This window comes from Perognathus longimembris, chromosome 2 (assembly GCF_023159225.1).
Source record: "Perognathus longimembris pacificus isolate PPM17 chromosome 2, ASM2315922v1, whole genome shotgun sequence".
Taxonomy (NCBI): domain Eukaryota; kingdom Metazoa; phylum Chordata; class Mammalia; order Rodentia; family Heteromyidae; genus Perognathus; species Perognathus longimembris.
Window position 1 is genome coordinate 53,735,874 of NC_063162.1, and position 144,179 is coordinate 53,880,052.

Consider the following 144,179-nt stretch of genomic DNA (forward strand, 5'->3'; position numbering starts at 1 on the left):
GGCTCCTGCCCTTCTCAGTGGCACCTAGGGCCTCCCACTGCCATCAGGACAGTGCTGTGCTCTGAGCAGGAGGGTCACCTGCGCAGCTCCACAAGAAGCCTAGCACTTGGTTTCCTTATACAAGTAACTAAAAATGAATGGGTAGTGAGCCATACCGGAACATAGGGAGTGCTCATGAGTGCTTATGGTAGTGGGGCTGAATAACATCAACCTGTCACCAGAACAGCTCAGAGGAAGCCATTTTTTCTGTCCAAACACGAGGCTCAGAGAAAGATAAGTTACTGCGAAGGATTTGGAAGGGCTGGGCATACACCCAGGCTTTCTCATTCCCGCTCATCTTGCAGCTGAAGCAGGAGGCTTGATGGCCTTCAGCCCTGATGCTAAACCTGATTAGCTCCTGCAGAATGAAATTGGCATGTGGAAGCCTGAACCCACCCAGTCCCTGAAGGTGATGGCACTTCCCCAACAGGCCCACAGGCTTTTGGAAGCAGTGTTGATTACCCTGGGAACCTGCATTTGGATGCCTGGCTCAGTGTTGGGGTTCTGTGATCCCAAGGAGCTTGCCCCCATCCTGGGCTAGAGGTCCTGATGCTGGTCCCTGGCTTTGTGTGAGGTACTCATTTTCCTAAAGCTGGGTTGCTCACACAGCAGGTTTAGGGAGGGCTTTGTGTGCTGGATGTTGTGACATAACCTTCCCTCAAAGGGCTTACTCTTAGAAGCCACGGGAAGGGAGACTCCCTATGTCCCTCCACTGTGGAGTTTTAGATTGTCAGCTCTGAAGCTGTGGGGGATGCTCTGTCCTCTTGATGGACCCTGGCCGGCGGCTTGTATCTGTACTCAGGAGGAGGACGCTGGGCTCCTGGACAGCCTGGACTTCTATAGCAGTGGCTGTGCCCATTCAGATGCTTTTCAGAGAACCATCATCCATCCTTGAGGCCTTAAAGATCCAGAGACCCATTCACCTTTAGGGCCTTTTGAGTTCCTTGGGAGTCAGAAAGAACTAGCCTTTCCTCAAAGGCTAAAAGCATGTCCCTTGAAATGATTTTGTGGTTTGGTGTGATGGTGCATGGCCTGCAGTTGCAGCTGTGGAGGGAGGTGGGAGGAGGAGGACAGTAGTCCAGGGCTGTCCCTGAGCCAAAGTATAAGACCTAGCCTAAAAGACAAGAGACAAAATGACCGAGAGCATGTCTCAAGTGGTAGGGCATGAACCTGACTTGTAAATGGAAGGCTCAGAGTTCAAACCCCAGGACCACCCCTTCCCCCAAATGTTTTTTGGAGACCCCAAGGTGCTACCAGGAATCATGAAATGGGCACTGCAGAATCAGGATAACTTGGAGAAGGAAAAAGTTACAGGTGCCTTGATTTAAGTGGACATTGTTTTGAGGAGAAGTTACCAGTGGTAAGATCCTGCTTTGGAGCAGGCAGAGGGAGTATTCCCTACAAAGCTCCGGGATAATCAGATCCTTAAACATGTACTTCTGTCCACCACCTCTTAAAGTGCCAGCTGAGTCTTCAGAAGCAAGGTTAAATAATGACCCTCATAAACGAGCTCTTTGGGCTGTTTTGTCACCTCAACTTTCAAATTAGTCCTTTTGAAGTATATATAAGTAAAAGCAATCTGTAGAATGAACAGTGTCTTGTCATCCCAGGGCAGCCACGATTGTTTCCTTCTAGAAAGTGTCTTCAGAGCTGCATGCAAGTGGGAATCATTTTACATAGTGTCCCATGATTCATCTCACCTTAATACGCTGCTCCTGTGGCATGCATTCGGATCCGGGGCAGGGCTGTGTCACAGCAAGGGATCTTGCTCTCCAGGGACCAATGTTTACTGTCCCAGGTAACAGAAAACCCCACTCAAACCCATCTGAACAATGAAGGGAAGATGTTGGCTCCTGAAACTGGAAAGTCCAGTTGGGGTGAGTTTCAGGGCTGGTGTGATCCAAGTGGCTCACTGACGTCAGCAGAATCGAGTTTCCTCCTCTGTCTGCTCTCCCTGCCTGGCAACCCTCATCATCTGAGGTTGAGGAAGAGACCTGGGTGAGCTAGGAGCTTCCTTGTGATGGGCCAAACTGGTGGTGGAGGGCCGCCCTCCTTCCTTGCTGCACGGAGAAGGTGGGAGGCGTAGCTCACATTCCCATTTGTGCAGTGCATTGCTTGTTAGAAGGGCTTAGAAAATGCCCACACCATTTGGTTCTTGGAATTCTTAGAAAGGTTTATAAAACCTTTTTTTTTTTTTGTGGTCCTGGGCCTGCTAGGCAGGCTTTCCACCAGTTTGAGCCACCACAGCCCTTTTACTTTTTAGTTTGTTTTTCACCTAGGGACGCACACTCTTGCCCTGATGAGCTTCTGACTACAGTCCTGTCTCTGCGCCCGCCCCCCCCACTCCCTCAGTAGCTGAGTCACCATGCCTACCTCCTATATCTATATAATATATATATATGTATATATATAATTTCTCCAGGGAGATGGTCTTACATTTTAATGATCTAGTCTCAAACTACCAAAAAAGCCAAAACTGGGTCTGTGACTCAGAGTGGTAGAGTGCTAGCCTTGAGCACAAAAGCTCAGGGACAGCATTCAAAACCCAGGACTGGCACCGAAAAACAAAACGCTTAAAAACAGACAAGTCTTGGGCTGGGGATATAGCCTAGTGGCAAGAGTGCCTGCCTCGGATACACGAGGCCCTAGGTTCGATTCCCCTGCACCACATATACAGAAAACGGCCAGAAGCGGCGCTGTGGCTCAAGTGGCAGAGTGCTAGCTTTGAGCGGGAAGAAGCCAGGGACAGTGCTCAGGCCCTGAGTCCAAGGCCCAGGACTGGCAAAAAAAAAAAAAAAAAAGACAAGTCTTGTATATCACGTGTCAAAAGTTTTATTCATTAATTAAATGAAGGATATAGTAAGATTAACAACTGTTTCAAAGGAGAGTACACAACACACTATGAATTCACGTGAAACAAAGCAGTGTTGAAATGGCTTTTCGGGTGCCAATAGAACTCCATTCAAATACACTATATGCACATCTATCGACAAGAATTAGTTTGCATGAGCTCTACCACTTAAAGCATTGAAAGGCAATAAAGGTCTAGAATCAAAGGTACAGGCCCTAAACCCTGCAGTGATTTCCATGAAAGAACTCCCAGTCTCTGTTATGCTTACCCCTCATTTCCTTCTTCCTACCTGTCTGGCAGGGCACACTTTACAGTTGTCCCCAGGCAGGTCATCCAAGTCTACCTCATGGTGAAAAGAGGAACCTGGAGATTTGAGCATCCTCCACCTGCCGCAGGTACCAGCCAGCCTCTGTGGAAGGCTTGGTGGGGGTGCCAGTGGCCCGCTCCAGGTATGGATGGCTTAGGCTATATCTGCTACCCAAGACATGACTGTTCAAACGGCTTTATATTTCTCAGTCCACTCCTGCAAACAGACATCTCAATAGCTACATCCAAAACTAGGGAATGTGCCTTTCCTCCCCCCTCCCCACCCTAATTCCAAATCCCACCCACCCTTCAACTTGCATCTCCCTCCCCACTTCAGTCCAGTGCATCACCATGTGTGTCCACCCAGGGGCAAGTCCAGGAATGAAGGTATCACGTGGGCTCTTGGGAGCCAGTGAGCTACCTGTTCGGAAGATCACACATCTCATCTAAGCAAAAGATGGGGCAGCCATGGTGACAGAGTCAGAGCCTGGGTGCTGTCCCTTAGCTTTTCTTGCTCAAGTCTGGCATTCTACTACTTATGCCACAGCTCCACTTTCAGGTCAGCCTCTTGAGTAGCTATAGGTGTGAACCACCAGTGCCAGGCACATGGCTGCATTTTGAAGTGTGTTCCCCTTCTTTGTCTGTGGGATTTCAATATTCCTGGAAGCTGTGGCAGGGGGAGGAAGATGTGCAGGTGTAGAAAGGAGCCTGTAGCAGTTCTAAAAATCTAGGGATGCTCTGAGAACTTGCCCCTGCTTGGAGAATTCTCCCTGCACAGCATGCTGTTTTAATACAATTTTGGCCTTCATTGCTGTTGTTCCTATAATCTCCCTGCATTAGTCAGCTTTCTGTCACTATAACAAATTATCCAAAGTAATTAAGTTATGCAGAGGGAACATTTCCTTCAACTTACAGGCCATGCTTGGTTGTTCCATTACTTTGGGCCTATCAGGACAGGACAGAGCAAAATTGCTCTCCCCATGGACAGGAAGTGAAGCCAGAGAGGAAGGGAGTGGGCTCCTCCCACAATCCTCTGGAGACGCACCCCTAGTGATCGGAGGGTCTCCCACTGACCCTTGTTCATCATGGTGTGCTGCACCTGCCGCTCGCACCACCACAGTCCACGGTTCTAACACATGAGGTTTGGGGGACATTTGATATCAAACTAGAACCCCTTCTCCACCCCAAGGCTGTGCTAGAAACCCCATCTTCACCCCAAGGTTGTAATAGGATGCCAGCGAAGTGGTGAGTGTTTGCCATGTGTCTCAGGGACGGGGTCAGAACCAAGGCATCTAGAAGCAGAAGTCCTTTCATTTTGCAGCTGCTAAAGTGACAACCAGACATCCTCACCTGTGAGCCAGGCACTGGTGACTCATGCCTGTGATCCTCACTCTGATTCGGAGATCCAAGGATTGTGGTTTGAAGACATCCTGGGCAGAAAAGTCCCTGAGACTTTTAACTTCAATTAACCAGCAAGAAGCTGGAAGTGGAGCTGTGGCTTAAGTAGTAGCACACCAGCCTTGAGCATAACAGCTAAGAGTGTGAGACCCTGAATTCAAGCCCCAGTACCTCTCAAGTGCCTTTCAACCCCAGGTGCTCTCTCTCTCTCTCGCTCTCTCTCTCTCTTTCTCTCTCTCTCCCTCTCCCTCTCTCCTTCCTCCTTCTTGCTCTCACAAAGAAAAGGAAAAGAAAAAAAGTCTCTCCAGGCACCTATGGCTCATGCCTGTAATCCTAGCTACTCAGGATGCTGAGATCTGAGGATTGTGGTTCAAAGCCAGCACTGGCAGAAAAGTCACCATGAGGTTCTTATCTCTAACCACTCAAAAACTGGAAGTGGCACTCTGGCTCAAGTGGTAGAGCCCTAGTCTCAAGCAGCAAGAGGCTCAGGGAACTGTTGCTGAGCACAAAAGCTAAACAAGGGTGTGAAACCCTGAGTTCAAGCCCCACAACCGATGGGAGGGGGGAAGGAGGAAGAAGGAAGGAAGGGTCTCGAACATGCCAGGTAAGTATTTTACCACTGAACTATAGTCTCAGACTCTCATCTATGCATTCTTACCAGTTAACTTGAGGTTTATTTGATCAAGACTCTTCCCATCCCCACTTTCAAATTTCTTTTCAGATTTGGCTTGAAATAACACAAAATTAATTTGGGACTATGGTACTCACTGTGTATTACTGCACAACAGATCACCCCGAAGTGTGGTAACTTCCATCAGCAATTCATACATATCTCATTATCATTCTTAACTCTTATTTGAATTAGGAATTAGGAAAAGTTGGGTAGCTGGGTAGAGGGGTTTAGATTCTAGAATTGGAGAGCTATGATGAAACATTTTACCAGGGCTGAGATTTCTCCTATGAGATTCAGGTATTCTACATACAGTTTGTAGAGCATAGTTTCCACAGAGTAAGGAACAAGGAGAGAGACAGAGACAGATAAAGAGAGACAGAGCAAGGAAGGAGAGGAAGAGGAGAAAGGAGAGGAGAGGGGAGAGGAAGAGAGATACAGAGACTGACAACAATCATCTGTTCTAACATGCCATCACTTTTGCCATATTCAGTCAGTTGCAGAGGAGGGTCAGTGATGGCCAAAGGATGCCATCATCTTAGTCACAGCTGAGTCTGGACACAGCCATCATGTGGAGATCAGCTACGGATGGGTTTCCCTGTATTCTGCCCACCTGGCAAGTCATCACCTGGAAAGGGTATTGCTTGGCCTCAGCTGTGTAATCCAAGGGCTCAGTGAAAGCCATAGGTATAAAAAAGGCAAGATCAATAGTGTTCCTGAATGAATTCAGTACTCAGAAAACAGAATATGACAAGACTACTCACCATAGGAACTAGACACATGAAATATTTGGGATGAATGGAAAATATGGAACAGGATCTAGGCTTATATAAGATGGTCTAGAGACAGGCCACCTTCATAATTAGATCCAACATTGTGATCTGTCAAATTAATCTGTGATTTCCACTCTCCAGGGTGTTTCCCAAAGATTACACTTCCTAGAACCCACACCCTTGGACAAAGGTATCTGTCCCACACACCAGGTTTGGTCTGTATGACTGAAAGTGGCAGAAATGATGGCACATTATAGCAGACAACTGATTTCTATCTCCCCTCTATCCAGCTAAGCTGGGCCATCCAGCCACCCACTTGCCTTGCAGCTTCTGTGCAGAGCCCTCCTCCAGACAAATCCCCTGTATTTGCGTAGGCTCTGGTCAATTCCACTTGAAAAGCTCCCCCCCTCCTTGCAATATGTGTTTTACCTTGCATGGCTATGTATTAAGCAGTGTTTACTTGTGAACTAATCTGCACCAGTAAACCAACAGATAACAGTTTTTGCCCTTGGGTGCTTATTATCTAGTTTTGAGAGAGCAAAACAGAAGCACAGCAACCAATGAATAAATGAAAGTAGTTTACAAAGTAAGTGCTCAGGGAGACTCAGAGCAGAGAAAAGGCAGGAGGCTCCAGCCTGTAATCCTAGCTTCTCTCAAGGACTGTAGTTCGAAGTCAGCTTGGGCAGGAATGCCAGTGATATTCGTATCTCCAATTAACCACCAAAAAAGCCAGAAGTAGAACTGCTCCTTAAGTGGTAGAGCACTAGCTTTGAACAAAAAAGCTCAGGGACAGCATGGGCTCTGAGTGCAAGCCCTAAGACTGGTGCACTCATGCGCATGTGTGTGTGTCCGTTCATGCTCAAGTGTGCATATGGAATGACAGACCCCATGTTTGCAAAGAATTTGGGATGGAAGAAGAGGTTTGGTGCCCTCCTCCAAATCACGCTCTCATTTGTTCCATCAGCATCCCTACGTGTGTGTGTGTGTGTGTGTGTGTGTGTGTGTGTGTGTACATGTACTTGAACTCAGGACCTGGGCTCTTTCTCTTGAATTTTTTTTTGTTTGTTTGTTTAGGGCTGGTGCTCTACCACGTGAACCACCACTCCAGCCTTTTTTTTTTTTTGGTGCGTTATTGGAGATAAAGAGATAAAGGGCTGCCTTTGATGAGGACCCTCCCAATCTTAGCCTCCCAAGGAGCTAGCACCTGGCCCTGGCATTAAACATTAAAAAACAAACCAACTACATTTGTGCACTGTGTTCTGCATTTTCTCTCCTCATTTCATATGCCCGAGACTGTCACTTCACCCAATCGACCCCAGTCTTTTTTATTAAAAATCTTTCCTTAGAATTTTTGTGTCTCCATGTGTGCACCCAGTCTTTGTAACAGGGTACGGTGCTTCACTCTGGGAGACATCCCCCCACCCCTACCCCGCTCCTTCCCCGGGGGATCGCCAGGCGATTTCCAGCCTCTTTGTGCCCCAGCCCTGGCATGCATTCGGGCCACTTCCTCTGCATCAGCCGTTGAACACGATGCAACCATTGAGAGGCGTTAAGAAGCCATGTCTGAATATCTCACAGCTGCTTCTCCACATGTCGGGCTGTGGGGATCCTGGGGGGTGCACGTGGTCACCCTTGGGGTCCTGATCCGCAGGTGTGTGTGTGCACGTGCGCGCGCACACACTATGGCTCTTTGCATAGCCACGCGGTGCCCAGTGTGGCCGGCAGGGGTCGTGCCAGGGCCAGGTCCAACCTGCAGGCTGCGCAGGCTCAGCGCACAGGTGAGAAACCTGAGCCAGACCGCAGGCCAGGCCGCCATCCGGAGTCCCTTCACGTCCCAGATTCGGTGTCTCTTGGCCTCCTGCCCCACTGACCCGGGATCGTCAGGAAACATCCTTACCTCTTCTCTCTGTTCCACAAAGCAGGGCTCTGGGAAGGGTCACCAACCTCCCCACTTACCCTACCAGTGTCTCCATCACCACCACCACCACTACCACCACCTCCCCCACCTTGCCGGAGGACCGTCCTCAGCCAGCCCCATTCTGCAGCTCTGCCCATGGCCCTCTTGTAAGAATCTGTGGGCCCCCAGAAAGAAAGGACGCAGCCAACAGATGGCCAGGCCTGACCCCTCGGTTCCCTCTCTTCCTATTGTCTGCCCTCTGGGCTCTGAGTACTCACCCAGCCACAGCATTAGCTGGGGCAGAGATGGGGGTGCTGGTAAGATTCTCCATCAGTAAACAGGTAGAGAAGGGGGTCAGGGATCTGAGCTGGGGGAGTGAATAGATGGGTAGGTGGAGCAGAATAGGGTTGCAGGGTAGAAGCCCAGAGCTCCAAGGCTCAGTCCTTGTACACTGACTCTGCTTATGTATGGGGAGGGGGGGGGAACCCAAGGCTGATCAACTGGCCAGACCACACCTCTTTCGGGCCCTGTGGGTTTAACCCTGGTGGCCACCTGCTTAGTCCTTTTTGTTGTGCATGTTGACCTTACAGAGAAGGACACTCATTCACCGTCCTCAGGGAAGAGAAGGGGACATGAAGGTCGCCAGGCTGACACAGCCACAGCGCCAATCAAATCCCATTCCTTATCTGCGTGTTGTCTCCTGGTGGTTCACAACCTTCCAGCCGTCATCAGGATGTCAAATTTGAAACCTGGCTCAGGTCCCAGAGCAGCAACTTCCTGACTAGGTAAACCCTGGCAAGCCACTTACCGCCACTGAACTCCAATTGCCTTGTCCTGAAAGCGCACTGAGAGTGGAGTGGCTTTCAAGCCCGTGCTTGCTCAGGAGCTTTCGGTCTTAACAACAGTAGCTCCTACCTGCCCTCCAGGTGAGTTTCATCCAGGCAGGAGGCAATATACTACCTTAGCCAGGACACCTCTGATCTAGACTAGGAGGTGGTTTCTGATTCTTTCTCTCTCTCTCTCTTTTTCTTTTTTTGGGGGGTGGAGTGGGGGGTGAACTCCAGCCACCTGCGGCAACAAGAAAATCAACAACTGCCCAGATCAGCCATGGTGGATTTGTTAGCAAGCACCAGCATAGCTTCAGGGGCTCACTTTAGGGGAAGAGGAAAGGAAGACAGCTTATTTCAAGCACTTGAACCCTGCATGGAACACCCCTTCAGATGCCCCTACTATGTCTACTTTATCTTCCTCCCTTACTGTAACAGATATATAACGATCTTTTCTCTCCCCAAAGGCAGAGTTTTAAAAGAATTACCTCAGTCTGCCTTGAAAAGAAGGCTGGCTAGGGTAGAAGGTAGAGCCAGGGATTAGAGGAACCCAGAAGCTCCTGGCTGACTCCTCTGGCTTCTGTTTGAAATAGACTCAGAAGACATGGAATTAGTAGGCAAAGCTGCCTGCAGTTCCTCCTCCTCTCCCTCCTCCTATTTGCCCAGGAGAGATCAGTTCTCACTGGCCAGGGCAGTGTCACTGATACAGCTGGTGTCATTGTTACCTTCCACGAACTGATCACTTGACACCTACTGACTGGCTCGGGCAGGGCAGGGCTAAGCTAGGCACTGCCCTGCTGAGCTGGAAGTTTGGGTCCTTCTCCTTGTCGTAGAACCCTAGGTGAAGTCAAGACACGGGCCACTGTTGAGATATCCTGGTGCTGGGTGAGCCCACAAGCTCCTGGTGGCTAATTCCACTACACACTCCCAGCTGCCTATTGTCTGGCCCAGCAGGCCTCTGATGCTGTTCATCGCTGGGCTGGAGCTGAGATAGAGTGACGATGCTGAGTAAGGCAGGGATGCTGGGAGTGGAGCTGGAATGAGGATCCAGGGCTGAAGCGTGGCCGGAGGCACTGGCCTTGCCTGGCCGCTCTTTGGGGTGCACCATGCTGCAGCAGATCCTCCATGATATGTACATCGACCCGGAGCTCCTGGCTGAGCTGAGCGATGTGCAGAAGCACATCCTCTTCTATAAGATGCGAGAGGAGCAGCTGCGGCGCTGGAGGGAGAGGGAGGCCTGGGACGCTCTGGCGCAGGCAGACGGCCTCAGGCCCCCGAAGGCCAAGCGAGGTATGTGTCTGAGTGTTACTAGTCACCCATTGGATAGAAGAGACGGTAAGGCCAGGCTTGGCTCTTCTGCATGAAGGGGACTGGTAGGTTGAAGCTTGGGGGCTTGAAACCCCTGTGCTGAACTCATTAGCTGGGGGCTTCTGTCTTTTGACCAAGACCACCTACAGGTCAAGGCTGTAGCAGGGACTATACAGGGTTATAGTTGTTAGTATTTCCCTAGCCTCAGGTCCTCAGCTCCTCCCACTAGCCCCCAGATCCAACCATACCTAATGAGCCACTCCTACTCACTACCTAACTTCTTCCCCCTTCACCCCCATAGAGAGAAGCTGCCACCTGGATAAGGTGCAGACACCATGTAGCTCCCTCTCCCATGGGAACTATGGCCCCACTAATAAACCTCCTTATGAACCTTCTTCTTCTGCCTATGATTATCTCTGCATGGTCCTCTGGGATGGCCGAGACCTATGCTTTCAATAGTAGTCTGGGGAAATGGAGACTTGCTTTGTCTTGTGACAGGTCCATATTCCAAAGGGACCACTGGGAGCTCAGATGGTGCGCAAATGTTTGCGGATTGCATGATGGGAGAAGGCACGATCTTAATGAACCCTGATGATTGCTTCCGGCCATGGGCAGTTCCTCCCTTCCTTTTGTGCAGGCTCAGGGGTTCTCAGTGTGGGCCTGTCCTGTACTCTGGATCCTCCTATGGGAGGAGGCTATAGGTTGGGCCAGAAGCCCTGCTGCATATCTGGCAAAAGGACACACTGAATAACCAGGCCCAGTGGCCACAATAACTGCAGACAAGGAATAGTGGTGCAACCTTCCTCTCAGGTGGTTTATATGCAGGCCTGTGCCAGTCAAACCTGTGCGTGTGAGCAAAGGCAAGGCTCAGGACCCCTGGATGAAAGCAGGAAGGCTGCTTGTTTCTGCAGCACTCACATTACAGTCTGCAATGCTGACTCATTCCCCTTTCTCGTATTTCCCATCGCCTTCCTCCACTTGACCTTCACACAATCATGGAGTGACTGACAGCTTTAAAAAATTTTTTTGGTGTTGGTCCTTCCTGGGGCTTAAACTCAGGTCCTCCTGCTCTCAACTTGGCTTTTCACTCAGGCCTGACACTGTACCTCTTAAGTCGTACCTCCACTTCCAGCTTTTTGCTGGTGAATTGTGGATAAGAGTCTCTTGAATTTGTCTGACCAGGCTGGTTTTGAACTGTGATCCTCAGATCTCAGCCTCTCCAGTAGCTAGGATTACAGGCATGAGCCACAGGTGCCTCAAGACACAATAGGACTCCAGGGAGGAGACTGTGGCAGGACTGTGACTTGGCTACAAGTGGCTTGTGCCAAGCCTGGAGCCTTTCTGCACTGGATTGTGCTGGCAGCAGAGTTAAACACTGGTGGAAATGATGATCTACCTTTCCCAGCCCACCTGGCCTAAGCCCGAGGGCTCCTGTGGTCCACTCTTCCTTCCAGAAGAAGACAGATGCTTCAACTTTTAAAACACAAAAGCTATTTATACAGAGATTTGTCTCACATCAATGTCTACATTTGCATGTATAAATTATACATCACACTCATTTGTGTTTCTGGCTCATAAGACTCTTTTCTAGGTAATTAAATTTCTGGCTTATAAAGAATGGAAATGAGGGGGCACTCTGAAGAATATGTATGTTCCAGGTCAGGGTACTGGTCAGAGCTCCAGTTCTGCCCTGGGAATTGTTTGGCCATGACTTAGGGGAGCCCATGGAAGAGGGGTGCTATGCCCCATGAGGCCATAGGGCTTTTTGCTAGAGTCCAGGGTACACAGTGCCTGCATCATGTCCTGAGAGCACCATAAAGGGCCACAGAGACATCACATCTTGTCTGTGAGTGTATACACTAGATGCCTGCCCTACCCTAATGCCCCCATGTCTCTGTGGGGTGCAAGGCAGGCTTCCATGACCCTAGTTCAAGTGCTGAACCCCACAGAAGGGAGACAAGCCATCAAAGGTCATCCTAGTTGCTACGGGATAGAGTCAGAATACACATCCTGTGATTTGGCTCCGATCTGAGGGCTGATGGCTTTCTATTTATTTATTTATTTATTTTCTGAACTTGGGATTCATGTGTCCACCCATTCGCTCACCCATTCCTTTATGCAACAATATTAAGTGCTGACTTGGATAAACTGGATGGAGCTTTGACTCTTGAGATTTTTGTGGGGCGTGGACAGACCACAGGGAATAGAGTTGGCTGTAGTGCCAGACCCACATGTGGTACAAGGCAGACATTTGGCGACCCAAACAGGATTCTGACGGGATAGCATCTCTCCATGTTTTTCTTCCTTCTTCGTGCAAGCCACTCCCTTCCAGGTCCCATCCACTCACATGGCAAGGAGGAGGTGTCTGCAGTGTCCAGCTGAGCCGTGTGCCAGTCTCTTAGGATTCCTGAACATGTCTGCTCAGCCCGTTAGGATAGTCTGTCTCCTCTTCTCCCTCCTCCTAGCTGGTGGCTTATGTTGCATGTTGTTTTTTCTTTAACTCCTTTTAAAGATTTAGAAATTGTTATTATGAAGATGATGTACAGAGGGGTTACAGTTACATAAGTCAAAGTAATGAGTACATTTATTTTTGGACGATGCCACCCCTTCCCTGGCTCTCTTCCAGTTTTTCCCTCCTGTTCATTTTCCACACGGTGTCCAGTGAGTACCACGCTGCATTTGTTCACCTTTTGTCCCTCCATTTCTGTACCTCTCTCCTCCTCCCAAAGACAGACAAATAAACAAGACAAAAAGAAAAGATAATAAAAACAAGGACAGAAAGGAAAAAAACCGTCTGGCTTCCATTTCCTGGAGTGCATTTTGATAAATATGATCAGAGGCACATAGTTCTGTTGCACTTTTGATGAATTACAAATACTTTTCACAGCATCTGCTGTCATTCTCAATTTCCACCCCTTTGTGTCCCACAGTATGGGGGCAACCTTTCTCCAAGCCTTTGGGAGAAGGGTTCCTTCCCATGGGCCTTCCTCCCTGAGGCGCCCCCTGGGCAAGCCCTGTCCCTATCTCTCTGTTATAGGAACCTGGCTGATATTCTCCCCAGTACTGGCCGCCCCTAATAGTAATAAACACACATAACATACTATTTACCATTTTATCCACTTAAAACATGCAAGACAGTGACATTTACTGCATTTAAGATATTCAAGCTGGGTGCTGGTGGCTCACGCCTAGCTACTCAGGAGGCTGAGATCTGAGGAATGTGGTTTGAAGCCAGCTGGGGCAGCAAAGTCCCATGAGATGCTTATCTCCAATTAATCCCCAGAAAACTGGAAGTGACTCTGTGGCTCAAAGTGGTAGCCTAGTGCTCAAGGCACTAACCTTGAACAACAAAGCTCAGGGACAGCACCTAGGTCCTGAGTTCAAGCCCCACAACTGACAAAAATAAAAAAAGACATTTAGCCATCAGCAGCACAACTAGTTCCAGAGTATATTCCTAACTCCTGAAGGGAATCTACCCATGCACTTCTTTCAATCCTTCCTCCCTCTACTCCCTGGCCAACCCCTCAGGTGGTCCCTTTTCCTCCTCCTCCTCCTCATTCTTCCTCCTAGGAAGGAAAAGATCAGAGTGATAGGCAAAGTCAGGCCTAAGAGCCATGCATTTTTTGGGAGCAAGGAGAATACACCCAGATGAAGACCCATCTGGCCTCTGCTATGCCCTTCAAATGCCTCAGCTTACCTAGTCCCTCTGACCTGAAAAGACATACTTATAAGTTCTTCATAGAATTGAAAGATATGCCTATTTCATGTCCTACCAAGAGAGATCTAAATTCAACCACAACATACCTTTAGTTGTAAGATATTTCATGGTGCTTCTGTGTGTGTCTTTGAGTCAATAAAATGATGAATTATCCTAATTTTTTGGTGTGACAGTATCAGGGTTTGAACTCATGACCTGGGCCACCTTTTCAAGGCTAATACTCTACTACTTGAACCACAGCTCCGCTTCTGGATTTTTGCTGTTTAATTGGAGACAAGAATCTCACTGTCTTTCCCGCTCTGGCTGGTTTTGAACTGTGATCCTCAGATCTCAGCCTCCTGAGTAGCTATGATTACAGGTGTGAACCACTTATGCCTGGCAATTATCATCATTTTTAATGGAGCCGGTGAAATCTCAGGAAGGCTTTGCTGCCTGCTTTGGGAAACAGGTAGGGGGTGGACTTAAAATCTAAGTCTAGATCTACTGGGATTCTCTCTCTCTCTCTCTTTCTTTCTTTCTTTCTTTCTTTCTTTCTTTCTTCCTTCCTTCCTTCCTTCCTTCCTTCCTTCCTTCCTTCCTTCCTTCAACATATAGCTTATGTGTTGCTTATGATACTATGTGTTGGAAGATCCCAAATTTTGGATTTTAGTTCTACTTGCAAAGCTTTTGATTCTTCCTTAAATTCATTTCTTTTCCTCTGTCAACCATAGCCACTAGCCACACACGTGAATGGATAACACTCAGTTTTTCCATACTTTTCCCTTAGCAAGCATGGGGTCTGTCTCTTAAGTTATAATAGTGTCTGATATTTTGAGCAGACTTATTTATTTTTCTCCTGCATCACACAGATTTCTAGCCGTTCAGTTCACCACCCAATTGCTAAAGCAATGACACACAGTTTACATTTCTTTTAGCGGCTCTGCAATTTTTGAGACAGATCTCCATTTTAGTCAGTCATCAATGTTGCAGCTGTTAGCAATCTTGGTGGCTCAATGTCATCAGAGGTGTATTTCTTACATTGCAGTGTGATGCAGGTCATGGAGACATGGGGCCTTAAGTTGCTTCATCTTTCAGTTTCATCATCTCTGATTCCTTCTTTCCAGTCACAAAGCAGGAGGGGTAAAAGGTTCGTTGGTTCCTAACAGGTTTCAGCCTGGAGAGACCCAGGTCCACTTTCTCCTGAGAGTGCTGCACCCCCTCTTGCTGTTCTTTCTGGTGAGGCCCTCAGGAAAGCTGCCTCAGATACCAAGTCCATCCTGAGGCACCTGTTCTAGAGGCTGGCTCAGCAGAATGTTGTTTGTACCTGATAGAGGAAGGAGGGCCCTGGCTCTTCTGTCAGACAAGCATCTCTCTCTGGCTTCCTTTTTCTGGCTGACAGCAGCCTGTTCAGTGAGGTGATAGTTGGAGACCCTGGAGCAGTTTTTAGGGTGCTTCTTATTCACTGGAAATCAGATGTGTTTCTTCTTTCTCGGTTCTCCTCCCACTGTGGGGGCAGCAAGCAACAAGCACCTGCAGTGGCTGCTGGGAGCGGATGGCGAGGTCTGGGTGTGGGTCATGGGTGAAGGTCCCGGTGACAAGCCCTATGAAGAGATCTCCGAGGAGCTGATTGCTGAGAGGGCTCGGCTGCAGGCGCAGAGGGAGGCGGAGGAGCTCTGGTGAGAGGCAGTGGATTGGAGGGCACTGGGTGGGGCCTGAGTGTGGAACCCTGAGGTGGGGATCCAGGCCGAGGACCATGGGTTGTAGATGGGAGAGAGGAGGTGGCAGTTAGCTGGCTGGCTGTGTGAAGCTTTGCTCAGCTCAAGTGACAAGTAGCATCAGAGTCTTGCATCGGGTGAACTTGTGAGTTTAAGTCTGGGCTCCACCAATCAGGTGAACTGGGGTCTCATTTTCCCCATCAGTAGTGTGTGTGTGTGTGTGTGTGTGTGTGTGTGTGTGTGTGTGAAAGAGAGAGAGAGAGAGAGAGAGAGAGACCCTTCCTATAGGCACGTGGCGTGGATTTACCTGCCACATACAGTGTGTTCTGGCCTCTCCCTTTCCTGGTTGTCATGGGAACAGCACAGTCGCTGGGGAGCAACCCTTGTTCATCAGCTTGGACCTCTTTACTTTGCCTGCATTTCTCACTGCTGAATGGACATTTGAGTCCCCTGTAAAGTTTGGACTCGTCTTCCCTCATCAACAGCTTTTTAGTATTTTTCACCAAATTTGCACATTCAAGTTTGGTGTTGACTCCAATGTCCTCCATTTTAAGTGACAGTGAATCACTTTAAAAATTATAAAGCCATGCAAATAACATTTCAAACTATAGACAATAAATAAAAGGACAGCCAAGACCCACCATCTAAGATTAACCATTTAGATGATATAGGCTTTGCAAGCTGTTTTATTTACACTTTGACAACTCAATTCATATAGATTCCTGATACTATTTAAGATTGTTCTATAGTATTTACTTTCATGGCAAGTCCAGTTTATTAGTTCTATTGAAAGACACAAGTTATTTATATATACATATACATATAGTGTGTGTGTGTGTGCCAGTTCTGGGCTTGAACTCAGGCCCTGGGCATTGCCCTTGAGCTTTCTTGCTCAAGGCTGGCACTCTACCACTTGAGCCACAGCTCCAGTTCTGACTCTTTTGGTAGTTAATTGGAAATATGAGTCTCACAGACTTTGCTGCTTGGGCTGGCTTCCAAATATAATCCTCGTGAGTAGTTAGGATTACAAGCATGAGCCACTGGCACCCAGCAAAATAATTGTTCCTACTATAAAAATTCTCTGATGAACGCTTTGCATTTCCAATGATTATTTTTTTTTCTGGCTTCTAGAATGATCCTGATGACTTATGTTGTGGGGTAAGCCACCAGGAGAGACCACACAGACACAGAGTATAGCCAATAGAAAGTCTTCATTATTTGTCCCGGACTACATTGGGTAATTAGGTGCTGAAGTGCAGCTTAAGCCTGGTCTGAGGACCCCTTTTAAAGCAGAAGCCACCTCCTTGTTTGCTCAGGGGTGGCAAGTCCCTAATGGTTCTTTCCTGCTGGTGCAAGCCAAGAAGGAATCTACAGAAGCCAAGCACAACATTAAGCTGGGGCAGCATGACCTGTTTCCATGATCCATTACTTAGGAACATGGATGGATCAGTGGATACATATATTACTAAATGTCAAACCATAAGGAACTGGTATCATGGGTGGGGTTACAGCCCTACCTTTTAAGATGGAGTCACAAAAGCAAAATGGAGTTACAGAAGCTAGGAGTCAACACTAAGATGGAGAGGTTTGATAAACCTTATCACATTTACATTCCTCTATGTGAGAGTAACTATTTTATCCCTCCCGTACAAATATGGAGTTTGGTTGACCTTTGATATATGCCATTCTCTACTCTGAGGAAAGATTACACATTATTTTTATTTGAAGTTCCATTGTGACCTGGACCTTTGGTTTTTCACTCAAGCTGATTCCTTTTGGGTATTCTCTTGGAAGGAGACAGAAAGAGGCAGAGATCACCCAGAAGTTCAGAGACGCTTTGGCCAACGAGAAAGCCAGGATCCTGGCAGAGAAGTGGAAAGTGGAGATGGAGGACCGGAAGGCTGCCAAAATCCTGGAGGAGCGCATCCATGAGGAATTCAAGGTGAACCACTGCATAGGCTTCTGGGTAAAGGCACCTGCTTTAGCCCACAAGGCCAGCAGGACTGACGTCTGATTCAGACCTACCTTGGTCATTGTTTCTGTTCTTCATGAGACTGGAAATCCTGCATGTCTGAGCAGAAAGGAAATGGGCACACCATTCGCGTCCATTTGTGCCTGTAATTAGATGAGGAAACTAAAGGTCTGGCAGGGACAGAGGATTGCCAAGGCCACGTGGACTAGAATTGGATGTTTGGGCCAGCAGTGAGAGGAAGTAGTAGGTTCTCAGGAGAGTTTGAGAAGTCATAAAGAACAATTAGGAGCTGTGTCTGTTGGAAGAGCTTTCCTACTAGATGGTTACATTCAAGGGAATGGCTCTCAGGTCTTTGAGAGAAACACCTTTGAGCTGAAAGAGACACATATTCACAATGGTAAGTTCCTTTCAGTAAATGCTCCAGGAAAGGACAGCTAAGCACTTCTCCTTAGGTTCTGACTAGATCTAACAGTGCACTTTTCTGGCAGTACCGAGTTTCCTCCTCAGGCAGGCACTATCTATCTATCTATCTACCTATCTATTTTTTATCTACTGCCAGTACTGGGGTTTGAACTCAAGACCTTATTCTCTCACTTGACTTTTTAACACAAGGTTGGTAGTTGAGCCACATCTCCACTTCAGGGTCTTTTGCTGGTTAAAGATAAGAATCTCATGGAATTTTCTGCCTGAGTCTTGAACTGTGATCCTCAGATCTCAGCCTCCTGAGTAGCTAGGATTACAGGTGTGAGCCACAAGGGCCCGGCAGCAGGTGCTTCAATGGGGGCTGGTGTCATCCACAGCATGGGACATAGTCTTCTGTGTTAGCACCCACGTTAGAGTTTGTTCGTCTTTTTGAAGGAGGCTTTGGGAGAAGCTGGCATATATAGGTGCAGGAGTGGGTGTATGTACATGACATCTGCTCATTCTAAATGGCTTAAGACCCTCTTCCACCAGTGATGGCTTAAAAAATAATTTCTGTTGCAAATATTTTATCAGGTTTTTCTTTGTTTTCATTTTAGATGTGTAGAAGCTCAAAAGTTTTAGGAGCCAAATGTATTAATTTTCTTCTTTATCAATTGTTTCATGTTCATACATATATACATATGCATGTATTTGTATATTTATATATACATAGGCAGATAATATACACATGAATACATATATACACTTATACATACATGCATATGTTTATATACATATACACACATATGTGCATACATATTTTCTTTTTCCTGTTGTTTTGCTGAGTAACTTGTAAGGAAGTGTATAGATCATGGCATTTTGGCACAGATGTTAGGAAAGGCATTTCTGAAAAGGGCTAGATTGTAAGTATTTCAGGCTGTGGGGTCCTACCTTCTGCACTAGACTACTCAATTCTGCCTTTGTAGTATAATAGGAACAACAGACAATATGTGAAGAAATGCATGTATGTGGCTGTGTTCTAGTAAGACTTCATTTTAAAACATAAACAGGCTCCAGATCAGGCTTGAGAGTTTTCAAAAATCCTGATAAAGCCCTAAAACCTTTCATGAGTATCTCCTGTGCATGCAGACACGGTCCTGTGGAGCAGGGGTACGTGGTGTCACGCCTACTGAAAGCAAGAATGATTCTGTAATCATATGTCCAATCCAGTCCGCAGCAGGGGAGAGATTTGTGTTACTGGTTTGGGTGATGACTGTTTTAGTCTGCTGGGGAGGAATACCAATTCTTTCTCACTCTCTCCAGCAGTGACATCATCTGCTTCGCTGTGGGTTCCCTCCTCCACAGGGCTGAGCCAAGATGCTGGGAGCTGAGTTTGATAGAGCTGGGTACACAAAGAGGATGGTGTTCCTGGTGGAGACCCTGTGGTTGATGGTCTCCCTGGGAGTTTTAATGATAGGAGGAGTGATAAGTTGTAGGGAGCTCTGTGCTAGGGCTCATGACAGACTCAGCAAAGCTTCCTGGCCTGACCTGAGGGTCTTCAAATTTGAGGGACTCAAATGCAGAATGTTGATGTTATTTCCAATGAAAGAAAATAGTTCCCATGTGTTGGGTTTAAAATATTATTTGTTAAAGGTGAGTGTTTCAACTTGAATGGAAATGATCATCCTGATGTAGGCTGTTGTGGTTCTGAGGATGCTCAGAAACTTGCATTGTATTGTGTGTCCTGGGGTTGCTGCACATGATGAGCATCCGATCTGGGGCCCTGGCATCAGACAGGGTCTACCGTCTAGGGGATTTGGGTGAGAACTGTTCCTCAAGCACTGGCTTGACATTGTGCAAGCTCTTCATCCCAGGAAATTGATCAGTATAGGTTGGAGCATTATCTGAAAGGTTTCCGTAGAAGATTCCAGATGGCTGGGGGCAAATTCTTTGTTACTGGTCCCTCTGTGAGGTAAAACCTATTTCCCCTCCTGATGAGCCTGTGTTGGCCTTGAGACAAGCTTTGATGTCTATAACACAGAAACGACTCACTGCCACTCAACTTAAAAGAAAAATTAGCTGGGTTCTGGTGGCTCATACCTGTGATCCTAGCTACTCAGGAGCCTGAGACTTGGAAGATTACAGTTCGAAGACAGCATGGGTAGAAAAGTCCATGAAATTCCACAGTTAATTAATCTAGGGCCAAAAAAGGTGGGCAGGAGTTGCCAAATGGGACAGTACCAGCTGAGCAGGCATGTTGAGCAAGTGCTGGCAAAAATATAGAACGTGTGTGTGTGTGTATTTACAGATGATTCATCTAAGCAAAGAAATTAAAGTATATAAAAATTATTTTTGAGATAGAATCTCACTATATAGCCCACACTGGTCTTGAGATCCTCTTGCCTCGGCGTTCTAAGGGCTGGGATTATAGGTGCGGGCCACCAATTTTTACTTGTAAAATCATTTCAATATATAGAAATGTAAAAATAGCACAAATATATGTGAGCATGCAACTCACAAGTTCAACAAGTATAAATATTTTCCACATTTGCTTTACACTTGAGAAATAACAATATTTCTGAAACTGCTAAAATATAATTTTTATATTCTTTCTCTCCGTCCCTTCCAATGTGTAGTGGTATCTCTCTCCTCCCTCCCTTTCTTTTCCTTTTATTTTGGTGCTGGTTCTAGGACTTAAAATCAGGGCCCCACTGGCTTTCCTGCCCAGGCTGGCTTTAAACCAAGGTCCTCAGACCTCAGCCTTCTGACTAGATAGGATTAAAGTGTGAGCCACTGGTGTCTGGCTCCTGTTTCTATTTTATAAAATATACAAAACCATAAAAACATAAGCAACCATTTCTGGGAGAGAGGATTTAACTTTTACAACTTTTATAATTATATAAATATTTTAGTGTTTTCAAACTTTATTTAGCTCTGTTTTTATTTTTTTTTTCAATTCTTTCCTGATGGATTTAAGTTGTTTTCAGTTTGGGCTAGAGTAAATATACTGTACTAGTAAACATTCTGAGGTAGCTTGTGTGTGTGTGTGTATGGTATCTTCTTTGCTTTGGTGGAACTGATGTTTGAATGAGGGATCTTACATTTACTGTACAGTCACTCTACTGCTTGAGCCATGCCTTTAGCACCATATGGTTCTTGTGGATATGTTTTATCTGTGCAACTCTTAAGGACAGACTATAGAAGATATGCAGCTCCTAACTACCTCTCTTACAATGCTGACTTATAAGAAACCTGCTACCCAAGATTACTATGCTGTAAAGACAAAACAAAACAAACCCAAGTTAGCCACAGAGCAAAGTGGTTAAGATAAGGGCACTGAAGTACTAGATATGCCACCAAATCTTTCCCAATGCCACCAGCCCATCCTAGGGGGCAAGCTCAACTACAGGGTAGAGAAAAGCCGTCCACTGAACCCTGCTTGGATCATTAGCTCACAGAGTCATACAGAAATAAAAATGTTGCTGTGAGTAATTTCAGTTTCTGGTTGCTAGTTTCTAGTTGCTCAGTAATAGATAACCAAAGCCAGCTTTACCAAAGGGATTTATGATGTCTGGATTGCATTAGTGGGGATAAGCAATCACACATATCTCTCTCTCCCTGCTTCCAGTTCTCTATGAACCACAGAACTCATGTCTGAACTCCAAAGATGGCTCTAGAAGAGTTGAAATTTTGTCTTCCCATGATGGCCTGGCTGCTGGGCATCTCTGGCTCATGCCTGTAATCCTAGTAACTGAGGAGGCTGAGAACTGAGGATCACGATTTGAAGCCAGCTGCGGCAGGAAAGTCTGTGAGATTCTTCAATTAAGCACTAAAAAGGCCAAAAGTGAAACTGTAGCTCAAGTGGTAGAACACTAGCCTTGAGGAGAGAAAGCTCAGGAACACTGTCCAGTTCTTGAGTTCAAGCCCCAGGACTGGCACCAAATTAAAAGGTTGATCATTGATCATTGTTTCAGTCCTTGTTTTGGGAGGGGTCCCAGAGAAGTTGTTACTGCTCTTATCATTGGCCAGGATAAACAACTCCTTGGTGCCTCATGGGTGGTCTGTCCCTGAGGAGGCTTTGTTGTCCCTTTCAAGTATGTTCCCTTGTCAAAACATTTTGTCTGTCAGTCCTGTGCTCCCTACATTCTAAGGTGGAGGCAGGGATGTCAGTGTCTCTTATTTTTAGTTAATTCATGGGCCCAAGCAAACAGCAAAAGTAGCTTTTAAGCACCTCTCACAGTACTGTTGTGGCAGATCAGCACAAATGATGGTGTTGCTGGCTGCTGGTGGCTCACAAACATCTGTAATAGCTACCCAGGAGGTTGTGACCTGAGGATTGCAGTTCAAAGCCAGCCTAGGCACAAAAAAAGTCTATGAGAGTCTTATCTCAAATTAGCCACTAAAAAGCTGGAAGTAGAGCTGTGCCACAGCCCTAGCCTTGGGCACAAAAGCTAAGAAACAGCACCTAGGCCCTGAGTTAAAGTCCTGGGACTGGTGCCGAATGCTTGTACTCTGTTGGTTAATGACTTAGGTAGGGTTTTTTGATGAAGTAGCATTTGTCACCATGATAATGATGGTGTCTTCTGGATGCAGCATTTGTCCACTGGGGTTGAGCAGACCCAGGCCTCTGTGGACTGAGGTTGCTGTTACAGATCAGTTATTAGAAGGGGGTTTGAATAAGCTGGGCATTTCAGAGGGATATGGGAAGCTACCCCAGGCCAATCTATCCATTTCTGGGTGGAATGGGAGTGTTTGCACATCTTTCTTGACTGGGTTGGCCTTTGGCTGGTCAAACTTGTCCTCTAGTATCTCAGAGTGGCCAAACGATCTCTGATCGTTTTAACAACAGTGAGAATTTTTAGGCAATTTCAGTAGTAAGAATTGAATCATTTTAGCAAGACCCCAGAGAGAAAGACACAATTTTGTGTGTTTGTAGTTGTGAAATGTTTTCCTTTTGTCATCCTTTTGCTTGTAAAGAGCTTGCCATTGTCACTGTAAATGGCTGGTCATTTTTCCTTTGAAAAGACATTGACGGAGACCTCTGATTCCCTGGATAATGCTCTGTTCTTAAAGTGAAGAGGTGGCACTGTCACTTAATGTCACTTAGTGTCGTCCTTCATGTTAGTCAGAGCTGGGTGGAGTAAGAAAACCACTGTCCTCTGAGCTGGGGAGGCTCCACTTATCCATGACCCTGGGCCTGACACTTCTCTGTGTTCTATTGTGGGATGAATCATGTCCCCCATAAATCCATATATTGAAGTCCTAACTCCTGGTACCTCAGAATATAACTATTTGGACATAGGGAGTTCACAGGAGTCATTTAAGCTAAAATGAAATCTTTTGGATGAATTGGGTACAAATTCAATAAGACTGGTGTTCTTCAAAGAAGAGGAAATTGGACAAAGATGGACATACACATACACAGAAGGAAGGTCTTGTGTGGATGAGATGGTAGGGGGAGGGAGTCACCTGCAGGCTATGGAGAAAGGACTTAAATGACCATCTGTACAACAAAAATATCATATAAATACATATAAATGTAAGTATGTGAAATATTACACAAATAAATATACAAAACAAAATGCATCATATACACACATGGACATGTTAAATCAAGTCTCTTTGTACAACTAATTGATACTACTAGTAATTTTTTTCATAAGAAGAATGAAACCAGCTTTTCTTAAAAAAATTATATCTTTGTCAAAGTGATGCCAGAGGGGTTACAGTTTCATACATAAGGCAGTGCGTACATTTCTAATCCAACTTGTTACCTCCTTCCTCATCCTCTCCCCCCTGCCTTCCCCCTCCCCAACTCCCTCCACCCCATGAGTTGTACAGTTGGTTTAAAGCATATAGTTTTGTAAGTATTGCTGTTGCATTGGTCTGTCTTTTATCCTTCGTCTCTCCCATTTTGATATTCCCCTTCCCTTCCCTAGTTCCAATACACATATATACAATATCCAAGGTACCAAAATCAGTTACAGTGATATCAGGGGTAAAGACATAGGGAAGAAAGACAGAAGAAAAAGGCATGTTTTCACATGGTATGTGAAAATAAGAACAACGATAAATCACTTGTTTCTATAACTTGGAGTTCATTTCGCTTAGCATCATCTTATGTGTTCATTTGGCCATAGCTATTGAGCTATTGTGATCTTCTGCTAGGACTATCCTAGACATGTACTAATTATTACCAATGAGGGAAACCATAGAGTCTGTGTTTATTTTGGTCAGGCTCACTTCACTTAGTATGATTTTTTCCAAGTCCTTCTATTTCTTTACGAATGGGGTAATGTCACTCTTTCTGACAGAGGTATATAATTCCATGTGTATATGTACCACATTTTCTTTTAAAAATTTTTTAAATTAAACTTTTTTCTTTATTGTCAAAATTGTACCACATTTTCTTTTTTTTGGCCAGTCCTCGGCCTTGAACTCAGGGCCTGAGCACTGTCCCTGGCTTCTTCCCGCTCAAGGCTAGCACTCTGCCACTTGAGCCACAGCGCCGCTTCTGGCCGTTTTCTGTATATGTGGTGCTGGGGAATCGAACCTAGGGCCTCGTGTATCCGAGGCAGGCACTCTTGCCACTAGGCTATATCCCCAGCCCCCCATACATTTTCTTGATCCATTCATCTACTGAGGGGCGTCTGGGTTGGTTCCATATTTTAGTGATGACAAATTGTGCTGCGATGAACATACTTGTACTGGTAGCTTTAGTGTGGTCTTGCTTGTAATCTTTTGGGTAAATGCCCCAAAATGGGGCTGTTGGGTCATAGGGGAGCTCTATGTTTAGCCTTTTGAGGAACCTCCATACTGCTTTCCAGAGTGTATGAACAAGTTTACACCCCCACCAACAGTGTAGTAGGGTTCCCTTTTCTGATGTGCAGACAAACTTGTAGCTCCCTCACTCAAAGCCCCTCAGCCTATGGGGCTTGGTTATGAAGTCCATTCTATGAGTGCAAGGGAGGAGAAGGATCGAGACAGGGGTTGACTGACCAGGACTACTGGTGCAATGTTGATGAAGGTGATATAGAGCTTTGTGGTCAAGCTCAGCTCCTTTTTAAGTTCTAGACTTGGAGAATTGGCTTTCAATTTGGGGTCAGTAAATAACTCTCTGTGCTAGCATTTCTCATCTTAAAGCCAACCCTCCAGATTGCCAACTCACTCCATGCCTGTATTTCCCCTGAGCTGTCAGCCCCCAAATCCACTCCTTCCCATTGGACATTTCCTATTGAAGGTATGGAATGGGTCATTGTGGTCATGTCACTTCTTCCCATAGTGTATGGATGGTAGAACCCACCCAGTTAGCACTGCTCTCATCAAGAGCCCCCAGTTACTCTTGTCGCTATGCCCAGCCATGTTTCTTGTCTTTGAGGTGATTCAGAAGACTTCCATTCAGTTTATCATCCCAAAAGGCATCATCATGTCGTGTGTGTGTGTGTGTGTGTGTGTGTGTGTGTTTGTGTGTGCATGCACGTGTGCCAGTCCTGGGGCTTGAAATCAGGGTCTAGGCACTGTCTCTTAGCTGTTTGATCAAGGCTGGTACTCTACCACGAGAGCCACAGTGCTCTTTTCAGCTTTTGTGGTTAACTGAAGAGTCTCACAAATGTTTTCTGCTCAGACTGTTTTTGAACTGTTATCCTCAGACTTAAGCTTCCTGAATAGCTAGGATTATAGGCTTGAATAATCAGAGCCCAGTTTTCTTCCAGGTTTTTATGGTCTTCATCTTAGTCCTCCTTTCTTGCTTCATTAACTATATTTTCAGGAGAAAAAAAATGTTGGCAGTGAAAAAGGCAAATTATAAGGCACATGTAAATTTTAGAGATGTTGAAAGGTTTAAAAGTGCAGAAGTTTCAGAACTGGTGGGAACAGCACTGTGTACGGTTTTGCAGAGAACTGTTACTGACATGGCTTAGATTCTTGACTTAACCATAGCTGTGATATGGATTTACTTGAGGAGGAGAGGGAAAGTTTGTGCATTCACCCCTATGGGAGGCATAGTGCTAAAAGTTCATGTACCATAAAAGAAAGGCAAAATTGACTGCATAATAAATGATAAGTCAGCCCAGGTGCCCATGGCTCACACATATAATCCTAGCTACTCAGGACACTGAGATCCGAGGATTGTGGTTCAAAGCTAACTTGGGCAGGACAGTCTGTGAGACTCATCTCCAAGTAGCCAACCAAAAGTCAGAAGTGGAGGTGTGGGTCAAGTGGCAGAGTGCTAGCCTTGAATGAGAAAGCTCAGGGCATCCAGGCCTTGGGTTCAAGTTCTAGGACCAGTTAGTGCACGCGAATGTGCATGTGCACGCACACACACACACTTGATAAATGAAGTATTCATTGCCTTCATCAGATATATAGACCTGACCAAAGGCAGTGGGGGCACTGTGGGCAGTGATTTTTCTATCAGGTCTTTTTCATTAGATGTCTTCATAAAATTCTTTTTTTTTTTTTTAAGTCTGAGACCAGGATTTGAATTCAGTATCTTATATTTTTGCTCTTTGGCTGGCACGTTACCACCTGAGCCATGCCTCCAACCCTAGTCTTCATATCTGTATATGTATGTTCCAAATGTACCTGTTACTGTTGTATTCTGAGAGCAAGAATAATCCATTTAGGCACAGCTTAAGGTGGGAAGGGGTTTTATTTACAAAGGGATTCTATTTACAATCTAGAACACGGAACCAGAGTCACCCTCCACCTCCTAATGCTTGCCTGTGACTATCTTGTACTGACCTGAGGCCTGTCTTGACCTGAACTCCGAACCTCCACTATAATTTCTAACCACTTCAGCCTCCTGGTCTCCAAATCTCCAAACCTCCAGGGCAGGAAGCTTCCTTCCTGTAGGCCTCCAGGGCAGTAAGCTTCCTTCCTGTAGGCCTCTCCTCTCCTCAAGCTTTAAGCCTACAGGCTTTAGGCTTCTCTGCCGGCCTCAGGCTTTAGACTCTGCCTCAGACTCCAGACTCCTCCGCAGGCCTCAGGCATAAGACTCTCCCTCAGGCCTAAGGCTTCAGACTCCTCCGCAGGCCTCAGGCCTAAGACTCCTCCTGAGGCCTAAGACTCCGGACTCCTCCTCAGGCCTAAGGCTCTGGACTCCTCATCAGGCCTCAAGTTCCGGTTCGGCTCTGCCCCTCTCCTCTGGCAGGTCCAGTATGGCTCACCACTCTGCTCCTCTCCTCAGGCCTTGCTCCTCCAGCTTGCTCCACTCCGCTCCTCCAGGAGGCCCAGTTCGGCTCACTGCTCTGCTCCTCCAGCCCATCTGGTTCTGGCCCTTCTGGTTCCATTCTGCTTCGCTTCACTCCTCTCTCCTCCTCCTGCTCTTCTCTTCTCTCAGCTCTCCGGCCTGTCCGGTACGGCTCACTGCTCCGCTCCTCCTCCAACCGGTCCGGACTCAGGCTTCTTCCACACCTCCTTCCTCATTTCTTCTCTCTGCTCCCTCCCCGTCCGGAAGTTCTGCTCATAATATTTCCCTGCACTGGCATTCCAGGGGTGGAGGTTCGGTCTCCTCAACGTGTGGCGGGATCTACTCTTTCTTCCGCAGTGTGGCATGGCAATCACGCCAACGTGGGGAGGCGCTTCTGCCCCTCAGGTTATTACATTACTTATGTGAAAACAGAGGTAGAAATGTACACACACACACACACACACACACACACACACACACACACACACACACACACACACACACACTCTCTTTGGAGCTTGAAAGTGGGGGTAGAAGTTTAAGGTTCCTAAGCCAGCTCTGTGTTGGCATCCCATATCCGGGCTGAAGGCTGAGACCCGCTGGTATTGGGCTGAGTTGGACCCCAGGAAGACCAGGTATTCCTCCCTTTACCTGTATACCTTTTTGTTTCTCATGTCTGAGAATGGCCCAGGATCCTTTAATTATTATCTTTGCTCAAAGTTTTAGAGTTTACAAATCAGTCTCCATATTCCAACCAATTTGATTCTTCCTGAATGTCCTGCATCCATGACAACTCGGCTCCCATCTGCTGCTGCCTCCCGAGGACCCTTCTCCCCTCTAATGTCAGTCTGTCCCCATGACTTTCTAGAGGAAAGAAGAAGAGGAGAGGAAACGAGGAGAAGAGCAGATTCGCCTCCAGGAGGAGCAGAGGGCTAAGGAACTATACTGGACTCTCAAGCAAGCCCACCTGCACAGCCAGGCCAGCGAGAAGGAGGAGCGAGAGTGGGAGGAGCAATGTGAGTCATGCCCGGGAGGCCAGCACCCCACCCCACCCACTGAGGAAAAGCTTAGCCACCCTGCAGTGCCCCGAGGTACCCAGCTAGGCTTTGCCCACATGTGTGGTCCTGTTTGGTGACTGGCAAAGGGCGGCGCCGGGCCCAAGGGGCTTATGTGTCTCTTCTGGAGATTTCTTACATTATAAACACGCACACTAGGATGGCAGAGCTGCCAAGAGTTTCCTGGCTCTGTGCTGTGCCCAGGCGACCCAGTCATGAGTATCATGGTTCCTGTGTGGGAGAGAGACAGACTCCAACCAGAGCAGGAGTGGACCAAAGGTGTGCAGGAAGCATCTGACATACGCTGGTGGACTCCAGAGGACTGAGTATGAAATAAGGCTCCAAGGTTGGCATAGGGATCACAGAGGCAAAGTGAGTGCTCCAGAGGGAGGCCAGCATTTGCACAGGCACAGTGGCCCAGGCTGTGGCGGGCTGAGGGAGTGTGTGGTGGCTGGAGCTTGAAAGGTGATAGGGTTGATGAGAAAGAAAAACTGGAGAAAGGATGGACGCTGAAGGCAGGTGCCTAGAGTTTGTTGGAATTTGAGATGATAAATTCTGAGTTTTACATGAAGAAAGCATATCAACATTTCCAGACATAGGAGACTTAGAAGGTGGCTCTGTGCATCTTAACCTAAGAAATGTTGTTAAAAATATGTTGCTGAAAAATGACACTCTCACCTCCTCCTCAGCCCTTGTGATTGCTAATGTATTAAGCAGGGAGAAGTGGTATTTCTTCTTCTTCTTCTTCTTCTTCCTCCTCCTCTTCTTCTTCTTCCTCTTCCTCTTCTTCCTCTTCCTCTTCCCCTCCTCCTCTTCCTCCTCCTCCTCCTCCTCCTCTTCCTCCTCCTCTTCCTCCTCCTCTTCCTTCTTCATCATCATTATTATTTGCCAGTCATGGGGCTTGAACTCAGGGCCTGGGTGCTGTCCCTGAGCACTTTTGCCTAATGCTAGTGTTCTGCCACTTTGAGCCACAGCACCACCTCTAGTTTTCTTGAGCTTAGTGGAGATAAGAGTCTCATGGACTTTCCTGTCTAGGCTGACTTTGAGCACTGGTCTTGAGACCTCAGCCTTCTGGGTAGCTAGAATTACAGCCACTGGCACCCAACCTGGTTTTGATAGACATTTTTCCTCATGACAGAAGCCACTCAGAGACCTAGGAAGTGGAGGGGGGGTCACTCCACTCTGGGCCCTGTGGAGCACGGGGTCAGATGCATGGGGGTGGGGGTGGGGCAGAGGGAGTGAGGAGAACACTTGGGCAAGAGCTTTTATGGTGGATCTCTCTGGAGAGGTAAGACAGGCGGGGTCAGGAGGAGCAAGTGCAGCACTTGCACTGGGCTCTGGATGAAGAAGCCCATCCAGGTCCCTCCTTTCAGGCCTTGGGGGAAGACTATGGCAGATGGATACTGGCCCAGATGCAAGGAGTTGGGGGACAGGGGATGCAGGGGGCCCTGGACTGAGGGTTTTGCAAGGTGCTCTTGTAGGCTCTTCCTGGGAGGGAGGGGAGACCTCTCAGAAGTCACAGGGCCAAGCTGTGGGATTTTGGGACCTGGGTCTACACCATGTGTTTTCTTTCACAGACAGGACCACACAAACACATCATGGGCAGAGCTCACTTTTCATCGAGGGCAGGCTCCGATGTGATGCCATTCCTGGAGGACTTACACCATGGTTCTTTCACTGTTTGGTTTTTTTCTTGTTGGTTTTTGTTTCTTTTCTCCCTAGTACTAGAGCCTGAACTCAGGATCATGCTGTAACTTGCCTTTTTTTTTTTTTTTTCTGCCAGTGTGGGGATTGAATTCAGGTCCTGAGCATAGTCCCTGAGCTTTTTGCTCAAGGCTAGTGCTCAATCACTTTGAACTACAGCTCCACTTCCCATTTTAGTTTTCTGGTGGCTCATTGGAGATTACACTCTCATGGACTTTCCTGCCTGAGCTGGCATTGAACTGTGATCCTCAGATCTCAGCCTCCTGAGTTACAATTATAGGCTTGAGCCACCAGTCCCTGGCTTCACAGCTAGTTCTTTACCACTAAAGCCACACCTCTAGTTCTGCTTTTTGCTGGCTATTTGGATACAGACAGAATTTCTCAGATGTTTCTGTATGGGCTGGCTTCGAACTGTCTATCTTCCAGATCTCAGCCTCCAGCATAGCTAGGACTAAAGGCATAAGCCATTTATCCCTGGATCTTTTTCTGTTCTTTTGCATGGAGGTTGGAATTTTTTTTTAAGAATTGCTAAATATTATAACAACCTGGTCTTCCCTATGTTCAATTACATGTCCCAAACCCTGAGAATTCACAAAGCTTTAGGATCATAGTTGCTGGTAGGAATAGAACAGCCTCAGGGCAGAGTGGGTTTTGGTGTTTCTGAAAGGGAAGTGCAGACTCAGCAGGCAGCCCAGAATCTGCTGCAGTGAAGGCTGACTCTCCTCCTTGCTGCTGGCCCTCTGCTGTTGCCTGAGGACCAGAGGGATGTAGGATCTCAGCTTCCCAGCGTATCTACACAGGAAGTTGCACAAAGGAGCCCTGGGCCTGCCTTGATTCCTTCCTGCCCAGTTTTTGAAACACACTGCCAAGCAACCCTGGAACTCTCCCCTCTTGAGGGGTGGGTGCTGAGGTTATAGGAGCTAGGAATAGAGATGTGAGCCACCTGCACCCAGCTAGGATCCATTTGTTTTTAAATAAACAATGAACATTGATTAAAACTACTTAAGGTTACACATGGAATATTGAATAAAATATGAAGAAAAAAGAAGTAGGTGTTTTCCAAGGGAAAGGAAAGGGAGGAAGGCCTCTGGTGTTGGAGCAGTTGCTCCATGGAGCTCAGGATATTGTAAGGACAGATGAGGTCTTGAGTTCTTCCCCAGAATTGGTCCTTGGGATGTGGATTGTGGCCTGCTTGCTAGGCTATGCCTGCAGGAACTCAGTCCTCTGCATGTAGAGGCGGGTCTGTTTCAGTTGCCAGCAGAGCCCACGAGGTCTCCAAAGCAGCCAGGAGAGTAAAAAAGAAGCAAAGTCTGTCTCAGATGACAGGGAGTAGTCTGTGTCGAGATCCAGCCCATCAGAAATCTGCGAGAACTCTGTGGTTGCCATTGCCAGGTATTGCTCTGCCATGGCCAAGGACAGAAGGGCCAGCTTGAAGTCCACAGCCTTGAGGTCACTAAAGGGCCCTTCTGCTTCCACCTGAGCTGCAGGGTGGCCTCCCTCAGGATGTGTGGGCATGGTGGCCAGTTCAAGGTCCACTGCAGCTAGGTCATCTTCGGTTGTCACTGCTGGAGATGGCAGAGACAGATCCTGGTCCTCAGCAGCTGGACCGTTCAGTAGCTTATCTTCTTCCACCAGATCTGGAAACTTCTTTTCCTTGGTAGTCATGGGTAGAGCCAGGCCGAGCTCCATGGCACCTTGGCGCCCTCGTGGCTCTTTGGCTGGTATAGCTGGCTGTGGGGGCTTCTTAGCTGATGTTCCTGCTCTGAATTTGCTACCCTGAGCACCAGGGGTCTGGGGTGAGCCATGGAAGGTGCTGCCCTGGCCTTTGTAGGCCTGCCGGGAGGTGGCTGGGACTACCTGCGGGCTCCTCCAGGGTAGTCTCTAGAAACATGGAGGTCTGGAGGTGTGGTCCAGTGTCTGAAGGCACGGGCCAGGCGCTCTCCCCATGAGCTCCTGAGGCCCGAGCTGGGTGAAGTCAGGAGACCCCAAGAAAACATAAGGTCTTCTCCACCGTCTCCTGACAAGTGAACAGGCTGGGCTGGTTAGTGGTGTGGCTGCCCAGACACTGGGTTCCAGATTCCATTTGGGCCATTGTGAGGGACATGAGGTCACCTTCTGTGTCTTCTCACCTGAGCCACTCCCTCCCCCTCCCCCCAGCACATGCTGATGAGCCCTGGCCAGTGGCTGCTATAAACAACAAAATAATCTGCACAGCATACCCCCCACCTCACCGTCCAGCCCCCAGGCCTGGTGCAGCCAGTGCCTGGGCCTCTGGGACTAGCAGCTAGTATATTTTCTTTGTTTCTTTTTTCCTTTCTGTCAGTCATGGGGCTTGAACTCAGTGCCTAGGTGCTGTCCCTGAGCTCTTTTGCTCAAGGCTAGTGCTCTACCACTTTGACCCACAGCACCACTTCTAGTTTTCTGGTAGTTAATTGGAGATAAGAGTGTAATGGATTTCCTGTTCAGGCTGGCTTTGAACCATGATCCTCAGATCTCAGCTTCCTGAGTAGCTGGGATTACAGCTGTGAGCCATCAGTGCCCAGCTAGGATCCATTGTCAAAGACCTCCCTGCCTCTTAGTATTGTCACACCAGTGACCATACCTTCAATATGTGGTATTTTGGGGGAGAGTTAACCTGTAGTCAAAGCCGATTGCATCAGTTGTGTGACATGTTATAATGTAGTCATGGCCTTGGGTTCGTTATGGATAATGATGAAACAGGAGGCTGAAGATAAGAGTCTCTAATTGAAGATAAGAGTCTCATGGACTTTCCTATCCAGGCTGGGTTCAAACCATGATTCTCAGATCTCAGCCTCCAGAGTAGCTAAGATTATAGGTATGAATGAGACACTAGTGCCTGACTACAAACCAAGAATTGAGAGGTCAAAGACAAGTTACATAATGAGGCCCTGTCTCAAGATGAGTTGAACTCCAAGCATGTCATTCAAATCTAACAAAGCCATTTTTGCCTAATATGAAGGATCTAGGGAGCCATTACTCTGAGGGATGGGAGTAGGGGACAGTTTTAATGTAACAGCCAAATTAAATTCTCCAAGTTAAAAATAAAAGGACATTACCTCTTTTAGTGTCGTTGGAGTACAATTAGTACTTAGTCTGAATCCCAGGCCTCTGGCTTTTCTGAGTAAGCCAGTTCATTTAATATTTTTTCAAATTTGACCTTATAGGAGTGTAGAGTTAAATAATGTGGCCCAGAGATTTAGTGATGATCCAGGAAATGCTATTATTTATAAACATTGGTCATGTATTAGTATTGTTGTGTGGTTAGAAATGCAAATGAGACTTTAGAGCAAATAGCAAGACCTGTATCTACCCCTGTCTAGTGTGTGTGTGTGTGTGTGTTGTGTGTGTGTGTGTGCTGGTACTGGAACTTGAACTCAGGGCCTCTTGCTTAGCTTTTTCGTTTAAGGCTAGTACTCTACCATTTGAGCCACACCGCCACTTCTGGCTTTGTACTAGTTGACTGGCAATAAAAGTCTCTAGATTTGTCTGTCATGGTGGCTTGGAACCCTGATGCTCAGATCTCAGCCAAATAAATGGTGAGGACCAATGGTGTGAGCCAGGCAGCTCACCCTTATCTTTGGTTTGATTTGGGTTGCGATTTTAAACAAACAAGCAAAATCCTATTCTCTCATCCTTGCCCACAACGTTGACAGAACTCAGAGAAAAAAAGTGTGTGCGCAGGCTCAGCTCAGGGTTCTGTGATGTTTCTTCCATTCTTGGGGGTCCTGGTTCCAAGTCAGATCTGAAGAGTAGTGGGCTTGGCAGAGGCTAAGCTTGGCTGAGCGGTGAGGATAGGCTCTGGTCTAAAGTGGGATGGGCAAGGTGCAGCTTGGGTAGGGAAGGTGAGCTCAAGGACAACATAAAAGAGGAGATTTTCTATCTGCTGGGAGGGAGGGATGATTGTGTAGTTTCCATGGGCCAATCTCAGTTGTTACTTGATTTAAAAGAGGTGATGTTCCCATAAATCCATCCTAAGTAAAAAAAAAAAAAATGTGTGAACTGAGAACACACTAAATCCATCTCGGTAGGGGAATGCTCCGCTTGACTCACACAGTCCCTGTCTTCCCTGGGGTGCAGATTGTCACACACACACACGCACACACACACACACACACACACACACACACACACACACACACACACACACACCGGCCCCGTGATCACCAACTGATAGGGATCTTCAGCTTGCTGCTGCACACCACAGGGAGGGAGGACTACTGCGTGTAGGCAGCCCTGGAAAAAGATCTAAATTCGAAATATGAAGTATGATTCCTAGTGCATTTACATCTTTTCACAACCCTGAAGAAACTGAAAATCTGAAACCACTGCAAACCAGGGACCATCTGTAGTCTAAAGTATACCACAGACTCTGGATGATGCTCTTTGGATATTACAATTCTGATGAATGTCTGCCTGAGCCCCTCTGTACCCCATGTGTGCCTTGTTCAAGGTTCTGTTTCCTCCAGAGTTGCTCCATCATGCCCAAGGGCTTAGTTTTCCCAAGGTGGAGTTATTCCATCCCTCCTGTAGCTCAGGTTCCAAGGATTCCTGCAGTTATGTTTGATGGTCACAGGAGGGCACTGTGAGCAGCCATCATGCATTGCTAGCTGGACAAGTACGGTGGGCCATTACCTATTAGCTTCAGGAACCCTGGGTAGGGCTGAGAGACCCCCCTTTCCTTGGCCCAACTTCTATGGATGAGCCTTGCTTTAGTGCCTGCAGGTGGCCTGATGGAGTCACAAAAGCCTGTGTGTGTGTGTGTGTGTGTGTGTGTGTGTGTGTGTGTGATAGAGAGCGAGAGAGCGAGAGAGAGCGAGAGTCCCCTAACACCTAGGTACCTATTTTCTCTTTTATTAGTCCAGGAAGCCTTCACGGTCCACAGATTTTCATTTTTTTCTGTTCTCTGAGAGGAATCCCTGATCCCCCTCAGCCTGCTTCCCCTAACCATTTCCCTTCGGAAGGAGGCACACCAGTGTCCCGATCTCACAGCCTCTACAATGAAACCATCAGAGTGATATTTAATAAACTTCTACCACATACCAGGACTTGTGTAGAGCCCTTTTCATATACTGTCTCATATCCCAGAGAAACCCTAGGAGCTCCCCACACCCCACTCTATACATGAGGAAATGAAGTACAGATGCAATCATTCACAGGGCCCCAGATCTCTGTGGTGGAGGGTTCCCCACTGGTTTTCAGTGACAGCAGTCCCCATCACTGGCTGGTGTCACTCTGAAGCATGTGGCATCCCTAAGGATGAGCTGGGTCATGTGACCTCTGGTAGGTGCTGACACTTCCCCTTGGAAAGGAGAGGGGAGGGCGCCTGTCCCAAGGAACCATAGCCAAGTTTTCTAGAGAGAGAGGTCCCCGGGGACAGCAAGAAAGGATCTTCTGCAGCCAAGCACTACGTGGACTTCCATAGGCAGCTCTTTCTCCCCAGTTTCAAGCCTTAGGCCATCTATTCTTCCACCCGAACATTGTTCCCTGTTGTGTGCCATTCTGATCTCTCTCTTCTGCTCACTACCAATCTGAACACTGACCCATGTGTAGACCCCACCTTCTTAATCTCTGTAATTCATTACCCACATACCTGCCATTCTCTCCTTAAGCCTTTCCCAACCAGGTCTTAGCTCAGATTCCCTACTATTCTTCTTCTGGATTTCTATTTTCCATTCTTGCTCTTATCAGGTTTATTCCTATCACAGAAGCTCAATCGTGTGTGTGTGTGTGTGTGTGTGTGTGTGTGTGTGTGTGTGTGCGCGTGTATGCTGGTACTGAGGCTTTAACGCAAGGCCTCATACTCTCAGCTTTTTTTCACTGAAGTCTGGCATTCTACCATTTGAGCCACACTTCCACTTCTGGATTTTTGCTGGTTAATTGGAGATAAGAGTGTCATGGACTTTTCTGCCTGCCTGGGCTGGCTTTGAACCTTGATCTTCGGATTTCAGCCTCCTCAGTAGCTGGGATTATAGGCATGAGCTACTGGTGCCCCATTCAATCCATCTTTTGAAAGTGCTGCACTTATAGGTGATGCCTTTTTTGTGGCTTCCAGTCACCTCTGGCAAAGCACAGCAGAACTTGTTAGCTGGTACTTAGAGGTCTCAGAGCAGTCATTTTTGTTTTTCCAGTCTGCTTCTTATCCCTCTTCTGACACATCCCCAGCCTGACTGACCCATAGGCTAGTGGGAGCTGAGTTTCTGGTCTGATTTTAGAATACCTGACCACTTGGCCTCTGCTAATTGAACACCAGGTGTCAGCAGGAGTCTCAGTGGGGTTGAGGTGTCCCTTCCCTGGGTCCCTAGAACCCTGGGCACAAGCTGCCCCAGCTCCATTCCACCAAGGGTTCACTGGCGTGTCCCTCAGTGAAACAGTAAGGTCTCTGAGGCCTTGCCACACCCACTTCCTTTAGCCTTGTGAAAATGAGAAATACAATTCCTCTGTCATCTATCAGAAAATGGTTTAGGTAGCTGAAGAAACCTACGATGACCATGCAGTAACTGCGCCCCCTGGCATTGTGCAGTGCTTGGCTTACTCAGTCTTAGAAGTTGCCCTGTATAACACTGAGCAGGCACCCACCAGGCTGGAAACAATAGTGTGCTGTGTACATTGTGCCCACTCGTGAAAATGGCAAAAAATCATCCTCTCGCAACCACTAGCCTGCTTGTACCTGTGGAGATGTGGACTGCTCACAGGGATCCTGTCAAAAGGAACACACAGCTGTGTGCTGGTGCTTCATTCCTGACATCATAGGTACTCAGGAGGCTGACATCTCAGGATCATGGTTCAAAGCCAGCCTGAGCAGGAAAGTCCGTGAGACTCTTATCTCCAGTTAACCACCAGAAAGCAGGAGGTGGCACTGTGGCTCTAAGTGGTAGAGTGCTAGCCTTGAGTGAAAGAGCTCAGAGACATCATCTAGGCCTCAAGTTTAATCCCCACAACTGACAAAAATAAAAACAACAAAAAACCAAAAACCCCAACCACTATTATGTGGATTCAGCATTGAGAGAGACCAGCAGAAGCCCTGAGCAGGGATAAGAATGGGATTCTAGATACTTATGCAGTAGCCCTGGGATAAGGGATAGCAGTGTTCAGGATTGGGAAACTAAGACCCAGAGAGATGAAAAGATGTCCAATGCCAGAGCAGCAGGAGTCAAGAGGCTAAATCTCTGTCTGTCACCATCTTGCTGCCCCCTGGAGACTTACAGTTACCAGACCATCAGGACACAGGGTTTTAGTCCAGCTTGTAATGGAGTCTCTGCAAAGCCTGGTGTGGGTGTGCTGACCCACTCTGAGTCTCCTACACGAGATTTCGCGGGTTTCTTACTGAGATATATAGATGAGCCAATGGTCCCTGAAGCCCAGCTTTCCTTCCTGCAATGGCCTTCTGCTTCCTTTTGTTCTTCAGAAAAATCTCCTCTCCAACTTGGCCAACTGCCTTGCTTCATTTTCTGTTGTTGTACAGAACACCTGAGGCTGGTCATTGAGAAAGGAAACAGGTTCATTTTATTTCATGTTTCTTGGGAGTCCAGGGGCAAAAGGAACAAACGAGGGCAACAGAGGAGCCAACCTGCTTTTAGCCACTTGCTCTCCAAGAAAGAATCCATTCCATGAAATCCAGTCTCACATGGAAGGCATTAGTTGTTTGTAAGGATGCTGCCTCCTGCCCCCCTGCCAACTCTGCTATATTAAAACAAGTTTTAGCATGAGTTGGGAGTGGGAAAAAACACATCCATCCTCAAACATAGGTCTAGGGAAATTCTCCTGCCATGCTTTGGTTCCCTACAGATTATAAACGGATACTATTTTATCTGTGTGTGTGTGTGCGTGTGTGTGTGTGTGCGTGTATGTGTGTGTGTGTGTGTGTGTGTTTGAGCTTTTCCACTCAAGGCTAGAGATCTATAGCTAGAGCCACAGCTCCACTGTGGTTTTCTGGTGGTTAATTGGAGATCATGTACTTTTCTTCCCAGGCTGGCTGCGAACTATGATATTTAGATCACAGCCACCTGAGTCACTAGGCTTAGAGGCTTGGCTTTTATCTTTTATTTATTTTACATGATACTCATGAGTTTTTTCTTTAAGATAGAGATTTCTCCAGCTTGGCTTGGAGTGCCTTGATCTGCTTCTTTGTTCTTTCTTGCTCCAACTCAGCACCTTGTGTAGTTAAGCAATCAATTGCATATATATATGTACATATGTATATTTGTGTATAGTCATCAGAAAAAGATGGCCTCCCTGCTGCTGACTCTGTCATAGGCACTGGGACATAGCAACACACACACACACACACACACACACACACACACACACACACACACACTTCACCTGCCTTGGTGGAGGTCACAGGTTAGTGGATATTCAGTATACAACATCCATGCTCGGAGCCTCCATAGCTGGCTGTCTGCCTGCTTGGATCCAGGAGATACCTTAGTTCCAGCAAACATTCTTGACCTCCGTGGAGGAGCGGTGCTTTGTTGAGGACTGAGGGGACTTAGCACGGCTCTCCCAGCACTTCCTGTAAAAAGGGTAGCCCTTGAAAGGCTGCAGGGCCTGCTTTATGGACCTGGTGAATGGGGCTGGATGAAGACATTTTTCTAGAGGGGTAGGCGACCACGCAGGGCCAGGACAATCACCAGCCTTGCACAATTAGAAAAACCAAGATCAACTTAAGAGCCCAGAATTCTTGGACTCTGGAGGCAGAGAGGGGCCAGAGAAGATGAAAACAGTACCACAAGACAGGGGATTCCAATGGTACCTTGTTCCTCTTTCATTTTCTCAAACCTCCATTTCCCTTTTGAGTTTTGCAATATGCATGTGTCCCACGTATGCATGCTAGTATTAGGGTTTGTGTTCTTGCTTGGCTTTTTACACTCCAGGCTGGCACTCTAGCACTGAAATCACACCTCCATTTTTGGCTTTTTGCTGGTTGATTGGAGATAAGAGTCTCACAGACTTCTGCCTGGGCTGGCTTTGATTCTCAGTCCTCAGATTCAGCCTCCTGTGTGTAGCTAGGATTTCAGGCGTGTGCCACCAGCGCCCAGCTCACATTCATGGTCTTTTCCAGCCCCTGTGGCCATGACAAGCACCTTGAGGCATGTAAAATGCAGAAGGCCAGAGATGATGGCATCTTGAGGCTTGAACCTGTCAGAAGATCCTGGCTTCTTCTCTATCCTTTCAGGGCTGGGCGCCCTGGTTATTGCTGGAGCTGGGGAGCCTGGAGGAGTCCCGGCGGGCCCTGAGGCGCGGGGCGCCGGGCGCGGTTCAGGCCGGCACAGCCAGCACACAGCCCAGGCGGCAGCCAACGCACCCCTCTTCTTTCCAGTGCGCAGGTCCAAGGAGGCGGACGAAGAGAGGAGGCGCGGGGCACAGCGCGCCCGCGACGAGTCCCGGCGCCTCTCGCTGCGGGCCATCCAGGAGGGCACGGTCGCCGGCCTCAGCTCCAAGTTCCAGGAGCTTGGCCAGACCCCCGCGCACGGGGCCCGACTCGACCATCACCTGCCCGGCCCGGGCCCACCGCCTCCCCGCGCGCTGAGCGCCAGGTGGGTCAGTACGGCGGGGGAACGAGTCGTGGGCGCGCCCTGCAGCTCGGCCCGGCTCACGGGGACTCCCCTCCGTGGGCCGATGGTCCCGGGTGGGCGCAGGCAGGGGGAGAGCGGGGCTCCGCCAGGATTGCCAGCGGGCAGGTCCCGAGTCCCACCTCTCCTGGGGATCAAGAATTCCCTCCTCCCCAGCCCGCGGGGGCGCCTCATGCCTGTAATCCCAGAGATTTAGGAGGCCCAGAGCTGAAGGTCACAGTTCGAAGCCAGCTCAGGCAGAAAAATCCGTGAATGTCATCAATGCCCACTAATAGGGGTTTTGATAAATAATTATTTATTTAAACGAATTACAATTTTCATGCATCTATAAATACTTATTTATAAATATTATTTTAATAAACACAAAAATGTAATAAATGCATATATTATAAACAATATACTTTATTACATTTATATAGTATATATTATATTTATATAGTACACATCATCATATATAGTATATAATATACATTTTATTATATAGTAAATATATTTAATTAATAGATTATAAATGTCATATGTGTTATTTTAATAGATATTAATTTATAAATAAATATTAATTTATAAAGAAATATTTATGAAAAACTCTTAGTGGCATTGGTGTTATTTCAGATATTTGAGTGATCATCCCATAGAAATTAATTTCATATAATGCAGCCATTATCTACAAGAGAAATTTCTGGAGTGGGAGTTTTGCATCACGGATTCTGTGTATCACCCTCTGCAGGGTTGGTGTGCATTTGCGCCCATTGCTCACTGGGCCAACAGGATGCCATCAAGGTTTTCTGTGAGAATAAATGTTAGAGTGGTTCCGACTTTCTTTGTGAGAGAGATCAAGCATTTTATATATGGTCACATTGTTTTTCCTTTTCTTTTCTTTTTTGGTGCCAGTTCTGGGGCTTGGACTCAGGGCCTGGGCGCTGTCCCTGAGCTATTCTGCTCAAGGCTAGTGCTCTGCTACTTGAGCCACAGTGCCACTTTCAGCTTTATTTTCATCTGGTTAATTGGAAATAGGAGTCTTGTGGACTTTCCAGACTGGGCTGGTTTCAAATTGTGATCCTCAGACCTCAGCTGCTTGTGTGGTTAGGATTGCAGCTATGTTACTGGTACCTGCTGCCTTTGCTATTCCTTTATCTGTGTGTTGATTCTCATGCCAGATTTAAAAAAAAATTTATTTCTAGACACTCCTTAAATATTAGGCAGAAAGACAGTGTGTATATGTGTGTGTGGACACAGGCACGCATGCTGGGGCTTGAACTCAGAACCTTGTGCTCTCCCTTTACCACAAAAGGCTCAAATCTGGCACTTGATCTACTTGAGCTCCACTTCTGGCTTTTTGGAGGTTAATTGGAGCTAAGAGTCTCACAGACTTTCCTGCCCAGGATGGCTCCAGACTGGGGTCCTCAGATCTCAGCCTCCTGAGTTGCTAGGATCGCAAGCATGAGTCACTGGTGTCCAACCTAAGATTAAAACAAACAAACAAAAACTCTGAGAAACATTGTTTTCTCAGCTTGCTATTTATCTTAGACTTAGGTGGAAGACTTCACTGGTATGAGGAAATTCTTGATTTTTATGAAGTTAATGTTTTTATGTGTTCTGAGTTTGGGGAGCATAATGAAACAATCTTTCCTGCTTGTGTGCTTGTAACAAGAAACCTGTTATCTGTTCCTTGGGCCTCCATGGTGAAGCTGCTTCGACTGTGGTGTTCCAGGCTCAGGCAGGTGTGTGCGGTGGGTAGGGGCAGGGTGGTCCCTGCAGAGTAGTGTTGCAGTGCTATGGTGCCCAGGGCCTCCCTGCCCTGAGTTCTGTGTCCGTGAGGAGCAGTGGACACACTGCCCAAGACAGGAGAGCCTCAGGTGCAGGAGTGAGGCTGGCTGCTGGCTAGAAGGTTCCCTGGATGCCTAGCTCACTCTCAGCCAGACTCACTGCTTAGAGATAGAGAGACAAGAGGGACTAGACGGTTCTTGCTGTTATTTATAACCCCCATTGCCTTCTGAGGAGACAGAACCCTAGAAATGAGGCTGGGGAGGGGGATCCAGTGGAAGAGGCTGGGTAGGTCTGCTTGGTAGAGAGAAAAGGCCAGGTGTATTATCCTAGCTATGCAGGAGGCTGAGATCGGAGGATCACGGTTGGAAGAAAGACCAAGCAGAAAAATCCCCAAGACACTTATCTCCAATTAATCAGCAATAAACCGGAAGTGGAGTTGTGTGGCTCAGTGGCAGAGTGCCAGCCTTAAGTGAAGCCTAGTACTAGTGGGGGGGGGGGGCAGGCAGAGACAGAGAGAGACACAGAGACGCAGAGAGAGACTGAAAAGAAGAACTCTGTGTGTGTGTGTGTGTGTGTGTGCACACGCATGTGTCTGTCTGTCTGTATCCTCAGGAAGATGGAAGATGGATAGCAGCTGGGAGGTTGTTGGGACTGGAACAAAGCCTAGAGAGCAGACTAAAATGATCCTGGGTTTGAAGAACACACTTGAAGGATGATGGCTGCTGTGGTTGGATGTGGTTTGAATCTGTCCCTCCCTCAAGATTCATGTGTGGAACCTACTGGAATCCTTAGGTCCCTGGGTGGGGGGTGGTGCAAGGGGGAGGCATGCCATGGGAAGGGACTCAGGTAATCTGTATGGACAGTTCTGAGCTAGTTCTCAGTGCAGTGGGTGTTTATAGCTCCCCTGTCCTCACCCCTGCATTGCATCCTGGCTCCATGCTTTGCAAGGCAATCTGGTGCTGGTGAGCTTGCTCTTGGCCTGGTAGTACTGGTCCTTTTTTTGCATGTTCACAATTGTTTGTGTGTGTTCTTGGTAGAGAGAAAAGGCATAGGTGAGTGTAAATGGATCTGTTGTGGGGCTTCTGAGAAGGGGCAGAGTTCCATGCCAGTGTGTAGGTTCAGGTAAAATACTCAGAGTACCACATAGGGAATTAGAATCTATGTTACATTTAAAGACACAGTGGTGATTTGTGGATGCCAACACTGTTAGGTGGGTAGCAATGACAAAACAAGAATTTACCAGGCTCAATTGGAAGCAGAGAGGCCAAGGTTGTTCCAGGTAAGCTAAAGCCTTGTTTGTCAGAAGTATTTTCACTGTGTTTTATGCAGTATGGTCTTGCTACACTGACTCAAAACATTATTGGGGCCTGTTATGTGCTATGTGCTGCCCAACACTTCCTGGATCCATTGTAGATTAACTCAAATGTTGCCGGGCTAGGTTTATCTCCCCTGGCGTGGGGATGCTAAGCTTACTCTCTTATCTGAGCTCCCTTTCTCACCCTCTCCCCTGGCTACCTGACCTGCAGGCAGGCCAGGGTGGAGTGGGGGAGCTAGGGAAGGCCTCAGGTGCACGTAGCCGAACGAGATCCCTTTTCCTCCCTCCCTTTTCCTCCCTCCTTACCCACGAAGGAAGCCAGGCGTACACGGAGTCTTGGAGACAGCTTCAAGAGCAAATCTGATTTAATAGGGGAGTGGCTAACAGTTAATATAGTAATGCTGACGAGAAAAGGGGTGATAGACCAGGAGCTGGCGATAGGCTGGCGAGCTTGTCTTAAGACCCCCTCATGGGCTAACGTCACTCCCATAGCACCACCCCGGGCAAAGCCTGAAAAGAAGGGAGCACACATGCTAGCTGGCGAGAAGTTGGGGGGCTGGTTGCAAAGCCATCCCTTCTGGTTCCGGACCCAGAGAGGTGTGGCTTGCTTCCACACTGCCCCAGGGCTGGGGGAAGGGCAGCATCTCAGGGTAGCTTTCCTTGCCCTTCCCCCTCTCAAGGCCAAAGCTGAATCCCCAACAAAATGTGACCACGGTCTAATATGGTCCAGTTTCTGTGTGCTTTTAAGAATTGCAGTTCTAGCTGGATGTGGTGGTGCATACCAATAATCCCAGCCAGTAGGAGACATAGATAGAAAGATAGTGGTCTGAGGCCAGCATGGAGGTAGTAGTAGGGGAGCATGAGACTACTTGACAAATAACTAAAGTCAAAAAAGGTCTAGGACTTGGCTCAAGTGGTAGAGTGCTTGCCTAGCAAGCAGGAGACCCTGGGGTCAACCCCTAGTTCTGCAAACAAACAACCATGAAAACAACAGCATTCAAACAACCCCAAACATGCAGTGAAATAACAACTCACCTGTGAGAAGGCATTGCAAGTGTTCTGTCCATTGTCCTTAGAATCTTCCCAGGCTCCCCTTTGCCCACCCCCTCACCCATGCCCCCTCCACAGCCAGACAATGGGCGGATTTTGTTTCCTCCTTTTTGCTTTCCTCTTTCAGCCATCTCGAGAGCATTTGCTCTTCTATTTTTGCCTTAGAAAAGTGTGGGCATTAGTTGCCAACAGGATCTCTTCAGAAGGCCCCACATCAAAACCCCTCAGTAGCTGTTGCTGGAGGGGGGAGGGGAGGAAGGGAAAGGAGGGAGAGAGGAGCATAGGCATGCTGGTTAAGTTCAGTCCAGTCCTGTGCAGGCACTATTGCATCCATGCCCTGGAAAGCATGCCACTTTTCTCTTCCACCTCTTCTTGCCCCTGTGTCACCCCTTCCTGTGTGGCTTTCTCTGAAACAAGGGATAACACTTTCATTTTTTGGGAAAAATAAGAGCTGTAGCATTATCATGTGCACAACGAACTTTCAAGTACCAGGGCTTCTGGCTTTTTTTTTCACAGGCACACACATGGGTGTCATGCATATACTTAGTGGCCTTCTTTTTTCTCCCTCCCTCCCTTCATCTCCCACCCTCCTCTTCTCTCTCACCCATTCTCTTCCACTCTTCCTCTTTCTTTCTCCTTCTGTTTCTTTGTCCCTCTTCCTTCCACTTCTCTCTCACCTTTTCCCATCTCCCTCCTCCTCCCCTTCCTTTCTTCCTCTCCCTTGTTTACTGCCTCCTCCTGCCTCCTGCTCCTTCCTTGCCTGTTCCTCCTTCTTTCCTTGTCCCTGCCTTCAGCAGGACATGGGAGCGCCCTCTGCGTCCACTCTCCAGAGAAGTCATCGTCCGTTGGTTTAAGGAGGAGCAGATGCCTCGCCAGGCTGGCTTCGAGAGGAACACCAAATCCATCGCCCCCTGGTTTCATGGTAGGACCATGCCCCTTGGTTAATGGTAGGACCATGCCCCCTGGTTCCTGGTAGGACCACACCCCCTAGTTCCATAGTAGGACCACTCTTTTGGGTCTAGTGACAGGTAGTATCTATACATCTGCCTTCCTCTGGGTGGGAGGAGGAGGAATGGAAGACTTTGGACTCTGCACTGCCTCAGTTCTGCTTCCAACAGCTCTGGCTGGAGGCACCTGGGGTGCAAGTCATATACACTGTCTGCCTGATGGGTAGAGATGAACACCAGACTTACCCATTACCTCATGGCTCCTATTGCCATCTGGGCTCTGCCAAGGAGTCTTCCTCCTTCTGCTCAAGGAACAGGCAGCTCTTAGTGAGTAGACTCTGAACTTTTGGCCAGAAGGACTCATATTACTGTCTGAGTTTGCAGCCTGGACTCTGGCCACAGTGTCATCCATTCAACTTCTGAATAAATCTTGTTGAGGAGTGATTGATAGCTGAATAAACAGGCCAGCATCATCCAAACAGAGTCTTAGAGCTGGATGGCTCTTGGGTTGTCATCCTGTTCCTTTATGAAGGTATAGAAACTGAAGCTCAAAGAAGAGAGGAAGTGTTCATAAATTACCAAGCAACTTGTAAAATCAAGTTCAAGGATATATCCCAAGGTCAAGACCCCAGTCCAGATCTGAACATACCAGTGGCCATAACCAGAGAAACAGCGCTGTGACTTCAGCAGAGACTTGGTGTAGAGAAATCCAAATGGCGGACCACTCCCCTCTGCTCTTGCTGGTTGACAAATCATCATTAGAGTCAGTAGCTTAAAAACAAAGAACATTATTTATTCATGAATTTCAGAGTCAACAGGGCAGTTCCTCTAGTGAGTAAGATGAGTTTGACTAAGCTCATTCCTGCGTCTCTGGGCAGCTGGCAGGTTGGCGAGGACTGGCAGATTCAGGATGGCTTCACTTGCAATGTCTCCTCTCTGTTCCATGTGCTCTCTCATCCTGCCAGCTTTGTTGAAGAAGCTCCATCTTGGCCTTGTTCCTACATCTTTCCTCCCTAACCAGCACTGAGCTCAGCTTTGCCTGGAAACTCCTAGAATGATCTCATCTGCCATGGTGATCATCCATCTGAGTTTACCTGTCTCTCTGCCCCACCTACCAGTCTCTTGGAAGTCTAGCTAGCTCCTTCCTTCCCCTGCATTTCCCCTGTATTTGTCCTGATGATGGGAACTTCCTTGCTACTTTCTGGCCAGCTTTTGCATATTTTCCCCCTTCTATCTAGATGGAAAGACAATCCTAGTGCCATTGTTGGCCCTAGAGAGCTGTTATCTTGGTTAGTAAGTGGTTGGCAGAGGGAGGATGTGGTAGGCCAGCTCTGGGCATGTCTCTGGTTTCAGTGAAGGCCTCAGTGGTGCACAGAAGGAGGCATAAAGGACAGGACAAGGCCACCCGCACCTGCATCTTCACCTCCAAGAGCCTAAGGATGAACAGGCAACAAGCACACACTTCAAATGGAGTAACATACATATGTATCACTGCCAAAGGCCACAAAGGCAGTGGCACTATTAGTCCAGGTGACAAGTTTTGTCCAGCAGGTATAGTGAGGGTGAAAAGGATTGGTCTATATATACATGATCAAGAAAAGCAGGGGAGAGCCCAGGGGACAGACTACACTGAGCACCTGAGATTACTCAGTCCTCTTTTCTTTTTGTTGGTTTTTTTTTTTTTTTTTTTTTTTTTTTTTTTTGTGATGAGGCTTGAACTCAAGGCCTGAGTGCTGTCCCTGAGCTTTTTCACTCAAGGCTAGTACTCTATCACTTGGAGCCACAGCACCACTTCTGGTTTTCTGGTAGTTAATTGGAAAGAAGAGACTCATAGACTTTCTTGCCCAGGTTGGCTTCGAACTGAAATCCTTAGATCTCAGCCTCCTGAGTAGCTAAGATTACAGGCGTGAGCCACCAGTGCCCAGCCTAGTCCTCTGTTTTTAACTGGTAAGAAAGTACATGTTAGCTTGGGGAAGCTTGAGTCTACAGAACAAAGGGCACCTTCCAGGAGGTAGATAACCAGAGATCAGGAGGCCATGGACATTTAGGGCACACAAAAGAGGAAGCACATATGCTCTCTTTGGACCAGATCACAGTGTAATGGTGAGCAGTAAGGATGCTGTGTCTTTTTTATTTTTCTCCAAAGCACAGGACAGAGCTAACACACAGAAGAAGTCATCTGTCACCTGCTGGCATCAGGCTTTCTCCACACACATCATCGAAGCATCCTTCCTGCACCCAGTCATAGGCTGCATGGGGGCTCCAGGGTCCCCACAACTTCAAAGCCCACAAAGGTGGGCCACCAGGCAGGCAGCAGAGGGTCTTTGTGCTCCTTCCCTTCTACTCTGGCTCTGCTAAGGTTTATTCTCCACACACTGAGATTATTTTCACTATAACCAGATCCTGTCTCTCTCCCCTGCTCAGTATCCTCTGCTTTCCTTCTTTTGTGTGTGTACAAGCGCTGGTCCTGGAGCTTGAACTCAAGGCCTGGGTTCTGTCTTTGAGCGTTTTTTTTTTAAAATTTATTTTTATTTATTTATTTTTTTTCTGCTAAAGGCTAACTCTCTACCACTTGAGAAACATTGCCACGTCTGGCTTTTTGGTGGTCAGTTGGAGATAAGAGTCACATAGATCTTCCTGCCCCAGCTGGCTTTGAGCTCTGGTCCTCCAATCTCAGCCTCCTGAGTAGCTACGATGATGGTTTTGAGCCACTGGCACCTAGCGCTCTGCAGTCTTTTATACAGGCAATGGACTGTAAACTCCATCAGGCAGTCCCCGATGTAACAAGGACTACACACCACTCCAACTTCATGCTAGCATGCCTTCTCTGCCCACCTTGCCCTGGAGATCTGTGCTTCTTTCTGCTCCTCAGACCCTTTGTCCTTGTGATGGATCTGCTCCCCTTTGCTCTCTCTTGCCAGCTCTTTGCATGGTGGATACATTTGCTTTCTCCTCCTGGAGTGTCCTCTCCTCAGAGAGGTCCTTCCAGAACTCCTCACCTAAAGCCACAGTTCCTCTCAGTTGAGCCTCTTCACTTCCCTGAAACTTCTCTTTCCATTGGCATCTGTTCTTTCTCTCACCTGAACATAGGCCCAGGAGGCTCAGGACCTTGTCTGTTTTGTCAGTGCCCTCCACAGTTGGTGCCGTGGGGGGAATGACTGAAGCCCAAAATGAAGGGTTAGAGTTGGAATTAGATCCCTGACTTTCTCCCATCCAAGTACTAACCAGGCCCGACCCTGCTTAGCTTCTGAGATCAGACGAGATCGGGCTCGTTCAGGGTGGTATGGCCGTAGACAGATCCCTGACTTTCTAATTCCAAAGAACAGTCCTTTCTTTTTTGTACTGGGCCCTGGTTGGTGGGTGCATCTTTTCAGAGACAAGGAACAATCTGAAAATCCAGAGCTACATATAAGCCCTCTCTGGTGGCTAATGTTCAATAGAGACAGAGCCTATGTCCTAGTATCTTCACTGTACAGGTCATAACTTGCAGGTTGGGCCCAGTCACAAGCACACCACAGGCTCAGTGGCCTTCACTCTTCATGCCAAATGCCTCTTGGGGGTTGGTTGTGGAAGTTAATCTGGGCCTCAGACTGAGAGGTCATCTCTACTGGACTCAGTGAAGATTTGGTGAACCATAAGATGGCCCTCAAAAGTCTGTATAGAAGGTACATCTGACACCATTGCACGCATTTCATTAGCCAGAGCCAGCCTGGAGTCCACCATGTGGTCCACAGTTTGGACTTACGGAAGAATCTATGATAACGACCGTTCACCAAGGCTCCACATGTCCACTGGAAGGACAGAGCGGCTCTTTGTGACTTATGAGGGACTGAACAGGGAGTCCCTGGGGGCTGGCTCTGGGGATCTCTGCCCCTCACTTTCATCACGTTGTGTGTGTGTCTCTGTCACCTTTGAGAGGGCTTGCACTTCATCACACCTTCCTTTTCATGGATACATTTTCCCTGTCATGGAAGTGCTGTATAGTCAGTGGAAGAAAGAAACAGAGATGCCCAAATGTTTCTCTAGCTTTATTTTGCACTTCAATGAACAAAAGAAAAAAAAAAGTTCCATGTCACAGAACAGACAGCATCAGAAACCATGCAGTTGACTTCATGTTTCGCTGCAGGTCCTACCATACAGATGGAACGGAAGTTGCTAAGACATGGAGGTTGATTGAGCTGTCAAGTTCACGCAGAGAATGACCAAGCAACTTTCCTTAGAGAAGGATGGGACTGTATCCTATGATTACATCCTTCCTTCAACTGTGGTGTCAAAATGTCCTGCCATTTGTCAATGGATAGTGACAGTAAATAGTGCTGATGCTTTAGCATTGCCCTTAAGGGGAAAAACAAACTGTTAGCAGGTTTATGTTGTTCCTGAGACATTACATTAAAAAAAATCTTTAGTTGTACAGAGGAGATGCCATTTAACAAAGCAGTTTATGAATACAATGCATCTCAATTGGTGTCACCCCTTCAACATTCTCACCCCCATCGACCTACCCTTTCCCTTACTTTTCTTAATTTTGGGGTATCTACAATGAATGTGTCTACAAATCTGTAAGTAAATGTGTTGGGTGATATACAACTGGCTACACATGAATTAACTGACATTTTATTTTGTTTATTTTGTTTTTTATTTTTTTGCCAGTCCTGGGGCTTGGACGCAGGGGCCTGAGCACTGTCCCTGGCTTCCTTTTTGCTCAAGGCTAGCACTCTACCACTTGAGCCACAGTGTCACTTCTGTTTTTTTTCTGTTTATGTGGTACTGAGGAATTGAACCCAGGGTTTCATGCATGCAAGGTGAGCACTCTACTGCTAAACCACATTCCCAGCCCCTTAACTGACATTAAAAGACTCTATGGAGAGCTCAAATAATATAATTGTTTAGAAATAATTGGTCAAAGCCCAGCAAAATAAGCACCAGGAAAGGGGTACGTGCAAGAGGGGGAGTCGGGCAAAGGGAAGGAGGGCAGATGGATGAAATGAGGAAGAAGGGGGAGACTTTCTTTTTTTGTAACTTCATCTGTTCTTCAAGTGCTAAAGTCTGGAAAAATGGATATTCAGCCTCCTTCCTTCTGTTCCAAGCACCACAGAAATAAGGCACTTACTAGCCCAAAGGCAGCCTAGCCTGCATCAGCCTAATGGTTAGGGAGTGTTTGTTGTAGGTTTGCAGGGGTTCTGGTCTTGCCAGCAGAGCACCTTAGGGCCTCTTAGCTGGGTGTCCTGTTCCACCATGGGGCACCCCTCCCCTCCAGTAGCCTGGACTTGCTCCAGGCTGCCTTCTTGGGTGGTAGCACAGGGTCCAGGGACTGATTGGCAGCACGTGGAGCTTTCTGTGTTGTAGAAGCAGCACACTACCACTTCTGCCTCATGTGGTTGGCCACAATTGGTCACAGACTTGAGGGGTGGGAACATATATTCTGTCTTTTTCTTGTGAGGAACTTCAAAGTCATACATCAAAGGATGTGGAGACTGGAGCCAACAATACAATCTATCACAATCCCAGCATGATTTTATTTTCCTTTCCCGGGCAAGACATTCCTAGTTAATTTCGGTACAGTTTAGATGGGGGTTAAGGATGACTATCACACCTGGATTTTCACTTCTTCCCTTAGCTGTACTGTGGTATAGTCCAAATGGCCATGTGACCTTGAGTATGTGACCTGTGAAGCTGGCATTATAGCATCTGCTTCACAGGATACCTATAATCCACCTGACAAAGCATTTTGTCCTTTGTACGGAGCTGTGTTGGTGCAAGGACTGGATGGCTTCTGGCTCAACGGCCAAAGACAACACCTCTCCTGGGAAATGAAATGAGGGGACATATGCCCAGAGCAAGAAGGGAGAGAGATGAGACCGGGACTGATTCCCTCTGGGACTATAGGTTTCCCAAACAGGTCTCAGTTAAAACAAGTGCTCAGGCCCATAATCCTAGCTACTCAGGAGGCTGAGATCTGAGAATTGCAGTTCAAAGCCAGCCTGGGCAGGAAAGTCTATGAGACTCTTACCTCTAAGTAACCACTAAAAAGTCAGAAGTGGAGCTGTGGCTCAAGTAGTAGAGCTCCAGCCTTGAACCAAAAAAAGCAAAGTGAGAGTATCCAGGCCCCAGGACCAGCACACAAAACTACACAAGCAACCACAAAAACAAATGAAGGAAAAGCAATTCCTTGTTTCTTCTCTTCTCATTGTTATTTTCCAGGAAACAGGAAAAAACTTTCAGTCATATGAAAGTACTCCTGAGAAACTCCAGTGCATACAATCTTAACTTAGAGAAAAATCTAGTTGTGGACTTCAACATGTATCTAACATTATTAAGAGCATCCTCTGCCTGAACGCTGGCTCATTCAGAACCCATTTCTCTTCCTGAGCTTTATTTATAGAGAACACTTGCAATATGGTCCATGGTTTATTGGCTTGGCAGCGATCCTCTGGCTGTGGTGCTACTTGCCTTTAGGGCTTGGCACAGAATGAGACTGTGCAATAGAGGATGGGTTCAGCATTGGTGAATCATTCCTGTGTGACTCTCTCCAGGTGCTAGTAATGAGTCCTGAGTGGGGACTCACCTAGGTTTAAGGGGGAGGGGAAGCTGCACTTGGGAGAGGTGTTTTTTATTTTTATTTTTTTCTGATTCTGGGCCTTGTACTCTGGGCCTGGGTGCTATCCCTAAACTCCTTTTGACCAAGGTTAGCACTCTACCACCTGAATTACAGCACCACTTCTGGATTTTTCTGCCCAGGTTGGCTTTGAACCATGATCCTCTGACCTCAGCCTCCTGAGTAGCTAGAATTACAGGCATGAGTCAGGTGAGGTGTTATTGGGTTAATGCTTCCATCAAACAGAAAGTGGGGAGCAAGTGCTCCCCATCTGCTTAAGTAGTGCAGTCTGCAGGAAGCCCACCAACAAGGTTGGCTTTTCCCATGCAGAGTAACTGCTTCAAAGCAGGACAGGAACCATCTCACACGGGCTGTATTTAGAAAGGTACAGAGAGGTTGCAGGATGGAAGAGAGAGAGGAATAGAGTCATCATTCCTCAGTGTTTTTAGCTCTGTCTTGAGAAAAAGGAGATGTTAAAGAGATGATACCCAGGGCCACAGATGAGGGATTAAAGAGGAACAGGGCACCTCAGTAGAAGATGAAGCTTTGGGAGGCTGCAGTTGATGGTTCTTGCTGGCTAGAGAACTCCCCAGATTGGGCCGTGAATGGCTGCTTGTGATGCAATAGGCAGGGTGAAGCAGGCAGCTGTCAGTGTTGTTTGGGACTGTTGAGCTAACTGGACCAGGACACTAGGAGCAGGCTTCCTGTGTTATGGAGTTAAAAAGCATTAACTAGGTGATTATTAATAGCAAGCTCTGTTGTGTGCTAGATAGCATGCTAAGTGACAGGACATAAAATAGCAGACAGAACTGACCACTTCTCTACCCTTACACAATTTAGGCTTATTGGGAAGCAATAGGAAAACACCCCATACAGGCCAATATAAACGAAAAGAGAAGTTTTCAGCTCATATAATTGAAAAGAAACAAAGGTTTCTTTGCCTGATCAAAGGAACTTGGAGCTTTTCAGCCATAGGATCCTTTTGTTTTCTATCTTTGAGTTTTGTTACCTGCTATGTTGTTTTCATTCTCAAGCAATCACCACACTTCAGTGTGTGCTTGCATTCTCCAAAATTCAAATCCAGCTAGCAGGGAGGGCATGCTTTCTCCCAGCAGCCCCAAGATTAGTCCTAATCCTTGCATTGGTGGGTCCATTTTGGTCACATACTCACTCCTGAACCAGTCTTGGTGGCCAGGAGGTGGTGTTCTCTCAAGGGGAATTTCCCCCTCCCCAATAGGGCCTTTTGTGGTGAGTCTGAATGTCACAGTTTCTATGCTAGCAAGTGGCCAGTGTAGTAACATTAAGTAATCAGAGAAATTTTCATATTCAGTGGAGGTAAGTTCTACCCAGGATACTTTTGTAGCTAGCTTTAGAAATCATGTTGCCAGGTGATGCCACTCTCTGTCATGAGGATTTGGGTCTGAACTGTCCCCAAATGTCTATGTGGTAAAGGCTCAGTCCTCAAGGTTGGGCTGTTGGGAGGTATCAGAAACTTTAAGAAGTGGAGCCTAGCTTGTAATCTTAGCTACTTAGAAGGCTGAGATATGAGGATCTTGGGTTTGAAGCCAGCCTGGGCAAGAAAGTCTGTGAGACTCTTATCTCCAATTAATCACCAAAAAGCTGGAAGTAGAACTGGGGCTCAAGTTTTAGAGTGCCAGCCTTGAGCAAAAGAAGCTAAGGGACAGTGCCCTGGTCCTCAGTTCAAGTCCCAAGACTGGCACACACTCAAAAAAGAGGTAGCATCTAGTGGGAGGTCTTTAGGTCATTGGCGGCATGCCTGTGAGAGGGATGGTGACCCCATGGGACCGTCATGTCTTTTACTTCCTGGTCATGAGTCGAGCATTGCTTTACCATGTATTCTTTGCCATTGCCAGCCAGCACCTCTACCCATGACCTAACAGCGATGGGTCTGCCAGGTCACAGTCTGGATCTTCTAGAATCATGAGCCCAAATCAATCTTTGTTCCTTATAAGTTGATTGTCTTGGGTATTTGTTAAGACGACAGGTGGCTGACTGGCCCAATTTTGGAGCCAACAGTTGTGGGCTTGTGTGTGGTTGGTCTTGCGTATAAATATACCTGGAACCAGAAAGGTTGTCCATTGAAACCTTTGTCTCAGCAGTTTAACCATGATGAAATTTCATTGGAGTGATAAAAGATGAAGGCATTTGAACTCATTTATCAAATCTCCATGGCTTTAGGTGGCTTTGAGAAGCTGTGGTGAATGAAGAGCTTAATAACTCCAACCTCTTTAATGACATCGCCTGGGAAGTGTGGCAATAACAAAGAAAGTGAAGTCACAAAAAATGAATGAGAAATAGCTAAGCCGTAATGGAGGAATTGTCAGCTGATGAGGCGAAGCTGCAGTGAAAGCTTTAAGAAATACACATATCAGATAAATTGAGATACATAAAAAAAGGGAAGCGAGGTGGTTGGCCTGCTTGCGTTTCTTTTCATTTTTTTTCTTCTGAAGATAAAGCGCTAGCAGTGAAATCAAAAGAGCTCATTTGGTGGCTCAGGTTCAATGCTAAACTAATGATTTCAAGGTCTGGAATGGAGGTTGGGGGGACTGGGGATGGAATACTGGTTATCTCTGGGGAGGTGCTAGAATGTGATTTATGAGTCCATTAGAACACAGCGACTTTTGAAAGCATGAAGTGCCTTTTCTATTCTGGGGCTGCCATCCATTAGAGCCAAAGGAATAAATATTTTGTTAGTGAAGCTGTTGGTGTTTGAGATGGGATCCAGCAAGATGGTTAAAGAAGGCATCAGAAAACAGTTTAATGTAAGAATTGGGCTGCTGGTCCCTCGTGAGGGGCTGCTGTGATGTGATAGTAGTGAGAGGGTGGGAGGCGACCAGGGCTTTCTAGGCCACTGCAAATCCTTTCCTCTACACCCCAACTCTTCCAATATCCAGAAGCAACACATAAAGGATGAACAAGGAGGCTTTTCTCTGAAGGGCCCATCTCTTCTTGATTTCTGCCTTGTCCTATTCTGTGGATACCCAACATGGGGTGCTGCAGCATTGGGCATTCTTGAAGGCCTTGTCCCAGTGGAGTCCTGCACACCTTAAGGCAGGCTTTCCTTAGTCCCCATCAAGGGCTCAGGGATGTACAGTTGGCTTTTGTCTTGGTGTCCTATTACAGCTGCATTCAGTTGCCATTGGCCTTTGAAGTTGAGGACCAAGACCAAAGCCAGCTGAATTTGTGTCCTACCCAGAAGTCCTCAGCACCAAGTGCCATCATCCAGGATCCCCTGGGAGTTTTTCACTTAATATGGCCAAAGAGCTTGGGTGTATCACCATCAAAGAGAGGTGGACTTGTTTAAGAGTAGGTCATAAATGGCAGGACACTCGGACTTGTTTAGCTTTGGTGTCAACTTATAGCAGAATGACAAATACAGTCGTGCCTGTGGCTTTCACATCCGCCAATTTCTCAGTGAACTGAGGATGGATAATGTAGTTAACCCTACAGTTACTGAATCTGCAATGAACATCATTGTGTCACATAGTTAAATACACACATACACACACATTGTGTTAGGTTTTATAAGCAAGCCAAAGATGACTCAAAGTATTGCCTATGGGATGATGTTCATGACGAAGACTACATCATTTATATAAGGGACTAGATCATCTTTGGAGTTTGGTGTTTGTAGGAGATCCTGGGATGTGGTGTAGAGGAGTTACTGTAAAATCTGTCAGCAGAAATTGTGCCTAGAATGGAGGGCAGAGGGTCTTTCTAGTTTGGGGAGATTTGTGAACAAGGGTAGAGGATTAAGGGAAATCATCCCTCTGCACTTACAGAAGGCTGTTTCCAGAATCTCCCATGGTGCAAACCCAGTGCCTTCTGCTTGTGGATTTTATACTCACTTTTCATCCTCCACCCTATACCCACTGGGTAGAGCATCTGACCAAATTAGACCTTCTGGGTATTACTTGTTTGGTTGCCTGGCCTTGGCTCATCCTATAGCAGGTGACTGAGGGGTTTCCACAGGCTTTCTGCCTGAACTCTCTGGTTTCTGCTGGTAGCACAGGAGGCCTGGGGAGAGATCTGGTTAGGCCCATCCATACCATGTTCCATGTTCCTCCAGCATCTCCTGCATGGAAGGTGCTGGGTCTGGGCTGTACCTGTGGGTAACAGATTGTACACTCTTATAAGAATAATGTATTAACTGAAATACGGTAGGTGCAAGGGAAGACTCCATGACTGTAAGTCCTTAGAAATGCAAAGTCAAAGTTCAACAAAATAAATACCAGGAAGTGGGTACTTAGAAGGAATGGGGTCAAGGGGAAGGGGCTAGATGAATGAAGAGAGGAAGAGGGGGAGAATGTAGCAAAGAATCCAATGTATATCCTACAAAATAAAGAAAGTAAGGGTGTACTGGGGAGTGATGGATGAGAATATTGAAAAGCATGACATTGGTCAAGGTTATCATATTCATAAACTGCTTTGTCAAATGGCAATTCCTTTGTACAACTACTTAAAGATTAAAAAGTAAAAATAATATAGGCTTTGCTAGGTACCAGTGGCTCATGCCTGTAATCCTAGCTACCCTAGAGATTGAGATCTGAGGACTGTGATTCGAAGCCAGCCTGGGCAGGAGAGTTTGTGAGACTCCAATTAACCATTAAAAAGCCTATGGTAGAGCTGTGGCTCAAATGGTATAGTGCTAGCCTTGAGCACAAAAGCTGAGAGACAATGCCCACCCAGGCCTGTAGTTCAAGTCCCAGGAGACACAAAAAAAGATCACAGGCCTTGTGCATATGAGTGAGTTAAAAGTATGCTCATCCCTCCTGGTTTGGCCACTTAATCAATCCCTCTCCAATCCTCCCTCCTCTCTTTCTATCTCTCTGACTCTTTCTTTCTCTCTGACTCTTTCTCTCTCTCGAGCTGGCCTTACAGCTTCATTTGACTCAATCTCTCTAAGCTTTGTTTCCCACTCTGTAAAACGGTGGGGATAAAGATACTGACATGAAGAAATTATTACAAGGACCAACTGGAGTATTGCTTATAAATCTTGTAGCACAGTGGTGGGCATATACCTATGTCTCAGGGATGCTAGCTATGGGATAATAATCTCTCTCAGTGCTATTTATTTAGGGTCTCTGTTCTAGACACTTCTTGTAGACATGGAGATATTGTGGGGAGTAGGTCAGGGGAGAAACAGATGTGACTATTGTGGTCATAGATCTTGTGACTGGAAAAACATGATGATTTTAATAAATACTATCATGGAAGGTATGGTGTTTTTTAAAAAAAATATTTCTGATACTAGGCCTGAACTCAAGGCCTGGGCACTGTCCCTTAGCTTTTCCATTCAAAGCTGGAATTCTACCACTTGAGCCATACTTCCACTTCTGGCTTTTTGGTGGTTAATTATGGATAGGATTCTCATAACGGACTTTTCTGCCCAGACTGGCTTCAAACCACTCTCGGCTTTGGGAGTAGCTGGGATTACAGGTGTGAGCCATAGGTACCTGGTGGAAGCCATGGTTTTGCATTAATAGCAGTATATACAGTGTTATTATAACTTAGCATATCTTCTTGTTCAGTTATTGTCATACTTCAGAGGCTTCTAGTTTGTGTCTATGCAGTAGTTTCTTTCAGGGTGATTGTGACTTCAAGGAAGATTTGATAATATCTAGAGATGGTTTTGGCTGTTGTAATGGAGCAGTGATTTTGGTATTTGGTAGGAAATGGCCAGATATGTGGGCAGGCACCCTACAATGCCAGGTAACTAGGCTTACATGTCAGTCTGCAACAAAAAACTTTCCAGTTTAATATGCCAGCATTGCCCAGGTAGTCACCCCTAGTCCATATCTATATCTTTATTTCTATCTCCAAACTCTGGAATTGTTGCTGGAAGGTTGTGCAACAGATAGGATGTCTAATTTGCTTGCTTTGATAAGTGATCTCATCTTACTTTGGACCACTATTTCATGTTAGTGATTGTAAAAACACTCAAAGATAATCAATCTTGCATCAAAATATCCCTTGGCACCATACAAATGTATATAGTACTGGCAGTATGGGGGACTAGACTCAGGACCGTGTGCTTGCTAGGCAGTCACTCTATCACTTGGACCATACCCCTAGCCTGCTTTCACTTTGGTTATTATTATTTTTTGTGTGTCAGTCCTTGGGCTTAGACTCAGGGCCTAGGCTCTTGAGCTTTTTTGCTCAGGATAGTGCTCTACCACCTGAGCCACAGTTCCACTTCCAGCTGTTTTGATGACTAATTGAAGGTCAGAGTCTTACAGACTTACCTGCACAGGCTGCTTTCAACTGCTACCCTCAGATTTTAGCCTCCTGAGTAGCTAAGATTATAGGCATGAGCCATTGGTGCTTAGCACCTTGGCTATTTTTAAGGTTGGGTCTCACTTTATACTCGGGCCAGCCTATGCTATGGTCCTCCATCTTGTGCTTTCCTGTAGCTGGTATGACAGATGCACCAGGAGCCCCATGCATTAGTTGAGATGGAGTCTCATTAGCTTTTCTGTCTGGGGCTGGTTTAGAACCATGATACTCCAAATCTCTGTCTTCCAAGTAGCTAGGCTTGGGCCACTGCACCCAACCCAACATATATACTTTTTATATATTGGTTTAAAATAAAAAAATAACAAAAAGAAAAAAACAAGAAAATGATTGTCAATCTTCTATGTTAGAAAAGATCCTAGTCTTCTCTACTTTTGGGGTTTCTTTCAAGTTTCACTCTTCACTTTTTAGCAAGTATTTTATTGTTTTAATCTCACAGCTCTGTCCTTGCTTCCTGAAGAGCTGGGATTGCAGATGTGTGCGACCTGGTCTGATTGGATGTATACAGTGTATACACACTCATCCGTGAAGGGCATCAGGAAGCCCGAGGAGCAGGTGCAGCAGTGGGCCTGGAGGTTTCCGGCCAGCCTCACCTCTCCCCATGTGCCGTCTCTGTCTCCAGTGTATTCCCATCATTCCTTCTGCTTTATGGACTGCTTACCTATTAACTCCCAGACACTATATCCTTCAGCCATGTGAACTTTAAAACTGGATGGAAGTGGAATTGCAGCACATTTACTTTTCAGTTATTTGCTTTTTCATACTTCATTGGAAATTTATTTTTTCTCATCCCATTTTTTAACCTTTGTTATTTAGAGATCATACACTCTCTACTTCTACCTTTAATGGTTAATTTAAGTGATTTAATATGCACAATCACGAAATATAAATATATGAACATATAGATATAGCTCTATATATACATAGATATGCCTATGTATATACATAGAATGTATGCATATTATACATAAAATATACATTTATTTAGAAATAGGAGTTTAATGGGCTTTCTTGCTTGGGGCTGCCTTTGGACTGCAATCCTCAGATCTCAGCCTCCCAAGTAACTAGGATACAAATATGAACCACCAGTGCCTGGCTCTGTGAGACTCTTACTCCAATTAACTAGCCGAAGCCAGAAGTGGAGATGTGGCTCAAGATGTGCTCACCTTGAGCAGAAAAAGCTAGCTGAGAGCATGAGGCCCTGTGTTCAAAACCCAGTACTGACACATACACACACCAAAAAGTAGAATAAGGTAAATGACTGAAACAATATCTTACTGAGTGTGAGAGAGAAAACAAGTGTGTGTGTGTGTGTGTCTGTGTGTGTGTGTGTGTGTGTAAGAGAGTTGCTGCAATTCACCACACAGGATTCAACATTTTCACAAATACCCTCAGTGAATTCTTTGTCTGGTATAAAAGCCATTGTGGACCTTGGAAGTAGATAGGTGATGATCAGCTAAATGTCAAAAGACCGTGAAATTAAGAATTGGGGTAGAAGATCCCATAACTAAGCAGAGGGCAGAATTGGGGGAGCACATCCACCTCTTCTGGTTCCCCTTTTCCTCTCACCATCTCTCCACCATGCAGCTTGGCTCGACAGACACCCAGCATCCTGAAGACAGTGGTTCCCTGCCAGAAAGCATTTCCAGGGGTGGCTGCCAATGCAAAAAAAACCCAAAACAAAAAAACACTTCAGGGCAGATCTGACTTCTTTTTTTTTTGGCCGGTCCTGGGCCTTGGACTAAGGGCCTGAGCACTGTCCCTGGCTTCTTCCCTCTCAAGGCTAGCACTCTGCCACTTGAGCCACAGCGCCGCTTCTGGCCGTTTTCTGTATATGTGGTGCCTGGGAATCGAACCCAGGGCCTCGTGTATCCGAGGCAGGCACTCTTGCCACTAGGCCATATCCCCAGCCCCAGATCTGACTTCTGTATGGTGAAGAACCTCATTGTCTAGGATGGCGGCAGAAGTTTCACGCCCAATGTGCACAAGTAGTTGGAGGAAGTATTTTGAATGCCTTAAGGTGAAATACTGCTTTTAGGTTCTCACCTAGACTACCAGTGAGGTAAGAGTGGGGTCTACCTTCAGTCACTCTAGTGTAATCCATTAAGGCAGGTTCTCAATCTCTCCTCAGCACAGCACCTGCTGACTCATATTTGCAAATAATAAATCCTATTATTCTGGTTAATTACTAATTCCTTGCTTATCCAATCAATCTAAATTATTGTGGATTAATTTGTAAGAAGGGTGCTTAACTCCCTTCCTTCCTTCCTTCCTTCCTTCCTTCCTTCCTTCCTTCCTTCCTTCCTTCCTTCCTTCCTTCTTTCCTTCCTTCCTTCCTTCCTCTCTTTCTCTCTTCCTTTCTCTTTCTTTCTTTCTTTCTTTCTTTCTTTCTTTCTTTCTTTCTCTCTCTTTCTTTCTCTCTCTCTTTCTTTCTTCCTTTTTTCTTTCTTTCTTTCCTTCTTTCTTTCTTTCTCTCTTTCTTTCTTCTGTTCCAGTAATGGGGCTTGAATTTGTGGCCCAGGACCCATTCTCTAGCTTTTTCATGCAAGGCTGGCACTCTACCACTTGAGAAAGTCACAGCTCCACTTCTAGCTTTTTGATGGTTATTTGAGAATAAGATTTTCCTGCCTGGGCTGGCTTTGAACCATGATCCCCAGATCTCAGCCTTATTGAATAGCTAGGATCAGAGGCGTGAGCCCCCAGTGCCTGGCTTCAACTCAAGTTCTTGTAGAGACTAGACTCGTGGCTGTTGCTGTGGGTCAAGGTGTCCCTTTAGTTGCAGGAGACAAATTCTAGCCAGTCCCTAAAGGCCTTGTCCTGCATTCTCACACCTCCAACAGCATGGTTGGCCCTGGGGGCACAGCTGCAGAGTAAGGGGCAGGGGTGAGCAGAGGATAAAGAGGAAGGAGGTACAGAACCTATTGACTTGTTTTCCTTCTAAACTCAGGAATTATTAGCCGAGAAGATGCTGAGGAGCTCCTGGAGAACATGGCGGAAGGAGCATTTCTGGTTCGTGTCAGTGAGAAAATCTGGGGGTACACCCTTTCCTACCGCCTGCAGAGGGGCTTCAAGCATTTCCTTGTGGATGCTTCTGGAGACTTCTACAGCTTCCTGGGAGTGGACCCCAATCGCCATGCCACCCTCACAGACCTCATTGATTTCCACAAGGTAGCCAGCCCTCTTCAGGGTGATTTTGGGCATGGCAGGGGCAGAAACTTGGGCTGAAGAGAGCTAAAGCAAGGTTGCAAGCACCCAGCATGGGTTGCCAATCTCACAGCTGTAGAGCATCGGGAGAGAAGAGACCCAGGGTTGTCCTGGCCAGGCTCGAGGGTCCACTGCACTCCTTTGTCTCAGGCTGTGAGTCACAGGGGCACCTGTCACCCCACCTCTAGGCTGCTTCTCATCTGAGGACCTGTGTGCTCCCTACTGTCACCAGCAAAGGACGGCAGGTTGATCCTTCTCCAAGTCCATAGCTCAATCTTGGAAACGTCACCTAAAAGACACCCTATGCCAGGTCATGGCAGCTTCTGAGAGGAAGCTTGGGTGCAGCAGGACACCCCAGAGAGAGCAGATGATCTAGCAGTGCAGTCATCAGGTCTCTTGTTTGAACTCCAGCTTTCCCACTTGTGACACATGATCTTGAGCAGGTCTGTGGAGTGGTAGGGTTAAAATCAGGCATGGGAGAATGAATTCAAATCATAAGACCAGGCAAATGGATTTATATAATATTTAATTGGCTGTTGTGGTTTTAAGTGAGACAGTTATGATCTCTCCAGCCTCCAACATCTATCTGAGCTTTACAGATGGAGAAAGGATCACAGAATTGCTTGGCTATCTCATTGGTCTCTTGCTATAACAGGGACTCTGATTTGTGTGATTTTGTCTCATTATGGAGATTTCCAGGGCTCAAGAAACAGCTCCTAACCTTCCTTGTGAGTAAAGCCCATAGAAAACCATCTACTCATCATGGTGTAGTGGTGCTTGTATTCTCAGTACTTGGGAAGTTAAGGGAAGTACTTGGGAAGTGAATCTAAGGCCAGCCTGATTACTGTAAAAAACTATTTCAAAAAAGAAATAAAGATAGATGGAAGGGAAGAATGAGAAAAGTGAGAAACAGAGAGACAGACAGGCAGATGCAGAGATAGAAGAGAGAGACAAAAAGAGACAGAGGAGCAAGGTAGAGGAAGCAAAGAAGGAGGAGGAAGGGGCAGGGGAGGAAGGAAAGCAGGGAGAGAAGAAGGAAGAAAAGGAAGAAGATTCTGGGTGCTGGTGGCTTATGCTTGTAATCTTGGCTACTCTGGAGGTTGAGATCAGTAGATTGAGATCTGAGGATTGCGGTTCAAAGGCGGCCCAGGCAGAAAAGTCCCTGTGAAACTTGTATCTCCAATTAACCACTCAAAACAAAAACAAAACAAGAAGTAGAGCTGTGGCTCAAAGTAGTAGAGTGCTAGCCTTGAGCAAAAGAGCTCAAGGACAGTGTCCAGATTCTGAGTTCAAGCCCCACAACCATCCAAAAAACAGAAACAACAACAAAGAGAGAGAGAGAAAGAGAGAGAGAGAAAGAGAGAGAGAGAGAGAGAGAGAGAGAGAGAGAGAGAGAGAGAAGGAAAATTCCCCACATTTACAGATGCCTGGTACCTAGCACTGCCCAGAAAACAGGAGCAACCAGGATTCACAGCTGTCTCCTTGTGTCGGGAGAAGCCTTGCAGCAGCCAGAGCAAGCAGCAGGGAAGGGGTGTGTAGATAGGGCCTGCGTCCCCCGAGTCAGATGCTGGGCCTGCTCCTCATTCCTTGCCCTCCTGTAATCTCAGAGCTCCGTTAGGGAGGGTATTGGCCCTAGCATATTAGCTGCTGCTCACAGTTCAGAAAAACCAATGCCAGTGAAGCTGAACCCCTTGGCTCTGGTATGGCAGCTGATACCAGCTAGGACCAGGAGTTAGGCTGCATCTGTCTGTCCACAGCGTGTGCATGCCACCAAGGCCACAAGGTTTGTTTGCCCTGTCTGTGGTAAGCTACTTTAGCAGTGATGAGCTTCTTGTTCTGGAAAGCATTTCAAACAAAGGGTAATGTCTCTCAGGGCAGGGCTCTGAAAGAAGGCCACCTTCAATGTCTGTGAAGGTTTTCATTCTCTTCCAAGTTTAAACTTTTGAGACTGACCATTGGATTTTTGGCACCACAAAGTGGTATCATGTATGCCCACAGCTGGCCTTTATAAATTCAACTTTTCATCACACAGTTGTTTCCTTGATTACATTTTTAAGACACATCAAATGCAATACCAAATGAAAACCTCATTCATTTTAAATCCCTGTTTCTCTCCTTCCTCTTGAGCTTGCTGGTAATTTCTGGGAACTAATATAAAAACTTATGGACATAAGGGAATACATGTTTTATAAAATCACTCTTCACAGAAATCAGATAACTCTTTATTTATAGCTCAGCAGCTTTCTGTATTAAAACACGATTAGTAAACCGTGTAATGAAGTGTATGAAATCCTAGTCTTTAGAATCAGGATACTGCTTTAAATCCTAACTTCATGACAAGGCATGATTTTAGGCCACTACTTAAAGTCTGAGAAGTGGCCCATAGTTTTCTTTTGAGTTCACTGTGTGATTTCAATGAGATAATATGGTTTTTTGTTTTTAGTCCAAGATTGGGACTGAAACTTGGTATCTGATGTTTTCACTCTTTGGTGCTCTACAACCTGAGCCACATCTTCAATCCCAGAGATACTATTTTGTAATGTATTGGGACAAAACACCTAATACTTGTAAGTTATTAGTAAGTGTTGGCTGTTATTAAAATGTGTCTATGATATCTTTTGGTGTCCATACAGTGCCAATCCTTCTAAATGCAGCCTGAGGTCCCAAGAAATGGTTATATATCACAGCTTGACTTCCTTTCCTCCCTCACACCCATTTCACAGCTTCCAGTTTCTCACGGCTGTAAACAGTGTTTCAGAGCCTTCTGCACTATGTATGTGTCTTGCTGTCTATGAACACACGAGTAGTAACTTTCTAGGATGGGTTGCTGGAACTGCATTTGTTGAGAAGAAAAGTAGGCACATCTTAATTAGCAAAGACCCACCATATTGCCCTCCTGATGCACAATGCCAGTTCATGTTTCTGCCAAAACCGTATCAGGCTTTCTCTCTACACTGCTGCCAGCACTGAGGATTACTTGTGATTTCATGATTTTTTTTTTCCCATCAGTGAGCAGACGCTGTCTCCCAATTGTTTAGCTTGCATTTCTCAGATTCCTGCTGAAGCGAAGGATCTTTTCATACACTCAGCGGTCACTGGGATTTCTTCTTCATCTGGGAGACATCTCTTCCTATCTACTGTCCATTTTTCGATTTGGATATCTTTCTTATTGATCCAACCATTCCTTCAGCTTCTCAGTGGCTCTTCAGTTATGTCTATGGTGGCATTTCAGTTCTTTTGCTGAAAAATTTCAGTAAAAATGTCATGCCCATTCTTGCTTCATGGATGACTTATCTTATTCTGTTGAGAAATTTTATGTACAGGTCTTTAAGGCTCCCCCTGATTGCTTTATAAACTTTGCATTTTCTTAGGAATCAATTCTATTGTTGACTTTGACATCTGTCTTTCCTAGTCTTAGTGATCCTTACATATTTATAAAATTTGCATTAATGAAGTGATCTTCCAGCTTTAATTTCTGGTTTACACTTGGGTCCCCAGTTTTCTACCCTCAATGTAAGCTCTTCATGCTATCAGGGTTGGAGTTGACTGAGAGTACCTCATTTTTGGTATCTGACCTTTTAGTGTGTCCTTCGCCTACCTGAAAAGAGGGTATCATAGGATATTTCCTCCCATTTACTGATCTACCTGAGGTTAACATACTGGATCCTCATCTTTAGTGTGACTCCAACTTCAGCTTTAATTCTACCTTCAGTCCCTAGACCAGCTATTCCTGTCTTGTTTTAAAACTGTTTCTCAACTTTCTTCCTTCACTGCTGGCCTCCCTCTTTTATTATTTTTGATTTAAAGAATTTTGCCAAGTGCCAGCAGCTTGCACCTATAATTTGAGTTACTCAGGAGGCTGAGATTTGAGGATCAAGGTTCAAAGCCAACCAGAGCAGGACAGTCCATGAGACTCTTACTCCAATTAACCTCCAAAAAGCCAGATGTGGAGCTGTGGCTTAAGTGGTAGAACACTAGCCTTGAACAAAAAACTGTCAGGGACAATACCTTCCCAGAACCTGAGTTCAAGCCTGAGGACTGGCATGAGATACACACACACACACACACACACACACACACACACACACACACGTATATATGTTCTGTATTTTAATGTGTCAGGATTGGCACTATATATAAAAAGTTTACATATTAATATATGTACATATGTGTATACACATCTATGTATACATAGATATACATCTATGTACATAGATACACATCTATGTATACATAGATGTATATACACATATATATCTACATATGCCTATATGCATATATGTATACATATGCACACATGTACGTATATGTACATATATATTTATGTACACATAGGGATATATACCTATGTATGTATATATACATATGCACATGCACACATGTATATGTATTATATATAATTTGTTCTGGGTGGCTTTGTTGCTCATAGCTCTACCACTTGAGACACACTTTTACTTCTAGCTATTTGTTGGTTAATTAGCGGTAAGAGTCCTGAAGATCCTGAACCACAATTCTCAAATCTCAGCCTCCTGAATAGCTAAGATTACAGGTTTGAGCCACCGGGGCCCAGCAATCTCTCTGATCTTCCAATATCTTAAGGGCTCCTTTGAGTAGGAATTGGGATAGAGAGCAGGCCCATGGCTTCTTATGTTGAAGCCATCTCTTTGAGGCAACTTTTTTTTTTAGCACTTTCATAATTACAAGTGAATTTTCCTTTTGTTTTTCTATTTTAGGAGGAAATCATCACCGTTTCAGGAGGCGAGTTGCTGCAGGAACCCTGTGGGCAGAGAGACAGCCCGCCAGACTACCATCTGTTGTTTGAATGAGTTTTTTCCTTTCCCTTATGAATTGGATTCCTTTGGGCATTCTGAAAAAAATTCAGCAAACTTTCCAACTTAAATGCTACAGCCTTCTGGAAGATCCAAGGGAACTCGTATATGAATCAATCTCAAGGAATATGCATAGATGGCATTTGTGTTACTGTGCCCACCACAAAGCTTGAAGAGAAATGGCCAAGAGCAAGTATAGTTCCTTCAGTTAGAGTTCAGCAAGGACTGCAGGAGACAAAGCCGATTTGTCATGGCTGCCCTCACCAGAACTCCTTGAATGCATGGATTAGGTTTTAATAACCAGAAAGGATTTCAGTGCCTAACTCTGAATTTAACATGCAGTTGATATTTAGTTAACGATTGTCGAATGAACGCATTTTAGAAAAATTTCCAGTGTTTGTCAGTAATGACTTTTAGTAAGTTATTTCCCCTTTCTCATTCTTTATAAAGTCATAAAAGTAGTAGAAAAAGGTTGTGAAGGATTTGCATGGAGTCCATAGATGCTGCATCTTTCATGCAGTTTATTGCCATTGTTGATAATACCACTGGAATTACCCATGGCTTTGGGGCCAAACTGGTGATTGACTCTGTGCTACTTTTCCTTATTCAACCTCTTCTGTCACCTTTCTCTGTCTTTGAATCTTACTATAACCCTGGTTTTGTATATACTTTTTTAAAAAATGTGTCAGTACTGGGACTTGAACCCAGGGCCTTAGATTTTTCAGTCAAGGCTGATACTTGACTCCTTGAGTCTTTTTTGTGGTTAATTGGAGATCAGGTTCTCATGGTCTTTCCTGCCTTAGCTGGCTTGGAACCATGATCCTCAGATCTCAGACTTCTGAGTAGCTAGGATTACTGGTGTGAGCAACTGGTGGCCCACTTCCATGTATTCTTATGGATCTGTCCCCAAATTGGGGTGGGTTATGAATTCAAGGGTGGTTTTTAGACAGTAGATGAGGCCTTCTCTCTAGGATACTTCCCATATTCATTCTACACTCTGACCTCATTGGTTTTTTTTTTTTTTTTTTCAATTTTCATTCTGTTGGTCCTTCAGCTAAGTAGATTTGATCAGAAGACTCTTTCAGTAACTCCTTAGTAACTCTCATGGATGGTGTCTATTTGTGTGAAATCATGTTCCACATTCATGGCCATACACATGGGGTCAGATTATAGGCTGTAAGATTATAGGCTCTGGAGTCAAGAAGCCCTAAGTTCAAATCTTCCTTTGTCCACATACTAACATTCTAAATGCTCACATCACTGTGATTGGTGAATGTAAAAGGACAAAAGGACTCTGAGTCCATCAGGGAACTCCTTTCTTTCATTGGCTAGCTGTAATAAACATCTTCTGTGTTCTACTTGACCTCTGCCCTCACCCATTCTCTGGAACTTGGACCACTTGTCTTCATAGCCACCATCCCTGAAGCTGATTTCACATGGGGTTTGCACTTCCTGCAATTCCTGTGTTGCACAGCTTCACATTAGCATGGAGCATGAGCCTGTAGTGCTTTCCCACATGTCATACCATATATGGACCTCTCACCCCCTCTTATTGTCCAGTCAACATTCAGAAGGGCTGGGAAGTTAATGCCCATAGTGGCTAACACTGGATCAATGGGATCCTGAGCCTGGTTGGCTCTGTCAACTCCTTCCTCATGGAACATCTGCTATAAGGTGCAGCTCTTACTGTGGCCCCATAGAAGTCAGCCCTGCAAGATGAAGTAATGATGTGAGGAAACCAGGCAGTGGGCAGATCAGTTTGACATGACATATTCTCTCTGTTCTATTAACTTCTCCCTGTCCTACTCCCTGGGATTATACCCTAACATCAGAAGTTCTGGCCACCAAGCTTCACCTGGGTCAGTACTCATCATGCACTTGTGTTTAATAATTACCAGTTTTGCAACTTGGCACTATAACTTTCCTTCAGTCTGCCTGCCTCACTGGGAAGGTGATACAGAGTGATAGAGGGAGTGCATTGGGAATGTGGAATTAATTTGAAGCTATAGCTGGGTTATATTCCAATTTCCTTATTCCTGCTGAGACTCAGAGGTACCAAGCTTCGATTTGGCTCTGCCCCATTTCGACTAGGAGAAGTTGTTGAAATCATTTAACCTCTCTAAATCTCCGCACAAGTGGGAAGATGAATTTTCAGTATGGCCACTGTTAGCTTTTGCTAGCTGGCAGGATCAATTAAACAACAAATAGAGAATCTCCATCCAAATGAAATGTCTTGTGAACCACAACTACAGACGCTGCAACCACGTCGTGCTGAGCAAGGGACATGTCAGGGGAAACGAAGTGATGATTTCCAGCGTGTTGAGTGAAACTTCCAGCAGCAGCTCTGAAAGCAGACCAAGATGGGTTGAGAACCTGAGTCCCCAGGCTGTTGTTCTTGTCAGCTCCTAATTAATATGTGAGAGACAACAGCTGTGTTTTCCATCCCTAGCACATTTATTTCATTTTATTTGGGGCCTGCACTTTCTGCATGTCTCATATATTTTAGGTTTTACCTGGCTTTAAAATAAATTCCTTATAAGTTGTCCTGCAAATGGAGTTACTGTCTGGAAAACTGCAATTTCATCTTGAGAGTTTTATTATGGTAATAAATGTCAGGATTCTCAAATAAAGGAATTTCCTATCTCCTTTTTTTTTCCCGAGCCCTACACATATAATGAAAAACAGTCAGCTACAAGACTCAGCAGAGGGAAAATTTACAATCAATGGCCAGAAAGAGAAGTTGTAAAAAGCACTGTGCAACTTTATGGAAGACAAGTTTTAGGGATTCTGGGGCAACTTGAGGTACACATGTGGGGAGGTTCCCTTTATAGCAGCTATTCTTGGAGATTATCTGAGGGTTCATGGAACAAAAGGGGAGAGAGAGCATTATTTGAAGGAAAACCAGAGCTGCAACATCTGGGGCTTAGGGTAGTTTTCTCCTTTGTTTCCTTCCCTTCTTCCCCACCCCACTTTCTTTTGTGACATTATTGGGACTTGAACTCAGAGCCTTTCTCTCTCAGTCAGCTTTCTTGCTAACAGATGATACTCTCACTTGAATCACACCTCCACTTCCAGCTTTTTGCTGGTTACTTGGAGATGAAGTCTTGTAGACTGTTCTGCCTGGGTTGGCTTTGAACTGTGATCCTCTTTCTTAGCCTCCTGAGTAACTAAGATTGTAAGTGTGAACTAGTTTCTTGAATATTCATCTTCAGAACTAATTTTAATTCCTGGTGAATCTCTATTCTCTGAGCTGTAATTTCTCCTGTGAAATGCAATGATTATGAAAATAATGTTAGACTTTGTAATCATAATGACAAATGTTGGTATAAGCCCTGTGAATGTGTGTGTTTGTGTGTGTGTATGCTTGTGTATGAATTCTTACAGTCATCCTTGAGGGAGACTACATTCTCCTCTTCATCTTGTACCTGGGGAAATTGAGGCACAGAGTGGTTCTGCAGGTTCCCAGGGCTGCTTCTGGGAAGGTACAGAGCAGGGATCAATCTGCACAGACTTCTGGGTCTTCCTAGATCCTAACCTAGTGCATCCCAAACTGGAATGTGTGAACAGAGCATGTACTGATATTAAAAGTGCAGAGACTCCTTCATCGGATCTGGGAGTAGACGTGAGCTCCTGCATTTCTAAGATGCTGAAGGTGGAGCTTCTGTGGCTGGACTGTGCACCACACTTTGAGAAGTCAGCTGTGTGTGTGTGTGTGTGTGTGTGTGTGTGTGTGTGTGTGTGTGTGTGTACACCTGCACTGGTACTGGGGCTTGAGCTCAGGGCCTGAGCATTGTCCCTTAGTTTCTTTGCTCAAAGCTAGTGCTCTGCCACTTGAGCCACAGCTCTAGTTTAGCTTTTTATTTTTTGGGGGGGGATGGGGGGAGATAAGGATCACATAGATTTTTCTGTCAGGGCTGGCTTTGAACTGTGATCCTCAGATCTCAGCCTCCTGAGCAGCTAGAATGACAGGCATGGGCTACTTATTTTCACTTTTTGATACCAGTGATAACACTGTCAGGAACATGGTGGATATTTCGTGCTATTTGTGGCCTGAAGCCAAAACCACTGAATTATCAGAAACACCAGTTTACAGATTCTGAGCAATCACTGCTAAGGATATTCACCTCCAGCTCCCTAGTCTCAATAAACTTCCTCACTTTCCCTTTTAATATTCCACGTTCTGTCTGGCATGTGTTCTCCCTTGAGCAGTAAGTTAATATACCTAACTTTGGCTACAGTTGTATTCCTGGTAGGCTTGTACTATCTATAGCCATCATGAAGCCAGCCATGGCAGACAGTCTATGTGTCCTGATTTGCATTTCCCAATGAGTGCTGGTGTTGAGGATTTTTTTTAGTATATAAATATATATATATATACACATACATACATATATCATATATACACACACATATATACATATACATATTTACACACATATATGTATATATACAAATATATATACACATATACATATATATCCTTTTGAGATACATCTATTCAGGTAATTTTCCCATTAAAAATCCCAGATTATTTACTGTTTTGTTAATACCTATTTTAGGTTTTAAACCCCTGCTGTTGGAATATTTGCCAATATTGTCTCCCATTCCTGCCTCTTCACTAAGTTGGTTGTTTCCTTTGCTCTGCAGAAACTCAGAATTCCACAGCATCCCATTTGCCTCTGTGTTTTTGTTGCCCAGGTTCATGGGGTCTTATCCAGAAAAATCACTGCTGTACTAATCTTGAAATGTTTGCCAGGTGGAATCACTAGGGAAATGCTAATCAAAATGCCATCTCTCCCCATTCAAAAGGGATATTGCCAAACCAAAAAAAAAAAAAGTTAAAAAAATGTTTACGAGCATGCTGAGCAACGGGAAATCTTATACACTGCTGGTAGGAAAGTAAATGAGTACAGCTATATGTCCATCTATTTCCTTTCTTTTTGTCCTTTTGCAGTGCTGAAGATCAAACCCAAGGCCTCCTGCATACTAACAAGCAATCTACTACTTAGCTGTACCCTCAGCCCTCAGTATAGCCATTAGAAAGATGTATGGAGACTCCACATGAAAGTAAAAATAGAACTACTGTGTGATGCAGTGACTCTGCTTCTGGGTGTATACCCAAAGGAAAGGGGAAAGAGATACCTGAACTCCCATGTGAATTGCAGAACTACTCACAATAGTCAAATTATGGAGTCAGCTGAGGTATCTACAATTGCATGAACAGGGATGATGTATAAACACACAATGGACTCCTACTCAGCAACTAAAAATTCCAGGCATTCTTTACAAAATAGATGGCAGTAGAAGCCACCATGTGAAGTGAAACAAGCCATACAAAGAAAGACACTGTCCCTTCTAACTTATATTTGAAGTGAATAAAAGCAGGTTTCATAGAAGAAGAGAGTAGAATAGTGATTACTGGGGTCTGGGAAGGGTAGGGGCAGAAGAGTAGACTGAGGTTGGATAAAGGACCTGAGAGTATAGTAAAGAGAAATATGATCTAGTGTTCTATAGTCTATGAACATAGACTACATGTATGAACATAGTCTATAGAAACTTATCTATTTAATAAAGAACTAGCAGTGAGGAATTCAAATGCTCAAAATACAAAGGAAAGACAGAAATGTGGATTATCCTCATCTGATCATTTCACATACACTTTTATGTAAATATCACAGGATAGCCTATAAGCACATGTAACGGTTATGTCTATTAAAAGTACAATTTTGAAAAGACATGATGCCGTCTTTCCACTGACTTGGTTGAGCAGCATGGTGCACACCACATTGTGATTGTATCTTGTGTCCATCGAGAGCTTCATCTCAGGGAGTGGCTTCATGGATGAGCTGGGCCTCAGCTCACGCCCCCAGGAAATGGAGTAGAGGATGACAGAAGGCAGAAACAGAAGCAGACTCAAAAGTGGATGTTCCAGCCCCTCTTCTGAAGGTCACTTCCTTTCCATGGAGGCACCATGTGTCAGGGTCCAGGAACAACAGGAAAGACCCTGAAATGCCTACAGGGAAGAGGTAAGGAGACTGAGAGAACCTCCCCCGCTGTGGTAGGAGGGTAAGGGAGCTTGTTACGACCAACACTTGACCTCTGCTCCTCAGGAATACGTTCCCCTTCTTTCTCACCCTCATCTTGAATGAGGCATGAGAATACAGAAGGAGAAACCTTGGAAGGTCATGAATATATATTTGAATTAAAATGTTAGAAAGAACAGAAGAAGAAATGATTGGTAGAAGTGAAGCAGAAATATAAAATCATCTCAGCAACAACTTAATTTTTATTACTTAGTATATACCCAGGGAGAAATATTATGTGTTTACAGCATTTACCTGACACATATAGAAGAACAATAAAGCCCAGGCTGGGAGGTGCCTGCACAGAACACCATTAAAGAGAAGCATCAGTATTCACCATAGAGATTTATGTTCTCCATTAAGCAATTCAATTATTAGCTTAAGGGAGGGACCATCTCTCTCAACAATTTTTAAAGCCACCGAAACTGTAATTTCTAACCAATTGCACTCAAAAGTACAATGATGACTCAAAGAGAAGAAAAAGTTAGAGACTCATTTTAGACACACAAGCTTTTTTCTCATCTCTCCTTCTTTTCTTGTTCTTCTGCCTCATTGGATATACAAGTTTCTGCAGACACCTGAGTATAGCTGAGACAGAGCGGATCTGCTTTAGTCATTGTCTTGATAGGAAAGAACAGAGAGTCTCATAAAAGGGTTGTTTGAGGAGAACTCATTTAGCATCCTAGTCTCTTCCCACTTGTACTGGGACAAGAAGATGGGGAGCCGAGAGCACACACAGAGCGGCCATGTTGGGAGGGTAGGGCTGTGTCCAGAGCTTCAGCCAGCTCAAGAAACTCCACAGAAAGGCAGCCAGGGTAATAAACACAAACTCAGTCTCCCCACCTCTCCCCTTCTAATGTCTACTGATCTCCCCATGGACTGGAACAAACACAGGCTTGGAACTCTGAAGGACATGGAACACTCTGGCCAGACTCCCAGGGTGGCAGAAGGCAAGAATACATCTGAATTCAGATCTGCTGTGGTATAGCCGAGGGGGGGGGGTCTTAAAAACCAACCACCAACAGTATTCTTACTGTACAGATGCTGATTGCCATTGCTTGGGCCTCTGCAGGAGCATATTTTAAGGAAATGAAGACTACAGGATACAGGATAAAGTGGGTGCTCTATCTTTGGGGGAGGGCAAGGACATCGATTCTGCATAACTCAGGAAACAGGATAAGAAATACAACCTTGTTGGATTCTGGTGGCTCATACTTGTAGTTCTGCTGCTCAGGAGGCAGAGATCTGAGGATCACAGTTCAAAGCCAGCCCAAGCAGGAAAGTCCCTGAGACTCTTCTCTCCAACGAACCACCAGAAAGCCAAAAGTATAGCTATGGCTCAAGTGGTAAAGCTTCAGCCATAAGTGAAAAAGCTAAGGGACAGTGTCCAGGACCTGAGTTCCAATTTCCAATTAGTTACAAACTCAGGTATTTCAGACTAAAAGTAGGCAATTTACAATCCTCTCTTCTTTGTAGAGTGGACTTCCACCCCTGGGGAACTCAGGATGGATCCTGGTGTCTGATGGGTTTGGCCAGGAATTGTCTGCCTATCAGGAGATGCTCTATTCTTCTACTCAGCAGCCACTCATCTTTGGGGTCTGCATTGCTTCTCTGATGGCCCCTGGCTGGCAGTGCTTTCACCTGACCTCAGCTATAGGTTTCACAGCGTTCTTGCTTACCCTACATAGCCACACCGGAAATGGTTTGTCTGCTTACTAGGTTCTCTCTGTCCAGATGATAATGCTTCAGTGACAGCATTGTGGGTCCATTCTACTTCCCAATTCTGCCTTTCTGAGGTTGCTGATGTGGAGGGCTGGGACATGGCCTGTTGTCAGATGCCAGGCAGGCAGGGGCGCTACGAATCCCTTCAGGCTCACACTCTAGGACTTCAAAACGCATGTCTCCTTTGGAGACTGCTCAGCTGAGCTATGCTATGTCCTTCGCTCTGATGCCTTTTCCATTGCCAACGTGGCATGTCTATATCTTGTTCAAGGGTTGCAATGATTTGAATAGGGTTCAGTTAATTCATGGCCATTTAAGTAGTTCATTTAGGCTTGGAATTCAGCCTCTGGCCTTAAGGCCAAACACAGTTGGTCATTCTCAAGCTGCTTGATGAGACTTGGAGATCCATTTGAAAAGAATTTTGAAAATGATAAAGGCAGTTTGGAAGAAACTTTCAAAGAGGCAAGGATTTAACAGATAGATTTTCTGGTTCCCTTATGAAAACAACCCTAATGGTACTGCATGTCTAGATTTCTGAAGGAGGAAAGATCTCAGGGGTAATAAATATTGCATCTGAGCCCAGGTTCAGTGGTTCACACCTGCAATCTTGCTACTTTGGAGGTAGAGATTGAGGACTGCACTTTGAGGCCAGCCAGGGTAGAAAAGTCCGTGAGACTGCATCTCAATCAGTGGTGGGCATGGGGGCGTGCACTGCTATCCCAGCTGCAGGGGAAGCAGAAGGCTGGGGGTAGTGGCATCTGTCTGCCACCTACAGAGACACAGAGAAGCATAAGCAGGAGAATTACAGCCCAGCCATCAAGTGAGTCCCTTGAAAATAACCAAAAGGGACCAGAGAGATGGCTTAAGTAGTAAAGTGCTTGCTCGGCAGGTGTGAGACTCAATTCCCAGCACTTCTCACCTCATCCCCCTTATAAAGCAGTGTGCCTTCCGGGCACCAGACTCACTCACGCCTTCCTGTAATCCTAGCTACTCAGGAGCCTGATGTGTGAGGATTGGGGCTTGAAGCCATCCAGGGCAAGAAAGTCCCTGAAACTCTTATCTCCAATTAACAACCAAAAAAATTGGAAGTGGAGCTGTGGCTCAGGTGGTAGAACATTAGTCTCAAGAAAAAAAGTTCAGGCACAGAGTCCAGGTTCTGAGTTCAAGCCCCAGGACTGGTACACACACAGGAATAATAATAATGTGCCTGTATCTATATATTTCAGGGTCTTCTCTCTACACCAGGAGAAGGAATTGCCCTGTAACTTTGAGCTCTCTCTGAGGATGGGCATTCCAAAGGCAGAGAATTCAAAATCACCCTCCCTCCCTTCAGAGGCTGCTTGGACGAAGCCTTCCAGCTCTCCTAGGAAAGCTCATCTGTCAAGCTTGTAAGCTTGTCTCTCCTGCCTTGCACTTGCTAGCGGGCAAAGAGAAGCAAGTGACTGCAGCCAATCACCCGTGTCCTACTTTATAGGACTTTAAGAAGCCACTGGGCATCAGCTGCAGCCTCTATCCTCCCAGCCCTGAGGGATGGGAAGCTATCATCCTGTTGGGTCTGAGAACTGAAAAGTGCTTTGTTTTCTCTGGAGATAGTGTTCCCTGAGCAGAATGGAGACTACAGCAGATCTCTTCTGAGGATGGCATGCTTAGGGCTCCTAAGACAGTAAAGGAAATGGAAATGTGGATTGGAAGTTCTTCTCTTATACTTGACATCTTCCTACTTAGGTCTGCAGGCTCTCTGTTGCTTCTTCTCCTCTCTTCCTCTTTCTTCTTTCTTCCTTCTTCTCCTTCTCCTCTGAACTCAGGGCATAGGTGCTGTCCCTGAGCTCATGTTCCTGAAGGCTAGCACTCTACCACTTTGAATCACAGCTCCACTTCAAGGTTTCTGGTGGTTAATTAAAGATGAGAGTCTCACAGACTTTCCTGCCAGGGCTGGCTTTGAACTATGTTTCTCAGACTTCAGCCTCCTGAGTAGCTAGCATTATAGGTATGAGCCATAAGCACCTGGCCTATTGCTTCGTTTTTATACCCCAGACATTGACATGTCCTGTCCAGCCAAGGTTGGTTCCCTCCTGTGTTATCTGTTTCCTGAATGCCTGCTAAGCTCAGACTCAGAGCTGCATGCTGCAGGCACAAGGACAGATCAGAGACAGGCTGTACTGCTGGTTTTACAGGGGGCACTGGAGTGGACAGGAACAGTGACCTGCCCCACTCTCAAGAGCTCCATTACCACCCAAGTTTTGTATCTTGCTTTCTATAGCTCTCACCTGCTCCTCTGGCTGCTGTAGACTGGCTGGCATGCCTCTGCAAGGCAGTATCTTGGAATTGAGGTTTCTATCTCATTCTCTAACCCTGGCTGCCATTCCTGAGGTCTCTTAAGTGTGCAGTATGGAAACTTAGCTCCTTGCTTTAATTTAGGGTGCATGGTGAGGTGTTTACCCTCCTGTGTGTGCCCAGAGGGGTGAGGAGTCATCCTGAAGCTATGCTCTGTTCTTTCTTGTCTGGGATCCATCTCTGGACAGGCTTCTCTCACTTCTAGTTCTCTTTTCTCTTTTTTTCCCCCTTAACCATTATGGATCTTCTCTGGGAGTCAGGGAGACCTTTCCTCACAAATCACGTGTGTATGATTTTTCCCCTCAAGGTCAGCTTTGGGGAAGCAGGCTAACACAGAAATTTATTCTTGACACATTCAAAGGAGATGGTTAAGTGGAAAGGGTGCTGGGGGCACAGTCCCTCAAGAGCTGTGTGTGTGAGAGAGACACATAGAGGTTGTACATTAGGGAAGGTTTGGTGCTGCGATCGGGATAATGCTCATGTAATGGTGAAGGTGGCAGCGCAGGGCCAGGGCAGGCTGCAGGGCTGGCTGTGGTTGTGTGCAGATCGATGGCCCTGACTGTGGTTTGGACTGTGTTTCCTTTCGTTTTTTTGTTCATCCTCCAGATAATGATGCTTTAAAAAAATTATTCTTATTTTTGGCTTTACTAGGTTTTGAGCTGGGGTCTTGCGCTTTCTGGGCAGGTGCTGTACCACTTAAGTGGCTTGCCCGACCCCTCTTGCTGTTTGTTCAGGTAGGATCTCGCTGTGTTTCTGGGGCTGGCCTCCTGACTCGAGCTTCCTGAAGATCTGGGATGACAGTGCATGCTGCCACGATGCCCGGCTCCTGGTGATCCTTTGAGCTGTTGGGTGAACTGTCTGTTGTCATGTGGAGCCGTGCCTGGGGAGGGGTCGGAAGTCTGGGATGAGTGAGGTAGAAGGAAAGGGAGGGACATGCATCTATGCCCACAGGTGAGTGGAGGTGCTCCTGGGCCTGGGTAGTTATGAGAGTTTAGCATTATTAGACATGAAAGCAGGAAGGATTGAGAGAGAGGAACAGAAAGAGAAAGAGAGAGAGAAGAGAGAGAGAGTGAGAGAGAGAAGGAGGAAGGGAGGGAGGGAGAGAGGAGACTGAGCTGGGAGCCAGTGTTGGGGGAGATAGGACATAGATGTTTTAGTCACTCTGTTTCAAAATATGACTGAGTTGGGGAGATGGCTCTTTAACCTTTTACTAATCTGATCTCTTCCACCTTCCCTCTTTCTTTTTCTTTCTCTCCTATCTATCTATCTATCTATCTATCTATCTATCTATCTATCTATCTATCTATCTATCTATCTATGTATCTATGTATCTATCTATGTATCTATCTATGTATCTATCTATGTATCCATGTATCTATCTATGTATCTATCTATGTATCTATCTATGTATCTATCTATGTATGTATCTATGTATCTATGTATCTATGTATCTATGTATCTATCTATGTATGTATGTATGTATGTATGTATGTATGTATGTATGTATGTATGTATCTATCTATCTATCTATCTATCTATCTATCTATCTATCTATCTATCTATATCTGCCTGTCTGCCTGTCTGTCTATCTACCTACCTATTTATCTATCGTAGCAGTTCAAGGCTTGGTGCTTATCTAGCAAGCACTCTGCCCCCTGAACCCTGCCCAACATATGTAGTTTTTAGTGTTTTTCTCAGTTACCCTTAGGCTTTTGCTTCCCAGCCTCTGACTGTGATCCTCACATCTCTACTTCTCAAGTTGCTGGGATTATAGCACGAACCACTATACCTGACTCGTTCTTTTTTTGTCCTCTTTTTGTTTTTGGATAGGTCTCACTAACATTTCATCCAGCTTGGTCTTGAATTGTGATCCTCCTGTCTCTACTCTCAGGTAGCTGGGATTACAAGCTATTATGCCTGTCCTAAATTCTTTTAATGCAAAATAATGATTTTTTAAAAATCTTTCTTTATAAATGGACCATTTCTATAGCGCCTGCTATTTCTAACTATCTAGATCTGTAGGTCCAGAGGTGTAGTGAAGAAATCACCCAGTTCCCTTAAGTTCTGAGCCCTCTCACACAAGCAGAACCTAGGCAAAGAAGAGGATTGCTTTGAAAGCACCGTGCATTCTATGCTCACACTGGATGCACTGCTATCCTCAGGTCAGTTTACAGATGAGAAAACGAAGGCTTCTCAGTTGTAGAGCCCTGATGTTAATGCGTGAGCTCAGATATAGATATGTAGCCCTGTTTGCTGCCCACATTTTGCCTGCAGCTCAGCTTCTGGTGTCTGCCCAGAGCAGATGTGAAATGCAGCTCCCCACTGCATGGCAGCCAGGCATCAATCTTGGTTCTCCAGCGCCATTCCAGCTGGGGTGGGATAGAAGGTGACATCCATCAGAGACAGCCAAGACCACCGTTCAATGAGCTGACTATGAGCCTGGGGTTCAGGCACCAGCGTGGTCTAGCCTTGGTGACGAGGTGCTCATGAATGAACTGATGACTCTGTGAGTGATTTACGTGTCTGTGTACATCCAAGCCCTCTGCCGGTTAATGGCTTGTTGGGTGGTAAAGGTCATCATATCACCAAATGTCCAGTGTGAGCCAGCCATCACACCAAGTACCCCTTTCACCTGTTACTGTTCACACCACATGAGAGCATCACAAGACAGGTGTGACATGGCCATTTTAAATCTGTAGCATGTCAGGTTAAAGATAACCCTGTTCTTTGCACGAGATCACACAGACAGTAGAACAATTGAGACCCAGACAGTGTGGCCTGACTCTAAAGTCGGTGTGCTTTCATCCATCCCCTTGCCATTCCAAATGTGGAACTTGAATCGGCAGTACCACTTGAGAGCTTATCCTTGGCTCCACCCTAGACCTAGCCAATTAGTGCCTTTCATTTTTTTTAACAAGATCTCAAAGTGTGATGTTAAGACATGATGAGTTTTAAGGCATTTGTGGCCCATTTTCTCCTCTTCACCCTTTCAAAATCTCAGAGGATTGAATCCTGATTGTTGTCGAGAATGGACAGAACAGTCAATGGAGCTGGATGGAGGCTGGTGGCTCACACCTGTAATCTTAGTTATCCAGGAGGCTGAGATCTGAGCACTGAGTTTCAAAGCCAGCCCAGGCAGAAAAGTCCTTGAGACTCTGGAAGGCTGGAAGTGGGGGTGTAACTCAAGTGTTAGAACAGCAGCCTTAACTGAAATAGGCCAGCAAGAATGTGAATCCCTGAGTTTAAGTCCCAGTGTGACACACACACACACACACACACACACACACACACACACACACACACACACACACACACACAGAGCCTATGGAATATTTCCTCCCCTGTAGTATGGAGAATTCTTCTATTTTAGTCCCATTTCTTGTTATTCCTCTTAAACCCATGGAATCCCAAGCACAATTTGTGGAGAGGTGGCTAGGCCTGCAATATTTTATTTGGCCAGCAGGAGGCATCAGCACCATTTTCCTCTGCAAGGAAGATGGGAAGCTGAGAGTTTGTCTACATGGAAGATGCAATGTGTGGATTAAAAGCAATGCGGTAGGGACAAGGCCTGCTTTCTGCTTGCTAGGCCTGGGCACCTGGCTTTGTCATTGTGCACATGCTTTAGTTAGGTGAAGGAAGTTATCCTCAACAAAACTCAGAGAGCTACAGGATTGTGCCTAGAGACAGGGGGAGACGTGAATAAAGAGGCAGGGAACTTCTAATTCTGACTTTGTTACTAACACCCAGTGTGACGTTAGGCCTGGATTCCTTTTTTTCCTTTTTTCTTTTGGCTTTAGATTCCTCATCTGTCTGTCAGACAAGAATCAAGCACAGGATCACCTCAAAGTTCTTTTCAAGCTGTAATGTTCTATGAAGTCATAATTAAAATGCCCTGGGAGATTTAAAAGATTCTTTCTGTGAAGTCACACTGTGCAAAGCCAATTATCACTACTTAACTAATCTATTTTGTAACTTTATTTTTTCTAAGTTTAAAAAAACTACACAAGCGAATATCTAAAATAGGACAAGACATCACAAAACACAAATTAAATAAATTGCCAATACCCCAAATATCCCTCAGGTCCAGAAAGATGGAATACATATTTATCAAATAATTACCTAACACATCTCTCAAAGGATTTCTTTTTTTTGTGTGTGTGTTGGCCCTGAGATTTAACCCAGGTCCACTTATGTGGTAGGCAACCATTCACCACAGAGCTCCAACTCCTTGAACCATCAGAAAATACATATGAGCACTAATATTAAAATAAATAACTAGAATGAGTGTGTGTGTGTGTGTGTGTGTGTGTGTGTGTGTGTGTGTGTGGTGTATCTACGTGGTGGTACTGGGGCTTGAGCACAGGGCCTGGGCGCTGTCCTTTGGCTTTTTTGCTCAAGGCTGGCTCTCTACCACTTGAGCCTCAACTCCAAGTCTAGCTTGGTGATGGTTAGCTGTAGATAAGAGTCCCAGGGACTTTCCAGACTAGGCTAGCTTTGAACTGCTTTTCTCATGCTTATTAGGCAGGCACTCGGCTACCCAGTGAGACTACAATAGCCGTTATTCTTTGCGTTTTTGTGTGCCTGTAACTTGGTCCTTGAGCTTTTCTGCTCAAGGCCAGCACTATACCACTTAAGCCATAGCTTACTTCCCAGCACTTTTCAGTCAGTCCTTTAGTTGAGATAAGAGTCTCTCAGACTTCCTTGCCTGGGCTGTTTTTTGTTTCTTTGTTTTTAATTACACATTCCTTTATTATCAAAACAATCTAATAGTCAATGTTTTATTTATTTATTTATCTATTTATTTGTTTATTAACTGAACACAAATTTTTTGACAAGGTGTTGTGCAGAAAGGGTACAGTTACATAGTAGGGCAGTGTGTACATTTCTTGTGATATCTTACGTCCTGTTTTTCTATCTCTTCTCTAGGTCAGGTAGACATATATACAATATACAATGTATCAAGAACATATACAGTAGCCAGGTGGCCACGCCCAAAAAAGTTCACCTAGGGCTTTAAATGTAATGTCGATATTAGACCATATGTCGACGGTAGTCTTATATGAACGTACATACCTAGCTTTTGAGCAATCTGTATTCCCCTGAGAGGTCAATTTTTGACCTTTATATGTTGAGTAATTGTTTGGCTTAAGTTACATACTGTTGGGTCGCTGCCCCAGTCCTGTGGGGAATACTATTTGACAAGCAGTTTTTGGTTTCACAGACTTGGTCTCTACTGTCTCTCCATCTCCCTTTGTTAACAGTCATACATCAGGGAGATCATGCCCCTTTATTCTCTGTGTTCTAGGCTTGTCTCGCTCAACATTATTTGTTCGAGTTCTGACCATTTCCCTGTGAATAACAATATTTCACCATTACTAATCGCTAGTAGTATTCCATTGTGTATAAGTACCATATTTTTTGGATCCATTCGTCTGTGGAGGGGCATCTGGATTGTTTCCATATTTTGGCTATTGTGAATTGTGCCATGATAAACATGGAAGTACAAATGTTTTTTTGATATCTTGGGGTTTGCTGTTTAGGATAGATGCCTAGGAGTGGTATGGCTGGGTCATAGGGTAGGTCTATATTGAGCTTTTTGAGAAACCTCCATACTGTTTTCCAAAGTGGTTGTACTAATTTGCACTCCCACCAACAATGGAGAAGGGTTCCTCTTTTCCTGCACCCCCTCCAGCATTTGTTGTTGCCTGAGTTCAGAGTATAGGCCATTCTAACTGGGGTGAGGTGGTATCTCAGGGTTGTTTTTATTTGCATTTCCTTTACTAGCAGGGATGTTGAGCATTTCCTCATGTGTTTCTTTGCCATTTTTATATCTTCTCTTGTGAAGTCTCTCTTTAGCTCCTTTGTCCATTTCCTAGTAGGTTTATTGGGCTTGGAGGGGCTTAGTTTTTTGAGTTCTCTGTAGATGACTGATATCAGGCCTTTGTCTGTTGCTGTGCTGGTAAATATCCTTTCCCATATCGTTGGCTGTCTTTCTATTTTGGTGGCTATGTCCTTAGCTGTGAAGAAACTTTTTAATTTTTAGTAGTCCAATTTGTCGAGTCTCTTCCCTATTTGTTGTGCCCCTGGGACTATATTCAGGAAGTTCCTTCCTGTGCCTATAAGTTCTAGCGTCTTTCCTACTCTGTCCTTCAGTAGTTTCAAGGATTCAGGTCTGATATTGAGGTCCTTGATCCATTTTGAGTTGATCTTGGTGCATGGTGATAGGCTTGGGTCTACTTTGATTTTTCTGCATATGGCAGCTCAGTTCTCCCAGCACCAGTAGTTGAAGAGGCTATGTTTATTCCATTGTATGTCCTTAGCTCCTTTGTCGAATATCAGTTGGCTGTAAGAGTGCGATTTTATTTCTGGGTCTTCAATTCTAATCTATTTGTCTTCCTATCTGTTTTTATACCAATACCATGCTGTTTTTGTTATGATGGCCTTGTAGTAGAGCTTGAAGTCTGGTATTGTGATACCTCCTGCACTACTTTTTTTTGCCTAGATTTGCTTTGGCTATTCTAGGTTTTTTGCTGTTCCATATGAATTTATGGATTGGTTTCTCTATTTCAGTGAAGAATGTGGCTGGGATTTTGATAGGTATTGCATTGAATTTGTATAACAATTTGGGCAATATGGCCATTTTCACTATATTGATTCTGCCTACCCATGAGCATGGGAGGTCTTTCCATCTCCTTGTGTCTTCTTTGATTTCCCTTATTAGATGTTTGTAGTTTTCATTGAATAGGTCCGTCACGTCCTTGGTTAAGTTGATCCCTAGGTACTTTATTCTTTTTTTGGCTACTGTAAATGGAATTGTTTCCATAATTTCCTTTTCTGTTTGTATATTGCTGGTGTACAGGAAAGCTGCTGACTTTTGTGAATTGATTTTGTATCCTGCTACTTTGCCAAATTGGTTTATTAGGTATAAGAGTTTGGGTACTGAGTTTTTTGGGTCCTTCAGATGTAAGATCATGTCATCTGCAAATAGGGATAACTTGATTTCTTCCTTGCCAATGTGGATCCCTTTGATGTCTTCCTCTTGCCTTACTGCTATGGCTAGGGATTCCAGCACTATGTTGAAAAGAAGTGGGGAGAGTGGGCATCCTTGTCTTGTTCCTGAGTTTAGGGGGAATGATTTAAGTTTCTCTCCATTTAATATGATATTAGCAGTTGGTCTGTTGTATATGGCTTTTATTGTTTTGAGGAATGTTCCATCTATTCCTGTTATCTCCAAAGCTTTTAATAGGTATGGATGTTGTATTTTGTCAAAGGCTTTTTGGGCATCGACTGAGATGACAATGTAATTCTTAATTTTAGATCTGTTTATGTGGTGAATTACGTTGATTGATTTACGGATGTTGAACCATCCTTGTGACTGTGGGATGAAGCCTACTTGGTCATGATGTATGATTTTCTTGATCAGTTTCTGGATCCTGTTAGCTAATATTTTATCTAGGAGCTTTGCGTCTGTGTTCATTAGTGATATTGGTCTGTAGTTCTCTTTTTTTGTTGGGTCTTTGCCTGGTTTGGGAATGAGTATGATATTGGCTTCGTAGAATGAGTTTGGGATTTCTCCTTCTGTTTCTATTTTGTGGAAGAGTTTGAGGAATGTTGGTATTAGCTCATCACTAAAGGTTTTGTAGAATTCGTTGGTGAATCCATCTGGGCCTGGGCTTTTCTTTGTTGGGAGGTTCTTGATTACCTCCTGTATCTCGCTGTAAGCTATTGGTTTATTTAGTTGATTTATTTCTTCTTGGTTCAGTTTGGGCAGTTTGTACTTCTCTAAGAATTGATCCATTTCTGTAAAATTATTGTTTTTTGCTGAGTAGAGGTTTTGGAAATAGCTGCTTATGATTGTTTGAATATCGTGTGTACTTGTTGTAATTTTTCCGGTGGAGTCCTTGATTTTACGTATATGAGTCTCTTCTCTTCTTTTTTTTGTAAGTCTTGCAAGAGGGTCTGTCAATTTTGTTTATTTTCACAAAGAACCAGCTTTTAGTCTTATTTATTTGTTGAATGGTCTTTCTATTTTCAATCAGATTTATCTCTTCTTTAATCTTTGTGATCTCTCCTCTGCTAGTCGTTTTAGATTCTGTCATTTCTTGTTTCTCTAGTTGTTTTAGTTTCATCGTGAGGTTATTCACCTGCTCTGCTTCCATTCTTTTAATGTGAGTGCTGAAGGCAATGATCTTGCCCCTCAGTACTGCCTTAGCTGTGTCCCATAGGTTTCTTTGTGATGTGGTTTCATTGTCATTGTGGCTTATGAATTCGTTGATTTCATCTTTAATTTGGTCTGTGGCCCAAGTGTTGGATAGCAGTGTGGGGTTTAGCCTCCAAGAGTGTATATAGCCTCTGTGGTATCCTTTGTTGTTGAGGGTTACCTTTAATCCACTGTGATCAGATATAATACATGGGATGACGTCAATACTTTTGTATTTGCTGAGGTTCTTTGTGTGGGCTATGACGTGGTCTATTTTGTAATATGATCCATGGGTTGCTGAAAAGAAGGTGTATTGGGTCTCTGTAGGGTGGAAGATTCTATATAGGTCTGTCAGATCCATTTGGGAAATGGTGTTACTTAGGTCCTCAGCTCCCTTGCTAATCCTCTGGGTGTTGGATCTGTCTCTTGGACAGAGTGGGGTATTAAGGTCACCCACTATGATTGTGTTTGTGTCTATCTTGTTCTGTAATTCTGTGAGAATTTGCTTGACATATGTAGGGCCTCTTGTTCGGTGAGTATACATTTATCACTGTGATGTCTTGATTCTGGGTTTTTCCTTGTATTAATATATAGTGTCCTTCTTTGTCTTTTTGAGTTGATTTTAATGCAAAGTCCAGCTTGTCTGAGATCAGGATGGCTACACCTGCCGTTTTGCTAAGTGCATTTGCTTGGTAGATCTTGCTCCATCCTTTCATTCGGAGCCTGTTTTTGTCCCTTGTTTTAAGGTGGGTCTCTTGTAGACAGCAGATGTCAACTTTTTGTTTGTGAATCCATTCTGCCAGTCTGTTCCTCTTTATTGGAGAGTTTAAACCATTTATATTTAAAGAGATCAAGGATAAGGGTGTTTTTTCTCCTTCCATTTACTTGTTGGGCTGTTTTTTCCTCTTTTTTTTTTCCTTGTCTTTAGTGAGCTGTTCTTTCTGTTAGACTTTGGCTATTGTAGTTTCTTTCTGATTCTGTCTGTGTGTCTTGTACGATCGCTGTTGGGTGGGGCTCCCCTCTTAGAATTCGCTGTAGGGCTGGTTTTTTATTCACATACTCCTTTAGCTCCTCTTTGGTGTGGAAAGATCTGGTTTTCCCTTCGAATGTGAACTCCAATTTCGCTGGATATTTGATCCGAGGTTGCATATTGTTAGCCTTAAGTACTTGGATGGTGTTCTTCCACTCACTTCGTGCTTGGTAAGTTTGTGTGGATAAGTCAGCTGTTATTCGAATCCTCTTCCCATTGTAGAAAATTTCTTTCTTTGCTTTGGCTGATTTCAGAATTTGCTCTTTAATCTTGAGGTCTGAAGTCTTCAATATTATGTGCCTTGGGGTGGCTTTTCTGGGGTCTGGCCTGCCAGGTGTCCTATAGGCTTCGGTTACCTGGATGGGGTCCCCTGTGAGATTGGGGAAGTTTTCTCCAATAACTTTATTGAGAACATGTTTAAGCCCTCTGCTCTGGTATTTGGCTCCTTCTTCTATTCCAATTATGCTCAGATTATATCTCTTGTCTTTGTCCATTAGTTCCTGGATTAGTCTTCCCTGAAGCTTCACCGTTTCTTGGAGTGTGGTCATTTTCTGGTTGTTGTCGGCTGCTTCATTGTCCAGGCGAGAGATTCTGGATTCCATATGGTCCACTCTTTGTGTTATGGTTTCAATTGCAGAGTTTATGGATATCAGAGAGCTATTTATGGTTGTCAGATCAGCTCTGATCGTGGAAATTTCTTCCTTCAAAGAGTTGTATTTTAAATCTATTTTTTCATGCATTTCAATTCTCAGGATGTTAAGATTTTCATTAAAGAGGCTTGCATTATATCCATTTTTGCTTCCATTTCTTTAAAGAAGGTTTGCATTGTATCCATTTTTGCTTCCATTTCTTTCTTTCTTGGCTTCTTGGGTGTCCTTCAAGATTTCCACTCTAAACTCCTGAAATTGTTTTCTGATTTCATTTCTGACGCTTTCCATCATCCCTGTTAACATGGTCTCATTTGCTTTTTTAATCTCCATCTCCTCTTCAGTCGTGCTGCTTTTTGGAGCTGGCGAGTTGGCTTGCTCTTTGATGAACTGTGTTATGTTTCTTTGTGATTTGCGCATCTGGAAATCTGTGGCTGGCTTCTCAGGTTTGGTTTGTAGCTCTGCCCTCCCTCCTGTGTAGGCGCGTCTACTGGAGCAGGTGCTGGCGCTGTGGCCCCACCCACCAGTGCGGGGTATGCCTACCAGAGCGGGTGCTGTCACCGGGGGCCCCGCCCTCCTGTGCGCTGTGCGCCTGCTGCAACAGGTGCTGGCGCTGTGGCCCTGTCCACTTTAGCGGGGTACGCATCCCAGAGCAAGCCCCGGGTTGTTGGGCTGTGTTTGCGCCCTCCCGTGAGTCCGTTGGGGGGGGCGGTATGTGTGGGGCCCAGTGGGATCGACTGTCCGGGTGTGGGTTAGCACCTTCAGACCTCGCCTCCGCTGCGAGAGGGGGACGTGATCAGGCCCAGGTGTCCCTGCTGTGCTGGTATTGCCCACCAGCGCCTGTGATTTTAGTTGTAAGAGTCTGCGAGGTCCAGGTGCCTCGGGTGGGGCTTGCACTGCCGGCCGTCCCCCAGCCCCTGTTGGGAAGGGGGTGGGGCTGGTGCAGCCAGTTCAGGAACCTGTGTGGCCTTGGGGCTGCTCCGCCCTTCCCCTGCTAAACTGATTTCCCAGCGCCTGATGGGAGCTTCCAGCCTGATTTGGGGGTTCTTTGTTCCCTCGGGGTGGGGAGGGGGAGGGAGGGAGATCTAGCTTCTTTGTAGGGCTTGGGTCTCTGATAGCTGGTCTCCCATTGGGTGAGGGGGTAATGGGGGACTCACTGATCCTGGATTGTGTGTGTGTCCCGCGTAGCCTTTGGTCCTTCAGGGGGTGGCGAAGTGTCGTGGTGGCTTCCCCGGTTCCCTCCTTCTGCCGCGCTGGGTTCCCCAGCCGCTGTCTGTCCCAACCTGGTGTGGACCCGAACTTCTTGTTGCTGTCATTGTGTGTCTTGGTCCGCACCCTCCCTAGTGACCGTGGGGTCTCCCACTGTCTGAATTCTGCGCTCCCGGCAGCCTGTCTGCCGATCGCCGGGTTTCCCTTTCCCAGCCTGGCCCTGTTTGGGCCAGGGTCGGCTGGTGGGGGGAGGGTGCCCCAGAGATTCTCCGGCTCCGTGTAGGTTTTCGGCTCTTCTTTTTTGCTCCTTTTTGTTTTCCTGCATTTCTCCACTGCTTCTGGCTGCTGGTTTTGCTGGGTTCTTGATGGGGTGTTGGGTGTTGGAGTTCCCAGCTCGCTATTCAGTTGGGGCGAGTCGGGGTGCCTCCCTACTGTGTCGGCACCATTTTTCCTCTCTCAAAGGATTTCTTAACTACAATTTTCTTCTTGGCTTCATATGCTTTGATTATCTCTCTGTGGCATTGTGTCATTTATTTTCCTGCAAACACTTATAGCAGGTAAGTACCTTTTGTTCTGACAGAGCCATTCAAAATTTGGGTTTCATTATTAACATTGGGGATGCATAAACTATGCAACTGCAGACACGGGCTCACTGTTACATTATTTCATGATTATGCTTTTCAAACATCTACTCGGAAAAGCCGTATATCACCCAATCCACATCAACAAAGAAGATAGTCACAGTGCATGTGTAATTTATATGCTGTATATGTGGTCTTGTGAGAACTTTCATTCTGCCTGATGGTTCCTCCCATTGTATGTGTTTTGTGGCTGGAAGACCTTTCCACATGTATTTTGAATGCCCCATTTCCTCCGTTCCTCACTAACTTATGTGGGCAGACACCTAGGGTGATAGAACTGGTGGTTTACTCCTTCAGCACTGGATGTCAAGTGAGACGCGGTGGGCAGCCTTCCTGGAAGCTGCTCCTGCACTTGCATTCTGGGTCTAAAATCAGGGCAGAAGTTCTGTCATTGCTGTGAAGGACTCCCACCATCAGGGGGCAGTGCAGATAGGTGGCTCAGGTGGAACAGGTTTTAATATTCCCTGGGTTCTGTTTCAGGGGATGCAGAGGGAACAACTGGAAAAATTCTTCCATGTGTTAGTTTTCCTTCACCTCTCCTGAGGTGGTTCATAGCTCAGTGTCATTTCCTTCATACCTTTGTTGATGGATCCTTTATTCCTTTCCACTACCTTTCCACCTATTCTTGCAGTCTGAGCATCCCCAAAATAGGCTTGGAGTGGAAATAGGTGCACCCTATAGCTTCCCCCTCAGTTCAAACCACAAGTGGAGACATTCATGTAAGAAAAAAATCCTGAATGTTTTACCTGATGTATTTAGAGTATTTCCCCATGCTGGGTGCTAGTGGCTTATGCTTGTTATCCTAGCTACTCAGGAGGTAGAGATTTGAGGTTCCTGGGTTGAAGCCTGTAGAGGAAGACAAATCCAAGAAACTCTTATTCCAATAGACAAGCAAAAAGCTGGAAGTGGAGGTGTGGCTCAAATGGTAGAGTGCTAGCTGTGAGCAATAAGGCTAAGGTAGAATGTGAGGCCTTGAGTTCAAGGCCCAGAATGTCTCAAAAAGAGAAAGAAATGATAAAGAAAGAAAAAGAAAAAGAGAATATTTTCACAGTGAAGTTTATTGCCTCCTAATCATGCTTGGGACTTTCTACCCTTCCACTCCTTTGATAATGCAGTGAGCCAAATGCACAATGAAACTTCAAGCTGAGACAATATATCTGAAGAGCTTATTTTAGCAAACAATTTGTGGATGAGGTAGCTTTCCAAACCAAAAACAGACTAGGACATCTACAGAGAGAACCCAAGGGATAGGTTTTATAGGATGAAAATTTCTGATTGGTCTGTCCTACTGCAAAGTCCTTGGGTAGTTAATGATAAGTTGTGATCAATGAACTAAAGTTTCTTTTAATAGGCATTGAAAATAAATAGTTCAAGTTTCACTTATGTTTGCAAAAAATACACAGTTAGAGACATGTATGAGAGCTGTTGGCCATCTTGCCATCACTGTAACAAGCACTTCAGATAATGAACTTATGCAGATTTGGAAGTTCTAATCAGTGATTGGGTAGATCTTTTGCTTTTAGGTGGGGGGAGGGCAGTAGCTTCTGGCTAGAGCAAAAGACTGAGCACAATCACCAGGATGCAAGAACTGAAAGGGAAAAGGAAGAAACTAGAGTTCCACAATTCTCTTCGAAGGCAGGAACTCAATGGCCTCCCATTAGACTTGACCTCTTAAGGGGCCCACAGACTTCCACTACTGCCAGACTGAGGATTCAGGCCTTTAACTGTGGGCCTTTGGGGGGACATTTAAGATGCAAATTGTAGCAAGGCCTAACTGGCTTTGTTTGTTTGTGGACTCTTCAGGTCTCATCTCTAATTTGCTTTACCAACTATATAGGACAAATAACTTTACCTTTTCAAAAATAAAATGCCAGGAGAAAAACGAGTGAGGGAAAGAGACAGAGGGAAATAGCTTTTAAATTAAAATAAATTTAAGGGCAGAGTTACCAACTACAATATGTGATCTTTTTTCTTTTGATCCTGGTTTGAATGGACTATCGAAAGGATATGTGTGAGTCATGTAGAGAGAATTGAACATGGTGTGAAAGTTAGTTGTTACTAGAGAGTTTTGTTCATGTGGTAAGGTATGGTGTAATGCCAGTTCAGACTAAGGTTCAGCAAGTGGCCATCACCTTAATATTTTCTTCCCTCAATTGTAAGTGATATACAGCAAAAGAAAAGGCAGAAGAAAACCCAAGAGAGATTCCTCAGAAGGCTAAACATAAAGCTCCTCTATGACCCAGCAACTCCACTTTTGGGCATCTACCCAAAAGATTACAAACAAGAACACACTAAAGCCACCAGCACAACAATGTTCATTGCAGCACAATTTGTCATAGCTAAAATATGGAACCAACCCAGATGCCACTCAGTAGGCGAATGGATCAGGAAAATGTGGTACATATACACCATGGAATTTTATGGTATCAGAAAGAATGACATTGCCCCATTCATAAGGAAATGGAAGAACTTGGAAAAAATCATACTAAGTGAAGTGAGCCAGACCCAAAGAAACATAGACTCTATGATTTCCCTCATAGGGAATAATTAGCACAGGTTTAGGCTGGTCACAGCAGAGGATCACAAGAGCCCAATAGTTATGCCCTTATGAACATATAAGATGATGCTAAGTGAAATGAACTCCATTTTATGGAAATGAGTGTTATATCACTGTTGTAATTACTTTCAACATGCCATGTGAAACTGTAACTTCTTTTGTTGATGATCCTCTTGTATCTCCTTCCTGTGGTTGTCCAGGCGCTATCACTGTATCTCATCTGAGCACCTTGGATACTGTATATACTGGTATTAGAATTAGGGAAGTGAAAGGGAATCTCAAAATCGAGAGACAATGGATAAAAAGACAAACGACTCCAAAAGCAATACTTGAAAAACCATTTGGTGTAAACCAACTCATGGGGGGAGAGGGAAAAGGAGAGGGGGAAGGGGGGAGTGAGGGGGAAGGTAACAAATAGCACAAGAAATGTAACCATGGCCTTACATATGAAACTGTAACCCCTCTGTACATCACTTTGACAATAAGTAAGTAATTATTAAAAAAAAAAAAAAAGAAAACCCCCGAGAGGAGATGACAGGACTTGAGTCATAGGATGAACCACAAGGTTATTCTTTCCTCTTTACATCTTTCCAATCTCTTCCTCATAATTAACCCTTTTCTTGACACTGGGCTTTTATTTACCATCTGCTCCTTCTCACTTATTCTCTAAATCCCATCTTCCTTAAACCTGGCTGGACTGGGGTTTTGTTGGTCCTACTATCTGTCCCTTTCTTAAAAGTTCCCTGGGCTCCCACTGAATTCACAGATCATTGTGTGGGGATGAGACCTTGTTCATGCACTCATTGCCTTGGCTGGAGCAGAGCTTCCTGAGGAGAGGCTGGCACTGTGTCTGACGTCTGCAGCAGTGAGTTTGGTGACAAAAAAGTAAACCAGGCCCAAACAAATTATTCTGACAATTGCATTTATTCTGAAAATTGCTCCGTACAGTGACATGGGTGCCATCAGAGGAGTTTGGAAGCAGCCAGAAGTTGCTGAGGGATAACGAGCAAGGAGACCTCAGTGCATCGTGCCCATCCCTGGTCAAGGCTCTTCAGAGAAGAATTGTCCTTGGCCTTCAAGGCATGACTCCTGTCAGACAAAGCCCTGGTCTCCTCAGTGCCTGGTGTCAGCCCTGACCACACGCAACTCCACCTTGATGCTCAGCTTTTTCTGGCAGACCAATTAAAACCCAGTGTCCTTGGTGCTGGTGTCTTACACCTGTATTCTAGCTACTCAGAAGGCTAAGATCTGAGGATCATGGTTTGAAACTAGCCTGAGTAAGAAAGTCCTTGAGACTCTTATCTCCAATTAATCATCAAAAAGCTGGAAGTGGAGATATGGTGTAAGTGGTAGAACATGAGGCTGGATGGCAAAACATCAAGTAAGAGTGCAAGGCCCTGAGTTTAATATCGGCATTGGCATGCTCTCTCTCTCTCTCTCTCTCTCTCTATCTCTGTCTGTCTGTCTCTCTCTCTCTCTCTCTCTCTCTCTCTCTCTCTCTCTATGAAGATAAGGGCCCAGGCCTCCTCCTTGAAGGCCCGTGATGATGACACTCACTATAGCCAAGGCTGGGAAGGCCTTGGCTGGGAGCCCTCTTTTCTCCTCCAGATAGCAGGTGTGGGTGGTGGAGGGGTCCTGCAGGGTCCTTAGGGAGAGAGCTGTGTTAGCTGGAGTGTGGTCCTCCTCACACTTGCACAGCAATCCCACGTGACCATTACTTATGGAGGGTAGATATTAGTGCATGGAACTTGTGGTACGTAAAACAACACATTTGTTCATTAATTATTTTGGTTTTATTTGAATTTATTTATTTATTTTATACTGGAGGTGGGGTGTGAACTCAGGGCCTTGGCACTGTCCCTTAGCTCTTTTTGTTCAGGCTGGCACTCTACCACTTGATCCACACTTCTTTTTTTTTTTTTTTTTTTGCCAGTCCTGGACCTTGGACTAAGGGCCTAGGCACTGTCCCTGGCTTCTTTTTGCTCAAGGCTAGCACTCTGCCACTTAGGCCACAGCACCACTTCTGGCTGTTTTCTATATATGTGGTGCTGAGGAATTGAACCCAGGGCTTCATGTATACAAGAGAAGCACTCTTGCCACTAGGCCACATTCCCAGCCCCTTGATCCACACTTCTACTTCTGACTTTTTTGATGGTAAATTAGAAATAAGAGTCTCTTGGATTTGTCTTCCCGGGCTGTCTTTGAACCATGATCCTGAGGTCTCAGCCTCTTGAGAAGCTAGGATTACAAGCATGAGCCACAGGGTGCCTGCTGGTATTATGGATCTGAGAGTGTCTTCTCACCTCACCAACTGAGTTCTCCTGGGGAGCTTGCAGGACCACTGATCTTTGGTTCTTACCTTTGGTTCTCTGATTCAACTGGTCCCCATCCAGTCTGGGTAGAGGGACTTGTAACAATTCCAGGTGACTGCAAAATGTAGCCAAGTGAGCACTGCTGCCAGCCCAATTCTTCTTCATTAGGCACAGAAGTTCCTCCAGCTCAGCTGCCTGCAGAGAGCACTTTGTATCTAGGCACAATGCCAGCCTTCCCACCTGCCTGGATCCAGGGTCGTCAAAGCCCCCCACAGACAGCAAATGGGCTAAGAGTGGCACCTGCCTGGATCCAGGGTCTTCAAAACTTCCCACAGACTGCAAACAGGCTAAGTGTGGCACCTGGGGACAGCATGGGGCTCTTACTTGTTTTTGCTTTTGGTTTTTTTTTGTGTGAACAAAAGCATTCTCACAAATTCATCTGGCCCGGTAAAGGAAGCTTAAGCCTTCAGGGCCCAATTCCTGGCTTATGTGTGGGAAATGACCTATCAATGTTTGTCAGCCAGGCTGTTGTATATTTCTGACAATTCTGCTACATGGATTTACTGCCCTAATTCCACAAGGGTAGGCAACATGTCTCTGAGTTGCTGCAGTGTCTCTGCTTATAGGACAGAGCCTGGTACTCAGCCAAGAACATATGAACACTTATCAGGAAGGGCAGGTGGGTGGACAAATGACAAATGGGATGATGGTTTCAGAGGTGATGGGCAAGTCGTTGAGCAGGTGGGCAGGTGGGTGAAAACAGGACGGACTTCCTGAACTGCTCTGGGAAATCACTGTCTCATTGGTTTATTTCAAAAGCCAGCAGTGGTAAGAAATATCTGAGCAACTCAGATATTCAACATTTTTTTTTAAAGCCTGAATCTCTGAGGCCAGTCAAGTTTTATTTTTACCTATTCACCTGGTCACAGTTTAAGATTTCAAGAGTAGCAGCTACGTCAGCCTCTCCATCTTGCAGCTCCCACAGTCCCTAACCGAGGACTGGAGAACAAGCAAGCTCCTTCTAAAGAAAGCCGTCAACCTGAAAGGGTGACCTTTCACACACAATGATTTGTAAGGGAAGAAATAAAAGCTGCAATGAAAGGAGTAAGATTTCTTTCTTTCATTCTTCTCCAGCTGGTTTTATTCCTAGAGAGGATCGCTTGGTGCTGCCTTTTATTCTTCCACTGTATGGGCCATGGCTTTGCAGTGTGGGGAAGGGGCCCTCCAGGACAGAGACACTTCTGAGCAGGAAGAGGGGGAGCGAGGCCTCCAGGTGGCTCTCTTCCAACTCTTGTTCTGACCTGGATTCGTTCCTGCTGTTGCTTATCAGCAGGCAGGGCTTCTTCTTAAAACATGATCGAATACAAAACCAACTGCACCTCTGAAGCATTATCTGCTTTCTGACAGGGACATGGCTCCTGCGGGAGCCTATCTTGGGCCTGCCAGGTTCTCTTGCTTGTCATGTAGAAAGAAGCTCTTGGACCCTGAGGTGCTCAGGCCTTTAGGAAAGAGGGATGAAAAGCCCAGCACAAGCTCCCATCTAAATTCTGCTTGATAGCTCCAAGTAGCTCTCACCTCTGACTCCTGACCTTTGCTCTGGCAGAGACTAAGCCCACTGATTTGTTTTTAGACTTTGTAATGAACTAGAGGCTGATCTTTGCTAGTTGACTTCTGGTTACAGTAACCCATATCTAAAACATTCAAGATGTAGTCAATTTATAAAGAGAAAAGCTGTACTTTGGCAAGCACTTCTAGAATTCAGCCCATGATAGATTGATCCCCATGGCTTTTTAAACTTCTGGTGTTTGGATGGAGAGGTAGAAAAGAAAAGCATATTCTTCCATATTGCAGGAAGGCATTAGCCTTGAGAGGGTAATACAACAGGACCAAGAGTAAACTCTAGGGCTGGGGATATAGCCTAGTGGCAAGAGTGCCTGCCTCGGATACACGAGGCCCTAGGTTCGATTCCCCAGCACCACATATACAGAAAATGGCCAGAAGTGGCGCTGTGGCTCAAGTGGCAGAGTGCTAGCCTTGAGCGGGAAGAAGCCAGGAACAGTGCTCAGGCCCTGAGTCCAAGGCCCAGGACTGGCCAAAAAAAAAAAAAAAAAAAGAGTAAACTCTAGTCAAAATACATTTAACCTACTCGAGCACTAGATGCTTTTCCCCTAGGGAAGGGGGTGGGTACTAAGAAAGGAACAAGAGGTTCTTAGTGGAGATAGAAGGTATTTCCTTCAGGACTTCTGTTGAAAGCAGATACCAAATTCCTCTATGTGTAGCAGGACAGACTTGGGGGACTCATACATCTAATTTGGGTTAATTCTGAGTAGTTAGTGTTGCTAAGACATTGATTCTCTTTAGGTTTTCAGGTGTCTTAATGTAGCAGGTTTTTTAAAGCAGCTATTTATTTAGCTCCAGTATGATTTATTTTTTAACAATATGACCACTAACAACAACAACGACGACGAATTATATCCTTTTCATATTTATATTTATTTAATTTTTTACTATTATTGATCGTATAGTTGATATACAGAGGGGTTACAGTTACAGGAGTCAGGAAATGAGTACATTTCTTTTTGAGCCATGTTTCCCCTTCCCTAGTACGCTCCTAGTTTTCCCTCCCCTCCCTACCACAAGACTTACAGTTCATTTTCCACATAGTGTCTAGTGAGTATCACTGTTGTATTTGTTCACCCTTTGTTCCACTTTTTCTAGGCCTCTTGTTACCCTCCCAAATACAAACAAGCTAACAAACAAGACAAAATAGCAACAATGGTGACTAGAAATGTTTCTTGTTTCCTTTTCTTGGAGTTTATTTCACAAAATGTTATTTTATATGATCATATGCACATAGCTATTGGGCCTTTGTCAACCACTCCTATGCATATCCTCCTTTGGGCTCAGTGTGTGAATGTCTAGAGTCCTATATAATTTACCATGTCCCAGTATATGTGTGTGTGTGTGTGTGTGTGTGTGTGTGTGTGAACATTCAGTGTATTTACTTGTAGATGTATAGGCACATTCTAGTTACCACAAATGAGGGAAACCATGTAACCTATGTTTCTTTGGCTTTGGCTTGCTTCACTTAATATAATATTATCCAAGTCTTTCTATTTCTTTATGAATGGTACAATATTTTTGACACATCTCAGTTCTAATCTTCAATATCAATGTGTTATATGTACACAATAGCAGTTTTATTTATTACTATTACCATATGTATTACCATTCTATTGATTATCATATCTTTTGTGCCCATAGATATTTTCTATTACATTTTGAAGTTAGTTTATCTTAATCTTTTGTTTTTCTTCCTTGGTCCTTCCCAAGTTTATTGTTGATTTCTTCAAAGAAGTGGTGTTTGGTTTTTTATAAAATATCTACTTTTTAAAATTATGATTTTCTTATTTTATACCTTCATCTATATAATTTTCTTCTCTTATTTGCGGTTATAGTTCTAGCAGTCTCTTTAAGTGAATGCTTGTTTTTCCATCTTTCTCCCTAAATTTACAGGTAGCTGAAAAGTCTGCTTTAGTTGTCAGCAAAGATGAGATGCAGGGTTGATAAATTCTAGGAACTCATTATCACTAAAGATATATTCTTTGTGATTAATACAGGGCATTAGAAATTACCAACAGAAAGTTTCAAACTCTCCTAAACCAGGAAATAAGATCACATGCAATTAGTAATATCTGATCAAATAAAATTTGAAAGAAAGAAATGAATACTTAAAAGTCTGCCATAATCAAAACACTCTTTGGGGCTGGGAATATGGCCTAGTGGCAAGAGTGTTCGCCTCATATACATGAAGCCCTGGGTTCGATTCCTCAGCACCACATATGTATAAAAAGCCGTAAGTAGCACTGTGGCTCAAGTGGTAGAGTGCTAGCCTTGAGCAAAAAGAAGCGAGGGACAGTGCCCAGACCCTGAGTTCAAGCCCCAGGACTGGCAAAAAACCAAAAGAAAAAAACAAAAACAAAAAACAAAACCAAAAAAACCAAACCCAAATCAAAGCACTCCATTTCAAAACTTCTGAAATTTCTTGCTATAATTTCCTTTGGTTGGATTTGGTTTACTTCATGCCTTCAGGACAGGAGGAAGCCATTGGCCTCTGCTCTTGAGTAGGACCATGGGATGCTGGACATGAAGGGGGTGGATGGTGTAGTATAATGGGGAGAGCAGAGGTGTGGCCACACTGGGAGAAGGGCAGTTTTCTGAGTAGATAATTGGAATTGTCCCAGGAGACACAGAAGGGTAAACAGCATCCTCTGAGGAACACAAGCATGAAGCTGCCTGGCCTATCAGGTGCCAAGGAATAGCTTTGCATGGGTGCGGTATCCAGTAAAATGCCCAAAGACTGGTTGCAGTTCTGAGCAGAACAGACCAAAAGAGACAAGTAGGAAGGAGAAAGTACAGTGCTTTGAAGTCTGACCTTTTGATAGAGCATTGGGGAAGAGAAAGAAGTGGAATTAGATTGTTGAGGAGAAATCAGCCAGGCAGATGAGCTAGGAGCTGCCACCATCAACCATGTGAGGTGACAAGGGCTGAAATCAGGGAATGCCATCACAGAGCAGAGAGAAAAGAGCATTTCTGAGATTGTAAGGTGAGAACATGCCCAACACTTAAGCACTGATTGGATGGGATTTCAGGGCTGAGTCCCACTTTCTTGAGTGGGTGACTGAATGAAGGATGAACCCATTAACAGAAACAGAACAGCTAGGAGGGAGAAAATAAGCTCAATTTAGGGGCACACGAAGAGACTTCAGCATTCTCAGAATTTTTTCCTCACCACTCATCTTGTCTTGACTTTTTTTTATAGGTTGTTTCTTGAAACCAACAAAATTTGTCGCCGGTGTTGGGATAAAATAGCAGCTCTGTTTCAAACATGTGGTGATTTGAGGTAAGTGTTTCTCACAATAGAAGAAAGCCCAGAGTAGAGCATGTGAGAGGAAAGACAGCAGCTCTGCTGTCCCTGGGCATTGTGCTCCCAGCCTGAGCAGATTTACATCCTCAGCAGGAAAAAGTAAGGGAAGCCGCAGTGGGCAAAGCAGAGGCTCCCTGGGCCCTGGACAGCCTGCAGGGACTCAGGGAAGAGGGAGAACTGATTGTGGCACACACAGGTGAGGCCTTGCACCCCTGGGTGAGGCTGCCTCAGGGAGGGGGGGGCAGTGATTTCTCTGGAGAGACAATGTGTAGGTGGCCAGCAAGCCTTCTTTCCATCTGGTCCAGGAAGCAGAGGCAGGGATATTGATTGACAGGTGGAAGGAATAAAAGATGGAGCATGAAGGTGAAGGCAAGGCAGTGCTGCACATCAGGGAGAGTTTCATGGGAGTCTGGCTCATTCTGGCCCCAGCCCAGGTGCACTGCTCTTCCTCCACACTGTACCCTAAGGCACCCTCACCTGCCTCTGTTTCCTACACTGATTCTCTTCCCCTGGCAAAACACTAAGGAAAACCAAAGAAAGACTGCTCCCATTGTCTGTCCAAAAAATTAGCTGGAATCTTCATTTGTAGGAAGAGCTGTGGTATGAGAAATGAAACCCAAGGTGTCACATGTGCTGGGGAAATGTTCTGCCAGCTAGGATGCATCAATAGATCTTTGAGTTTCCATGCAAATTTCTGGAATTTGGGTAATTTTAGGTGCAATTAAAATGCCCATTTGTGCATGATCTCCCTGATATATGACTGTTAAGATGGGGTGAAGGGGAGACAGTAGAGACCAGGTCTGTGAAACCAAAAACTTCTTGTCAAATGGTATTTCCCACAGGATTGGGTCAGTGACCCAACATTATGTAACTAAAACCAAACAACTACTCAAAAATATAAAGGTCAAAAATTGACCTCTCAGTGGAATACAATAGCTCAAAAGCTATGTATGTACGTTCATATAAGACTATTGTCGACATATTGTCTAATGTCGACATTGCATTTAAAGCCCTAGGCAAATTTTCTTTGGCGTGGGCCATGTGGCTACTGTATATGTTCTTGGTACATTGTGTATTGTATATATGTCTACCTGACCTAGGGAAGGGAAAGAAGAACAGGATGTAAGATATCACAAGAAATGTACACACTGCCCTACTATGTAACTGTACCCTTTTTGCACAACACCTTGTCAAAACATTTTTGTTTAATTAATAAATAAATTACAAAAAAATGCCCGTTTGTGTGTTGAAGGGTATTCAGGGCACCATCATCTTGTCTCTACTGGGGCTAATGAATTTGTCAATTCTAAACATTAAGAACAAATGGAAGCAAATGAAGCCAGGAAATGGTGCACCAAGATGGTACTGAACAATGAAGCATAGTTCTCTGCTTGATTGGCTGGAAGTCTGGGAGTTAATTAATTCAGGAAGGAGTGTAGAGATAAGGATTGTTTAGTTGCACTAGTGTGTGAGGGATAGCACTTTATTGGAGCATTTTCCACATAGTAGAGCAATGGGATGAGAATAAAGCCATAGGCTTTGAAGTCAGCTGGACATGAAAAGGAATCTTTTTTCAGTCATTTATTTTCTAGCTTACTTTGACAAGCGACTTTACATTCTTGTGTCTCAGTAACATCGTTTACCAAATTGAGAGTGCTGTAACATCTTTCCCATGGGATACTGCCATGTCGAATGAGAGGAAGTATGTGAGACACCTGTTGTCTAGTAGGTGCTCAATTAGGGCAACTTCCTCCCTAGAGAGGCTGCATTGAAAAAATGACCAGAAAAAGAGGACCTGAATTTAAGTGCCATGTCCTCTCTTCTGGCTTTGAGAAGCTCTTAGCTTTTCCAAGTCTCACTCACTCCATTTGTTAAAAGAGATTAATGTAATTAATTATACCTTCTAAATGCCTCTCTCAGTCTTCTCCTACCTTGTAACCCAAAGTTGTGTCAAAAATCTGTTAAGATCCAGAAAGGTCTTTTAGTTATTGTAGAAGGATATCCATAAAGGGGCACAAAAGGGGAATGTCATGTGTTTGCCTAGATGAAGTTTATGCCAATAGTTAATGATGTTTGTCAACATGGGCTGTAGCTGTGTCCACTCTGGGAGGTAAGATTGTCTGGGTAGAATTTGACTTGGGTGGGGCAATAACTCCATCCTTCTAGGCATGAAATCATGAAGGCAGTATCATGCTGTAATAACCTGGCTTCAAGCTAAGGAAATACTGTGGGAGTGGGGAGAGATTTCCAGAATGACTATCAGGAGTCCATACTTCTTTGACAATATGATTGAACCTTAAAGCAAGGGAGTCTAGCTGGAATGTATATTAACAGTCTCCTGCAGCCTTGCAGGAAATCTGTACCCTCAGTAATCAGATCCTCAGTAAGGCATTCAGAACCCTCAGCCAAGAGGGTTCTTATTAAGATTCTTACTAACCCTCACTAAGGTAATTGGAGTGCACAAGTGTGTTGACTGTACTTTTGTTGGGACACTAAAAAAACAAGGTACTGAGGTTATGAGATTTTTGAGGTGCCACCGATGTTGATCTTTAATGGACTTAGCATTGAGGCTTCAGTGCTTAGTGAGCAACAACGGTCTTGTTTGGCATTAAGCCATGACTCCCACTTTTTGAGTAGATTATGGTAGGAGATATTACCACGACAGTTAATTATGGGGTAAATTGCAGATATTTTTGTTAAGAAGACTTGTTCTCAAAGCTCACATGGCAAATCTCCTGGCTTCTTTGAGAAGTGACTGGAAGGAACTTTAGAGGAATCAAAATTTCCATAGAACAAGTAGAGCTGTACTCAGAGATAGACTTCTTTTTTTATGTCTTCCCTGATGATTTGTGTATATGTCCAAGGCAAATTGGAAGAGAAAGAGTTATAGCCTAGAGTAGAAACATACACACACACAGTCTTAGTAGAGGATGAAAATAACTAATTAAGGTCAGGGGAGAGGCTCAGAGTAAATGACCTGGCTGTTCAAGGGAGGATGAGGCCATTCACATGCCCATGTTCCTCCTCTCAACTGAGGTCATGGTGGGGAAGACATGGCTACAGGGGTCTTTACTTCTTGTCCACTACGTTAGAGACACATGCCAGGAGCCCCTCACTGGGGCTATCATAACACACTGTCTCCTGCTTCTCTAGATGCTGAAGGTCTGGCTTCCACCAAATAATCTCCCCAAAACATGACTGCCATTCTCTCCTTCAGTCCTGATACTCAGTACAAGGCCTTCACTAGAAATCAAGCCGATGCCAGGGCCTTGATTTGAGACTTCTCAGCCTTTGCAACCATGAATCAAAAGAAACTTTTCCTTGATCAATCACCCTGCCTTAGGTATTCTCACAATAAAAAAATGGACTAAGTTGTCATATTTACAAGAGACTCTGAGTTCTTATAATCAACATCTATTTGTTACCTGGAAATACATGGTCAACCATATGCCAGTGAGGAGTCATAACTAAGATAGGAATGATTGCTAGAGGTCACCAGGACATGAGATAGGCAGGTAGAAAGGGAATCATTTCACAGAGGAGCCAGGGAACAGAAGTAGCACCATTTCAGGTACATTCTATCAAGTATCTTGCAATACCATTGCTCTGAAATAACAGTTGGCTACTGCTGAGGCTGCTTCCAGGTACAGTGGCCAAATGGTCCTCAGCAATGACCCGAACAAGTACATTCCTAACTCTAAAGCATATCCAGAGACCTCCGTTACTCCTCAATGAAGTTACAATTTTACACACACACACCTTCCTCTGTCACCATCTTGTCTTTAAGGATACCATTCCACATTCCCAGGTTCTTGGATGTGCCCTCTCATTTCTTGGAAAACTCCACAGTGATGCCCATAAAACATTAGCATAATCATTAAATCCTATCAGTGAAAGTGCCTAAAAACTGGGCATTCATTTGACTTCTCCATGAAGCTGCTCCTCTTAGGTTCCTTTGAGCGAGCACTGTGGCTGTTTTGTCACTCCTGTTTCAATCAAATCTAGCTTTTGCTTAAAGAAATTTGCTTCATTGAAGACTCCTCTGGTGTGTCTGCCCGTGAATTCTTCCTTGATTTTGTTTTTGTTTTCAGTAGTGGGGCTTGAGCACAGGGCCTGGACGCTGTCCCTAAATCCCTGAACTCTTTTGTTCAAAGTTAGCATTTTACCACGTTGAGCCACAGGTCCACTTCTGGTTTTTGAGTGGTTAATTGGAGATAAAAGTCTCATGGGGGCTTTTCTGCTCTAGCTGGCTTCAAACCACATTTCCTCAGATCCCAGCCTCTCAAGTAGCTAAGATTACAGGTATATGCCACCAGTGCCTGGCTGAATTCTTAGGAAGTCCAAGAAATGCAAATCAAAACAACATTGAGATTCCACCTCACCCCAATAAGAGTGTCCTTTATCAAGAAAACTAACAATAGTAAATATTGGAGGGGATGTGGCCAAAAGGGAACCCTACTTCATTGTTGGTGGGAATGTAAACTGGTTCAGCCATCTGCAAAACAGTATGGAGATTTCCCCAGAAGGCTAAATACAAAACTCCCCTATGACCCAGCAGCCCCACTTTTGGGCATCTACCCAAAAGATTACAAACAAGAGCACACTAAAGCCACCAGCACAACACTGTTCATCGCAGCACAATTTGTCATAGCTAAAATATGGAACCAACGCAGATGCCCATCAGTAGATGAATGGATCAGGAAAATGTGATACATATACACCATGGAATTTTTTTAAAAGTATTTATTATCAAATTGAATTACAGGGAGGTTACAGTTTCATACATTAGGCATTGGATACATTTCTTGTACTGTTTGTTACCTCGTCCCTCATTCCCCCTCCCCCCTCCCCCTTTCCCTTTCCCCTCCCCCCATGAGTTGTTCAGTTCATTTACACCAAACAGTTTTGCAAGTATTGCTTTTGTAGTTGTTTGTCTTTTTTACCCAGTGTCTCTTGATTTTGGTATTCCCTTTCAATTTCCTAGTTCTAATAACAGTATACACGGTTTCCAATATACTCAGATAAGATACAGAGATAGTGTAGATACAACCACGGGAGGGTGATACAAGAAGATCATCAATAATAGAAGCTACAGTTACACATGGCATGTTGAAAGTAGTTACAACTGTGATATAACAATCGTTTCCATAACATGGAGTTCATTTCATTTAGCATCATCTTATGTATTCATAAGGGTATAGCTATTGGGCTCTTGTGATCCTCTGCTGTGACTTGCCTATACCCGTGCTAATTATTCCCTATAAGGGAGACCATAGAGTCCACGTTTCTTTGGGTCTGGCTCACTTCACTTAGTATAACTTTTTCCAAGTCCTTCCATTTCCTTATGAATGGGGCAACGTCATTCTTTCTGATAGAGGCATAAAATTCCATTATGTATATGTACCACATTTTCCTGATCCATTTGTCTACTGAGGAGCATCTGGGTTGGTTCCAGATTCTAGCTATGACAAATTGTGCTGCGATGAACATTGTTGTGCTGGTGGCTTTCGTGTGATTATGTTTGTGGTCTTTTGGATAGATACCCAAAAGTGGGGCAGCTGGGTCATAGTGGAGTTCTATGCTTAGCCTTCTGAGGAATCTCCATACTGCTTGCCAGAGTGGCTGAACCAGTTTACATTCCCACCAGCAATGAAGTAGGGTTCCCTTTTGGCCACATCCCCTCCAAAAATTGTTATTGTTAGTTTTCTTGATGTAAGACATTCTTACTGGGGTGAGGTGGAATCTCAATGTTGTTTTGATTTGCATTTCTTTTATGGCCAGTGATGTAGAGCACTTTTTCATATGTCTCTTGGCCATTCTCATTTTCTCATTAGAGAAGTCTCTTTTTAAGTCTTTAGCCCACTTGAGGAGGGGGCTATTGGTTCTTTGTGTTTTTTTTTTTTGAGGAAGGCAATTTTTTTAGTTCTGTATATATTTTAGATATGAGGCCCTTGTCTGTTGAATGGCCCACCATGGAATTTTATGCCTCTATCAGAAGGAATGACATTGCTCCTTTCATAAGGAAATGGAATGACTTGGAAAAAAATCATACTAAGTGAAGTGAGCCAGACCCAAAGAAACATGGACTCTATGGCTTCCCTCATAGGGAATAATTAGCACAGGTTTAGGCTAGTCATGGCAGAGGATCACAAGAGCCTAATAGCTATGCCCTTATGAATGCATAAGATGATGCTAAATGTAATGAACTCCATGTTATGGAATATATTGTTATATCACTGTTGTAATTTCTATGTGAAACCATAGCTTCTATTGTTGATGATCCTCTTGTATCCCCTTCCTGTGGTTGTACCCGCACTATCACTGTATCTAATCTGAGTACACTGGAAAATGTATATAATGGTATTAGAATTAGGGAAGTGAAAGGGCGTATCAAAATCGAGAGACAATGGATAAAAAGACAACTCCAAAAGCAATACTTGAAAACCATTTGGTGTAAACCAACTGAACAACTCATGGGGGGAGAGGGAGAGGGGGAGGAGGAGGGGGGGATAAGGGAGGAGGTAACAAACAGTATAAAACACGTACCCATGGCCTTACATATGAAACTGTAACCTCTCTGTACATCACTTTGACAATAAATAAGAAAAAAAAAGAAGTCCAAGGACTTGCCTTCCATTTACTCAGCAATCATTTTATTGTTCCAGGTGAGCACAGCACCATCATGTCTGGCCCTGAAGTCGAAGAGGAAGGTCATCTTCCAAACCTTCTTCCCCCTTTTTCTTCCCTTCTCTTCCTCTGAAGCCCAACACAGGGAACTTGGACTTGATTGACTTGCAGGATCAATGGATCTGATTCACCAGCTCTATTGCCTGAATCCTTTTATTTTTGCTAGGCAAGTCATCTCTCACTTGAGCCACTTCTCCAACTTTTTGGTTTTTTTGGTGGTTGTGGGGCTTGAGCTCAAAGTGGTTAAGTGGAGATAAGTGTCTCATGGACTTTCCTGCCTGTGTTGGCTTTGAACTGCAATCTTCAGATCTCGTCCTCCTGAGTAGCTAGGATTACAGGTGTGAGCCACCAGTGCCCAGCTTCAGCCTTTTTTCTTTAGGTTTTCAGATAGTGTCTTCTGCTTTCTTGCTCAATGTAGGAACACAACCATCCTACCTCTCTCTCCTGCCTAGCTAAGCCTAGCAGTGTGCTTCACTATACCCAGCCTATTTGTTGAGATGGGGATGTCATTCTTGCATTTTGCCTAGGATGGTCTGCATCATCTAACCTTCAGATTTCTGACCGCCCTCCCCCAGTAGCTGGCATAGCAGGCACAAACCATTGAGCCCAGTCTAAATGTCTTTTAGACACAGTTAGCAAGTCCTCAGGTCCTTCCACGTCTGCGTGGGCACATGAAATGATGGCAAGTTCACTACTTAACAAGGCAGCCTTCCAATTTAAAGAGTTTCAGTGGTTAATGCGTTGTTCTTTTATCTTTCTTTATTGAGGCCAGTTCTGGTCTCTAAAGTGACCCATAATAGCTCTTTCTTCTTTTCCACAGTGTTTTCTTTTTGGCTATCCAAGTCAGGTATAATGTATGTTTAGTCTTTTTGGCTGTAAACTCTTGGACTTCTAAATATTATATTATTATTTTAAGCTGGCTCAACATTGGGTTACTTTGTTTGGAAATGCCCTGCTTTGTCAATTTTGCTCTTAAAGTGGATTTAGTCCTTCATGTAGGTCTGACCAAGAAAGACCATCATTACCACCATTTATCTTAGTTTGTCACAGAAAGTTTGGTATGCTTGATGTGTGTGTGTGTGTGTGTGTGTGTGTGTGTGTGTGTGAAATGGATATATATATATATATATACATATATATATATATATATATATCAGATTAGCTCATTACTTCTCTCTTCCCATTTTGGCCTGCTATAATAGAATAGTATGCCCTAGGTAATTTATACCAAACAGGGATTTCTTAGGAGTCCATGCTGGAGGGGCTACATTTAGTGAGGGCTCTTCTCCTGCAGCAGGTCGTGATAGAAAGCACGTGGGCAAGTGAGATCATGAGAAGACAATATAGTCTTCATAAGAACCTCACTCTGTGATGATGACTTTAATCTATTCACATGGGCAGAGTTCTCATGCCTTAGGCACCTATTAAAGCTCTACTCTTTTGCCAAAGATGAAGTTTCCAGCTGGATGTCTGTGGCCCATGCTCGTCATCCCAGGTACTAGGGAGGTAGAGATTGGGAGGATCACGGTTCCAGGCTAGCTCTAGCAACCAATCAACTGACCATTCAAAACCAACCAATAGCTAAGAGAACCAGTTAACAAGACCTCATCTCAACAAATATGACCCTGTCTTCCTCCTTACTGTGGGAAGTATAAATAGAAGGACTACAGCCCAGGCTGGCCTGGGAAAAAAGTGAGACCCAATCTCAAAAATAACCACATTAAAAAAGGACAAAGGTGTGGCTCAAGTGGTAGAGTGCTTGCCTATCATATGAAAAGCCCTAAGTTCAAATGCCAGCATCATCAAAAGCATTAAGTGTCCCATTGGAGGCTTTTAGAAGACACACTCAAACCCTAGCAAAGCCTTTGGTTACCACCTGGGGAAATGGTTCCTGAGCCCTAAGTCTCTCCTAGTGGCCTTTCAGTCAACCGCAATCCCAACATCCTCTGTTTCAACAGGGCTGTGCAGAGGGCTGCACAGAGGTGCTGAGATTCCTTCTGCCGTAGGCAGGTTTGAAGTCTGGATCCTTGATTCTGGTTCGGCTCAGTCATTGGCTCACATTGTGGCCTTGGACTCCATTCTTGTACCATCGGGCCTCAATACTTCCTCCTCTATAATAGGAGGCCAGGGTTTCAATGTTGACTCTAAAGGAACTTCTGGTTTGGGGAAAGTTCTAAAATAGGGAAGAGGTACGTGCTCAGGAAAATTCTTATTCTTAATGGAGATGGGTTGGGTTGTGTAATGTGACGCTGAGAAAAGAGTGAGTGAGCAAGAGAGAGAGGTTGAGAGAGAGAGATAGAGAGAGAAATATTCTGGTGCAGTTCCAGCTTTGTAAGATCATTTCTAGCAGGAGGCAACATCTTATTTTACCAAACTTGTTTCAGTATCAAAACAGTCATTAGAGCTAGGTGCCTGTGGCTCTCCCCTATAATCCTAGCTACTCAGGAGGCTGAGATCTGAGGATCTCAGTTTGAAGCCAGCCCCAGGAAGACAAACTCAAGAGACTCTCATATCTAATTACTCACCCAAAATCCAGAAATCGAGCTGTGGCTCAAGTGGTATAGCGCTAGCCTTGAGTGAAAAGGCTAAGGAACAGTGCCAAGGTCCTGAGTTGAAGGCCTAGGACTGGCATACACATACAAAAATCCCAGAAACTAAAACAATAACTGTCACCAGGTGCTCGTGAGCTTGGGTCTACCTCAATCCCTTGAGTCTCATGCCTGGACCTGTGACATGGCACGGGGTGGACAATAGGTGTGGTGCCTTTATTTAATGCCATGGGAGCCATGCACTTCTTACTATTGTGGCAATGATGGGGGAGGTGAATTCTGTCAGTTTGAACAGAGAAGTTCTTCCCCTGAGAAGTTTCTAGGAGTCTACAGGGCAGAGGGATGAGGCACAACTGAACACACCTGGACCCAATACACTGGGAAAATGGTTGATGTCAGGAAGTTAAAGAAACCCTCCATCCTCTGATGCCAAGGGAAGCATTGTGTCATAGGAGCACTAGGCCAGAGAATGTTAGGCCATAGATGTTTTCTCAGTCTGGAGGGAGTACTCCTGGACCCAGCAGAAGGACAAAGCTGGAGTCCGAAGCCACATGGATAGCTTGGGTTTCTGTCTTTTGAAACTTTTAAATTGCTGAGGGTTGCTGCGGTTTGATTTTCTACCCTGGAGAAACTAGGGCCTCTTGGAGAAACTTGGAGTTAGGTCCAAACAGGATGGGCTAGAGTCTGGCTAGTGCATGCGCTTCCTTCTGGGTGGGGCCTGAAAGGGCCAAGTCAGTCCTATGAGCCCAGGTGGGCTGAAGGGGCCAGGCTTGGGTCCAGACTGGGGATGGGGAATGCAGGACACCGTGAGGGGCCACTGGTGGGTCCAGGCTGGAGATGGAGAATGCAAGGCACTGTGAGGGGCCCCTGAGTGGGGCCTCACCTGCTTTGTGCACTGTTCTCTCCAGCCCTGTTCTGTGGCATGTGTTAAGGCCAGTTGGTTGCGTTTGGCTAGATAAGTTAAGGAAGCTATGTGGTGAGTCTTTATAGCAAGAGACAGGGGCTCTGAGTTTCTACCAGCTTCAGAAATCCTTTGGCAATTCAGAAAACAGACAGCAGGCATTGTGAGGATGTTAATAAAGCCACTAGATAGTTTGGTGAGGGGGCTGCTGGCAAGGAGCCTCTAGAATGCAGGGAGCTATCTTGGGGGAACGGGGCATAGCTCTCCTTGCTCTACAAACTTGCCAGGCCTCCCCTCCCTACCCCTGCTGAGACCCAGTGGTCTGGGACCCCCACCCCCACCCCATTTTGTTAGCAGCGGTGCAGATGGAAGGACAGACAAGCAGCATCTTTTATTTCATAGATGTAACGGCGGCACAGAAAGCCATGTGTCATTCTCCAAAGAGGAATGGAAACAGCAGGCAATTAGTCAGGAGTGTATCAATTAGTGAGCCAGAAAAAAAACGCTTTATGATATGCTGATGATTCAACACTGTCAAACTAAAACAAAATAAAAAAATAACATACCCCCAAACAAATACTCAAAACCAAAAGAAAAAAAAAGGAAAACAACAACCTTAAAGTAATCACATCATTTAATTGCATTCACAAAGATAAGCATGGTACCGCATGCTTAAAATTCTGCCCTTGAATGCTAGAAGGCAGAAAGATCTCCATCTCATGATCCACATGGTCAGACTTTGTCCCAACACATACACACACAGACACACACACACACACACATACACTTTCACACACACACACACACACACACATACACACACACATGATTGGGGATGTGCTTGGTTCAATTTCCTGTCCCGTTTCCCCTTTGGACCATGAACTCAGCATGGCCTTCCACCCACTCCCCAGTCAAGCCTTGACTAGAGCCAGCTCTGAGCGCAAGCACATAACACATCCCTGTTTGGACTGTGACTCCGGCTGCCTGGCCCTCCTCAGAGGGGTGACAGAGACCTGCCCTCCCCACCCTTCCCCGCCCCCCCCCACACCCAGCCCCTCTCACTGCAGCTGCACAGAGTCCGGCTTTACAAGCACTTAAGCAAGGAAAACTGCGGGGCTTGCTACTCTGCCCTTTACATCAAATTCCAGCACTGGCACCCATTGCTACAGAAAGCAAGATGGATGAGCTCTTCTCAGAGGTCCGATTTCCTCATGGGAATCTTGCCTCAAGTTCCTACTTTGCAAGATCATTGCCAGGATGAGATGGAAAAAGTACAAAAAGATGGTGGCCTACAGTAGGTGATAAATTCATGCCACTTGGCACCCTGGTGCTTTTGTTGGTTGGTTTTTCTTCCTCTTTCTGCTCCCTCTTCTGTACTAGGCCTTACCCTGGTGTTCATCAGTTCTTTTCCTTCCCCCTAGCCTTAGTCTTAATATAGTTGGGGTATCAAATAAAAGCATCTGCTTTGGTAGAGCTCTTTCTAGATTGCCTATGTTCTGTTTCTTTTCTTTCTTTCTTTCTCCCTCCCTCCCTATTTTCTTCCTCCCACCCTTCCTTTACCCTCACTCCCTCCCTTCATTTTTCTTTCTCTCTCTCTTCTCTTTCATTTCTTCTTCTGTTTCCTTTCTTCCTTCCTTCCTTCCTTCCTTCCTTCCTTCCTTCCTTCCTCCCTCCCTTCCTTCCTTCCTTCCTTCCTTCCTTCCTTCCTTCCTTCCTTCCTTCCTTCCTTCCTTCCTCCCTCTCTCCCTCCCTCCCTCTCTTCCTTCCTTCTTTCCTTTTCCTTCCTTCCTTCCTTCCTTCCTTCCTTCCTTCCTTCCTTCCCTCCTTCCCTCCCTCCCTCCCTCCTTCCCTCCCTCCCTCCCTCCCTCCCTCCTTCCCTTCCTTCCTTCCTTCCTTCCTTCCTTCCTTCCTTCCTTCCTTCCTTCCTTCCTTCCTTCCTTCCTTCCCCTCCTCTCCTCTCACCTCTCCCCTCTCCCCTTCCCCTCTCCTCCTCTCCCCTCTCTCCTTTCTTCTCTTCTCCTCTTGGTTCTTTTTTTTTTTTTTTTGGCCAGTCCTGGGCCTTGGACTCAGGGCCTGAGCACTGTCCCTGGCTTCTTCCCGCTCAAGGCTAGCACTCTGCCACTTGAGCCACAGCGCCGCTTCTGGCCGTTTTCTGTATATGTGGTGCTGGGGAATCGAACCTAGGGCCTCGTGTATCCGAGGCAGGCATTCTTGCCACTAGGCTATATCCCCAGCCCTCCTCTTGGTTCTTTTTGTGCTAGCACTGGGGCTTGAACTCAGGGCCTGGATGCTGTCCATTAGCTTTTTCTCTGAAGGCTGGTACTCTTCCACTTGAGATACTGCTTCACTTCCACTTCTAGATTTTGGGGATTAACTGGAGATAAAAGTCTTTCCTGCCCTGGCTGTTTTTGAACCACAATCATCAGATCTCAGCCACCTGAGTATCTAGGATTACAGGTGTGAGCTACCAGAGCCTGGGTTCTGGTTACTGTGTTGGGTTCAGCTTGGGGTTCCCCAGGGTGCCCAGGAAAAAGGGGACACCAAAAATGAACTCATTAATATATTGAGTTGTTACTTGTCTCCTTGGGTCAAAAGTGGGGACTGCCTGTGTGCAGATATCAGTGCTTCAGGAAGAAGCTGCTATGGGATTGGACTTTTGCTCTCTTCAGGGAAGGTCCTGGTCTGATGGATTCCGCTGTGGTCCCTGTGACTCCTGGCACATGAGCTGTCATTTCTGCTTCTGGGTCAAGTTTGCCCTACATGATTGGTTGCCTCTTCTCTGAGCAGGCTCTCCAGCTCTGTTCTCCAGAATTTTTCTGACAGTGTCTGGATTCAGCTTAGACGCAGCTTTGGAATGAAGTGGTGTGCGGTTTTCCCTGATTTTGGCTGTGTTTTAATAAAAGAATGCTAGTTTCAATAGACAATGTTTTGAATGTATAATTAAACATTATTGATATTTAAATCTTCATATAATAATATTTCAAAATCCCTCCCTCTCCTCCTTCTTCCCATTTCTCCCTCCCTCCCTTCTTTTCTTCCTCTCTCATTCTCCCTTTCTCCCTCCCTCTTTCCCTCTCCCCCCTCCCTCCTTTCTCCTTTTCCTCCCTCCCTGCCTCTCTCTCTTCTCCTTCCCTCCCACCTCCTTCCCGCCCTATAGATTAAGTGTCTTTTATTCAAAATGCTTGGTACCAGAAATGTTTCATCTTAGGATTTTCAGATTAAAGATGCTCTACTCGCATCTTGGTTCAGAAATATGGCCACTTTGCTTGTCAGGGACGGCCTGAGAACCCACACCAATTGTGTTTGATTCATCAGCCTCCTTCCTTGCTCTGAGCTGGCCTGTCCTGCTTCCTGAGCCTCGGCTTACTCAGCCTCCAGGGAAGTTGCCATCAAGCAGATGGATGGGCGCTTCTCAGCTGTGGAGCAAATTCACTTCAGCAACCCAAGAGCAGTCTGAGAAACAAATGTTTCTGCTGTAAACATCTCACAGAGTCATAAACCTCAGCCTCTCTTTACAGCCCCGCAGAGAGGTGACCCTGCCCTTCTGGGACCTCTGTGGCTGGGCCCTGTGGTTTATGAGTCTTGTTTTCGGCAGAGGAGAATTGGTGGCTTGTTGGGAAGGAGCAGAGATTCAGGAAGGGGTCATTCAGAACCTCAGGCAGGGTCCGATCACAATGTGGAATGTGGACTGCTTCAGTCCACCATGTTGGGTGCCCTGCACCGTGCCTGAACAGCACAAGAAGCCAAGTTTGATGGCTCCTGTCCGGCCTTGTCCTGTGGAGCCTGTGAGATCCACCCAGGCATCTGCCTCCTCCATGAGCTCCATGAGGAAGCTCCTGAAGTCCTGTTGCATTGGGTAGCCACTAAGATCATGCCTTGGTTTGCTAGGGCTGTTGTCACAAAATACCCCAGGTAGGTGGTATTAAACAACAGAAACTCATTGGCATAGTTTTGGAGGCTGGGAAATACAAGATCAAGGTATCTGTAGGTTTGGTTTCTCTTGATTTCTGCTTTATGTGTCCAAATTTTCTCTTTTAAGGGTACCAGGAAGATTGGACTAGGACCCAATCCTAACGGCTTTGTGTTAACTAAATCACTTCTTCGAAGGCCCTGTCTCCAAAGACAGCCCCCTTGTGAGGTTCTTTACCATCCAAGCATGGGACAGCCCATGATTGAATTAATCAGAAATGAGAAAGGAGCTGAGCTGGAACAAGAAGAAAAATAGTATTTTTTAAGCCAAGTGAAGTAGACCTTGGTGTTTTCAGAAATAACAGCCATGGGTTTGGGAAGGCTCTGGGAGTCCACGCGAGGTAGTGATTTGTCATTTTGCTGGGGCATTGATTTGATGTCTGAGCTCTGCTTAATGGCAGAGAGAGGAATGTATAAGAACCGCCTAGGAGGCTTAAACCAGGGCTCTGCTCTCCGGACTATATATTTTTTTTTCAGAGGAAATGGTATGTTCTGATAATCAACAGGTAATAAGAACCTGTGAATTATCGACAAGGACATAGGTCCCCACTTTCAGGGCATCTGCCGAGACTCAGCCCAGCACCCGGCTTCCTCAGGTGTGCAGGAATGAGTGGGTGCCGGAAACAGGCATGCTCAGTGTTCACAGCAGCGGAGCACCGTCCTGACAGGTGTGCTCAGTGTTCACAGCAGCTGTGCACAGTCCTGACGGCGTGCTCAGCGTTCACAGCAGCTGTGCATCGTCCTGACAGGTGTGCCAGCCCAGAGAGAGTTGTTCTCCATTCCCAAGGACTGACAGGGCCGGCGGCCCGGGACTCTCGAGGATCTCGGAACCCTGACAACCAGGAAGATGACGAGTGCTGCTGCTGCATAATCCAGTGAACGATCCAGATGTGCCCGGGAAGGCAAAGGCGAAGGCGGCATCCATGGCTTCCCCGGGGTAGAGGCTGGAATGGGGGAGATGGGCTTGGGTAGGAGGACTAAGTCCATGGAAGTCCCCGGGCCCGGAGCACAGCCACCGGGCGATTCGCCGCTTTCCCAGCAGGTGGCGCCATCCCGCTGGCTTTCCGAGGAGAACGGGCCTGGCAGGCACAAAGGCTTCCCTCGGTCTCCTTGCCTAGCTGCTCCCTTAGCGAGGATCCCCGCACCCACAGGGTGCCAGCTCGACATGGAGTCTCCTTTCCTGGGGACTGAGAAAGACAGGGTATGTGTTCTCTTCGGGGAAACCCGGCCTTCCCCATGTGCATTTGCTGGAAGGATGAAACAGCTTCTGCTGGCCCCGGACTTGCTGGCAAGTAGCCAGTGACCAAGGCATCAGGGTCAGTTAGAAGGAGGCACTGCCAGCCGGCGCCCATGCCTCACACTGGCAATCCCAGCTACCCAGGAGGATGAGCTCGGAGGATCAGAGTTTGAAGCCAGCCCAGGCAGGCAAGCTCATGAGACTCCTATCTCCCATTAATACCGTAAGCCTGGAAGTGGAACTGTGGCTCAAGAGGTAGAATGCTAGCCTAGAGCAAAACACAAGTCTCAGAGACAGTGCCCAGGCCCTGAGTTCAAGCCCCAGCACTGGCAAAAAAAAAAAAAAAAGGGGGAAAAGAAAAGATGGCATTGTCTTGGGTAGCTGGGAGATCACTGGGGCCTGGACGCCTCTCTGGCAGCAGCCAGGTAGGAACACTCTGCCATGAAAGTGTGGTCCCTCTCTAATCCAGAGGTGGTGTCTAAATGGCTGGAGAAGACATAGAGTTCCCAGTCCTGACTTAACCCTGTGCATATCCCATGTTAGCATCAGGGAGGCAACTGAGGATGCAGTTATGACATTTCGATCCAGGTGCTTCTTTGATTTGCTATGTGATCTAGATGAGTTACTTAACCTTTCTGTGCCTGAAGGACCCCTTCTGTAATCTGGGGGTGGTGGTGCTGGTGGTGGTGACACTTTCCTATCTCAAAACTGTACTATGAGAAATACACTACTAAATTTAAAGCACTTAGGGACAGAGTCTGACACAAAGTTATTACCTCTCTGCAGTTATTGCCATCAGCTGAGTGAGCACAGGGTAACTTTCCAAAGGAGGTCATTTAGGACCCCCCCTCCCCCCTAACATGGTATGCAGTGTCCCATCATGCCGAGTTAGATTTAAATGAGGGGAACTGGGAAGCAGAGCAAGAAAGGAAGGGGCCAGGGACAAGAGGAAGCCTTCAGCACCCACCCCCAGTGACCTACTTTTTTTTTTTTTTGCCAGTCCTGGGGCTTAGACTCAGGGCCTGAGCACTGTCCCTGGCTTCTTTTTTGCTCAAGGCTAGCACTCTGCCACTTGAGCCACAGCGCCACTTCTGGCCGTTTTCTGTATATGTGGTGCTGGGGAATTGAACCCAGGGCCTCATGTATACGAGGCAAGCATTCTTGCCACTAGGCCATATCCCCAGCCCAGTGACCTACATTTTTGAATTAGACTTTGCCCCTCTAACAGTCCATTCTGCTACAAACTTGTCAGTGGATAGGTGCATTGAATTTTAGGCCTTTGCTGTCCAATTACCTCTGGAGAGCGCCACCAGCTGGTGACTAAGCCTATAACACGAGAGCTTTTGGGTCATTTTATAATCAAATCAAATGGGGCCCCAAACCTTTCCAGAGAGGGACTTGCTATTCACGCCAGGCCACTAGGACTCACACCAGGGCAACATTGAAGCTGAATGATGAGAGAGGGAGGCCGAGGAGAGGTATTTCTGCTCCTGTTTCTAGTTGGATGTGCCAATGGCGGATAGGAGTACCCCTGGAGTCCTGCATGAGACACAGAAATAGTGCTCAACTCGCAGGTGTTGGAAATAACCTTCAGGATCAGAAAGGAATGAGACTCAAGACTCAGAAATGACTCCTCAAAGCAAAGTTCTACTTCTGCAGAAGGGCGCCTGGCTGACAAGAGTCACATTAACAAGCACATGGGGCAGACAGGCAGTCCATCAACATTTCATCCCTAACATGTAACAGGTTTTTGTTCTGATTGATTAGAACTGAAGTTCACAGACTTATACAACTGACAAGTTTGAAATGGGTTGAGAGTCTTACCCAATCAATCAGCCCATAGCAGAATACCTGGCAGAGGAGGAGGAGGAGGAGGAGGAGGAGGAGGAGGAGGAGGAGGAGGAGGAGGAGGAGGAGGAGGAGGAGGAGGAGGAGGAGGAGGAGGAGGAGGAGGAGGAGGAGGAGGAGGAGGAGGAGGAGGAGGAGGAGGAGGAGGAGGAGGAGGAGGAGGAGGAGGAGGAGGAGGAGGAGGAGGAGGAGGAGGAGACGATAATTGAAATGATTTTTTTGTCAACTGGATTTCATAAGGTTGACCCAGAGAACATGTGGATATAGACACATTTCGAGAATTGTAAGCTGCATCACAATTTAGGAGGTGGTGGGTGGCTGCCCCTGAGTGGCATTGCTCTTGTCAATCAACCAATAGACAGAAAAGATCTTAGTCCACACAAAGGGAAGTGTTGGCAGAAACCCTGCCATCCAGGAGCCCAGCCAACCAGCCCAGGGTGTGGCAACCACCCACCACAGGCCCAAGGGCAGCAAGACCCAGAGTCCACCTGGTGTGGCAGGGTCAGAGGGGCAGCCAGGCATTGAGACGCCACCAGGAGCATCTGAGTCACCCCATACCTGATGTGATAGCACAACAGGCAGGATACAAATTGAAGCTCCTCCCATAGCCACTCACACACACATGGTTTCTACTGTGTTTTTGTAACTCCTGGGGCTGGTATCTCCACATGCTAGAATACATGTTCTCGCTAGCACACCATGGCAACATGAGAGGTTTGAGTCCCAGCTTAGTCACCTTAGTTCCCAACACTGACCTGAACTAGGCTTAACATTTCCTTCCTCCTCCAGCTCCTTTTTATGGTGGCACTCAGCTTTGAACTCAGAGCTTTCCAGGCAGGTGTTCTAGTGCTTGAGCCTACGGCTCCCCAGCCCCCACAGCTATTTCTCAGGTGAGGTTTCACATTCATGCCCAGTTGGGTCTGGACACAGAACTCCCTGCCTATCCTTCCATGGAGCTGGGATGACAAGTCTCATGAGCATCCTCCTTTCTACCCTAGCGTGGTCTTGAACTGGGCTTATAGATGTGAACCATTAAGCCTTGCTTTTAGCAGGTTTGGAAAGGAGACAACAATATTGGACTGAAGCCAGGTTCCTGCTGGGGTGGAGTGGGGGGTGGGGTGAGCCTGGAGAGAAGTGGGCAGAGCCACCCAAACCCTATTCCTGACTTTGCTCCAGGGGCTAATCAAGAGTTTCCAGAAAGCTCAGAGGGATGCAGCAGAGGCTCACTGGAAAACTTTGTTATTTAATAGATTGCTTTCTTTCTCTCCCCCTGTGTTTCAGCAGGGCATAGCAATTGCCTTCCATTCCATACCTCGGGAGCAGCCTGGGCTGTGCTGATCTCCCTGTGCCATGCCAGGTGGGCAGGGCAGGCTGCCTGGCACAGGTCCCTGGGTGGCTCTGACCCCCAGCCCACGGGTGATGCTGATGCAATGTGTTGGATGGCCAGAAGTCTAAGTAGGAGGAAAATCCTGGGCCATCAAGCCCGTGTCTGTTGCTGTTAGTGACATCCTGAAATGACTGGCAATCAAGAGCAGGGTCCTGAATTTTCTTTGCTGTTATTTCCTCTTTGGGGGCAGCACCAGATCTAAAACTGAGAAAGACATACACCCACCCCTGGGCTGGTTACCATGGCTGCAGGGGCTTCCCAAGGCTGGAGGGTCCAGGTTGTCAGTGGATGGGGATGGGGATGGAGAAGAGCCTGCAGTGGGGGTACCTGTAGGCGTGCAGTTTGGCAGCCTGTTCCCTGAGGGGGGAAGATCGATAGTAGGGCTCACCACATGTGCATCCTTCTCAGCGACTGACCACTTCAACTTTCCTAAAGAGGCATCAAGGAGCTCAAACAGAGCTCAGGGTGCAGGGCTGGCTTTGCGCTGCGGAAGAGTTACTAGGCGACTAGGAGATTGAAGGTCAAAGCTCTGCAAAGAAAAGATGTACACACTCTCCAAGATGCTCTCTCTCTCCCCCATCCCTCTCTGTCTCTCTCCCTTGTGTACTCACACACTGATGTGATTTATTTGATTGCAGTGATTCCTCACAATGGAGTTCTGTCTATCATCTATCTATAATATAATTTTTATTTAGATCTCAGTGTTTTTGAAGGTCTAGGGTCCTGTGTGGTAGATGTAGTTACTTCCAGCACCCCAATAACTGTTTCCTCAAATCTTTGCTCCCTGCCTCATCCACTACTGAATAATGTCCAAAAAGAATAAAATTCTATCCTTGCCATAGCAGCAAAGAGCTAAGCTAAGTGAACAAGAACAGGCATAGACAGACAAACAGCACATGATCTCACTTCTTTGTACAATCAAAAAGAGTTAAATTCATAGAGAGAATGGTGATTGGCAGGGTGTGTGTGTGTGTGTGTGTGTGTGTGTGTGTGTGTGTGTGTTGTGTGTGATGAGGAACTGCTACTCAAACTGGTATAAACCTTTGGCATGCAAGATGAGTAAATTTGCTGGGTTCCAATGGCTCACATCTATAATCCTAGCTATTCAGGAGGCTGAGATCTGAGGATATCAGTTTGAAGCCAGTTTAGCTAGGAAAGCTTGTGAGTCTCTCACCTCCAATTAACCAGAAAAAAGTAGGAAGTGGAACTGTGGCTCAAGTGGTAGAGTTCCAGCCTTGAGCAACAAAGCTCCAGGACAGCAGCCATGCTCTGAGTTCAAGTGCTAGAACCAGCACATGCACATAAAAAGAAAGACAAAGAGACTCTCTAGATCTAATGTATCATACTGAGAGTGTAGGTATCAACATGGTATTGTATATGTGACATATGTTGAAGATAGATCTTAAGTTTTATGCACATACATGCAGGTATGTTGATTGTTGATTGTAAGGATTATTTGCCATAGAGATTCTATCTGTCTATCTGCCTGCCTACCTATCTGTCATCTGTCTGAGAAGTTGTATAGTTGAAACACATAAGATTTCTATTTGTCAAGTGTAACTCAATACTTTTTTTAGAAACACGAATCAAGATCATCTATCATTTTGTCACAACTTCAAAAGCCTGCAGTTAAGGGAAGGCCCTGGAACTGTGGTGGCAGCAGGGGCTGAGGGGCCCTGGACCAGGCGGGGCCCAGGGGATGAGTGCTGTCACTTCAGAATGGATGAAAGTTCAGAGGTCTGCTATAGGTGAAGGCTGTCACTTCAGAATGGATGATGGTTCAGAAGTCTGCTATAGGTGAAGGTACTGGTGCAGGATTCAGTGGGAGACTGCATGTGGTTGGGAAGAACTTTATATCTACTCTTACAAGGAGCACTATTGCTATACAACCAATATATCCATTGAGATGTAAAAATAGAGCTGGGTGCCAGTGGCTCCTACCTGTAACCCTAGCTACTCAGGAGATTGAGATTGAGGATTGCAGTGTGAAGCTGGCATAGGAAAATCTGTAAGTCTCTTATCTCTAATTACCACCAAAACATTGGAAGTTGAGCTGTGGCTCAACTAGTAGAGCACTCGCCTCAAAAATATAAGAGCTCAGGGACAGTACTCAGGCTCGAGTTCAAGCTCCAGGACCAGAACACATGCACAAAGAAAGATATAAAAATAACTACATAATACAAACGTAAAGTTTGCTTTGGAATAACCCGTGTGTGTGTGTGTGTGTGTGTGTGTGTGTGTGTGTGTGTGTGTGCGTGCGCGCGCATGCACATGCTGGAACCAGAGTTATGAGCATAGCTCTTGCTCAAATATTTTTGCCCACAGTTTGTGCTCTACTCTCTGAGCCATGCTTCCAGCCTGGCATTTTCTGGTTAATTGGAGATGGATCCTCACAGGTTTCTCTGCCCAGGCTGACACTGAACTTTTTTTTTTGCTGGTTCTGGAGCTTGAACTCAGGGACTGAGCACTGTCTCTGACTTCTTTTTGGGCAAGGCTAGCACTGTACACTGTGCTTTCTGAAATCAGTATAGGGAGTCCTCAGCCTCTCTGATGGAGGTTATAATTGGATTTTAATATGAGATTCCCTAACTTCAGAGAGATGAGGTAGTTTTCTCCAAGAGGATTAACTCTATTTCCATTCGATTTTGGGGTCATCATAGTACAGAGTTAATGTTCTGACATGAATCTAGAGACCATGATTTCTTTTATTTGTTTTCTCTCCACTGGTCTTCAAGTTCTTTCATCACAAGTTCTCTCTCTCTCTCTTTCTCTCTCTCACAGACACAGACACACAGACACAGACACACAGACACACAGACACAGACACACAGACACACAGACACACAGACACACACACACACACACACACACACACACACACACACACACACACACTGTCCTGTCTTTTTCTTTCTGCCCATCCTGTGGCTTGAGCTCAGGGTCTGGGTGCTGTCCCTGAACTTCTCTGCTTAAGGCTAGTGCTCTCCTACTTGAGTCACAGCTTCACTTCTGCCTTTTTTGAGGGGCGGGGAGAGGGGAGGGGCAGAGTAGTTAATTGAAGTTAATAGTTTCATGGACTTTTTGTTCCCTGGGCTGGTTTCAAAGCACAATCTTCAGATGTCAGCCTCCTGAGGGGCTAGGATTATATGCGCCTAGCTTGAGTACAATATATCTAGATCAGTGCCCCTCCTTTCATCATTCTCCCCTTCTCTTCCAACCTACCATTGCTTGGTTCACATAGGTTCACTGAATATGACAACTGTCTTTGCCTACCTTTTCTCTCTTCACCCACCCACCCACCCCACTCCACTTACTTCCCTACCTCTCAGACAAAATATGTTTCAACTTCCTTGAATTCATCTTGTTAAACTGTTCAATGCTGAGGAGTCACATAGTTGGAACCCTTCTCTGTATATGCCACGTTTCATTCAGGTGGTTTGTATGTCTTTGCACATGACCCTGTATGTGTTTTCATCTATGTTTATAATTTAGATCTAAATTACACCCATGAGAGCTCTTTGTCTCTCTGAGCTTGAGAAATCAGAATTTTTAAATGACATCTTCTCAGGTGGAGACATTTTATCAACTTACTCTCAAGGAGGGATTATAAAAAGGAATCACTTTTCCCCTCTATCCTATGTCTATTTCTTTCCTTCTTTTTAGTTTGCTATTATTTTTACTTGATTAAGGTTTACAACATTTACATTCTAGTCTTTAAATCTCACAATTGGTTAATTTTGGTTCTATATATATATAGTTTAAAGATTTAGAATAAAAGATCACTGGTTATCTTTTACTAAAGCGTGTCATAGTTTACTTATTTCTGATTATTTCTTGGGAATTGAATCTGTGATCAAGTAGATTTTTTTTCAAGGCAGGCTCAGAGTAGTGTATATTCAACACAGAATAATTTCAAGCAGTGATCACCATGAAATGTTATTTAACAATAATAAATAGAATAATGAAATAATGATAATAACACCTCTTATTCTTTGGAGACTATTTTTCTTATTCATCTGGTATTTAATTGTTTTCCTCTTCAAATTGGTGCTCTGTCATTCATCAGAGAATAAAATCATTACCTCTTTGTTTTTTCTCTAAAGATATATTTACAGAAGCATTTCTTGTCTCAATTGCCTTTTTTATTTTGGGTTCTTTAGCTATGCAAAAACTTTAATTGTATGTAATTAAATCTGATGATCTATTCTTTGTGATTTCTTCTATTACTTCTAAATTTACATACTTGAGATTCAATTTTATAGTCTTATTTTTTCTATAATTGGAATTTAATATCTTAATACGTAGCTCTGTAATTCATTTAGAAATTTATCTACTGTATGATTTAAGGAGGAACTCAAAGTTAATATTTTCCCAGATTTATACTTCATGCAAATTTTTGATGAGCTCTTCCTCTTCTTTTTTTTTTTTTTAAATTGGTACTGATCCTGAGGATTGAACTTGGGGCCTGGGTACTGTACCTTTTTTTTTTTTTTTACACAAGGCTTGTGCTCTATGACTTGTGCCACAGTTCCACTTCCAGCTCTGTGTGTGTGTGTGTGTGTGTGTGTGTGTGTGTGTGATTAATTGGACATAAGGGTGTCATCTTCTTACCCAGGCTGGATTCCAACTGTGATCCCCAGATCTCAGCCCCCTGAGTAGGCAGAGTAACAGAAGTGGGCCACCAATGCCCAGCACAAGCTCTTCCCTTTCTATCTTCCTTGAATTTTAAGTATTCTTGTGCAGTTTTGTGAACTAGGGCTTCTCCCTGCTCTGCAAGGCCAATTGTTTCATCTAGATGGTTCTCTAAACTAGTTCTTCTCAAGCTGAATTTCTTGTGTTTCAGTAAATCCTCTTGTAACAGAGACCTTAAGAGCAAATCAAACACTCCACTTGACATGCGCACCTCTCAACTCTGAAAGTAGTTCTGTCTCAAAGGTCTGTGCGTCTGGCATCTGACTTCCTTTCACAGGAGGGTGAGCCCAGTGACCTCTCAATTATGCAAATGATGCTTTCTCCTTTGCAAGCTTGGCTCCTGCAGGAAGTCTTCAGCTTCCACAAATCACACTGGGTCATCAGAGGATTTCTTTATTGTACAGGAATGAGAAGTGTAAGCTCTTCATGCACATACCAGGCTTAGAGGCCCACTGAACAAGCATAATGTTCCCACTATCTTAGGGCATCTGATAGTTTGTTGTGTTAATTTATCTTTTTATAAGTTGATCTTCCACCATCCTAAGGTAAACTGGTGGAGGGCAGGGAATCCATACCTTTAGCTCTCGAGTCTCTGGTATAGATAGAGCACAGCACGACTCATTAGACTGAGGCTTAATCACAACCCATTAGAGAATGGTTCCATTTCTAAGCCCCATCCCCTCCTCCAGCTCAATCGTCTGGGCCAATTGCTGGTGCATCCCAGATACTGTCGAAAACAAGCAGTGAGACATTCAACAGATTCCCCAAATTTCTTTAAATCAGTTTCACTGTGTGCATCCTAGCTATGGCCATGACTGGCTCTAGGCTCCATGATACATTCAGAGATGAATCAGACATGATTTCCTTCCTTGTGGAACTCTGACATTCGAAGGACAAATGACAATTAGCTTAAATACAATTCAAAAGGGGACCTGATTGGTCCCACACAAGCTGTGTCTCAATAAAGAGAAGGAAAGGAAGAGAAAAAACAGAATTTCTCCCATTAACCTTCTGGGATAAGAAACATCATAATTTTGGTCTTATTAAAGGCTGCCCCATGATTAATATTTCCCTCTAAGAGGCAATTAAAGAACTATTATCCAGGGAAATTGTGACAAAAGGAATTAAACCATGCCAGCTCTGTTCAGGCAGAATAAGGATCAGCTTTGAGTATTAAAAATTTGGTCTCGTTAGACTAAAGGCTTACATTTTATCCTTAACTTATACTTAGGTGTGTATAAGAACCATTGAGCGGATAAGCAATAAATTATCCAGAACTACTTAGCAAATACAATCTGCAGTGATAAATGGAATATATTATAATCATAGTGTGATAATCAGAATAATGATAATTTAACATGTGTGGTAGACTTGAGGGGTAACAACTGTTTCTGTCAGTGAAAGCACTTGAATTGGGAAACATAAAACTATACTTTTCCACGCTATAGAAAGCACTTCATTATTTCCAAGTATTATGGAGGCAGGAAATCATCTCACTTGGTGCTGTGATTGTATCATGTTCACAAGTGCAGCTAATTATAAATTTTTTTTATCAGATTTTGTTTTTACAAACCTAGCTATTTTTTAAGGTGCTTAATGGGTGGGTAATTACAATATCTGTGAAATTTTAAAAATATACACAGTAACCACTGAACAATAGGCATGCATATCTTTTATCATTTCAAAAGACAGTGGCCCAGACAGGACAACTGTCTTGCTAAGAATTGAATCACTATTCCTCCACTTCTGCAGAGTGCTTGGAACTCTGTATTGTTGTTTTTAGCAGACAATATTTTCTGGAATGAAGGGTGTGTGTGTGTGTGTGTGTGTGTGTGTGTGTGTGTGCATGCACATGTACTGATCTTGAAGCTTGAACTCAGGATCTGGGCCTTGTGCCTAAATTCTTTACCTCAAGACTAGTATTCTGCTGTATGGACCACACATGCACTTTTGGCTTTTTGGTGGTTAATTGGAGATAAGAGACTCATGGACTTCCCTGCCCTGGCTGGCTTCCAATTGCGATCTTCAGATCTCAGCCTCCTGAACAACTAGGACTAAAAGCGTGAGCCACAGGTACCTGGCTAAGGCTTTTATTGGGGTGTGTGTGTGTGTGTGTGTGTGTGTGTGTGTGTGTGTGTGTGTGTAAAATGTGCCTGTACTGGGGTTTGAACTCAGGGCCTGGATGCTGTCCCTTAGGTTTTTCTTCTCAAGACCTTTCTACCACTTGAGCCACAGTTCTATTTCTGGCTTTTTACTTTTTATTTTTGCTGATTAATTGGAGATCAGAGACTCAGGGACTTTTCTGCTTGGGCTGACTTTTGACCATAATCCTCAGCTCTTAGCCTTCTGAGTAGCTAGGATTCCAGGCATGAGACTTTGGTGCCCAACTTAATTTTGGATGAAATGTTTCTTTACTCTGAATTTCTACACATCCCTGTGTAGCAATGTTCTACTCATCCTTTCAGCCCAGCAGTTTCAAAATAAGTTCTTGTCTATATTAGTCACTTCTTCCCTCCCTTTAGAGAAAAATTTCCACATGATTAATGTTACATTACAAAACCTGTGCTTTTGGTATTATGTTTTACTGTAGATGCCACCCAGCTGTAGCTGTCAGTGAATCATGTTGTGTGATAAATGAGCCCAAACAGCTCTGGAAACATGATCAACTTTTCCCCATTAATCCAATCCATGAATGAGTCCTGAGTTGTCATGGCATCATGACACGTGAGATGTGTACAGAGAGCTTTCCCTGTGAGATTCCCAGGCCTTGGAGAGACTTCAGGGACCCATGGAGCTCCTCATAAAAGACTGCCTTCCTCCATGATAGTCAGCAGACAGCAGCTCATGAAATCCCTTCTTTACTTGCTTCTTTTCGCTTCTGTTCTTGCTGCCAGTGTCGTTTTCTTAGATCTAGAGTTATCCCTAGGCAAGGAGGGTGTCTAGCTTAGGGAGCCGGAAGTCTTGCCTCTCCATCAACCCAGAAGCTACTGGAGATGGCAACACTCCCAGAATCTAGACAGTAGTAGCCAGACCTGCTGGTCTGTAGACAGTATGCACACAGGGCCCAAGCGAGGCACCAGACAGCAGCCATGAGAGCTCCTGGGGGGTGTGGTCATTGAGGGGGTCAGGACCAGCTCTCTCCTTGTCTTTTCTGGGTGTTCTCTTCTGTCTGCATTTGTAGCTTAAAGGGTGTGCATTTCTGCTCCCTGCTCTATGTAGTCCCCCCACCCCAACACCAAGTGAGAACTATGCACACAATGAAACCATCATCTCTTTGAGGTTGTATTCAGGGCAGCTAGGGTGGAGTTTGGGGGTTTGCAGATGGACAGGCCAAAGTCTTTCAGTGTGTTCTTCCACAGGGCCCGTCAAGCTTTTGTGGTGTTTTAACTGGGTAGTTGCCTTCCTCTTTGACCTCTGGTTCTAGAACTCTCCATACATCAAGATGAGTAGCAGCTGCCACTTTCTCTACATTTGTATCTCTACTGAATTGTGAAGAAATCCAAATCTGGTCTGTCCATCTGCTCCCCACAGCAGGGGAAAATAATTTTCTTCATGCACCCTTCAAGTCTAGTAGGATTTTATTGTTCAAGTCCAGCTTCATGTTCATCAAGGCATGCATGACTCTGGCTCTGCAGTGTCTACTCCGGACAGGACCTGTACTCCCTGTGGGCTTTTATGACATTTAGAAGATGCTCTGATGTAACTTCTTTTCATGTTCATTTTACTGTCTATATTCTGTCCTTGGCCCAAGGCCTCCTCAACCATATACTCTAGGAGGTCTCTGGCTGCTGCCTGGCTCCTTGGCCTGATCCTGTATGCACACTCTGTCTACAGACTAGCCAGCTCTGGCAATTGTGCCTGAGATTCTGGGTGAGGAGAAGAACTCTTTTCTTTCTTTCTTTCTTCTTTTTTTTTTTTTTGGCCAGTCCTAGGGCTTGAACTTAGGGCCTGAGCACTGTCCCTGGCTTCTTTCTGCTCAAGGCTAGCACTCTGCCACTTGAGCCATAGCGCCACTTCTGGCCTTTTCTACATATGTGGTGCTGAGGAATCGAACCCAGGGCTTCATGTACATGAGGCAATGCCACTAGGCCATATTCCCAGCCCGAGAAGAACTCTTTTACTCTTCCATGATGAGGTTGAAAGTGGGCCTTACTGAACGGGAAGCTGGTTGACATGACTGTGTGTGCTAGTAATCAAGGAATGACTGTGTTTATTCTGGCTGAGTCAGTGAGTTGGTATTCTACTGGTTGTTTTTCCTTGACCTTTTTATTTTTTTGTACCAGTCAGGACTTGTTCACCATTCCTTAATTTTTTTTTTCCCTACAGGTCCTGTGGCTTGAACTCAGGGCCTGGGTCTGTCCCTGACCTTTTTTTTTTTTTTTTTTTTTTTTTTTTTTTTTTTTCTCAACATAGAGCTCTACAACTTGGGCTATAGCTCCATGTCCTTCGTTATGGTAGTTAATTGGATTGAGTTAAGAGTTTCATGGACTTTCCCTTCTTGAGAGCAATTCTCAGATTGCAGCCTCCTAGGATTACAGGTGTGAGTTACTAGCATCTGACTCCATAGCTCTTTTGGCTCAAGGCTGGTGCTCTACCACTTCAGTCACAGCTCCATTTCTAGTGGTTAATTGGAGATAGGTCTCATGGAATTTCCTGCCTTTGAATTGTGATCCTCAGATCTCATTCTCTGGAGTAGCTAGGATTATAGGCATGAGCCACTGGTGAATGACATTGTTGGTTATTCTAAAGTGGGTTGCTCATATATGGTAGACGATTATAACTTTAGTAATTTCTGGTGTGAGGTTTTGGTCACTAGAGGCTGCCTCAGTGGAGAGTGGGCCTCCTTCCTGCTGACCTTTGGGCCCCTCTTGGAGATAAAGATGTCTTTCCCACTGGAGGATGGACCATATTCCTCCTTTTCTTTGACAACATTGGGTGTACTGATGGTGTTCAGTATCTTACATTATTTATAGCCATCTTGCCATTTCCATGGATGCAACCATGCTCAAGTTGCCCCTGTTGCTATGGCTACCACCGGACCACCTGAATGGATTCTTTTGCATCTGTCAGGCCTTGCATCTTTCTATCCATCCTCTGCTCTGAAGTTGGCATTCTGTAAATGAGATCTACGGGTTTGCTACTGTATTGGAGCAGAGTTTAAACATTTTACTGCAGCTACAGTGATTGAGGGGTGTGCTTAGATTCAGCTTACTTGAATGCTCAAGCCCAATCTTATGTTCAACTCTCACTCCTCTTTTGTCTTTCACAATTACTGGCTCTTCCTTGCCTCAGGCACTCAGTACCTGCAGTTTCCTCTGCCCAGGGCAGTTCTTCATCTGCTCAGATCTGTCTTGTTCTTCAGATTTGCTCAAATGTCCCTTCTTTGAAGAAAACTTTCCAGATTCTTATCTTACCTTGCCCAGATATTCCCACAGTTTCATTCCTTTGGGGCTTAGCAGAGTGGTGAGTTTTGTTACTGTTATTAGGCCACCAGATCCTAGAAGGGTAATCCCATTAGAGATCACCTTTAGCACTGAGCAAGAGATTAAGGAATAGTGACCAGGCCCTGAGTTCAAGCCCTAGTACGGTCACACACATACACACACACACACACACACACACGCACACCCCCCCCCCCACCAGTAGTTATCACCTGTGAACACTAGTGTCCAATAGCTCACAACTCAGAAGACATTCAAGAAAATATGATGTTGGGCATATCTCTGTGTTTATGGTTATTTGGGGGCTGGGAATATGGCCTAGTGGCAAAAGTGCTTGCCTAGTATACATGAAGCCCTAGGTTCGATTCCCCAGCACCACATATATAGAAAACAGCCAGAAGTGGCACTGTGGCTCAAGTGGCAGAGTGGCCTTGAGCAAAAAGAAGCCAGGGACCAGACCCAGGACTGGCAGAAAAAAAAAAAAAAAGGACTTTTGGGCTGGGAATATGGCCTAGTGGCAAGAGTGCTTGCCTAGTATGGTTATTTTGTTGAAGCTTCTAGACTCACTGCACAGCCAAACATGGTCAAGAATATGACAACGGAAAGGAAAACTCTTGAGAATTGCAGTTCTCCATATTTGGGGGCTTGGTTACCTCTTGCAGGCCAGCCCAGAGCTTCAGTTTTATCATCTGTAACAAGGACAGTTTGAAATGGACTAGATCAGCCTTTGCTTGCTTGCTTTTGTGCTCTCTCTCTTTTTTCCTTCTTTCCATCCTCCTCTCCTCCCTCCCTCCCTCCCTCTCTCCCTCTCTCCTTCCCTTCCTTCCCTCCATTATTTCTCTTTCTTTATTTCTTTCTTTGTTTCTTTGTTTCTTTGTTTCTTTCTTTGTTTCTTTCTTTCTTTCTTTCTTTCTTTCTTTCTTTCTAGGAATTGAACTCAAGGCCTGGGTGCTGTCCATGAGCTCTTTTGCTCAAGGCTAGCACTCTACTACTTTGAGCCATAGCTCTACTTCCAGTTTTCTGGTGGCTAATTGACAGTAAGAGTCTTATGGACTTTCTACCAGGGCTGGCTTTGAACTGTGATCCTCAGATCCTCAGCCTCCTGAGTAGCTAGGATTACAGGAGTGAGCCATCAGTGCCTGGAAAGACCAGCCTTTTCTGATCTTTTCTGTTCTGAATGTTGATGGTTTTGGGGGTTTGATCTCTGTATCTCAGAGAGCTCCATCTTCTCGGACTCCTAAAATGCAAATAAATGTATGCAATTATTTACTATACTTTTGTGAATGAATGTACTATGTAATTATCTATCTATCTATCTATCTATCTATCTATCTATCTATCTATCTATCTATCTATCTATCTGCCTATTTATCTATCAAATTTTGTCTTGTGGGGAATGTTTCTCTGATTTTCTTGTTAGCTTCACATAGAAAAGTTTATATATATTTAAGAATGTGGGACTTATGTGTAGGAGACCTCTGTGTTGATTAATGAATTGTGAGCTGCACATTTTGAGCGTGTGGCTAGTGGTGTGTCTGCTGGTGAAGGGAGAAGGCACTGCCTGTCCCCACTTCTCTTGTCAGGCCCAGGCCTGTGGGGACAGGAAGCTAATTATCACTTTCTAGCACACTTGAAGCCTCCTCCTGGTTTGAAAGGACTGCCCCCTGCTGGTCCACTGAAAAACACCCACACAAACAATTATTTCCTTAACTCCGTGTCACTCCGGGTGCCTATGTGTCCGTCATACTCGAACTTTGATCATGAGATTCATGCAGGATTTGGATTTAATGTCAAGAAAAGTGCTTGCTTGGGAGGCCCTAGTGGCCTCCTCCTCAGTGGTTATAATGAATATGGGTGTTCAGTCATTGTGGGAGGCAAGCGGGATCCCCTTCCCATGGAGGTAAAATAAGATGGAGGGTGAAGTCAGACCTGTAAAAACTGTACTCTGTCAACAGGTGAGCAGCTGTGATGAGGCTGAGAAGAAGTGATCTGGGGAGGGCTAACACATGTAGTCTGAGCCCCGCGAGGACATCTGGCAAGAGGGAAGATGTGGGACATTTCACGACAGACAGATGTCCTCTCATCACCTCCCATGAAAACTCACACTGGTAGAGCCCAGTCCTTTGCTGTTTGTATTTTTTGCCAAGCGATTGACATTTCGTTTCCCCCTTAGTCTTGACATATCACATGAGGTAAGACATCCAGAAAATCGTTATTTCATGGAGAGGATTGTTTAGAAAAAGATAGTAGTTTTCCTCAAAGTCACACAATGTGACTTCAAAGAGAGCTGTTCTTTGTTTCTTTTATGGTAACAAACTATCTCAAGCCAGGCTCTGAGGGCTCCTGCCTGTTGTCCTAGCTACCTACTGGGGAGGCTGCAATCTCAGGGTAGAGGCTTGAAGCCAGCCTGGGCAGACAAATTGGAGAGACACTTCTCTCCAATTAACCAGCAAAAGGCTGGAAGTGGACCTGTGGCTCAGTTGGTGGAGCACTAGCCTTGAGCAGAAAAACAACAACACAAAAACCCTGTAAATGAGAGCACAAGGCAATGATTTCAAGCCCTAGTACTGGTATGCATGCACGCTCACATGCACGTGCACATACACAACCTAGGGAGATGAAACAACTCTTATATGATGCTCTTAGATTGTGTGGAGCCAGTGCAATGGATTATCTCTGCTCACACAAGGACTCCAATTTTTGTAGGTGGCTTGAATAGGGCTGGCTGCTGGGGTGACCTATCTAGACTGTTTCTCAGGGAATTTACATGTGTCCTCTCTATGCAGCCTCACCATGCCCAAGTATGACAATTGGGTTCCAGAGGAAGTGACCCAAGAGGGGTCCACCAGAGGCCATGTAGCCTAAGGACCAAAGTGGGAGCATCAAAGCTTCTTCACACAGCAAATCACAGGTTGTTACTTTCCCCACCCTTTTTTGGTTGAAGCCATGACAATTTGGTCCCATTTCCATGGAGGGCGCACAAAGACATGGGGCGAGTATCCAGGGCCACAAGTCCCATGACTCGCCAGCCATTGCTCCCCATTAGACAGGGTTGCCTGTATGTGCCCTGGCAGAGAGGTTGCCAGAGAAAAAGAGAGTATGACTGCATCACTATGTCCCTTGTTTAATATGCTGCTTAATGCATGTCGCCACTCACCCACAGTTGGACTGGAGACCAGCTGGCTGCACTTGAGTGGCTCTGAATGAACTGTCCAGCAATGTCCTCTTAAAGAGGTCTTCCTCTTTAAGGAAAAGCTCATTGCAGCATCCCGTTGCCTATAAGTATGAGAGGCCTAGGGAATAGGAAAACCTTGGGGATCTTCAGGCTCACTCTGCAGAGAGAAGGGAGTTCTCTGAATCCATGAGGGGCTCTGATGCTCACTCCTGATTTCACCATGGCAGCTCCAGCCTTCTAAAATAAGCTTGACTCCCAGATGCTTAAGCAGACCCCTTGGATAACGTGCCCTTTCTCATTCTTGACCATCTACCTTACATCAATTATATTATAAATATGCTGTTTCATCACTGCATCCTGGTAAATCCACCATCAGTTAAAATATCATGGGTTAAAAGTATAGTTAAGAGTCATGATCGGTTGAATTATCCTAGTCTAGCAATGGTGCACTGTGTGTTTCCCATGACTCGGTTACTGGCTCAGAGCTGTGGTTCACTGCTGCTGTCTGGCATAGCAAGAGAAATACACCGCCATATCACTAGATCCAAACTCACAATTCCTAGAACAGTGAAACTGGATGTGAATTGTTTTTGTACCAGTGTAGAGTCAAAATTGGAAAGCTTAAGCTTTGTTAAATTTGGGAACATCTGTACATTCTCCCCCCAGCAAATTAGTGACACTTTGTAAAGAGTAATACACTTGGAATCATGATACTCCCCTGCAAGTGGTTTTCCCATGGATTTTCGAGTAAGCATGTTTATGTCACATGGTCACACATGACCTCAGCTTTCTGCAATCCAGTGATTGGTAAGGATGTGTTTCTCAGAAAAGCTATGAAGATTGGTTGGGCAGATCTGCTAAGCATCATATGTTAGATGTTTTATTCTTGTCATTTCCTTATAGCACTTAGCAAGTGGATTTTCCCTCCCTGCCAGAGCTTAATGAGTAAGTTCACTTTAATCTTGATTTAGTCCACACCCAAGATCCAGCTCAAAGCAGAAGGCAGTTAGAACTTTCATCTCCTGTCCCACTTGGAGACACATGTCACCAAAGCCTTTTTATACGAATTGGCTGCGCTGTGCTTTGCTTTCCACTGCCAGGCTGGAAGAGGAATTTCAGGCTATTGTGGCAGACATAATGGCAGCATTGATTAACTCTGTCAATTTAATTAAATAGCTAGGGACACGCAGCCTCAGTCTCAGGCTATCTGCTTCAGGGCACAGCCGGCTGGAGAAGGAAAGGATCTGGGAACAGTTCCTTTTTCAAGATTTTGGAAGCAGAATACAGTTTTCTTTTTTTGTCCACTGGAGACTCAATTAGAATTAATCTATGAAATACATGGGAACATGCTCTCTGTGCCAGACCTCTGCAAAAGCAGCGATTGGAAAAAAACTCCCAAGAGGTCTCTCTTGCCACAGATCACATTTCTGAAAGCTTCCAATCTGATCCCTTTTGATGACCATGGATGGGTCTGTGTTTAAAAGTGCTTATTAAGTACGTGCCCTTTGTAGATTTGTTCATGCTAGAGAAGGTACTGGGGTTGCAGTGTAGAAGTTATCTCTGCCTTTCCGACGTGTGTGTGTGTGTGTGTGTGTGTGTGTGTGTGTGTGTGTGTGTGTGCCTTTTAATTAGTTTGTTTGCACTCAGTTTTGAACTCAAGGCCTTGCAAGCACTCTGTGATTTGAACCACTTGCACCATTCCCCAGCCCTGTCGTGCTTTTGTTATTTTCTTGGATAGGGTAAAAGCCCAAGTAGACTCTGGGCTATGTTCCCTGTCTTTTGAGTAGCTGGAATTACAGAGGTGAGTCACTATATGTTCAGTCCATTTGTTATGCCTGTTTTGAGGAAAACTTTCAGCATACAACCACAAGTAGATGGTAAATAGATCTTGTGCCAGACCAGGCAGTGAGGCAGAGAAAAGCTCCAGAGCTGGATGAGGCCATTAAAAGAGAACCCAGGCCTCAACATGAGAAGTCAAATGGATCCAGAGGAGACACATCTTCCTGGCCAGAGGACAGCTGGGGAAGATTGTTCTACTCTGGGCTCCAGGATAATGGAAGACATTGGAGACAGGGCTTCCTCAGGAGGACTCATGGGTGACCTTGCTCCTGCCTTCCCTACTTCAGAAGCCTTAGCTGAAGTTGGCTCAACCTGGACTGCTCTCTCCCCCTTCCTCTGGGTTCCTCTGCCCATGTTACTCCCCACCCAGTGCCTCTCTCATGATGTGGCTTTGTCTCTCCCACCCTCTTCAAAGCCCCCTTCCTTGGAGACTGTCTTAATCTGGTGCTGATCACTCACATAGACACTCACAGCTTACATAGGCCTGGGTAGGGGGCAATTGCAGACTCTCCAGAGAAGCTGGTTAACTCTGAATCTTTTATTCATTATATAGGTGGTGGGATTTTTCAATCTGGTCTTCTCCTGCTTTTGTTTATGTTTGGAAGGCTCTCTGCTTTGCCTTGTATGCAATTCCAATCTCATCTTGTCAGTTCATCTTCTCAGGCTCAAGGGCACCTCTTCCCTAGAGTCTTCCTCGGTCCCCTTGCAGTCTGGCTGTCCTGCCCTCATATCTGTTCCCTCCGACCTCACCCTCATCTCCTCATCAGATTGGATGGAAGTACACTGGTGAAGCATTGCCTGTCCCTCTGGATGGAGCTATCTGTGTGCTTTGCTTCCACAGCTCTCTGGGTAAGACTGGGTGTCCAGGGGGACTGCTCAGTCAAAAGGTGGGGAAGTGAATGCACAAACAGCCTGCCAGAAAACTGGCAGATGGGACCAGCCAGATTGCAAAAAGCAGCTGGGTGTGAGGAGTAAAAGCCAAAGCAGTTAATTAAAAACATTTTTATTTGACCTGATTTTTTTTAAAGTTAAAGCTCTGTGAAGTTTCTGCTGAGGAATTCAAGAGACCATGAGTCAGGTGGAGGGATAATGTGAGTGCAGGCAGCAGGCCAAGGTCAAGGAGGTGAGTCCTCATCTGGAACTAGGTGTCCACTCAACACAGTGACCTTGGGCTTGGCATCTCCATGCAAGGCCACGAGAGCATGTGACTTTCCTGAGGCCACAGGCTTTCCCAATGGATGCCCAATGTGCTGGCTGAGCGGCTATGGCTATCTAAACTGAAGTTAATCCCATGGCTGTGATAGGCTGAGTCTAATTAGTCCTCACATCTTCCAAGTGAGAAGGAAGGGGAACAGAAAAGGTAAGGCCCACTAATATTTCCAAGTTGCACAGCCAGTCCTTGTTTTTGTTTGTTTGTTTGTTTGTTTGTTTTGGGTCAAGAAACATTTATGCTGTATCTGGCATCCTTTGTGGAAGAGTAGATGATCTTGGTTAGGGAAATGATGGCCTGTCCAAACTGGGATAACCAGAAATATGCTGTGCTGGAGCTAAATGGAGCTTGCTTTCCAGAGGCTGACAGGAGAGCATTTCAGCATCATGTGTTTCTTTGGTAGTGTCCCTCTCCAATGCATATGTTGGATTCTGGTACTTACTGTGGTCGTAGCAAGAAGTGGAGTCTATGGGATGTCAGTCATGAGGGCTCCATCACTGTGAGTGGACCCAAGAGAAAAGGTTGGAGTGAGATCTCTCATCTCCTGTCATGTAAAGACATCATTTTGGATAGTATAGAACAGGCTTCCTCAGATGCCCAATCTTAGGTACCTTGACCTTGGATGTGGCAGTCTTCACAACTGTGAACAATAAATTTTTGTGGTGTATATTTTACCCAGTATAATGGCTCATGCCTGTAACCCAAGCAACATAGAAGGTAGAAACTGTGCAAGATAGAGTTTTGAGCCCACTCTGGTTAAAAATTTGGCAAGATAATTTAAACCAGTGATCCCAGTGTGATGGTGTGGTCAGAGCCTGTGAACTCAGCTCTGAGGGAGGCTGCAGCTAGGAGGATTGTGGTCCAATGCTGGCTACAAGATCAAAATGAGAGAGCTTACCTAAAAAGTAACCTAAAGAGAAAAGGGCAAGAGGTATGGCTCAAGTGATAGAGTTCTTGCAGGCATAAGGGCCTTGGATTCAAACTCCACTTGTTTATTTATAAATAAATAAAAATATTAGTTTATAAAAAAACAAGCAAACACTCCAGGTTGAGATATTCTGTTACAACAGCCAGGATAGACTTAAAACTTTTTGGTAAAATCATTCCTTTCCTTTCCTATTCCCCACCCAGGTTAAAAAAAATTCTCCATTTGGAATGACCTTATGTACCAGAGAATTCTGGTAGTGTTCTGGACTTATTTGGTGTGATGAGCACTTTGATGATACAGAATGTTGGAAGGGTTTGGCTTTGATGCTGGCAAGAAAAGCAGTGGGACTAAAGGCATGTAGGCACCTGGTGCTTCAGGGTCAAAACAGGTGGACAGGTCATTGCCTCAACTTAGGCTCAGAAATTCTTTAATTTTATTTTTTTATTTTCAAGGTGAAGTACAGAGGGGTTAGAGTTACATGTGTTAGGTAGTGAGTACATTTCTGTCCAACTTATTACCCCCTCTGTCATTTTTCTTCCACCTTTCCTCCTCCCCAATTCTCCTTCCCACCCCAAGTTGTACATATTGTCTTATAAGTATTACTGTTGCATTGGTTCCCCTTCCATTCACTTATTCAGATAGACATATATTAAATACCCAGGGTACCAGAATTAAATACAGTGACAACAGGGGCTAAATCATAGGGAAGATGAACAGAAGAAACAAAGAAATAATCTCACAAAGTATGTTGAAAATAACATCAATGATGAACCACTTGTTTCCATAGTTTGGAGGTCATTTTAGTGTCATCATATGTGATCATATGTACATAGCTATTGAGCTATTGTGATAATCTGCTAGGACTCTCCTAGATATATACTACTTATTACCAGTAAGGGCGACCATAGAGTTTATGTTTATTTGAGTCTGGCTTATTTCACTGAGTATGATTTTTTCCCCTAACTCTTTCCGTTTTTTAAATGAATGGGACAATGTTATTCTTTCTAATAGAAGCATAGAATTCCATTGTGCATATATATACCACAATTTCTTGATCCATTCATCTATTGAGGGGCATCTGGGTTGGTTCCATATTTTAGCTATGAAAAATAATGCTGCTATGAACATGGTTGTGCTGGTAGCTTTAGTGTGGCCTTGTTTGTGATCCTTTGGGCAAATGCCCAGAAGTGGGATTGTTGGGTCATAGGGGAGCTCTATGTTTAGCCTTTTGAGGAACCTCCACACTGTGTTCCAGAGTGGTTGAACAAGTTTACACTTGTTTCCTTTGGCCACATCCCCTCCCACATTTGTTATTGTTAGTTTTCTTGGTAATGGCTATTCTTACCAGGGTAAGGTTAAATCTCAATGTTGTTTCGATTTGCATTGCTTGTATCATCTGTGATGTTGAGCATTTCTTCATGTGTCTCTTGGCCATTCTCATTTCATCTTCAGAGAACTCTCTCCTTAAGTCTTTAGCCCATTTATTGAGGAGGCAGTTGTTTCTTTGAGGATTTGTTTTGGGGGAACTTAATTTTTTTTTGAGTACTAAGTATATTTTAGATATGAGGCCATTGTTGGTTGGATGGCCAGTAAAGATCTTCTCCCAGTCTGAGGGCTTTCTATTTATTTTGCAAGCTATGTCCTTTGCCATGCAGAAGCTCTGCAGTTTGATGCAATCACATTTGTCCAACCTTTCTTTCATTTGTTGTGTTTGTGGGTCTTTATTAAGAAAGTTTCAACCTGTGCCAAGGAGACCTAGTGTTTCTCCTTTCTTTCTTGCAATGTTTTCAGGGTATCTGATTTTACCTTGAGGTCTTTGATCCATTTGGAATTGAGTCTCGTGCAGGGTGATATATAGCGATCTAGCTTTAGTTTTATACAGGCATTGAACCAATTTTACCAGCATCCTTTGTTGAATAGATGTCTTTCTTCCATCCTACTTTTTTGGCTCTCTTATAAAAGATTAGGTGGCCATAGGTCTGAGGGTTCATTTCTGGTTCTTCAATTCTATTCCATTGGTCCTCAGGCTTGTTCTTGTGCCAGTATCAAGCTGTTTTTATTACTATTGCTTTGTAATAGAGTTTGAAGTTTGGTATTGATATTCCTCCAGCACTGTTCTTCCTGCTAAAGATTGTTTTTGCTATTCGGGGCCTTTTCTTGTTCCATATGGATTTTTGGATTTCTTCCTCTATGATGTTGGGATATTGATGGGTATTGCGTTGAATTTGTAGATACCCTTTGGCAGTATTGCCATTTTCATGATGTTAATTCTCCCAATCCAGGAGCATTTTTTTCCACTTCCTTAGTTCTGTTTTAATTTCCTTTTTCAGGTTTTTAAACTTTTCATTATAGAGGTCTTTCACTTCTTTGGTTAGGTTATTCCTAGATATTTTATATTTTATTTTCTTGAGTCTATTACAAAAGGAGTTGTTTTCCTGATTTCATAGCCTTGGATATCCTTATGAAGTAGAGTGCCTTGCTCCAAATGCAGGCTGGAGACAAAGTTTGTGGTGAAGGACCAGTGATGATAATGGCTGAGAGTGTTCATGGCTATCTGGGGTCAGTGATCCCTGGGAAGTTTCTTCTTGCACAAAGGTTTGCATTTTGGTAGAATGCAATAGTAAAAAGAGCATTAAAATTCAACCTTTGCCACTTCATACCCATGTGACCTTGATCAATATTTCACTAAATTCTATTCCCCTTCCTCAACAATTTGGGAAATTAACCTTTGCCTCATAGGTTTGTTGTAAAGATTAAATATTTACCATATAGAGGATTTTGACTTCAAGATGGCCTCAGGCAATCAGCTTTAAAAAAATCTTCTAGTTGCCATATGAATATTAATGGAATTATAGAAAAACAGTACTGAAAATGGGAACCAACTTACAGCATTGTTTACAATCTAATATCTACTTGGTACATCTATCCATGACCCAGTAATTTTAGCTTCTTTAGTGTCTTGGAGCTGTCCTTCTTTTCTTTTTTCCTTTTTCTTCCGTCTTTCCATCAGTCAGTCTGTCTGTCCCTCCCTCCCTCTCTTCCTTCCTTTCCTTCTTTATTCCCTTCTTCCCTCCCCCCTTTCCTTTCCTCTCTTCCTTCCATCCTTCAATTTTCCCTGTGGACTTGTTTGTGCTCTCTTTCTTGGTTCACCATGTAAGTGCCATGATGATATAAGTGCCACAGTTGTCCTACTGTGTTGTCCTTGCCAGAGGTCTACAGCCATAAGGTTGCCTGATCTTGGGTTAGAACCCCAGAGCTGTGACTCTTCTTAAAGTTAGCTGAGTCTACTATTTTGTTGTCTTAATTAAAAGCTGACCAATGCACTCACCACAGGTTACTTAGTGATTGGTTCATTTTTAATCCTTGTTCAGCCTTCCATTTAAAAACAAATTCAGTCATTTCCTAGAAAATTCTCATCATTATTTCTTTGTATGTTCCTTCTCCATTGCCACTGGAATTCCTCCTAAATATGAGCCTTTTGCCTAGTCACCATAGCTCTTGTTCTTTTTCATACTTTACATTTGTTTTAGCTCTCTCTAGGTGAAGTCCTGAGAGAATAACTGCCCAAAGTCCAGGCTAATTCCCTAGTGTAATTGAACTCTGTACTATTTGATCAGACCTGTTTCAACCCATTAAAAATTGTAATGACCATATATTTATTTTCTAGGATTTGTAAGTGATTAAAAAATTTCATTCCTCTTGTTGACTTTCAAACATCTTACTTTTTTGTTGTTGTTTTTTTCCAGTCCTGGGGCTTGAACTCAGGGCTTGAGCACTGTCACTAGCTTCTTTTTTTTTTTTTTTTTTTGGCCAGTCCTGGGCCTTGGACTCAGGGCCTGAGCACTGTCCCTGGCTTCTTCCCGCTCAAGGCTAGCACTCTGCCACTTGAGCCACAGCGCCGCTTCTGGCCGTATTCTGTATCTGAGGCAGGCACTCTTGCCACTAGGCTATATCCCCAGCCCACTAGCTTCTTTTTGCTCAAGGCTAATACTATACCACTTGAGTCACAGTGCCACTTCTTATTTTTTCTATATATGTGGTGCTGAGGAATCGAACCCAGGGCTTCATGTGTACGAGGTGAGCACTTTACCACTAGGCCATATTCTCAGCCCAATCATTTTACTTTTTATGTTTTATTTTTGTGCTAATCCTGAGGTTTGAAGTTAGGGCATGAATGCTGTCTCTGAGCTTTTTTTCCCCTCAAGGCTAACACTCTACCACTTGAGCCATAGTTCCACTTCTGGTTTTTGGGTAGTTAATTGGAGATAAGAGTCTCATAGACTTTCCTGCCTTGGCTGACTTGAAAGTGAAATCTTCAGATCTCAGCCTCCTGAGTAGCTAGTTTTATAGGCACAAGACACCAGTGCCTGGCTTCCTTTTTTAAAAAATTTACTTTACTTTTATTCTAGAGATAATGTACAGAAGGGTTACATTTACATTAGTCAGGTAATGAGTAATTTCCTTTCGTACATCGTGTCATCTGTTCCGTCACTCTCTCTCAGTCCCTGTGTCCTATCTCCATTCATGAGTTGTATTGTTCACTTTCCCCAGTGTCCAGTGAGCTCTAGGGCTGCACATTTTTTCCTTGAGTTCTGTGCCCTCTCCCCCACCCTCCTGAAGATATGTACACGAATACATCATATATAAGGTAATGAATACAGAATCATCAGAAAAAGGAAAAATAGTCTTTTACTTACATATATGAGGAGTTCATTCAATGTATATATTCTTTTATATCAATATGAAGAGGTGCTTAGGCATTGCACCTTTGTGATCCTCTCCCAAGGCTATCCTCTTGTGGTCTGACCATATGTGAGTATCTAGAATCCTGTGTAATTGTTAATATCCAAGTGTGTTTTAGATCTAACATCTGCCTAGTAGAGAGAACATGCACCTGGCTTCCTTTTAATGAGACTAGAACGTCTGAAATGAAATGCTGGCCATCCTCACAGTTACTGTATCCTTTTTGGAGATGGACTTTGGGAAACTTCACTCTAACTTAGCACTGTCCTGTCAATCACAGGCAGGGACAGACACCAGAGAATATGCTAGATTCAGCATGCCAGTACTTCATAAAAACCAAGGCAACATACATGTTCATAGCGTGACTTGTCTTACTTACTTAATTATTGTCCTCCTTCATTTTAAGAAGGGTGTTTGAGTAACCCCACTTAAAACTCTGAAATGTTCCACATATAAATCTACTGATTCTAAGTTATTAAATCTCAAACTGGTTTATATTAATTCTGATGCTGGGCATTAAGATTATTAGAAACTAAGTTATTATGTTTAAATCTCTGATTTATCTATCACTTAACTGAAAATCATAAATAATTTATTAAGAGAAAGAAACTGCAGAAGTCATTTTGTCGGATTTCTTAATTACAAGCGTAGTATGGGAAATACATCTACAAAATTAATAAGGAAGTATGCACTTTTATGACTTTTAAAACTATCAATTACCTCCAAAATGAGCCTTACATTATTTGCAAATAGTTCATAGATAATGAGATTGCTTGTGAAGGCCATAGTTTTAGCAAAATGTTTTTTTGAGAACATGAATTTTTACTAGGATAATAATCAACAAGAGTCAAAGAACAAAATAATCTTTATTTTTCTAACAAAATAGTGTGTGTGTGTGTGTGTGTGTGTGTGTGTGTGTGCATGTGTGCATGCTGGCACTGGGGCTTGACACAGGGCTTGGGTGCTGTCCCTTTGATTTTATACTCTGGTGCTCTACCCCTTGAGCCATACCTCCGCTTCCAACTTTTTGGTGGTTAGTTGAAGATAAGAATCTCATGGATTTTCCTGTCAAGACTAGTTTCAAACCACAATCCTCAGATCTCAGCTTCTTGATTAGCTAGGATTATAAGGATGAACCACTAATGCTCAGCTAACAAAATGAATTTTAAAATAAGCATATTAAACAGTAGATTGACTTTAAAATGATTTTGGTGATAATGTGAATGAAATTTAAACCCTGTAGTTCATCTAGATCCATTTCCATTCATATTTAGGGCATTACAGCATATTGTTTTACTCCTCACACACACAAATAAAACCTGTAAATCCTTTGTTATATTTGCCTCTTATTTCTTGGCTCAGTTTACAGTTAAGAGCATTGAAACCTGTAGTTGGAAATAAAAGTGTTTTTCAGCATTTTTACTCTAACTACAAATTTCCCTAGTTGCTAGTAGCAAATGTTAGAGGTGTTTGGGCTCTTCTTAAATTGTCTGAGATGCCTTTGCTTTCTGTGATCCCGTCTCTGGGTTCCTGCATGTTTCGTCTGGGATTATGGCATTGAGTGGTATGTATGTATGTACATGGAGTATTATGACTGTATGCATCCACTGTTCCATTCTCCACTCATCCAAACCCTTTCATGAGCTCTTCCCATTTCCAAATATAGACAGGCACAAAAAAAAGAAGAAAAGAAGAATGTAGCAGAGAAAGAGAATAATAAAATGTAAAAGTACATAAAAGGGAAAGGAAAAAGATAAATATGTATTTCCAATTAAGCAATAATTAAGGAGAAATAGCAATAGAGGGGAAGAAGAATAAGAATGAGAAGGAGAAGAGGAAGAAGAGGAAAAAGGGGAAGAAGAAGAAGAGGAGGAAGAAGAGGAGGAGGAGGAAGGAAAAGAGGAAGGGGAGAAGGAGGAGGATAGCAGCAGGAGGAGGAAAAGTAAAAGAGGAAGAAGAGAAGGGAGGGAGAAGAAGAGAAGGAGGAGCAGGAGAAGTTGCAGCAGGAGGAAAGGAAAGAAGGACGGAATGAAAGAAGTAATCCAGGCAGGCACTCAGGCAGGCTTAATAAAAATGATCTGTGTTCTGTGTTGCCTTTGCTGGGGTGGCCATGTAGGTGAGAGTGGATATTTACTATTCATCTATCTATGCGTCCCATGGAGAGAGCAAATGCTGTGGAACATTCATCCCTTTTTCGGTTATGTGCAGCTGGCCAGTGGGTTAATGGTGTGTCCAGTTCTGCTCTTTAAATTATATGTTGATGTGCGAAGCTTTAAGTCAACCTTTTACTTGTCATTTTTAATTGGGAGATGTCTAAAAATATAAACAATACAAACATATACCTTTTCCTCCCAAATGAAAATCTTCTTAGGCCCAATTCAGCTGACACCTCTCTAACAAAGCTTGGAAAATCTGCCATGGATACAGACTGCAGAGTAATGAAGTCAGAGGACTCACACTTTGCTATCAAAGCTAAGCACAAAGCTCTCTCTCTCTCTCTCTCTCTCTCTCTCTCTCTCTCTCTCTCTCTCTCTCTCTCTCTCTCTGTGTGTGTGTGTGTGTGTGTGTGTGTGTGTGTGTGAGCCAGTTTTGGGTAGGGCTTGAATTCAGGGCCCAGGTGCTGCCCCTTAGCTTTTTTGCTCAAGATTAGTGCTCTAACACTTAAACCACAGCTCCACTTTTTGATGATTGATTGGAAAGAAGAGTCTCACAGACATTTCTACTCTGGCTGGCTTTGAACTGTGACCCTCAAATCTTAGCCTTTTGAGGATTATAGCATGAACCACCCAGACCTGGCAAAACTATTGTTTTTAATACAATGCAGGGAGTCAGTTTTATAAGGCACCTGGGGTATTTCTTTGTAGAAAAAGGGACTGGAAACCTGTAGTGGGAAATAAAATTGCTTTTCACCACTTTTACTCTGACTACATGGAAATGGAAATTGAAAATTCACTTCTTTCTTGGGAAATCATGGTCATCTTCATGGGTTACCTAAGAAAGCAAAATTGTTTCTAAGCATGAAGATAAGGGTGTGCTCTTTGCAATGGCACATGGGACTTCCTCATGGCTGCTACTTCTCACAATCAGGTTTCCTCATCTGTCCAGACAAGACCATATCCTGTCTCTTTATGAACTACAGAGCTCATGAGTTAGTAGAGCCATTCTTCCCTGAAAATGTGGATGTTTTGGAAAGAGCAGAGCCAGTAGAGCATGCAGGCAGTGGATAGCCCAATGTTAAGCTGCTAGTATTATCAGAAGGGAGAGGGGCCACTGAGGTATTGGACTTGATTACAGATTCTTAAAGCTTCAATGCTATTAGTGTTCCATAGATTTGCTAGCAGTGTCTTCTAGCTTGTGTTTTCCTAGATACTGTGGCTCTGGATTAAAATCATGCCTGAGTTATACCTAATGGGACCCCTTAAAGCTAATCGGGACTGATAAGTTCTGAAGAATCATTCGTTCAGAAAATGTCAAGATGAGGAAAACAGAAATCAAATTTGAGTTTCTAGGTCAAGATTAGAGATGAATCTTATGAGAGACTTTTCCCTCCCCCATCATTGAATGCTTTACAGAACAGGAGACCATAAAGGCTGCTGGTGAATAAAAATCCAGCATGAACAGAGCAGCCAAGACCACAGTGAGGAGAGCCTGACAACTCGTCAAAAGCAAAGACGACGTTTGTTGGAGACTGAATACCTGGAACCACCTAGCAAAACCCTTGTCACTGCACTATGGCCAAAGCAGACGGGCCAGAGGGAAGTGGAGATATCATGTGGTGGTTGATGGCAACTTGCAAGTCTACTATTATCTAAGGCAAATGTGCACTTGGTTGAAGGACAGGAGAGATCTTGATTTGGTGTTGATTCTCGGCTTGGCTTTGTGAAGACCCCAGGAAGGGGTAAAATTTCAGAGGTTACGACTCCAAGTGAGAGAAAAACTTTGGTGGTCTGCAAATTGCCTTGCTGAATGCAGAAGGTATGTCTGTGCATCATACTTCTTCTTATAGACGTTGGCTTCCTTGTTCCCCCCTCCCCCACCAAAAAAAAACCCAAAACTATTCATCCAGCAAAGTAAAATCACAGCCTTTGAGTATACAGGCAGAGAACTTGGCTCTTTGAATCTGGACATCAGAGAAGCTTGGCTGGCGTTGGCAGGTTGAAATAGAGCTTGAGGTTGAAGTCACTTGGAGACAAAATAGACTCTATGAAGAGATGGGTGAACCTCTGCACTTAGAGGAATCCCAGCATTAGGGAAACTTCTCTGAGGTTGGTTGGAGAAAAGAGTTTCAAAATCCTATGAAAGGGATCCATGAGTGAAGAGAAGAAGTAGGGGTAAATGCAGTCAAAATTCAGTCTGTCTTACAAAATTAAGAAAAGTGAGGGAAGGGGTGGGTTGGGAGGGTAACCCTATGTATAACTAAAGATAGGAAACATGTTAAAAGAAAACAGAAAAAGAAAAGGATCCAGAGAGGTAGGAGGAAATCTGGGATCATGGAATACTTTTGGATGCTCAGATATGAGTGTGGGATTGGCTCATATAATCTCAGAGGTGGGTAAATACTAAATTAGCAGGATAGGCAGACTGGAGGTTTAAAGAGTAGCTAGCGTTGTAGCTACCCCATGTAGGAAGGCAGTCTTAAGGTAGATTTCCCTTTTTCTCTGGGGACCTTGGTCCTAGATTGTCAACTGATTAGATCAAATTTATCCACATTACAGTCTTCAATCTTTACTCAAAGTCTACTGACTGCAAATATAATCTCATTTAAAAATATCTTCCCCTCAATATTTCTACATGTTTGACAGGAATATATGAGCATAGTCATAAAATTAATATCCTAATGGCTCTAGGTGGATGAAAGTGCGGAAATGCTGAAGTGTTCACAGGAGCAGTCCAGATGTTGGATCAAGGTAACATAGGAGAAAGTGGGTCATGGGTCCATGGATAGGGCAATCAGAGATTTGTGCCACCTCCTATTTGTTCAGTTATTTGAGTTCTCTGAGTGCAATTAGTTATTTGGGTCCAGGTCAGAAAAAAGGACCAATAATAAAAATAAGAAGAAGGAGATATACTTTGCCTTTTTTTCTTGGGGGTGTATGTGGATACTTATCTTTTAGTATGGAGTTTTGTGTGTGTATACATTTATTGACTGGAATATCTTTGCAGACTATTGACTGGAATATCTTTGCAGACTGATTCCATGTTTCTTTCATCTTGTTTCTGTCTCGTTGCTATCTTTTCTTCCTGCTTTTCCTTCATGGGATTTTCTGACTGTGTGGTTTTACGATTTACTGTTGAGTTAACACTCACAGTATCAGGGGGCTCACGTGATATTTGCATATTTTCACACTGGGTACTCAGAAAATTCACCTCCTTCACATATTCCCTTTCCTTCCTTCCCTCCAAATTGTTCAAGTAACACTTGGTGTGGTACATGCATATTTGATTTATCTTTATTTATTTTGGGTTCTCATACGTTTTTACATTTTATCAGCATCAATTAGTTGTGCAAGAGGATTTCATTTGGAGAAATCCAAATATGTACACAATGTGCCTTGATCAGATTCACTACCTTTATTACTATTTCTCATCCTTTTCTCTGTCTGTCTGTCTCTGTCTCTGTCTCTCTCTCCAAACCACTTTCTATGTGGATATTTTAAAGAGTATTAGCCACACACTGGTGGCTCATGCCTGTCATTCCAGCTATGCATGAGGCTGAGATCTGAGGATTTCATTGCAACGCCAAATCCAGCAGGCAAGTCTATGAGATCCTTATTTCCACTTAACTTAGTGAAAGCCAGAAAAGTGGAGGTGAGTCCAAGCGATAGAGTATCATCCGTGAGCGAAAAAGCCAAGCCAAGGCTGGAGGCCCTAAGACTGGTACAGTAAAGAAATAAACAAAATAATAATCATATTAATATGTACCACCACAAAACTACAAGTGCCTTAAACACCCATGTTTAACACTCTTCCCCAAACAAAACTTCAAGGAACCCTCCTTCCTTTCCAGGTTCAGTTATTATACTTCTGGGAGGCAGGCATGGAAGATTCTGAAGAGAGAAGACTTTTCCCAAGGTAAATTTGTCAGTCATTGACCTAAAATTTAAATCCAAAGCTTTGATCTCAAACCTTTTTATATCACATTGATTCTCTAAATGAATATGAATATGGTCTACGTAAAATAATTTACTTGTTTGAAAGCAGAGTAATAAAACTTGTTAAAATTATTTTAAGGGCTGGGAATGTGGCTTAGTGGTAGAGTGCTTGCCTAGCATGTAGGAAGCCCTGGGTTCAGTTCCTCAGCACCACATATATAGAAAAAGCCAGAAGTGGTGCTGTGGCTCAAATGGTAGAGTGCTAGCCTTGAGCAAAAGAAGCTCAGGGACAGTGCCCAGGCACTGAGTTCAAGCACCAGGACTGGCAAATTATTTTAAGAAGAGGGAGTGAGGGAGGGGAGAGGGACAGACCTGGTTGATTTGGATCTGGATATATTGT

General features: G+C 44.9%; 1 protein-coding gene across 2 annotated transcripts; it reads left to right on the forward strand.

The window, feature by feature from the left end:
• The first annotated feature begins 9,762 nt into the window (after positions 1–9,762).
• Sh2d4b (SH2 domain containing 4B) lies at positions 9,763–66,044 on the forward strand. 2 transcript variants are annotated; one of them, XM_048335895.1, is made up of 8 exons: positions 9,763–10,051; positions 15,283–15,442; positions 17,276–17,423; positions 27,914–28,061; positions 39,145–39,361; positions 44,324–44,451; positions 60,334–60,554; positions 65,324–66,044. In XM_048335895.1, exons 1-8 carry the CDS (start codon positions 9,868–9,870, stop codon positions 65,414–65,416), a joined length of 1,299 nt encoding a protein of 432 aa, XP_048191852.1. In that variant the 5' UTR covers positions 9,763–9,867; the 3' UTR covers positions 65,417–66,044. The 2 variants fall into 2 exon arrangements, with proteins under 2 accessions (XP_048191852.1, XP_048191862.1); XM_048335905.1 differs by having other exon boundaries at positions 44,327–44,451.
• The last annotated feature ends 78,135 nt before the right edge of the window (positions 66,045–144,179 follow it).

What these genes read in the sequence shown, in the direction of transcription:
- Sh2d4b (XM_048335895.1), top strand. Translation starts at nt 9,868, where the DNA reads ATGCTGCAGCAGATCCTCCATGATATGTACATCGACCCGGAGCTCCTG. An exon ending in GCATCCATGAGGAATTCAAG is followed by an intron (nt 17,424 to 27,913) that starts GTGAACCACTGC and finishes ATGACTTTCTAG; the next exon opens with AGGAAAGAAGAAGAGGAGAG. An exon ending in CATCGCCCCCTGGTTTCATG is followed by an intron (nt 44,452 to 60,333) that starts GTAGGACCATGC and finishes TTCTAAACTCAG; the next exon opens with GAATTATTAGCCGAGAAGAT.